Source organism: Electrona antarctica, assembly GCF_951216825.1.
Source record: "Electrona antarctica genome assembly, chromosome: 2".
Taxonomy (NCBI): Eukaryota; Metazoa; Chordata; class Actinopteri; order Myctophiformes; family Myctophidae; genus Electrona; species Electrona antarctica.
Genome location: NC_136807.1, coordinates 20,718,824 through 20,854,731, shown reverse-complemented (window position 1 = coordinate 20,854,731; position 135,908 = coordinate 20,718,824). Strand labels below are relative to the sequence as shown.

At 42.1% G+C, this 135,908-nt stretch overlaps 5 protein-coding genes across 9 annotated transcripts; all 5 read right to left on the bottom strand.

Moving 5' to 3' along the window:
- Positions 1 to 2,089: 2,089 nt before the first annotated feature.
- Positions 2,090 to 4,575, bottom strand: kcng1 (potassium voltage-gated channel, subfamily G, member 1; the record flags this gene model as incomplete). Its single annotated transcript, XM_079519950.1, has 2 exons — positions 2,090 to 2,869; positions 3,787 to 4,575. 2 exons carry the CDS (start codon positions 4,573 to 4,575, stop codon positions 2,090 to 2,092), a joined length of 1,569 nt encoding a protein of 522 aa, XP_079376076.1.
- Positions 4,576 to 43,990: 39,415 nt separating this feature from the next.
- nfatc2a (nuclear factor of activated T cells 2a) lies at positions 43,991 to 73,315 on the bottom strand. Of its 5 annotated transcripts, none has more exons than XM_079495972.1 (10): positions 73,048 to 73,315; positions 69,742 to 70,672; positions 69,348 to 69,516; positions 65,393 to 65,595; positions 64,790 to 64,962; positions 60,382 to 60,522; positions 56,746 to 56,801; positions 56,496 to 56,628; positions 55,110 to 56,027; positions 43,991 to 46,891 (listed from the first exon to the last, which is right to left on the bottom strand). In XM_079495972.1, the coding sequence occupies exons 1-10, from the start codon at positions 73,112 to 73,114 to the stop codon at positions 46,836 to 46,838; spliced, it is 2,847 nt and encodes a 948-aa protein (XP_079352098.1). In that variant the 5' UTR covers positions 73,115 to 73,315; the 3' UTR covers positions 43,991 to 46,835. The 5 variants fall into 5 exon arrangements, with proteins under 5 accessions (XP_079352098.1, XP_079352095.1, XP_079352096.1 ...); XM_079495969.1 differs by lacking the exon at positions 73,048 to 73,315 and adding an exon at positions 71,047 to 71,249 and having other exon boundaries at positions 56,454 to 56,628; XM_079495970.1 differs by lacking the exon at positions 73,048 to 73,315 and adding an exon at positions 71,047 to 71,249 and having other exon boundaries at positions 55,116 to 56,027; positions 56,454 to 56,628.
- Positions 73,316 to 78,855: 5,540 nt separating this feature from the next.
- atp9a (ATPase phospholipid transporting 9A) lies at positions 78,856 to 112,088 on the bottom strand. Its single transcript, XM_079493249.1, has 28 exons — positions 111,952 to 112,088; positions 109,506 to 109,650; positions 106,124 to 106,237; positions 105,775 to 105,883; positions 103,732 to 103,790; positions 102,653 to 102,704; positions 101,407 to 101,501; positions 101,014 to 101,094; positions 100,809 to 100,884; positions 99,966 to 100,042; positions 99,607 to 99,767; positions 99,254 to 99,396; positions 97,301 to 97,413; positions 96,064 to 96,273; positions 93,397 to 93,558; positions 92,415 to 92,507; positions 92,205 to 92,288; positions 90,480 to 90,650; positions 90,120 to 90,218; positions 89,031 to 89,120; positions 88,702 to 88,846; positions 88,071 to 88,135; positions 85,866 to 86,021; positions 84,256 to 84,320; positions 83,843 to 83,951; positions 83,126 to 83,183; positions 82,089 to 82,292; positions 78,856 to 80,912 (listed from the first exon to the last, which is right to left on the bottom strand). The coding sequence occupies exons 1-28, from the start codon at positions 112,017 to 112,019 to the stop codon at positions 80,776 to 80,778; spliced, it is 3,141 nt and encodes a 1,046-aa protein (XP_079349375.1). The 5' UTR covers positions 112,020 to 112,088; the 3' UTR covers positions 78,856 to 80,775.
- Positions 112,089 to 112,826: 738 nt separating this feature from the next.
- Positions 112,827 to 121,815, bottom strand: sall4 (spalt-like transcription factor 4). The gene is made up of 4 exons (XM_079492144.1): positions 121,620 to 121,815; positions 116,215 to 119,028; positions 115,830 to 116,125; positions 112,827 to 114,626 (listed from the first exon to the last, which is right to left on the bottom strand). The coding sequence occupies exons 1-4, from the start codon at positions 121,780 to 121,782 to the stop codon at positions 114,192 to 114,194; spliced, it is 3,708 nt and encodes a 1,235-aa protein (XP_079348270.1). The 5' UTR covers positions 121,783 to 121,815; the 3' UTR covers positions 112,827 to 114,191.
- Positions 121,816 to 127,394: 5,579 nt separating this feature from the next.
- On the bottom strand, positions 127,395 to 129,162 carry LOC306914928 (mitochondrial glutamate carrier 1-like). Its single transcript, XM_079492166.1, has one exon. The coding sequence runs from the start codon at positions 129,137 to 129,139 to the stop codon at positions 128,147 to 128,149; it is 993 nt and encodes a 330-aa protein (XP_079348292.1). The 5' UTR covers positions 129,140 to 129,162; the 3' UTR covers positions 127,395 to 128,146.
- Between the last annotated feature and the right edge of the window lie 6,746 nt (positions 129,163 to 135,908).

Here is a 135,908-nt window from a genome sequence, read left to right as displayed (position 1 = left end):
GAATATGCACTGAAAGTTATGACATACAGCACATTCAATATAAAATGACATTCTTCATAGTGCCAGGGAGATTATACATGATATTTTAAGTTAGTGCTTTCGTACTCATGGTCACATTTCTAGGAAGTGATAGAAAGCATGCCCCATTAAATGATATTAGCTGACTTTCAACACAAAGTAAAGGAAATCAGCTCTGGAGATATTAGAGTTGAATAACTTTAATATATGTTCTTGGATAATAAAATGGACACTCCACTTGTGTGATTTCATCACACTATATTGTAATACATAACAATCATGATGTATACACTATACAGTGTCACTGTACAGTGTTATTTTATTTAATCGACTTAATGAGTATGATGTGATAATGTTTGTTCTTGGAACATAATACAGTAGTGAATCCACTATGCTGGCAAACTGTTAAAATAATCCAGCTCTTGTAAGAAGTTAGTTATCGTCCTGCCCTGTCATTTACTTGTCATATGCAGTCGTCCTTTCTATTGCTCCCTGTCTTCTAGTGAAACTTTATCTCTATAATATAGGCGAATAAATAAAATAATAAGTCTGCATTCCACTATACACTACTGTCTCTCTCAACCCACCAATTTATATTTCTCCCTCCTCCTATCGATCTATAGTCTACTACTGTACATAGCCACCCATTTCTCTTTACACTATCAAGGTCTTCGGCATAATACTGTATGTCCACTTCTTTCCCCCCCATTTGGACAATAATAAAATAGATCCCACTCTTTTGGGGTATTTATTTTGTTACAGTACATTTGTACATATGTGGAATGTGTCCTCTGCATTTACACATCCTAACTATTAGAACTTGTAAGATGAGTATCATTGATTGATTGATTCCAATACTACTAAAGAATTTCTTTTCACAAATGTCTACAAAGTTGGCTATTGCAGCTCTAAGACATTCACTTGGTTTTGGTTCATTCTCCGATATTCTTTATTTAATTACTTAAACAATTAATTGCGACCAATGGTCGCAGTTAACTATGGAATCGTGCATTTCCCCTCAGTGTGTTGGTTGGCCGGGTGCCCAGGGCTTGTGACATCATGTGACATCATCAGGGATGGAGATGTGGAGACCCTGATGTCATAGTAAATGCGACCTGCTGTCGCTAGCCCATATATGGAGATCCCTGATGTCATCAATATTGGCCAGCAACTCTACATCTGACCTCAAACCTCAAACCCTTAGGTCTCCAATATATGGATATATGTCAGAACCTGTTCTGAAATTCCATATGTTGATCCTACCCATCCATCCTTCCTCTTCGATGTCTCTCTTTTGACTTATACCTGTCCATTCAAATTTCAAACCCTAGACGGGCCTGCCCCAAAGTTATTAGTGCAGCCGCGCCCGGCAGCCGGCGAAAACTCGAAAACTAGAGTTCTCAACAGGCCCGGAAATTAAGGCCTGGCCATACCTGGGACCTCATCAAACCCTGTACACTCAAGAGAATCTCCATATACTGTATGGAGCTGATCTAGACATGCTCCTTATATGGCTAGTACAGAATTAATTCCATGTTGATCTGACCCCCCATGCCAAAGCGCCAGCGCTCGCCCAACAGTCTGCCGTTAACGAGGTGGATGCGTGCACGCCATAGGTGCACGCGTGTGTGAGTGCGAGGTCGCTTCTCGCCCTCAGGCATCTTACTTAAGTAATTTACTGTACATAATACAATGGTGTAATTTATTTACACTTTTGAATACAGGCCATTATGTATGATACATTTTCTCATTATAGGTACAGTACTATAGCAGTAAGTTGTTTTAGACTCTTTTGTCTTATTATACCTAATTATCTTATACCCAATCGGAATAATTGAAAATATAATGGATATAAAAGCTCACAACGTGTTGTATCGCGATTCATTGTGAGCTTGATCCATTATTTGTGCTATTTATGGAGAAAAAATAAATAAATGTTTGTTCGCCTAATGACATCCCCAAAATAGGGACACCTGTCTATAGGCCTAACTTGTGGCACATGGATTCAGATGCAGTCAGCACCTCTAAAATTCGATCTGCAAATGACGCCCCCTGCCCTGACGACCCACCCTCAGTTATCCATGCCCCTTCGCTCAGATGACCCCATGGGCAAAAGCATGTCACTCTCCAGAGAGAGGTTGCTGCCCAGCCCGGCCATGCGGCTGCGCAACAGGAAGTGTGTCCGCCTCTGATGCAGCCTCTGCTGCTCCTGTTTCAGCTCCACATAGGAGCGCGAGAACGTGTGGAAGATGGAGGTGACGGGGAATGCCATGAGGAGGATCCCACTCAGAATGCTGCTCAGAGCCACCACTTGACCCGGGATGCTCCTTGGCACCATGTCCCCGTAGCCCACCGTGGTCATGGTGATGACCGCCCACCAATAGGTGGCCGGGACGCTGCTGAACTCCTTTGTGGTGGCCATCTCGTTCTCGATCAAGTACATCAAGGGCGAGAACAGGGCGATGGCAACGCACAGGAAGAGAAGGAGCAGCCCAAACTCCCGTGTGCAGCGGCGTGCTGTCAGGCCCAATGTTTGCAGGCCCAAGGAGTGGCGAGCCAGGCGCATCACATAAAGAATTCGCAGGGCCCTGAGGACGCGCAGCACCAAGCCCACCTTGTCCAGGTAGCTGCTGCCCGAGCCCAGCCTCTTCCCCCCTGTGGAGGTGCTGTCTACCACCAGGGTGATGTAATACGGCAGGATGGCCACCACGTCTATCAGGTTGAGCGGGCGTCTGAGGAAGGCCAGCTTGCTACGGTCCTGGATGAAGCGCAGGGTGAATTCCAGGGAGAACCAGGCCACACACACAGTCTCCACGATGAAGATGTTGTAGCACATCTGGGAGCATGTGCCCTAATAAGAAAAGAGACATTAATGATCATTGCTATCCAGCAGCAGCAGTAGAAGTGGTCAATCATCACCGCCACTAGAGGGAGCCATCTCAATGTTAAATGCTTGAGCAGTATAGCTACAGTATTAGCCTCCCTTTTGATTTAAAAATCAATCTGTTCATTTGTACTTTAATTAAAATGCCAAGTTCAAGAATTGCTTGGGTTAATAAATGGTATATGGTATTTGCCTTAGACACTTGGAAACTATTCACATCCAAATAACCAAGTGGTGAAAACAAATCAGAAAAATGTATGGAAACTTTACGGAGTAGCTTTATAGAATGTTCAAATGGTTGCTGTACTGTGTAAAAATCACACACCAGTTACGATTTGCTACTTTAACTACTTGATAAAGTCATAACTGTCCCTGAGTCAGTCAGACCCCCACTGAGTCATTGTCACCCTCAGAATAAATGGCTATGGCATTAGAAAGAGGATTTTTCAAATATCTTAATTAAAATCAACTACTGAAAAAGTGCCGTATGTATTGTTACAGACTACAGTAGCACAGCTAACAGCTGGTGTAAATGAATACAACATTTAAAGTTAATGTGTTGTTGGTGCGGTGAACTATATGTCAACCTTCGCTTGGGTTACTGTAATAAGACATCAATATTCTGTGACAACCTAAATGTCACACTTTAAAGTGAGTTGATATTTCCTGACCAGTTGCACTGTCAATTCTCACATTAGATGTAATTGTGCATATCCTGTCACAAACAAGCAGAGAGAAAAGTATTTTTGGAAAGCCAGCAGGTCAGGTGCATGTAATTACCCACTTATTATAGAGTTGGACACAATCCATGTCATTGATGTCTTTACCTGCATATCAGCTCTATTGTCACCACTGAAGCATGGTCATTATACCAGTCTACTCACCGCCTCTTCTTCCGCCCTCATTGCAGGCATGGTGCTGATGGACAAGTTGATGGCAGTGATGGTGACAAACAACACTGACAGACAGGCAAAGATCTTTCCTGGGAGCCCCGAGTGTGGCCTCTCCACCATGTCTCTGAGCTTGCCCATGCATCGGTCCATGCGGGACCCAGATGCAATGCTGCCATCTCTCTGGTCACTGTCCATGTCCATCAGGTCCTCCAAGAGCTCGTCCTCCTCCTCAGCTCTTTCCATCTCCTCACACTCCTCCATGCGCTGCAGCATGCGCCGGCGGCAGCACCACTCTAGGCTCTCCTCGGGGATGCCCCAGTAGAGCAACTCCTCCCTGAAGGACAGGGCACACATCTCCCTGAGTGAGCGCAGCTTCCCCGCCCGCAGGAATGTCAGGATAGTGCGGAAAGCACAGGGGTTGCGGTCAAAAAAGAACTCATTGTGCGCCACGTCATAGTCGTCGCAGATGCGCATGATGTCATCGAAGCTGCTGCAGAGGTGCAGCTGGCCCAGGCGGGACAGGGGGAAGTCCTCCAGCGTGGTCCAGGGGAGCTGGTACCGCAGACCACCCACGTTGATGATGGCATGAAGTTTTCGGGCACTGGACAGGGGAATGTCTCTGTGGGCTGAACCAAGCTCAGGGGCCTGCTGAGCCCTCTTGTAGTAGGCCCCCTTTAAGGCCTCCTGTTCATGCAAGGGTGGTGGATTGAGGGAGCTGTCAGAGGCACAGCTCAGGGCACTGTAGTCACAGTCAGAGCCATCACCTGTCAACAGGGTCATCTTTATAGCCCCCGCCTGAACCTGCCCTGAGTATTACTCTCACCTTCAATGGAAGAGCAAGGAATGGAATGTATCAATTAGTTATATGGCTGACACACACACATCTATATACACACACACACACACACACACACACACACACACACACACACACACACACACACACACACACACACACACACACACACACACACACACACACACACACACACACACACACACGTCACACACACACACACACACACACACACACACACACACACACACACACACACACACACACACACACACACACACATTTATAGCATGCCTCTGTGATGCTTCCTGTCATTTACACATTATTAGCAATCACCGATGGAGATATGTGGGACACATTTGTCATTCCCACAATTAAATTTAGGATTTCAACTAAAATGATTTGTCAATTCTAGTTTTTGTTGCAATAAAGTGTTACTGTGGTTACAGCATTCCCAGCTATACCCAATTGAATACATTAGAAGCATGACATGTTCAAAAACGTTACTTTTACAGGAAAGGGAAAAAAATAACTTGTGTTCCAATGGGTCCACTGTAGTTATAACTTTAGTCATAAGCTCCAGTTAACCAGTCCCTCAGGGCTCTAGGCTATAGTAACCCATTGACAAGCTGACAGCGTTTTCAGCTAAAGCTTTCCCCACAATACGGATACTGGGATTTAAGTGGTTAATACTTTTCATTGTGTTCATAAAGCCCATTGACAGATCTAACCACTAACAACATGACATCCCTATTTTGGACATGTCATAATGTCATTATAGGCTAAAATAATAATAACTAAAAAGTTTGTTTGTTAAAAAATAGCGAATATATCAGGGAGGCCTATACAAGCAGCTCACAACAAGTCACATCGTGACACGTATGAAACCTAGATACAAGGTTTCTGCTCGCCATAAATAATGTGTATGTACCTCCATGCAGTCAAGTATTGATGTGACTTGCCTACCAATCATATAATTACAAAACTGCTGGTCGCTGCACATTTGAATGTCCACATCTCCACTGTTTGTAGTCAACTAGTAGCACATATGTAAACTTTCCAATAATATACCGTAGTATAATTTCTCAGATGTAGTCTGTGGCATGGTGACACCATAGCAATCATACCATCACTGTGTAGGGGGAAAGAATAACAGCATATATTTAAAGAGCAAATACAACATCCGTGCGGCGAGGACTGTGTGGCCCAAGTCCAAACTAATTAAATCAATTGCAGTGATTTAAGGGGAGGCAGCTAGGTTAGCCAGTCACAAATTAATGGCAGTGCCTGGATTTGCTGGACCACTAATCCTGTGTTACGACGTAGGCATTGCATTCTAAAATGGGGAAATGAATGTGTCATAGAATGGTTATTAGGCACCTGCACTGTCAGTCTCTGTGAGCCCATGATTACAGTCAACCCCCTGTTTCCCACCCATCAAATTAGAGTGAAGCCACCCCAAGCAGCTTGGGTTTAATTTGTGTACAAGCTGGCTGTGGTACTTTTGTGTCAATTTAAACAGCACACACTGTATAGGTCATTTGTAAGATACATTTGATTATGATGGGACATACTGTATATCTTTGCTGGTACAGTATCTTAGTACTACAGGCCGAAACATTCAACGGCAAATAGGAGATCACTAAAAGATATCTCAGATAGAACAGATAGAAGCCACACAGCCTGCATCTTGTAAATGCTAATATCAAGTCAAAGCGCAATCTTGTTGAACTATAATGATACCTACATGTCATGATTGTGAGGAGTCACACTTCTTATCAGTCATATAACCTCCTATAGCTATTTGCAGAAGCTATTTGAAAGCAAACCCCCCTAAAATGAAAGTTGAAAAATGAATACCACTATGACACATTCTGAGATTCCTCCTTCTTCCGCTACAAATCCATGTGATGGAGGTTATCAGTCAGTACGCCTACAGTGCAGCGCTGCCTGGTGTGGATGTGCGCAGTCCTATGCCAGTCTCCCACGAGATTCAAATCAAATTCATCCCCTTCCGGCTATTTGTTGTCTCACTTTGCCTTTAACATATTGTGCGTGTATGTGTAGTGTACTTGTGTGTGTTCCTTCGTTGCACTTGTAGCCGTGGGTGTCTTAAATACCTCCTTAAAGACCTCTAAGGGAAGAAGTGTACATATTTCAGAAGGATATATGAAAGTAACAAATGCTGTTTCCCACCCTCCAGTAGCTACCAGATTGGCTGAGGTCTGGCCTCTCTCTGTGCCAGCGCTATCACAGCCCAGCCACAGGGCATGTTCTCCAGATTGCATAGTGAGTCACTGGGCTGTGAGTCTCTGCTCTTCTGACTGCAATGCGCAGGCATTTCCCACATTGCACCGTTCGAGAATCTGAAGCCTAGATTTCACATTGGGACCGTATTTCCGGAAAAGGAGATTTTAATACAAACACCTCTATTCTGACTACACATTCTGATTCTCAAATCGTACTATGGAGACGAGCTGGGACCATACGTCACTATGCGTGTTAATCCTAGTCACACTGGAATGTGGAAGTGCTGTTCTCACCAGCACTGCGTGCCATGTCATTATTCCGACGGCCCGTTGGTCCGACTGGCCCCATTATAACTAACCCCATCTCTGGCTAAACCTAACCCTAACCTCATGGTCGGGAAAATGGGATGTCGGAATTATGAGCGGACCCGGCCCCCACCCAGTGAGCCATTGAGAGGTTTCTTATTTATTGAACCCTGATTGTTCACCAAGTCCTTACACACCAGGGGTGTATTTTTATATGTCATGAGTACATCCCCACAGAATGTGAATATCAGTATGCAATGTAATGAATATCTGAGGCATCAACCATTAGTTTTTATTTGAAATATTCTCCAGCGAGTAATTCGTATTTTAGTTTATTGTCCCTCCTAAACATTTTATGTGACACATTGTGAGCTTCTAGATCTGCTATTTATCTTTGGGATGTCACAAAATTGTACGATTGAGCATAAATTAAGCATGATAAACTACATTTTATGAATACATAATCCTGCTGAACAAAGCTGGATAATCCTGTTATGTTGAAATCCTAGACACATTCTAAAATCACCCTCCAGTTTGCTTTAACAGCCATGAAGTCATTATCATTCTTCCTGCAGTACTTTTGAAAAGTGATTCTTATTCACTTTGATGTAGACAAGTCTGCTGTATAATATTCCTATTACACTTATTATCGTGTATCCTACAAATACAGTTTAGCATTGAAAGCATGAACTGCATATGCTTTTTTAATACAACTGAGTCTTAAAATGGAATTCCAAGAGTGTAAAAATTACCTAAAGGTCCATGTAACACTCAGGATATTTCAGTGTCCTGGAGGAAAGGCTGTGTAATTTACAGTCATTGGTATTTTATTGGAGAGTGGGAATGAGAAACATTATGCCTGTCTGTATCTGAATAAAAGATTTGCAATTCAATTGAGTCAAAGTCGGTGAAGTGCAAATGTATATTATGTATAGTATAACACAATCATGCAACTGAGAGGTTAAACAATAGTCTAAAAATATACATTTTATAACTTAATTTAGAGGATTACTGAATAATTAAAGCAGTATGGAGCGATATGGGCTCTTATTTCCATGCTGTGCTCTTTCAGAAAGGCCAGCGAGCAAACCTATTTGGTTTTGTGGGCAAAGGAGAATGTAGAGGCTGTGATGTGACTTCCATGATTCATCAATAAAAGTGTGCTTCTCAGAGCACGGGTCTCCACCAGACCGGGTTGACTACCCCTGCAGGGCCCATAAACTTTGGTCAAAACCTGAAAACAAACCTGAAAACAAACAAACAACAAACCACATGCAACCCAGATTCGGCAAGGGATTAAATTAATTTTGCTCCTATGCCACTAAAATGTGGAACGCCCTATCAACAGCCATTAAGAAATGTGAATCCCTAGACTCCTTCAAAACCACTCCCAAAGAGCACATACGGATGGCTGCAATTGGAAACTGCCTCCCCCCTTTTCCCCCATATACTGACACTGTACATGTTTTTCCCTTTTTTACTTTCAATAACTGTATAGCCTTAGATGATGATTTCCTTTTTTCATAGAAGTCTTGTTTTGAAGAATTGAAAATGGAGGACCCTAAGTCTTAGTACTTTTCATCCTCGTAGAAGTTTTTGTATTGACTTTGTGCTTTCGTTTGAAATGTACCCATTCTACAATCTACATACTGTGAATAAAATGTTCAATCAATCAATGACCCCGGAGATCATGTCTACCGATTTGTGTGATCTCCTACGTCCTATCTAGTAGGACGTAGGAGTAGGCCCTATAGTAGAAAAAGTGAGATTTGATGAAAACACACTGTAATCTGGCACAGCCTATGAATTGCGTCATGATCCAAGGAATCCAGTAAAAAATATGTTGATGGTAGCCTATGATGATAATGGTTAAAGAGTTTGCCTATAGTTCAAAACATGAAGTTCACATGACTACAGAGATAAGCTATGTACTATGTACAGTAGGCTACTGTTGGTGCACACTTGGTACTACTCCTGGAGTTTGCTGGAGGGGCCCATTTTGCACATGCTACAAGCGCTACTGGCCCGATTGGCGGGAAACTTTGCGCGCACACTCCCAGTAGGCCAAGAATCTCCAACCAATTTAAATTATGTTTCAAATTGGCCAGTTATGCACCATAACATTTTTGTGAAACTGTGTTTTTTGTCCAAACATCACGTGTTTGCAAAGAAAACGCAACATGGCAGAAAATGATGATCGAACCAATCCAAGGGAAAATATTTTAGAGTTATAGGCAAAAACATGAATCGGCCTGATAGCACCACCATGAGGCCGATTTGAAAAATATGTACCCTGGACCAGTAGGAATCTGTGTAAAGTTCCACCACGGTAATCTGACGGTCCGTCCATGATTTGAGGGCTTTTGCACAAAACGTTGGAAGCCAATTTTAGCATACCCGGAAGTTATGCGGGAACGCCTACTGAGTGGGAAAAAACTACTTTCTGGCCTTGACAGCCCACATCCAAACAGAAAAGTCCTATATTGCATTAAACGTTAAATTACATTAAACTCACTTTGCCACTCGATTTGCCACTCACTTTATGCATGCGCATACCCTCTAATGTGGTGGGATGGATCATGCCACTCAGAATGGGGTCGATCCGTCCCAGACCCTCTCTCGTTGGGCTCTAATGAACATTCAGACCAATATGTGGTTCTAAACAATCCCCAACCAATTCCCACAGCAGTGTGATTCTCTCTAATGGACAGTAAAAGAGGGGAAGCCTCTACTTGTATGCACAGTAAAGCCCTCAGTGTTCATTTTCAATAAATGTTTCTTGTTATAATCTGTCCATGATGTATTTGTCATTTCAATTTTGGAACATGGAAACTGTTAACATTCGTGAGAACTATAGAATCGCTATCTATCGGTATGTCAAGAGCATCTGAAATTCTGAAGACAAGACCTTTTGAAATGTCTTTTCAGTATTTTCAGTATGCCAGTGCATGCAAATGGAATCTTCACACGTCAATTTCTCTCCATATTTCCATGACCACTCTAACCCAGCGCCTTAAAGGATTCCATACCCCAGACACACAGTTACATTTGATGTGTCATTGTAGCGATGAGAGTGAAAACAAAAATTGAGTTATATTAACGCTCTGGATTTGACTGTGCAGGGTATGATGAGATGAATAGCCAACCACTCATTCTGCATCTCTGCGCCTTATACCCCCAGCAGTCTTCATCCCCTTAACACTAGCAACCCGTGCCACACAATAATTAGTCTACCACCCAAATATCATAGCCTCGCCTCACCTCTACACTTCATTACCAAGGTGGGTCTGTGGCACCAGCAAGGTTATGAGATATCTCTGTCCTTGTCCTGCTTCTTGCTAAATGAGAAACAACTCAAACCTTTTTGCTTATCGGCTATAGAAAATATAGCTGACAACATGTTGTATAATGTGTCTAAATTAGTATAAATTAGGATTTAGGAGGCAGTTGGGGAAATTTGACACTGAAGCATCGCATAACAGTGAATATAATTTGGATGAGTAAGCATGACACTGCAAACTGACAATATTACTGTTTTGTGCCTCTGGGGACTTTTAAAATGTATTTATTTATTTTTGGCTCAAGTGACTATTCTTCTAGTCCTTTACAATTTTTGAGTAGGGTCTACTCTAAACGTGATAATATAATGATTATATATTATAACATTAACTTCTCAGCTGTGCACCAGCCATCCACTCATACAGTATCACCTCTTTAACTGCCTTTTCCCTGACACGCTGCAAGGATCCAATCACCTCAAGGCAAATAATTTCAATTATAAAAGCATCGCTATTGGACAGGTATGTTCAGACACTCTCAGTCATGGGACAATGCTTCAGCGGTCTCTGTCTGTCACTCTCTTAGAGTGTTTGAGAGGATTCCAACACCAGACCCAACAAACGTCCCTGCGGGATCAGATGACAAGAGGGTACAAGCAAACACAGATCAAAGGAAGACAGAAGAATGGACAGTGTCTCTTGACACCGTTATTGGATTGTGTCTGAAAGATTACTTTAGGTGCTGCACAATTTTCACACAGGGGGAAAATTTCTTTTTTTCTTTTTCTTTTGTTGTTTGCTTGTTTTTTGGTTCCATACAGAAGTAGAAAATAATGTGCATTTGTCTTGGAAGCCCCATTCTGCAAATATGTGCTAAGAAAATTAAAGCTTTATATCACAGATTTATGACATGTAATACAGTACAAACAAGGTATTAAAGAGCATCGAAATCAGGCTCATGTTTTTGCCAAGAATTAATTGTTACGGGTATGCAATAAGCACTTTTACCACAGTATCACTTCATTAAACCTACATTCTAAGGACCCAGAGGTAGAAACCCTGGGAAAAGGCTGTAATTATGCAAACATGATAGAATTACTGCTTATACTTTCAAGTCACATCCGTCACCCAATTTGGATTGACAGAAAAGTCTAGGAAATTGTTCTACAGGTTAGACAGAGGCTCTGAGACCTTCTGTAATGACATGTCAAGACATCCGTCTTAGGTACCTTACACATAAAGACACCTGGGAATAGAAGGTTATAATTACTTTACTCACCCTCCCATGTGGAGGAGAATCATTCTCTCTTTTCCAACAGCTACAGCTGTTAACAGAGACAAGTCATTAGTTCATCTCATTATAATCAGAATTACCTGGAGGAGGGAGAGAGAATAATGACGAGTATGATGTATCATATATCACTGATCTGAAAGGCTTGGGGAGATGTTTGAATTGTGGACTCAGATAATCACATTACAGACTGAATTACTGCGTATTAATGGTCTCTGTTAATGGATTCTGACACCGTGCCGCATTGAAGATCTACTGTGGCCTCACACAATCTTAACATCTGACTGATTATTCCGTTTTTTATGTGGATTGGCTTTTGGAATTCTACAAATTCATCATCCAAAAATCTGCCTCTCACAACACATTTTTGAGAACTATACATTTTAATAGCATATTGTATTCATAAGTCAGTGTAATGACAAAAGTCCAACTCATTCTATCATCACTCGACATAATATTGCATATGGTCTCTTTCTCTCTCATTAAAACAGCTACGAAGATGTCAATAAATGTTGACAGATGTGCTTTCGTGTACCATGGAGTAAATATCTATCTGTTATAAATGTTACAGAATTAAAATAAAATAAAAAGACCAGTGTGGAAGATTATCAATAAACGCAGCTCGTGCTCACTGGTATCATAAACAATAATCAAAACAAAAAGAAACCTTAAAACTCTGAAAACTAAAATCAAACAAACAAGCAAAAAAGTATTTGTATCTAGATATATCTAGTCATTACTTTTCTCTTGCTGATCTTGTACAAGCAGTTTCTCTACCAAAAAAGTGTGGAAAATGTATCCTTATGACTCAATTACATTCAACAACACTTAGGTTCTTTACTGTGTGCTGTAATATACTGTATACAGGGTCCTTTTAAATAAAATGTTGTAAAATTAACAGAAAGGATTTTACTAAAGTTGTGGCAAATTGTGAAAGTGTGACAAACGAAACGACAGCTAAAGTTAGACAAGTGACAAGTAACAAAAATACTCACTGAGCTCTCGCTGCATCAGTTCCTCAATCTGGCTGATTGTTTTAGGTTACAACAGAAGTCCAAAGTCTCTTACAATGTCAGCATATAAGGAAAAAACAGCAATGTGCTACGTCTACCGTACTTGCTCAACTCTGCCTCATCTGTACCGACTGGCACAAAGCTTGTGGAGCACTAGCAGGGTTTTGATGATCAACAGGCGACTGCTTGCACAGGCGACTGCTTACACACACGAACACACACACACACACACACACACACCCTCCCAACCTTCTTCACATCAACAGCTCCACTCTCTGACATCAGAAGTGGGATGTGCCATTATTCCAAAGAATGGAAAAAAAAAGCTTTGAGAGAAATCCATGGCAACCAACATTGAGCAGAATAGCACCCCCCCCAACTGAAATGAGAATAATCGCTCTCTTTTGACCATAGATTCAGACAGGTTTATATTGAGTTATCCAGAGGTCTCCTGGGCTTGCTCATGTTCATCAGGGTGTCCAAATTTAGACCGGTGCTGTGAATAGTGCTGATTGACTATGGGACTGGGGAGGTAGTGAGTAAACGTTAAGAGGTAACACTCATGATTAAACAACATTGATAAAGTGGCGCTTGTGTTGAATTGTGCTAATGGTGACAAACATTTTCTCCACCATGAAGGTGATATCATATTGCTACAGTATATTTGCCACTGTAAATTTTAATTTGTGTCCATACTGTACACAGTGTACACTGTACCTAAAATCTAAATAGGAGATAACACATTCTCTGTGGGTTACATACCCCTTTATTTGAAAAGTTATATTACTATCCTCAACATTTATAAAAAATGTAATACAAATGTATTAGAGAAATAAAATAGAGTCCGCAACACTGTCAAGGAATAACTCAGCTCCACTGGTGTATTAATTCAACGTTTCAATCACTGGGATCTTCTTCAGGAATAGTGTGATACAATGTAATATAAATGTATTACATTAAAATATGTGCATAATTCAATCAAATCCAATAATGCTGAGAAAATGTAACAGAAGCATGACGTTTTTACTCACACAAAACCAAAACAATTAGTACACTGAAAAAGTGTGCTCCCTAGAATACAAATCTCCATTAGGTGGTATTCAATATTAATAATACTTACTTACTGTGTAACATCACGCAGCGATGCAGTAATATCAAATGATCTCTCTGTCTCTGTCTCTGTCTCTGTCTCTCTCTCTCTCTCTCTCTCTCTCTCTCTCTCTCTCTCTGTAGAACGTGGAAATCTGGATGCAACACAAATTGGTGGAGTTGTGAAGTAGACTAATGACCACTTTAAAGCCCTTTGTTGTGTCACTCACTCACACTCTGTGTATCAGTGTGTGTGTGTGTGTGTGTGCGTGCGTGCGTGCGTGCGTGCGTGCGTGCGTGCGTGCGTGCGTGTGTGTGTGTGTGGGCACTGTGTGGTTTGAAAGAGGCAGACATGCACTAATCTACTTTATTTCCACAAAACAAATTATGCTGGACGACAAAAGGTCTGTCCATGGTATGAAGATTAAGTCATTATGAGCTACAAACCTAATGAATTACGATAAATGCAATAAAACACTATTAAATGACTAAAGCTCAAAGCAGGAACAGCTACTGGCGAAGACTTCCGCTGTAATCTTTTTAAAACTCCTTAGCAAGATTAAAGACAGCAATTTGAGTCTGGTCTGAAGGTCGTTCCAAGCCCAAGGGCCAAAATAAAATAGGCTTTTTTGGCAGCCTCAGTTTGCAAAGGGGGCACAATATACAGTAGTGCAGCACGCTGAGGTTAAAGGAGTAGTTCACCCAAAAAATGACTTATCACTCACCCCATGGAGTCTTCAATTTATGGAGATTTTTATTTTGTTTTTGACGCATTCCAAAGCCAATAATTTGATTACCTGCTGTGTTTCCGGTAGGACAAAGAGACAAAGAGTCTCTTTTGTGTCTCCCACCGGAAGCGCAGCCGGTATTTCCTTAACTGTATATGCTTGCCTCCAAATGCTCTCTTTGCTGTACTATGCATTAATGTACTCATACTCAGTTCAAACTAATACAACCACTTAATTCCTGACACATCTCCCAGCAAGAGGTACAGTATATTAGTGATACTGAACCTCAGATACTGTAGCTTATCGTCCTGAAGCATCACATTCGAGTCCCAATGTGTTTCCAACAGCCATCTAATTGTCATTCACATCTAATGAGGGCAAGTCTCTGACAAAGGCAACACCGGAGTTGAAAAAAGCTCAGAGGGTAACCCACTCCAATTAATATGCGAAGCAGATTCTGTCCACGCAAAAGTCACCCATTGATGTGTGTGGAGACAATCCCAAATGATTTGTTTATTATATCCCATAGGCTAATACTTATTTGGTGAGTCTCATTGAAAACCAAGAAGCGAGTTCTAACTAATTGACCGATTATGCCTTTCTTTGCGAGGCAACACCCCCGGCGGGGTACCATGGTCTTGAAACTGTGGTCTCATAGGTCTCTATCTCACAAGGCTCAGTGATGTGATGTTCCATTGATCTGCAGACGCACGCACGCACGCACGCACGCACGCACGCACGCACGCACACACGCACACAGACACACACACACACACACACACACACACACACACACACACAATTGTCTACCGTACATATGTGACATGTACAGGAACCTAATTTAAAATAACATCTTGGAATTTCATGGTTCTTTTCACCAATCTTGTACATCTTTATATGCGTTCATCCACTAATACTACTTGGATGTACTCTCATAATAATGTGGTTCAATACGCCACTGAGCTGAGGCGATGAGAGAAACCATGTTTGTTGCTGCTATTTCAACCTTGAAGAGAGACTATAGGGAAACACAATGCTGTCGTAATCTCTGGAATAAAGAACAAACAAGTCTATTTCACACTGTCACTCACACTGTTTTGTGTTGCTGAGCAGCGATTGAGTCTTGTTCCCATTATTATTGTCATTCTAAAAGAAAATCTTTCTTGGTTACATGCTGAGGTTGAAGCTGCTCATGCAGTAGTTCTGCTGACACACTTGACAAATATATAACAATAACAAATAGAATGACTGCAATCCGTAGAGTGCATAGTATACCTCCCAACACAATGGCAAATATCAATAGCTTGACAATCATTTACCCGTTGTCCTTCATTGTGACATTGTTCATTGTTCCTTTTTTAAGTTGATCAAATCTGCATGCCAGTTTACTGATCTGTCATGAAAATCCACCCATCGTTTTTCAAGTTACTAAATCACATTTTACTAAAAATCATGTTTCAGCTATACATTTGCTTGGGGCATAATAAAAATAGTTTTCTTTAGCCTTTAAGTGTGAGTGGACAATATGATTATCTCAGTTTGCTTGGGAAGAGAAAGCAGTGCAGTGTACTGTGATCACACTGAGGTATATGCAAGCACAATGCTTGACAGCATGGAAAAGCGTGGGAAGGGGCTGTGACCTCATCCTATTTCTGAGAGCTGTTAGGCTACAGATACAGGTATATATTTAAACAATAGGGTGTTCACACATGTGAAAAATACTGTGCGTTGGTGGTATAATATCCTTTATGTAACCTACAACACTGTGTCCTTTCTAAAGCATTATTGTTGTTTTTCGTTGAATTTAGGCTCTGGGTAAACAGAAGGAATAGATTAAAAAGATAAAACGCTCCATAAAACATTTCCCTTCACCTTTCTGACAGGACAGCATAAGAAAACAAATTCCAGAGAACAAAACCATGATATTATCTGATATTGTTAATGTAAACTGTAGGCTACTGTATCTTTCGGCATACAAAATTGGGCAGAAATGTGTCTCTTTTAGATAGACAGATTTAAGGTAGTGCTTGATGCAAAGATCTGTGGGAGTTTGGGAGACATGCTAAAAACAATACAATATAAACACAATTTGAATGACAGCTCATCTGTTATGATTATGAACACCATGAACAATATGCATGAGGAGTTGAGATTTTGCAGATGATACATTATGTGCTTCAGGAAAGCTATTCATGCCCTATTTGAAATGCCATTAATAGCAAATTTGTGGCCCACTAACACATCAGTCAGAGTAATGTTGTGGGGGGAAAAAGCTCTGAGCCTTATCAATCCATCAGTGATCTCACAATAAACCTAGGAAGCCTTGATGTCTTCACATCTATTTATCCGTTATAAATGTCAGAGCTTCCCTGGGCTTTTTTACAGCGTGGGTCCGGGTCGAGCCAGAAGAAGCTAAAGCATGTGTGTGTGTGTGTGTGTGTGTGTGTGTGTGTGTGTGTGTCACAATCTCACAAGATTATACTCACATCATCTGAAGCACAGCACTTGTTGCAGTGTTCTGTGTTGTCTGTGTGTCTCAATCTGAACAAAGAATCACAGTGAATAATTTGGATGATGACTCCACTGAGGAATGAATCTACTGCACTGAAAAGAAAAAAGAGAGAGTCAGGAGATCTCAGGCCATGGCCAAAAAAAGGTAATTGCCTAAACAGGTTAAATTTGTGTCTTGTCTGTGTTTGATGGCCGCCAGAATGCTTTTCCAATGGAAGTTACATGGTTTCACCGAACATTTGTCTTTGATGGCTGTGTTCTGCCCATCCAATGAGTATGAGGCCTGGCTGTTTATGAGCCAGCTACAGCATGCTAAAGAGTAGAGCACAATTAGATAATTGGAAACACCTCCCAATCAATTATTAACCGCATAGCACTGGTTTTCTTGACTTTGCCTACTCCCGTCTCCCCAAATCTCCATGCCCACCCCACACTCAGGGAGTCAGGGTAGAGGACATAGAGTACAATCAGTACAGTAACTTGCAATGGGCCTGGTTTTCAAGATAGTGAAGGCTGAAGGGACCAGTGCCCATGTAGGTCTACCTGTCAAACTACTTCAAAAGAGTGAGAGAAACACCCATGGGTACAACACCAGAGGGAATTCCACTGATCCCATTCCCCCCAGATTCTACAAACATGGGGATGAATGAAACATGGGGATGAATCTTTGGTTCGACATACTGATACACCCTACCCCAAAACCTAACCGCATGCACGTGGAAGCCACGGGTGAGTACTTAACCGGCCATGCATGTGTCTTAACCGGCCACGCATGTCGGAGCCACGGGTCAGTCTTAACGTATGTCGGACTGTTGGTACGTCGGACTAACGTATGGCCCCCCTCTTGAGTGACCAAAATGTGAAAATATGCCCTTACCAGCAGCCGTCAAAAATGCGACTCCCTAGCCTCCTTCAAAACCACCATAAAAGAGTACCTGCCATTTGTAACTAGACCTAGTCTTCTACCTTGCCAAAATAAATTACGTCCCCCGCTTTTTTTTCTTTTTTTTCCAAACATTGAATACCATTGACAATGAATGGAAAATTTACGTCATACTGTATGTGTCTGAGCAAATCGGCATATGTATGTCGGTGGGAACCCTTGGCCAATAAGGGATCACCATTCTTGATGATGTACGATGATGTACCATGATTAGAGCACCCCTCACTTCACACAGGTGTGCAAACTGTAAAGCATTCAATCAATCAATCAGAATTCTGAACAAAACAACAGGTCCTTTTTGGGGGGCAGGCGGATCAGGTGCATAGTGCCAGTGGACAATTTCTTTGCTTGTGTGTGTGTGTTTGATATTTTGGGGATACATAATGAGAGGGTATACATGTACAGTATGCATTGGTCCATTGTTGTGGAAGCAAGCCACCCATATAGACATTTCCAAAATCACACTTTATATATGTATGTTTTATGCATTAACCCACACTATTGTTCAAATGTAACAGTGTTATATAATTACACAAAATACGATACAAATAAGTGCTTCTACCTGACTTAATTCTCCATGCTTCATGTGTATAAGAATGCATTAGAGGTCACAGCTCCTTTAAGTCTCCTCCTTGCCCCCCGTATAAATACCTTGCCACACCTCCACCTCTTTGATGCATATAAATTTAGGATAAGGGAAGGATTGAAGACCAATCAATCATCTGGACTCTGGAGGAGTACCCTGGAGGAGAATTTGTAAGAATGTAATAGAGTACAAATACTCAAGAAGTCAGAATTAAGGACTGTAAACCTTTTAAACAAGTGAATATTAACTTTATCTTTACTGTTATAATGTTCAACTGTAACTCTATAGTAATACCTTTTAAGGATAAATACTTTAGAGGAAAACTATAATACCAAAAGGAAAGAATAGGCAGAGTAGAAGTATCAGAGTATACCAGAATACCTTAGAATGAGTTTGACACCAGACACGGAAGAAAGAAGTCCACACCAGAGCTATGGGGATTTTCCATTTGATATATATTACCAATCACATCGGGAGAGAAATGGCAGGTCCGTACAGCGTTAAAACGATCTCTCCCGACACATCATCAGTGACAACATTTTATACTACATAAGTCATAACATCCTTTGGACATGGGGAAGTAATGTATTTGAGTTCAGAGGGTAACCAAAAGTGAATTATGGCGACACCTATTGCCGGGAGGTTCACTTGGGACAGTACAACTGACGTGGCAAATCACACTTCCGGGAATCCAGAAAGTGTGACCAAAGGGAAACGTAGTTCTTTTAAATGTAGATGTAGTTTATAACTGGTTACTGACTAGTTAGTAGGAGACAATTTGTCTGCTCTAGCACCGTACCAAGGCCGAATAACATGTTTTTCACCAGAGGGGCAGATAATGCAAGACGTCCAACAGGAGAAAACAATCTTTTATCTTACTCGCTGACTGGGGGAGAGTGAGATTTAATACTATCTGTTTTACGCTGGGGCGGAAATGATATGTAAACTCAGTGGGATACAGGGCATGAAAAATACATAGTTATTGAGAACATGGAAACTACCATCCACCAAAAATAACAGATCTACAGATCTAATAACTCAAAATTATCCATCACTCTTCCTTCTGTATTTCCGCATGGAACGAGGTGGGTGTCTTTGTTGTTCTCTGTATAACAAAATAAGCATTGTACTTGTTGCAAAATTATTTATACAGTGTTTGTTCAACTCTGTTTAGAGAGGAGTCCTTGCATTAGGAACTAACGTGGAGACGTGTCTGTGATTATTCTTTGTCAGGTATGTTACGTAGTATTATGTGTTGTGTTACTGTCGCTCTGGCTTCTGTATTTCCGCATGGAACGAGAGAGGAGTCCTTGCATTAGGAACTAACGTGGAGACGTGTCTGTGATTATTCTTTGTCAGAATAAATCGTGGTTTCCAAAGAGAGTTCTGGGTCCGTCTGTCCATTCAACACAACGCAGAGAGAGACAGACTACACCGGTTACACATATACCTGATTGATTGATTGATTGATTGAAGAATTTATTAACAGTTTGCAGAATTACAGTACATTTCAAGCACAAACTCAATACAAAGGCTGTTAACTGTGAGTGGACGACCCAATTAAGCATTACACTTGTTTCCAACAGGGTCCACCATGTTCAAATCATCAAAACATTTAGAGACGTACAAATAGACACTTCTATAGACAGAACAGGAATTCATCAAAAAGGAGGTAAAAAGGGAAAAGAAATATATACAGTGAGGGGAAAGAAGGGGGGGGGGCGGGGGGGGGATTCAGATTTTACGGGGGCCAGTTTCGAATTGCAGCCATCCGTAGGTGCCCTTTGAGAGCGGTTTTGAAGGAGTCAAGGGATTCGCATGTCTTAATGACAGTTGGTAGGGCGTTCCACATTTTGGTGGCATAGGAGCGAAAAAAATTTAGTCCCTTGTTTGTGCCGAATCTGGGTTGTACATGGTTCGTTGCACTCCCTCTGGTGTTGTGGGTGTGGACTTCGTTAACATTAAGGAAGTATCTAGACAGGTACATGGGTATCTTGGTGGTGTATCGAATCTTGTGGACCAGACCCATTGCAAGATGCTGTACTCTGTCGTCGACCCTAAGCCATTCCAGCCTGTCGAAGTGGGCAGGGGTGAGGTGGGTTCGGGGGGCTAGATCAAGTAGGAGCCTGACCAGTTTGTTTTGGGAAGTCTGGAGCCTGGTTTTAAGGGCCTTTGAGGTGCTGTGGTACCAGGAGGTGCATGCATAGTCAAAGAAACCCTGTACAAGGGCTCCTGTTAAGGTCTTCAAGGTGTTTTTGTTGACCAGTGAGGAGATCCTGTAGAGGAATCTTGTTCTATGGTTGACTTTTTTGATTACGTTGGTGGCCATTTTATCACCGGAAAGATTAGCCTCCAGGATGGAACCTAGGTAGGTAATTTCATCTTTACGTGTGATAACATTGTCACCCACTCTAACCAAGAAGCCATTTGCCTTGCTGAGATTACTAATAGAGCCAAAGAGAATGGATTCAGTTTTTCCCAGGTGTAAAGATAGTTTGTTATCAGCGAGCCAGGTGCAGATTCTACCGAGTTCAGAGCTGAGGGCATTTTCAACCTGCAGTTTGTCCTTGTCCGAGACCAGCAGTGCTGAGTCATCTGCGAACAGGAACAAGTTGCAGTCACAGGCTGAAGTCATGTCGTTTACATATATTAGGAACAGTAGAGGCCCTAGTATGCTTCCTTGTGGAACGCCACAGCTCACTGGGAGGGGGGGGACAGTGTTCCGTTCACTTCCACCATCTGTTCTCTCCCCTCCAGGTAGGATTGCATCCAGCTCACTGATGTGCTATCGAAACCAATTGCTTTTAGCTTGTTAACCAGTATGGAGTGGTTCACGGTGTCAAAAGCCTTTTGGAGGTCCAGCATGACCATGCCGCAGTATTTGCCAGCGTCCACCTCTTGTTTGATGTGGTCGCTCAAATAGAGAAGACATGTGTCAGTGGAGTGGGATGTTCTGAAGCCAGAAACCATATTGGTTTCTCCTTCATAAATGGTTTGGTCAGGTAGATAGATTACATTGCCAGGTTTAGCTCAACGCCAGAGAAATCTGGAGTTTCATCCTCACGACCTTGTGTTCATGTGGATGTTTTGTCTAGAAAGAGTATCATTGGGTGAAATCACTAGAAGTCATTATTTGGGAAGCATAAGGTTGAACAGCAAATGAATGAAAAATAATGTTTTATTGCAGCAAATACCCTCGTTCTATAGGCCTATGCTATATAGAGCATCACAGTCCCGCCCCTTTCAGAACGACGAGGGCACTGGAAGAGAATTTCCCATACATTTTTCCATAGACGTTTCAGAAAATATTTATTTAAAGACCTTTAAGCCTCAGACAAAGCCAACTCAGCCAACACGGCAAATCATGACAATAAACAAAAAATGTTGGGATGAACAAATAATTAGAAAGAAGAAAAAGTGTACACAGTGTTGAACCCTGCCCTTTTTTTCCGGCCCAAAACAATGTTGTTTATTGTCATGATTTGTCAGAAGCCAAGTTGGCTTTGTCTGCCCTCGTCGTTCTGAAAGGAGCGACTGTAACACTCTATTTCACAGTCAGAACTGCAGCCTCACTCCCAATCTTCCGCCGTAGTCTGAAAAGCCACCTCTTCAGACTCCACCATGGCCCGTAGCACTTGCCCTAGCCTAGCCCCTTAGATAGCACATTATGTAGACATTATGTAGACTTATAGCTTGTTACGTAGACAGCTCTAGAATTGCACTTTATGTAGTCATAGCACTTTATAGTACACATGTATAATATATTATATAGTATAGTATGTATAGTTTACATAGATACTCCACTGTTACGTTCTTAGTCTACGCATGATTCATGATAACTACTTTTTATATATGTGATGTATGCCATGCTTTTGTTATTGCTTAATGTAAGTCGCTCTGGATTAAGAGCGTCTGCTAAATGCCTAAATTGTAAATTGTAAATTGGCATGAGAGTGGCTTGCTCTCTAGAGACAGCTTGAACCTTGTTACACACATTTCTTCTACAACACCATTACATTACATAGTCAGTCTACTTTCAGTCATGACTCCTGCATTGACATTTTTATGAGGTATATTGATTGTTATGACATGGCATGGCATGGAGTAAAATAATGATCCATAAAAGCAGGTTGAATTGGATGTGAGGAGGAGTTGGGTGAATAAGCAGTGCAGAGCAATAGTTCGAGCAGCATAGCAGGTTTACTGTATGTGAGCTACCTGGGGTTGAGTACCCATTGCACCATATAAATAGTTGACACTGCATGGGGCGTGTGTGAATGATGATTAGTTCGCTATAAACACACACTATTGAGTAGTCTAATGAGTCTAAGGCAGGTACAGATTCCTGACTGAACTTCTGCATAGAGTATTCTATTGGTCTATACAAGTGATTTTTTTCCCTATAACCTTGAGATGATGGCTGACTGTCACAGCTCTGAAATCACAGTTCCTTGCAGCTTTACCCTAGAAAATAGGAAGTCCAACTGTGTGGCCAGCTTTTGAAGCTCTCAGCCTTTTGATTGTAGTGACCTTTGGGTTCCCTGACAGCAGAGAGACTCATTGCCTGAACACTAGGGGACCTTTGGGTTCCCTGACAGCAGAGAGACTCATTGCCTGAACACTAGGGGACCTTTGGGTTCCCTGACAGCAGAGAGACTCATTGCCTGAACATGTAGGGGAGTCAAGAAATAACATACTATTTATTTATTTATCAAATGTTCGTCCTATCAAATGTTCGTCCTGATAGGGGAATCAGTACCAGAGCAACCACTCGAGGAGACTGCGAAGTGCCGCACCGGCAAACAACATTCGGCCAAAATGTCCTCTCAGTACAGGGTTGTGTAGCATGGAATTCCTCTGCGTATAAGGGATTGTGCTACATTTCCATCTTTTAAATTCAATCTGAAAAAATGGTTGCTTGAAAACCAAAGCTGCAACCATTCATGATTATTTTAGGTGTATTTCTTTTTTATGCTGTGTTCCCTATGTAATGTTATGTAAATGTATTCCACTGTCTGTTTTCCGTTTTGTGTTTCTTGTGAGGACTGCGGATGAAAATTAACAACTGTGCTATATCCGGTGTATTTACGTCCATGTGACGTCCATTAATATGCATTGTCCTGTCCAAATAAACAAATAAAGTAAAAGTAAAAGTCTATTATATGACATGCTCAGTATAGGTATGCCAGGGGTTATGTGATTAATCTTTGCAGTGTTTGAATCAAAGAATATCCAAAATGCTGTGGGTTTTTACTTAAGTAAAAGTATCAATACTGCAATGTAGAAATAATAATAATATATATATATATATATATATATATATATATATATACAAATAATAACAAATAATAATATATACCCAAAAAGTACTCATTATGCAGAGTTTTCCAATGTATTAAATGTATTTCAGTCAGATAGATTTGACCAATATTTATTATAGAATGAGAATACAAGTGTGCATATAATATTTTACATTGGCGTTCGGCTCTGCTAAATTTTTCTCCTCGCTCGGCACAATTAACCATCATTAAACATTAAGAGCAGGGAGATAGATATACAACTAGAAAAAGTGCCCTTCTGGGCACAGGTCTCCACCAGGAGGATAGGACTGTGTGAGATGTTTGGCTAAATGTTTAGGAGTAATATAAACATGTTTTTTTGTTTGTTAGTTTTTTGCAAAATTTTTCTTCATTTTGTTGAGGAAATGCAGAGCCAGATCACTCATAGCATGAAGATAGAATTCTGGATGAGCAGGACATAACGGGCCACTCCTGAAAACTTTGGAAGGCAATGTTAGCCAATCAGTGTAGAATCTGAGAAATCTAACAGACTCGTCTTGATCACATGACTACAGAGATCATGTGTACCGATTTGCGTGAGATTTGGATGAAATCTGTGCGACTAACATAAGCAATATGTTTTGCAGAAATCGGCCTCATGGTGGCGCTAAAACCGGCAGATGTGGAGGGATGCAGGGACAATGTTTTTTTCCATGGCCTCTAGGGAGTGCGCATACATAAGTTGTATACAGATCGATGCAGTTATAGCTAAAAACAGGAATTGGCCTGTTATAGCGCCACCGTGAGGCTGATTTGGGAAAAGAATTAGTGGCTTGTCGTCCTCGGCCTAGTGGAAATGTGCGTGTAAAATTTCACGGAAATTGCACACTGTGTTTGTGATTTGTGGCATTTTGTTCGAACCGGACCAATCATGTGAGCTTTGGAAGCCAATCTTAGCCAATCAGGATGGAAGATGGGAAATGGTGCAGATCCGTGTTGATCACATGACTATGGAGATAGTGTATACCGAATTGTGTGATGTATGGATAACATGTGTACGAGTAATCTACAGAAATGTGTTTTGCCTAAATTGGCCCCATGGTGGCGCTATAACAGGCCATTGAGGAATATTTGGGGCAGAGGTTCGTCGTTGGCATCCCGGGAGTGTGTGTGCAAAGTTTGGCATGGTGGCGGAGATTAGCTGGTAACGGACGGACGGAAGGAAGGAAGGACGGACGCTCACACGGACGGAGTGCAAAACATACTCTCTCCCCATGCCTTCGGCCTGTTGGAGACAGTAACAACCCCCCATGGGGAACAGAAATAACAGAGCCCACCGGTGGTGCTGGGGTGGCGGTGGGAGCAAACATCACATAACAACCAGGAACCATATGCAGAAGGAAGGCAGGAAGAAGCATGCAGTCTAGGTGAGATTAAATACCCCGCCTGCCACATGCATCAGCGAATGACATGTGGGTCTTGCACACACAGAATACACCCACATAGTAGGCTAATGCAGCATATTAACCCCTCAAGTATGCACCCTTGAGCACAGCATGAAGCCGCTCGAATATATCTGACTGAACTACTGTAACTCAGCAAGCTATGTATCATAAAGATCTTATGAAAATAGCAGATCTAGAAGCTTCCCAGAGCTTGTAGATCAGCTTTTATTTTCTTCAAATTAAACAATGTTAATGGAGTAAGGATAGACTCCTGTAAGTGAGTATGCAACCATACCATGTTACCATTTTGGAGTGCATGCTCAAACATCAATAATTAACCTTCATTCACTGTTGAAATGTTAGACATTTCAATAGTGAATGAAGGTTAATTCTTGATAGATTAAACATTTTAATTCTAAACAAACACATCCCTATTTATAGAATTGCCTCTCGCCAAAAGACAGAGATATAATGTCTTTAGTTGTAAGTTTACATCAGTTTCTATGGAAACCACTTTGTTGCTATGTGACAGAGTTGAGAGATGAGGTGGAGAGTACAGTATAGTGCAATGTGTAAAGAGGCAATTCCTTCAAAGTATGAAGTAAAGGCGATCACTACCATCTCAATAAAAGCAAATAAAATAGAAATGGACAAGGACTGACCACTGTCCCGCGCCACGCTCCACCTTGTGCCTAGGATGGTCAGAATCGCACTGCAGGAGCCTCTTTCTGTTCTCAACACATAGGCTGTTTTGGTTGTAACTGCTTAAAGTCATTGTGGGATCACTAAGGCTATCACACTAATGTTATTCCCACTGATAAAAAATATTCTGCACGTTTTAGCTAAACTCTGTTCCAACTCTACAACATTCGGTCTACTTAGGACATATCGGGAACATTTTTAAATTTGAATTTAGCTTTTAGAGATATTTTACTTTATTTTCCCCATTCATTTAAATGGGGAACTACTTTATGTAACTACTTTATGTGATGTATTGCCATGCTTTTTGTTCTTGCTTAATGTAAATCGCGTTAAGAGCGTCTGCTAAATGCCTAAATTGTAAATTGTAAATTGTAAATGGGGAAATGTCCATTTTCCGCCAGTTTTGTAGCACCTAACGTCTAGTCCTTTATACTTTTAGCTAGAAACTCAGTTCCAACTCTACAACGTCCTTGTTGTCAATGGTTGACCATGGCGTCACGTCAGTCTATAAAGTATCACACATAGAAGCATAATGCTTCTATTCTATGTGTATCTATTGCTGAATGCTTCAAGCATTCAGCAATAATACTACAAGTAAGTATTTCATACTATAAGTAAGTATTTGGAATCATACAAGAAGGAGGTACCTACCTAGCTAACAATTGGCTCAAGCTACTGACTAATTCACACCGCTCCCGCCCTCCTACAAACTTAAGAAAGGTATACAGATCCCACAAGCCGCAGGGTCTACAAATAGGACTAACATCTACTGACAGCCTTCTCTACAAATACAGAGAAATCTCGGTTATAGTCCTACTTAGGACATATCGGCTACCAATGCCATTAGAATATTTTTAATAATTTGTACTTTTAGAGAGATTTCACTTATATTTGCTACAAAAATCCCATTCATTACAATGGGGAACTGCCATTTAGCTACAATGGAGCCCAGCAACTGCTTATTATACCCTAGCAACAACATATTAGACCACAGCACAACCTATTATACCTATAGCAACCCCCTATTAGACCCTAGCAACCACCTAGCTGTTTTACCCTAGCAACTGCATATTAAACCATAGACACTGCATATTAGACCTTAACAACTTATTAGAGCCAGCAACTGCCTATTTCACCCTAGCACCACTGTTTTACGATAAAAAAACTACATTTTACACTACTCAATAATGTCTACACTATCAAAAACGTTAAATTACTAATACTTTAACACCTTTAAAACCTTTAATACTACTAATACTTTAACACCTTTAAATACTAACACTTTAACTATTTTAAAACCTTTAACACTACAAATAGTTTAAAGCATTTAACACTTAGGAAACTATCAGCACTTTTAATAAATTAATACTATCAATATTCTTAGTGATCCCACACTTCAGCAACAGTACTTTCTAGTTATTATTCATTATAGCTGTCATGATCGGTTGAGTGCAATAAGGCAGAGAAAGATTAATCAACCCCTCGGAGTGCAAAACCAATGCAAAACATAAAGAGATAATAAACTACTTTTGTCCATATGGGACCTTTAGAATTAGAAGCGTATATAAACACAAAGCCTGTTTACCCATGCAGCAGACAGGGGTGGACTGGCCACAGAATGTACCAGGCATATGCCCGGTGAAGAGAGTTCATTCCCGCTAATCTCAGTCATATTCCTACACCCAAGACCGCCAGAGCATGGTCTCACCTGGAGTACCTTGCTGAAGAGATTGCACCGTTAATTGACTGTGACATTGGTCTGCTTATTGGCTATAATTGTTCTCATGCCCTGTTACCCAGAGAAGTGGTGTCAGGCAAAGACAATGAGCCATTTGCCCAAAGAACAGACCTCGGCTGGAGTATAGTCGGCTGTGTCAATCCCTGTGTCGACTATGGCGATGTCATTGGAAGCAGCCACAGAATTGTTGTCAAAGAAGTGACACCAAATCTTCACTCACATGCTAATCAAACAAGTGAAGTCCGATACATCTGCCGAACACAAGTCAGAGAAGTAGTCACTCCACCAGACGTGATACGGGTGCTTGAATCAGACTTCAATGAGAGAACGGCAGAGGATGCTCATTTCTCCCAAGAAGATCTAGCTTCATCGCAACGATGGAGGATGGAATCAAGATCAAGGCAAACATAAATCACCTCAATACACATTGAAACAAAGTAGAAACACATAGAAACATGAAATTGACATGAAACAAAAAACATTATGAACTTCTTAACTTTATGTACTTATTTATAAAATTGAACTTTTAATTCTGAAGGCAGCTTTTAATCCTGATGACAGCTACAGTGGGCATGGGACGAATGTTAAATTAGTTGTCTGTTGGTTGTGTATCATTTATGTTGTACTGTAAATGTGGTGGTGTTAAGGGCTTGTATTTCAAGTATTTTTATGGGACTCGACCCAAAAAGTCAGTAGAGTATCTGCGCGCTGGTTGTGGTGGGCCAGTCTGGGCCAAATTCCGTAAAATGTCCGGGCTGAATTTGTGTCTCAGTCCAGCCCTGCATGCAGATAAGAGTTGATCTCAACACACAATTTTATAGTGAGAACTTTCACCTCTGGCTGTGTATTCTCACACGTCCATCTCATCAGGAACTATTCATTCTGTGTAACGGTTGATTGATTCTATTAGGTAAGGTTGTAATTATTATAATCATGTCTACCAGTGAGAGTGATTGTAACAAGATATAGCTCTGTAAGCAGGGTTCCCTCTCAGCTCTGCACCCCAGAGAGACAAGATTCTATATGTTAGAATAAGGCAGCTTCAGGCACTTGAACAAGTCACAGAATGGAAGGAGGAGGCAGGAAAGGGGGCCTATAGGACCCTTATGGGACTCCAGTTAATTATACTGTAAATATACATATGTTGGTCATAGTGATCCAGCCACCTCTGCCACTGTGCTGCTTTCCTCTGAGACCTCGGTGAGGCTCTGAAATAGGAATGAATCAGAAAAGAAGCACGTGCAATGTGACTACCGGGAGGCCCTAGACAGGCAACACTAACTCCTCCTGATGAAAAGTTCCTGGCCCAACACTGTTTGTGTTACAGGTCTCAGTTGTAAGACCCATATGCAGATGAGTATTGCTGCTGGGAAGCCCTCCTATGCCTGATAAAACAGGAATAAAATGAATAGGACAGGTGACGACGGTGTTGTCCTTTTAGCCTCCTCATGCAGAATGAGGAAGTGGGTCAGTCCATTCAACAAGTGCCTCTGAAAACGAAGCGAGTCGCCACACTGCCCCCTAGTGGTGGAAACACTAGGAAAGTTCCACTGTGTAGTGTCATTGAGCTTGGAATAAACCAAGATATAAATGCATTGTCCAATCTTGCTCATGCATTGTCCATTCTTGCTCATATAGCAATATTCTTTTCACAAAAACAAATAACATCTTCAAAATCATAACAAAATAAAATACAAACATAAATGTGACCATACATTTTGTGTGCGTCACACGCTCCCCGACAAAAGAAAAATGGCTCCAGACATTCAACTCTTAAACTACTAAATTCAAAATACAAAAATACATTCTCAAATTCTCAATACTCAAAGGTAAGTTCAAAGGTAAGTATCAAAACAAAAAACCTCAAGTGTACGTGTGTGTTTGTGTGTGTGTGTTTCCCCATAGGTTCAAGGTAAGTACTGTATCGAGGTAGGTATGTTCGTGTAAGTGTAAGTGTTTGTAGTTGTCTGTGTGTGTCAATCAGTACACAAAGAGTGGTCGACTGTATGGCATGGTTGAGGGGTAAGGTAGCATTTGGTATGGGATGGGGTATGGTAGTGTCTGGAAAGGTGGGTATGTCATGGGATGTGGTCCCATCTCCCAGATTGGCATCGATGACGTTTCATAGGCTCCCACTGTGTTGATCATGGGTTGAGGTTGGTAAGAGGGTTGGCCCAATGAGCCGTACGTGAACATCTGGGTAGGCCTCCTTTCACGTTCGGATCTCCGTGGTTGTGGACTACTGGGTTGATCACAGGTAGGTTGCACACCAATTGTCTGAGGGTCTACTGAACTTTCCCTGTGTTGGCCCACTTCTTCCTGCTCATTATCTGAATGTCTTGTATCGGCAGGTAACTGCTCATCTTCTGTTGGTACCATGTCAACAACATCATCTCTGTTCTCTTCCACAGGCATTTCCACTCTCCTTTCCTGGATAGGATATCCTCTGGTTTCTCTTTCAGGTATGAGTGGTCTGGTTTGTTCAAATCTCTGAGTGTATGTTACATGATCAGTGTTTCTCTGAGGCTCACAACGGGGCTGTGCTTGTGAAGTCTCAGGTTCTCTCGTTATTGGCACTCTCAGCCAGTATCGTGGTCCATCATCATCTGAATCTGAGGACTCGCTGCTGAGGCTCCGTTCATTCTGTCTCCTTGAAGTTGACTGTCTGTTCCTTGTTCTCTGTTGAGCTTGGGATTCAGGTAGGTCTCTAGGTGAGTCTCTTTTCCTTCCAGGTTGTGGCTGCGGAGGTAAGTCTACAGGTAAGTCGTTGACCACGTGGAGCAGGTTGCGGTGTAGTGTTCGGATCCTGTTCCCACCCGTTTCCGGTGTCACCCTGTAAACAGGTCCATCAGCAATTCTCTCCTTCACAACATGGACTGTGTTTTCCCAGTACGACCTCAATTTACCAGGGCCTCCTCTCTCACTCAGATTACGCACCAGAACACGATCACCTGGTTCAAGGACAACAACACCCTTCATGTGGCGGTCATAGTATCTCTTCCCTCGAGCACTTGACTGTTGACTATTCTCAGAGGCCAGTCGGTAAGCGTCCTTCATCCTTTGAGCCCACTTCTCAGCATAGCCTCTTGGAGACGTGGCTTCCTCTTCCTTTGCCAGGCCAAATATCATGTCCACAGGCAGGCGTGGGTGACGTCCATACATTAAATAGAAAGGCGAAAACCCTGTTGCCTCATGCCTGGTACAATTATAGGCGTGGATGACTTGTGGTAAGTGGTCTCTCCATCTTTCCTTCTCCTTTTCTCCGAGAGTTCTGAGCATTTGGAGCAAGGTTCGGTTGAATCTTTCCACGGGATTACCCTGAGGATGGTAGGGCGTGGTCCTGGAGTGACCGACTCCACTGAGTTGTTGCAGGGTCTTGAAGAGTTCATTTTCAAATTCTCGACCCTGGTCATGGTGCAATTTCCAAGGGTACGCAAACCGTGGAATGAAGTCCTCAAAGATTTTCTCTGCAGCAGTCTTTCCGGATTTATTTCTGGTGGCGTAGGCTTGGGCGTACCTTGTAAAATGGTCAATAACAACCAGAATGTATTCGAAGCCTCCCTTGCTTTGCTCCAAGTGAAGATAGTCGATGCAAACCAACTCTAGGGGTGATGTAGTGGTAATGCTTCCCATTGGAGCCCTGATATGTGAGACTGGCTTCTTCTGCTTGATGCAGGGACATTTTCTTGTTACATAAGCTTCAACATCTTGCTTCATGTATGGCCAGTAGAACCGGTCCCTGGCTAGTCCCAAGACCCTTTCTGTCCCCATATGGCCCATCTCGTCATGGAGGTGTCTCAACACCAGAGGTCGGTACTGGTCAGGCAAGACGAGCTGACTCCTCTGGCTTGTTCGCCGGTACAGCAGACCATTTTCCAGATGGAGTTTCTCCCATTGGTGTAGCATCTTTCTCGCAAGGCCACTAACTCCCTTTTTCATGTCGTTGGTCAGTGTGTTAGTGGTCTCTTTCAGCTGGATGACTTGACTGATGGCAGGATCATCTCGTTGAGATTTAATGAGCTCATCATGGGGGATGGTTGGGAGTAGCTCTGTTGACTGTGAGGTTGAGCTATCTTGTGACAGGTTCAGGACTGCCACATACGCAACATCCTTCTGCTTGGCGGCGTGACTGCCTTCCCACGTTGCCAGTATGATGTCTTTGGACAGGTCCTCTGTGCAGGCGTCAACGTAGTTGTCAATGTCTAATGGCATGCGGGACAAGGTGTCGGCATCCACATTAATCTTGCCCGGTCGATACTTGATTTCAAACCGGAAGTCCGCTAGCTCACCGACCCATCGGTGGCCGACAGCATTCAGCTTAGCGGTGCTCAACACGTAGGTTAATGGGTTGTTATCCGTGTACACCAAAAAGTGGGGCGCGTAGAAGAGGTAGTCTCTGAACTTTTCGCATATGGACCACTTTAAAGCCAGGAACTCAAGTTTCCCTGAATGAAGGTTGTAGTTCCGCTCTGCTGGCGTCAGCGTCCTGGACCCGTATGCAATGATTCTGAGCTTCCCTCCCTGGCGCTGGTATAGCACCGCACCAAGACCTTGTTGTGACGCGTCTGTGTGCAGCACGTAAGGGAGATCAAAATCAGGATACGCTAGTACTGGGGGGTTGGACAGAGTATGGATGAGCTGGTCAAGGGTTCTTTGGTGCTCTTCAGTCCACTGTATCGGGGTCCTGGATGACATTTGGGCTCCTTTTCCCCGTTTCTGTCTGGGCTGAGGCACGGTGGTGACAGGGTTTTTGGATTGCAAGAGCTCATACATCGGTTTGGCAATTTTAGAGAAATCTTGAATGTACGTTCTGTAGTAGCTTAAGAATCCTAGAAGCTTACGGACCTCTCCGACGGTGTTGGGGGTCTTACTCCTCAAGGCCTGAATGGCTTCCAGGTCCTTGGGGTCTAGCCGCACTCCCTCAGCAGAGACCAGCTTCCCCAAATAACGAACTTCCTTTTTGAAGAGCTCGCACTTGTTTGGCCTGAGCTTTACGCCGTGGCGTTGGAGCGCCCTCAGCACTCGTCTCAGCGACTCTACATGGTCTTCAAAGGTCTTACTATAACAGAGAACGTCATCCAAATATGGTATGCAGCATTCGTCTCGCAAGGAGTCAAGCATTTCCTCCATGCTTCTCTGGAAAGCAGCTGGGGCGTTTGAAAGCCCAAAGGGGATGCGCACCCACTCATACAAGCCCCATGGAGTGATGAAGGCGGTCATGTGTCTCGACCCTTCTGTGATGAAGCCTTGATGATAGGCTTTTCCCTGATCCAAAATTGAGAACAGGTTGTAGCCACCCAGCGTGTCAATGAGGTCTTGAATACGGGGAAGTGGGTGTCTATCTGGAACTGTCTTTTGGTTCAGGAGCCTGTAATCTATGCATAGCCGCAAACTTCCATCCTTCTTGCGGACACAAACCACTGGTGCGGAGTATGGGGATTTGGACTTTACAATCCACTTCTTTGCCAGTAAGTCTTGGATGTACTCCTTAACTTCCTTGTACAGTGGTTTGGGAATTGCTGTATAGCTCCTCTGTACTGGGATGTCATCCTTCAGGGTTATCCCCATTTGGAGGCTTGGAATGCACCCCATGTCATCTTCATCCTGAGCAAACGCATTTGACTCCTCGTAGAGCATTTGTTGGACTACAGCTTGGTGTTCGTCACTTAGGTGGCTTATATCGACAGGAGGAGACCACCGCTTGAATGGTTGTTCTTGTTGGTTACTGTTGTCTCCATCGACAGGAACAGGTAAGTCGACGTTGCTGATCTCGACGCTATCCATCTGATCTGTCTCCACAATCTTGTCGATCGGCTGAATACTGCCCAACATTGTGAAGTTGTTCAATGTCACATCGTGTTGGGTGTGGTTACCCACAGGAATCTCCACATAGGGCTGCCTGACGTGGTGGATTTCGACCAAGCCATCACCAATATCTAGCTCCTCCAGTCTCGGGTCTGGATGGTTGACCTCGAACAGTGCCACAGAGGACGTGAAATCAGCAGGCACCTTGCACTTGATGCGAGCGACATGGCCTGGGCGGACGACAATGTCTTGACGTCCAACTCTCACCACTGCATGGTGCTGGTCGGGTTCCTGGGTCTGTATCAAGTTCACAATTGTCCCTGCTTGGTCATTTTCAATCTGTATGGCCTCTCCCAGCAACTTGCCAATAATCGCAACAACTTCAATGTCACTCTCCTGCCCTAGGATGAGCTCTTCAATGACGTTGAAGCCCAATATCGGTCTCACAAGGCTCACACGGCTGACCAGGAAGGGTACTCTGATGGCGAGATTTGGATCATCGTTGCCAGGTAGGTTAAAGGTGAGTTCCACCCATCCATCATATGGGATCTGTCCTCCATTGGCTGCAGTGAGATCCAGTGGTCTGCTTCCTATGAGTTCACTGAGAGGGCGCACTTCCTGTTGAGGTAGGTATTTGTGTTTCCATGGCTTGTCAATAATACTGACTTGGGCCCCAGAGTCGAGCAGAACCGTCACAGCGTATCCACTTAGATTGCATTTCAATAAGCACTTCTTGCCAATTAGCTTAGCTACTCGCTGCGATGGTGACTTGTCATCAGCCGATGAGTGAGAAGGGGCGGCAAGATGGTGATTGACCTGCACTGCTACTGGTGTGGTATTGTCTGGATGGGACTGAAGGCTGGTGCCGGTCACAGGTGGTCCCTCTGCTGTGACCGGGGGGAGTTTCCCGACGGCTTAGGTCTCTTCAGGCACCCAACAGCACGGTGCCCCTCTTCTCCACAGGCGAAACAGTGGTTGCAGTTGGGACGGCCATTTGCAACACAGTTAGGGCAGCCATATGGTCTTTCTTTCCTTACTTGTCGAGTCTGACTCTGTTTAGTGGAACACTGACAGGTGGACTGGGGCTGAGGCTCAGGTCTTGACGGATTTGATGCAGCTTTTGATTGTAGGGAGGTTACGACTTCCGTCAGAGCTTGTACTTGAGCGCTGAGTTTTTGGATGAGCTCATCTTTAACTTGCGTGTCAGGAGCAGGCTTCTCTTTGTTCACTTCATTGGTGGTCACTTCACCACTGTGAGCTTGAGCTGACTTGGGGCGATTGCTGCGTCCCAAGCGTCGCTTCCTCTCACTTTCTTCACTTGTCGTTTTGTTGACTTGTCTTAGAAGTGCATCATCTGTGACTGCAGGGTCTGAGAGGAGTGGCTTCAACTCCCTCCTGATATCATCATGTTTCTCATTCAGGCCCTGATAAACTGTGCGAAGGAAGACATTCTGAGCTGTTTGTGCTTCGTACTTGATATCAGAGTCTGTCTGTTTTGACATAAAGATCACTTTTTGTTTGAGCCCCATCATCCTGTAGAGAAACTGCTGTGGTGTTTCATGTTCATGTTGTTTGGCACTTATCAGTTCCTGGAACAGCTCAGTACTGCTTTTCTCTCCCAGATGAGACTGTAGGAAGCTCTTCAGCTCGGCTATGGTCATGTCATCCTTGCTGCAGAGCATATCCTTGAAGTTTCCAGGCTTTATGATGCGAAACACTGCTCGTATGATTTCACCCTCAGTGTGCATTTCTCTCAGTCCTTGGTCAATCTGCTTGCTGATATTGCTGTAGGTTACTTCGGATGCATTATCACCAATCTGTCCACCATGCACCTTGAATTCCTTCTTCTGGAGGAAGGGTAGGTCTTTGAGGGCAATCATACTTCCAGTATGGTGATCATGGGTGGGATGGGAGGATGTTATGACATGTGGACTGCGGGACTGGTAAGTGTGTTGTGTGTCAGTTGTGGTGTATGGACTGTGGGACTGGTGAGAAACAGTGGGTTGAGTGTGGGTTATGGTGTGTGGGCTGTGGTGTGTGGACTGGTGTGAATCAGTGGGAATGGTGTCAGTTAAGGTGTGTGGAGTAAGTGAAGCCCCACCCTGTTTAACCTTTTTGCGCAAATCATCATAAGTAGACATCAGCTTACTGATTTGTAATTCAAGGGCATCAGTTTGAGCGGCCAAATCAAATGGTGCAATGTCAGAGTGTGTACCCGTGACATGTGTGTCAGTGTGGACACTCTCAGATAAGTGTGATGAAACATTAGCATCAGAAACAGCATCAGATACAACAGATACATCAACATTTGCTCCAGCGCCGGTACTAAAATCACTCTTAGTACGCTTATCAATAATTTCAGCAATAATGTCTAGCATACATCTTAACTCCGAAATGCCCTGATCATCTGACTCTAGCAAATCGGTGCTCTCCATGTAGGAACACAAAAAATCAATACAGCTCTCTTCATCCTGGTTGACCAACTTAGCTTGAGTAGGCCCTCGTGAAACGACTTTGGCAAGCTGTAGCAGTTCATCTGAAGAAAGGTTGAATAGCTTCTTCTTTATGGTCCAGGTCAGCGTTTTCCTCTCGTTGTCTGCCATCGTGAACATCAATCAGACACCCTCAGCTCGTGAAGTCCTTGCTCTGGCCGCAGTCAGACGCTCTCGACTCTCACAGCTCCTCGCTCTGACGATGAAGCACCCTGGCCACAGGTTCAGGAATCACTGGATCGACGTCCTACTCCGACCATCAGGTGGCGCCGATCCCGGACGAGCCCCCACAAATCTGTTACAGGTCTCAGTTGTAAGACCCATATGCAGATGAGTTTTGCTGCTGGGAAGCCCTCCTATGCCTGATAAAACAGGAATAAAATGAATAGGACAGGTGACGACGGTGTTGTCCTTTTAGCCTCCTCATGCAGAATGAGGAAGTGGGTCAGTCCATTCAACAAGTGCCTCTGAAAACGAAGCGAGTCGCCACACTGCCCCCTAGTGGTGGAAACACTAGGAAAGTTCCACTGTGTAGTGTCATTGAGCTTGGAATAAACCAAGATATAAATGCATTGTCCAATCTTGCTCATGCATTGTCCATTCTTGCTCATATAGCAATATTCTTTTCACAAAAACAAATAACATCTTCAAAATCATAACAAAATAAAATACAAACATAAATGTGACCATACATTTTGTGTGCGTCACATTTGCACAAATCTCTCCATGCACAACACCTACTGCATGCCTGTCCAGACATAACGCACTATGTTGCATCCATGCAACTGTCATAATTACCGTACAGTTTGCATTTGCATGAAATACCACGTTATTGCACAACATTTCACTGTGATGCAAATTACATCACATTCTAGGCCACTCACACACACACACACACACACACACACACACACACACACACACACACACACAGGGCGCAGCAGTACAGTACGGTACAGCACAGTACAGTATGGTACAGTATGGCGCAGTATGGTACAGTACAGTACAGTATTGTAAAGTACAGCACAGTACAGTACAGTACAGTATGGTACAGTACAGTATGCTATAGTACAGTACAGTATGGTACAGTACAGTATGCTATAGTACAGTACAGTCAAAGAGTCATTTGTTTTGTGTTGTCAATTGTTTTTAATTATTAATAATTGTTGCATGTGGGAGGACCACAATGGAAACTAGAAAAAATGCCCCTCGGGGGAGGGGCACAGGTCTCCCCAAGGACAATATAGCGTTTGTGATGTTTGGACAAAATGTGTAGGAGTAATATAAGTATATATTTTGCAATGATCTGTCGTCTGGTGGTTGTATAACAGGGCAAGTAAAATAAATATATAACACTTAACAGTGTATTCATAATGTTTGGTAATGCACATACAAAGTTGTACACAGATCGGTGCAGTTATTGGTGAAAACATGAATTGCCTTATTATAGCGCCACCATGAGGCTGATTAGAATTTTTTAAAGTGGCATTTCTTCCTCTGCCTAGTGGGAATGTGAGTGCATAATTTCACGGAAATTGCACGCTGTGTTCAAGATTTGAGGCATTTTGTTCAAAATGGACCAATCCTGCAAACTTTGGAAGGCAATCTTAGCCAATCCGGATGGAATATTGGAAAGTGGACATATCTGTGTGTTGATCACATGACTATGGAGATATTGTATACCGATTTGCGTGATGTATGGATAAAATGTGTATGAGTAATGTACAAAAATGTGTTTTGCAAAACTCTGCCTCATGGTTGCGCTATAACAGGGCGAATTTGGGGCAGAGGTTCGTCGTTGGCATCCAGGGAGTGTGTGTGTAGAGTTTGGTATAGACTGGCCAACGGTGCCAGAGATTAGCTGTACAGTGACGGACGAACGCACACACGGACGGATGGACGGATGGAGTGCAAAACTTACTCTCCCCATGCCTTCATCACGGGTGTTTTCTGTTTATCCTCAATCTGCTATAACCTTTTCATTTCATCCTTTCATGCAGGTTTGTGCTCTTCAAAAAAGAAAAAAACTAAACTAGGCCTATAGCGGAGATTAAAGTTAGAATTACGGGTTAGGGAATTAATGTCGTCACTGGAAATAACTGAAAGGTAAGCTCCTTCACTGTCCAGTGGGAAAACTAGTGATATACTGTACAAACATTGACAGGTTAAGAGGTTTCCACTGATAGGGGTGTTCCAAATGTTGGTCAGGAGGAGGTAGAGCGGCCCCTTGGGAATCGGAAGGTTGGTTGATCCCAAGCTCCCCCTGGGTTAGTGCCAATAAAGTGTCCTTGAGCAAGAACCCTAACTGCTCCCAATTTGAGCAGGTTGGTGCCTTACTTGCATGGTTTCCTCCGCCGTTGGTGTATGAATGTGTGTGAATGAGTGAATGTAATGGACATTGTAAAGTGCTTTAGAAAAAGATGTTGTATACAGTAAATGCACTGTAGCGCCTAAAGCCCATTATTAGGCGGTACTGGTTGCCAACAGCCAGGATTGAAGTTATGACGGGTGCTCCAGGAAAATGATGTCCAAACATGTCCATTCAGTTGAAGTATATTTATTAGCTGCCAAAGCCCTATACTTTTACATATAAATAAACAAGTCAAAAGAATATACCGGTAGACAATGAGCCCTCCAAACACCGTCTAAAAACTGTTTGCCTTTGCATGTCAGCAACACCTGCACCTGATTAGGGCCAGGGTTAAATACCCCTCCCTGTAACCATGGCAACCAAGGCCTTGATTGGCAAGTCCTTCAATGACAGCACAGAATAGATGCATGGCTCAAATGGCTCTTACATGCACCATTTAACGTTTGGTTCTATATGCTTTTCCAAAATCACATCAACCTACACTGCATGTGTGCAGTCTGCAAACTAGTACCACATAATATGATCAATTATTCTCATGTCAGGAATGGACTGCAGCAGGAAGGAAGCATTATGTAAACTCTGACACCCCAGTTGGTGAGGTGTAACTATAGAAATGAACTGTGAAGCAGTGTTTTATCTATGGGGTGGGTGGCAGGCATGGAGCCTGTTGTTCATCTCATTTAATGAGCATCTGGGAGACCTCAGAGATGGATCCACCTTTCTCCACAGAGTGAGACTTCACTGAATGGTGATAATAATGATGCATAAATATTATTATTCTCATTATTATATTCTTAACGGCATAATTGAAATGGGTGCTGGATCAGACAAATAAAATAATTATAACTGAGCTAGAAATAAACATTATGGCATTATATCAATAGCACTATGAAACTACAGACACATAAATACAAAGAGTAGTATACTGAACTCTCTGTACAGAATTTATTATGCAAACTCAAAATATATGTTATTTAATATGCTGAGATTATGCAAACATTGGATATTGGCAACAGATGTATACATTTCGCTGTGAACGACATGTCTTAATAATCAAAGGCTTAATAATGACCATCCACAGGCATGATCTCTCCTCCTATAGTATGGTATACCTCCACCAGTGCTTTATATAGGTCTATCCATAACCAAAAGGAAGCAGGGCTGTGGTTTAGCACATAGGACCTCAAACGGTAATTGAACAGGTTTTACACTCAAATTGTATTTTATTTTTGTTTGTACACAAATGCACATTCCCTATTCTGGGGTGAACATGTGGCAGAAATGGCAGATATACAAGCTCACAATGCATAGATGTGCTATATTTTTTAGGTTTAATGTTTGTTTTTAGTTCAATGTTTGTTTTAAAAACGCCATTGACAATGAAGGGAAAATTTGCGTCATCTTGTCCCTAACACAAACATTAAATGCCATAAACAATAAAGAGAATTTAATGTTTGTTTTGACACCGTCTGTTTTACATCACCATTACATAACATCACCTAATCAACATGAGTTAGATTTTAATATATTAGCGGCAGTGCCCCTCACTTTACACGGGTGTGATTTGTGGACAAAGAGATAGAGGGAAAAAGGAGGGGAGCCTTGGGGGTTAAAATCAGCTTAACCCTATTATACTGTACATCGGATATTTGAAAATCAAGTTTAAAAAAATAATATATATTACAAAAATCTTGTATGGGGGATAAAAATATTCTGTGGCCAAATACATTGTGTTTTGGGGGTCCTTGACATCAAAATGATCAAAATGACCACTGCCATATGTGGGATTTTACTGTCAACTTGTAGTGGCCTGTGAATCTGACACATAGGTTAATGAAAATGCTTGTGTAATTAAGATATGGAAGACTGTTTAAGGAAAATACCAAAAGCCCAGTGACTGTTAAAATTGTCAAGCCGCAGGCTAACAAGACCGAGTTCTAAAATTGCCATTTCTCCAATGAAATGACAAAGATAAATCCAATTTAAATGTGCACATTCACATTACAGAGGTGGACTGCATCAGTAATAGAACAGCCTATTCTTTTCCTAAGGATTTGTAAATAAGAACCCTGTGGGTTCTATACTGTACATTACATCCATGTACAAATTTCACATGCTCATGTCTCCCTCTACAGGACATAATCAGAATGTCCTCTTTTGGCATTCAAACCATTTGTCCTTCTTCTAAAAACTATAGAATGGAATCAATATAATCCAGGGTATGACCATGCTCTATGCCACCCACCAGTAGTTGCTTCTCGTCTGCATGTTGCTTTTGTATGTTTTCTTTAGTTTGTTCCATCCCATGAACTGTGCAGAGCTTGAGGGTTGGTTTTGTCATGTGGGCACCTGGGCTACACCACACAAACGGTATGGCCATTTTCAAACAATACTGCAAATCATCTCTGCTTGAGCCACTTATGGGCCTCAACATTAATATATCAATTAGAGAAGATATGAAAGAACCATATTCACAGCATCTTACGTGCTTGAACAGCACAGATACAATTTACTTAAAGGGACCTTAAGTACAGTACTCAAGTAAATGTACTTTGTTACTGTCCACCACTGCCTCCAGGATATCTGTCTGGTGTGGAGACAGCATTAGACCTGGTTTATACTTTAGGCAGTACCAGTAAGACGCCCTGAGGTCCGCCTGGGTGACGGCAGACTGCCGGGCGAGTGTTGTCGGTCAGATCAACATATGGAATGAATTCTATACGGGTGTACAGGGTTTGATGAGGTCAGATCAACATAAGGAATGTCAGAACAGGTCGGCTCCATATACAGAGATCTAAGGGTGGCAGCGGGGGCAGTGTCTCGAGTTCACAGGGTTTGATGAGGGCGCAGCAGGTAGGGCCGGGCCTTCATTTTCTGGCCTGTTGAGAACTAGCTGCCAGGTGCAGCTGCACTAATATAGTATGCAGATCTAGGTGATGATCCAGTCTACTCCATGTATGGCTATAAATATACATATACTTATATATACTACATCATTGTATTGTGTCTGTGATGTATGAAAACAATTGATAACTATAAAGAAATACTTTCGTATTTCAAATCTAACTTTAACATTTGATGGAATATAAGTATATATATATTTTTTAATAATGCAAAGATGAACTGCAAACAAACACAACTTTCATATAATCGAGCATGCATTTTGTTCTTCTGTTCTCACACACTGTGTGTACAGTATGCAGTCCAAACTCATTACAAAACCATTGACAACTAAAGGGCGCATGAGTCATCATTGCATATCTGTCAGTGTCGACCGGGTGGAAATCAGTTCTTCTAGTGAATCCCACGTGCTGCTGCTCTTTTTTTACTTGTGGTGATGTAATTGCCAGATACTTCCTGAACACAAGGTTCATTCACAAAGCCCTCCCAATACCAGAACCAAGCTCCAAACAAGCGGTCTCCATAGCATCAGGGTTGTCCATGGACTTGTGGGTTTCCTTCTTGATGTTATTTTGTTTGAAGGGAGACAGGGAGGGGTGGGCTTGAGTTGTAAAAGTACTAGAATTTCGCCGCCCTTCGGGCGGCTCATCCTAGTTCCGTTGCAGCGCAATGGGAAGAAGGAAATTGCGAGATTTGACTCCACTTCATGTTTCAGCGGTGTTTTTAAACCCAGTATTGTGCCCTTCACATGTATTAACGGATGGGTATTATTATTATTTGTTGTATTTTATTTTCACATCAAAGCAAATTAAATTAAATTAAAATAAGCACACATGAAACTGCTTTTTACTGTTTTTGTTTACTTACAATAAGTTACTGTTTTTGGAAACCAAAAGATGTTGAGAATGGAGCAGAACATACTGTAGTATATTTTTGTGGGGACCTTGACTGCATTATAGTAGGCCTACAATCTTTTGGATTGCAGTGACCCCACATTGTTTCTTCGGGAACAATATTTGTAGTTACAATGAGGGCTACATGAGCCGAAGGGAGAGAAACACGTCGCCTCTCTCCAGTCCGTGCGTATGCTGCTGCTGGTGGCTGAATAACAACGGATCGCATCGCTGACTGACATAAACGCACAGTTACAAGTCAGAGGCACTTCAATAAGAAAACTCAACTAATAACGCTTGTGTGTGTTAATCTGCCCGATGCTGACGTTAGTATATAATGTTTAGATTGTTTTCCTCTTGTACATGCGTTTGTGGGCACAGTGGCAGGGGGTGAAAAGCCGATTTGTCCCATGGTGTGCACTGCGCAACTGTGCAGTGTAAAACATGCTGAAATCAAACCACACACACACACACACACACACACACACACACACACACACACACACACAGTCACTCAGTCACAAATCCTCCACAGTGTGATTACGTGTCTGCAGTGACACTGATGCGAGGTTACAATGAGTCCGTGGTGTGGTGAGACTGGGAAAGGAATAATGCGCGGAAGAGCTTGGCATCCGACTGCGCGCGTTGTGTCGATGAGATGGGCGCGTTGGGAAATACCGCACCGAAGCACACTCGCCTATTAGTTTGCATTGCATTTGCACAGTGCGCTCAGTGCGATATTTCCGAACGTGGCCGTTGTGTGTGTGTGGGTGTGTGTGTGTGGCTGGCTGGCCTGTGTTTTGCTGCGTGGGGATCGCCATGTGAGGGGGCTAGCCAATAAGGGGCCGGTGTTGCATGTGGAGAATTGTGTAGGTTAGTGTGTGTGGTGTAGCCGAACGGGGTGGTGAGAACATGAGGGGGATGTAGCACAGCAATCGGTGACCCCTACATTAAGCTGTGTTGCTCCCAGCATGCAGTGCAAATGCGTGTTGTAGCAACCGTAGCCAATGGGAAAACAGGATGCAGTGTTGCCAGGTCCGCGAATTGTAAGCGAGTTGTAAGTAGCGTGTTGAATGGCATTTTTTCTGGGCTTGTTTTCATAGACCTGGCAACAAATTAGGCGGGGGTGTCGGTGCTTGTGGCGTGTTTGTGTTTATTATTGATAGTGATATTGTTTGTGAGTCTGGACGGGAGGTGGCTTTAGTGCCATCTGTTTGCATTTCCATTAAGGATTTAACTGTGTAAATCCTATTAATGTATTTATTATCCCCTCACATGGCCAGACACCAATACATTTTGATAGATGTTTAGTTAAAATATTACTTATCTCTGCTGTCTGGAAGAAACAACAAGAATGTGCGGATATTTCAAATGGCCCCCAAGTAATTGGCAAAACGCCACGATTTTATTGATATAAACATATGCAAAAACATAGATTTTTTTGTTTTTAGTTTAGTTCAATTGATACAATCCGGAACACAATTGATTGATTGATTCATAATTAAAATAAACATATGCTCTGAATAGATTCAGAGCTAAACCCACAGAAATATTCCTTGACCAAACATTTCTTCTTCAGATCTCAAAGTGTTCCAGCCCCACTACTCTGTGGTTTATCAATTTCTGATTCTGTTTTAGTATTGGCCTTAAGTCTTTGGCAAATCACCACCAAACACTCTTTTTTATTTTGACACACTATGTCAAAATAAAACACGCTATGCTTGTAATTATATATTTTTATCCATAAAACGGATTAATCAATCAACTACACACAAACAGTAGTATTGTATATGATTTATTGCTACTTTTTAGGATACAAAAATAGGATGGGAAAAACTGCTTAAGGCAACACAATGACTAAGTGATTCACAACAGAACAAATAGAAGAAAACTCTATTAACAAGAAAAAACATAAGATAAGAGGAATAATCACCTTTGTGACCAAAGAGGTGGTGATCAAAGTTGTGAAATAAAGCAAAATAAACATATCAATATACATTTTCTTTTTTTAAGATTTAGGTCTCAGTTACGTTTAAACATGTTCTATCTATGATATATTATGATTAATGTTGACATTTGAATATTATCCATGTTGCCCTTATTCATATTCATTTTTAATAAAATAATAAAACGTATGTTCGAAATATCGTGTAAATGGCTCGAACTGCATAAAGAAAAACAGTTCAAGCTTGAAAACAAATGAGGCAGACTTACACACAACAAGACCATAGTATTATAGGCTATGCTGTATCATTCTAAAACATGGTCAGTCATTGAACACTTTCCATCTTGTATTTACAGAAAGGGAAACAAAATCTCTGGTATAGTTTACATTCAATAAATGTCAAATACATTGTGCTGTACATTGAGAGAATGGCTCAATGGCAAAAAAATAAAAATCATATAGATGTATTATCACTTTTATCAACATTACAAAATAAATCAAAATTTCTATCAGAATAGGTCCACATGAAATATCATCAAGTGTAGATTTTGACTTCATCATGTTTTGAATTAAAACTTTCTTTTTTCTGCAATCATATAAATGCATTTGGCACAAAGCATCCCAATTCAGTTACAAAAGTAGATCTTTTTATTTTACTAATGAAACTACCTGCTATGACTCATCAATGCTCGTTTTATCAGCCGATGAAATATCTCTACAGTGTATTTTGATATACTTACAGTACGCAAAAGGTGTGATGAGAAATTACTGTGGAAAATATGTTCCATTTGAGAATGTTGGATAGTCTTGGAAATGTAAAACACATTACAAACAAGAAAGAATACTTGAGACTACTGAACTCTGAATATATTGATTGTTGTTAGGCTACCAATGGACTCCAAATTCCATTGATATACTGTAAATGAACATAATAGAAACACGTTTTTTTATATACTCTGTACTTCTATAAACAACCACAAATACAATCAAAGAAATACAAATAGAATAGAGAAGAATTTCATACAAGTAAGAAAACATTCTAAAATGAGATATTTCGGATGCAGAACCATCAAGACAAAAACACAACCGCAGTTCAAAGGCTAAAATCCTTGAGATTTTACACCAAGTTTTGAATAATACACAGGCTAGTTCTGCATCAGTATCAAAGCATGGATCCCAATTCAAACATTTAGCCCATTTTAACTGTAGCATTACAGGCTCCTTGGGAAGGCAATTTGGCAAGTCACATGAATATGAAGCAACATACATTATACTAATATAAAATACATTATTCAAATGACTCAAATATTATAAAATAGAAAAAATCCACTTCATTTTCCCTTATTCAAAACGGTGCATATTAGCAGGCACAGTAATAATTCATTTGGAATATCATCAAGGCAGTGTGCATATCCCTTCATTTAAAAAACAAAAACAGAAAAAAAATGCACCTAAAATGAGATGATAAAGGTATAAGCTCAAGGTTTTTCTATTGGAAAACTGCATACAAAGTTGGCAATATATTACATGAAAGAGCTGGCATGTGCAAGAAGTAAGTAAGGCAGGTTTTTGGCCATAAGTGAGGATATTTTTGGAACTTCGGTGATACTCCTTGACAACCAAGAATTTGGTTGGACACAATTCACAATTTTAGATACTAAACTAGATAGGTGTGCTTATACAGTACAGTACTCGTCACTTGCTAAGGCTTGATGTGATTCGTTGTGAGCTTTTAGTTCTGCTATTTCTGGTGATTATCACCGACCTGCAACACATTTTCTTTTTGTTTATTTTAAAACAAACATTGCTTTGTTAAGACATAAATGCCAAAACCTAGGGCACGTCCTCCAACTGGTTGACCAAGAAAGCGAAAAAAATGAAAGGGTGATTGTTGTTCAAATTGAGGCAGAAATTATGTGTTAACTGCCTAAGAACTTCACACCCACACAGAAATCATTCAAAGTGAACCAAATCACACTATAACTGTTACTGTTAATTTAACTCAGAGAGAACAAATGGAAACAAAATGGGCTATGATCGGGCCATTTAATTCCTTCTGTACAATCTCAGAGTTAAATTACATCAGGCTTTTAATGTTTATGATGGCAGGGAGTTTAATATGTTTTATCTTCACTATCAAAGAGGGGGTGAAATACTGTGTGTGTGTGTGTGTGTGTGTGTGTGTGTGTGTGTGTGTGTGTGTGTGTGTGTGTGCGTGTGCGTGTGCGTGTGTGTGTGTGTGTGTGTGCGTGTGCGTGTGTGCGCGTGCGTGCGTGTGGTGGACAGAAACGTATAGTACATTTACTTGAGTACATTTCAAAGACAAACATTGTACTTTTTTCACTCTTCACTCATTACATGTCTACGAGCAGAAAAAGTACATTATGAATTAACCACTTCAGCCCCATTTCAAATAAAGTGAAAATCCGAGCATGTAGATCATCTATTTTCACCAATATTTATATTTTTTGAAAATGTATGGGAAATTGGGGTAATGTTTGTCATCTGTACTTTTGCACAAAAAAGGTACTCCACTACTTTAACTTAAGTACAAATTTCAGACAATTTTCAGAGCAACTTTCACTTGTAGCTGCATAACATTTGACCAGGAGATACTTTGCCCACCACTGGTGTCACCACACTGTGGGTGTGATAGAAGTTCCTGCTCCGGTTCTTCCTCTATGTCTGCCCTCTGGCCTGCACACCGGTCAGATCCTTCCTTATGATCTCATTCACTGTAGGAGAGCGAGAGAGAGGGGGAGGGGGGAGGGGGTTGGGGGAGGTAGTGGGAGAAAGAGAAATCAGTATTTTGGAGCAAAATTTCTGTAGACCAGTGGCTCTCAAACTGGTATTGCGTGACACTGTTTTCTCAGGCCTGCTCCCGCCCACAGTTTATTTTTGACTGCCTGCAGCAAATTTAAAGTACTGTCTGCTCCTGCATTATTTACATTGGGACCCAAATACAGTACAAACAGAAACACAGAATGAGGCAGAGACGGCATTACAGCACCACAGACAGTGACACAGTGGGCTGAGCTATTATTAATAAATTGATGTATATACCTGTTGGTAACAATCTTTCAAAATTACATTCTCCTCTTCCAGTTAGTTTCCATTTTTGTCAATAACAAACAACTGCGAAATGCATTCAAATGTCAAGCCTGCGTTAAAAACGCCTGCGTTAAAAAAGCTACTACTAAACTACTGCTCTCACAAGATTTGCATTGGGCCCTGTCTGTGGGATGCCAATCTCAATGCAGGGCTCTACACTGGTGTGCTGTGAGAGAAGTCCAAGGTTGTCTTTGGATTTCATGACCACTATACAGTAATTATTGCAGAATACGACTATAGGCTACAAAAATGAAGAATTACTTCTTCTTTTTTTGAGTGGTGTAAACCACTCCAACAACTGGCTTTGTACCCGTGTCTGTTCGTACCAAAAAAAATCACACCCGTGTGAACTGAGTGGTGTAATATAGCCTGTCTGACGTAATGAAATCATGTCTGACGTAATGAAATCACACCCGGGTGAACAGGGTGAACATAGCAACCATGCTCATTTTTTCTGCACAGACTAACAAAGACTAATGAAATCACACCCGGGTGAACAGGGTGAACATAGCAACCATGCTCATTTTTTATGCACTAACAAAGCCAGTTGTAGGAGTGGTTTACACCACTCAAAAAATGTACCTGTGTCTGTTCGTACCAAAAAATGAGCATGGTTGCTATGGTCACCCAGTTCACACGGGTGTGATTTCATTACGTCAGACATTACGTCAGACCACAGTTGATCAGTCTATATAAGACCTTACACCACTCAGTTCACACGGGTGTGATTGTTTTACTATATCAGTAGTTTGTGCGCTCTCATTTCCCAATACAGAGCTAAATTCTATATAGCTTGAGGAACCCAATCTGGGTACCCAAGGAAAAACAGCACACTCTTTTCCATTGAATTCACAGTCTGCCTCGAGAGACTATGAGGAACCAAATAGAATAGGGCGCCACTTCTCCATTGAACTCAATGGACGCGTTTTTTTCACTATTTTGGGCATGTCATTGCTATATCTTTGCGATTTTGACTTGCCCACTGCTGGGCATTGGACACACAGTTTGAAACTGCTGCACACAACTGTAGAGATTTGTGTGACAGGCATAAGCATTTATGAAAGTGAATTAATATTACTTGTACCTCTGCACTGCATTGGCACTGAATCATCACTAGGGGTAGAGCTACACTTATAAGCAATCACTTCCTGTTCTGCTGCAGATAGCTCTTCTCTCTGTGTGTGTGTGTGTGTGTGTGTGTGTGTGTGTGTGTGTGTGTGTGTGTGTGTGTGTGTGTGTGTGTGTGTGTGTGTGTGTGTGTGTGTGTGTGTGTGTGTGTGTGTGTGTGTGTGTGTGTGTGTGTGTGTGTGTGTGGGGGGGGGGGGGGGGGGTCAGTGTTGTGGTTCTAAATATAGAGACAAGGTGCGTGGGGGGTACATACCTGTGTCATGTATCGGGGTGTGGGGTGGGGTGGGGAGGGGGGCACGGTTTACAAAATTCAAAGAGGTGTGGAAAGTACCAGCTTTGAAAAGTAGGGCCATGTGAATTGTGCCAGTTGAGATGTTCCACCTTCACAAAGTGACATCACAAAACAGATTGTCTCGAAAATCGTTGAAGTGACATTTTCCCCTGTGTACTGCGCACACGGGGGAAACCTGTAGTAAGCGTGGAGGAATGTCTAGTATGTGTAATATGTTGTCTCTCCAGATAGGCCACATCCTCTGTGTGTGCTGATCTGGCCCATTGTGTATGTGTGTGTGTGTGTGTGTGTGTGTGTGTGTGTGTGTGTGTGTGTGTGTGTGTGTGTGTGTGTGTGTGTGTGTGTGTGTGTGTGTACAGTGGTACAGTGACATCAGGGGCTGGTGCCACCGCCCCCTGTTGTGCCTCAGGGAGCTCATTAGGGTCGATGAGTAATACGAGTGCTTCAAAGTGGGCCAAAAAAGCTTTTTACCGTCTAGCCATGTAATTACAGTCTACATGATATCACGAAAGATTTTGTTTCCATGGCAATGCTTTAGGGCTGTGATTCTGGGAGATCTAATGAAAATAGTCACATGATGAAAGGAAGAACTCTTAATTAAACATTACGTTAGTTTGCAGTTTGAGGGTATGAATTCTCATAGTAAACTATTTTCAAGAAGCAAAAGAAGAAAATAATAAAATAATAGCTGTCATGCTCCTGTCAACAAACTGAACATCTAGAAGAGGGTCTGTGTGTGTGTGTGTGTGTGTGTGTGTGTGTGTGTGTGTGTGTGTGTGTGTGTGTGTGTGTGTGTGTGTGTGTGTGTGTGTGTGTGTGTGTGTGTGTGTGTGTCCTTTGAATTGAATTAAATTGTAATTAGGTAGTCAATGATGTCACAGATATGACTTTAACATCATCATCAATAACATCATCAACATGATGTCCAAGATCCACATCGACGCCATGTCGTTACGTTATTAGACCGTGTCTTGTTTTGTTTTTTTGTTCACATGCTGACACGTAAAGAACCTCACGGTTATGCTGGCTTTGTGTAGTTCTATGAATAGAACTACACATTAAGTCAAATCAGGAACTATCACGCCTGCACAGAACCATTTTCAAACAAATCAAAGCATATAAAAGCCAAAACATCCATTAAAACAACAGCTGTCAGTTACTGCAACAATTATCAATATACACCTGATCCAAAATAATGCAAGAGAAATGGAGGTGCAATGTATTCTGTTATAGTTTGAGAACTAAAGGACTGTGACAGAAAATACTATAGTTTCTTCCTGCATTGAAGTCGACCGGATATAGAGAGACAGAGTGGATGTGAGAAAGAGGGAGAGATGGTTGGTTTGTGATAACATATCACGGTCACTTTCTCACTGCCTTACTTTCTACCTGATCACTTGCAGATGTGAATAAGAAAACACCATTAGGGCAGGTTAACACTAAGCACATTTTATAGCCATAGCTGTTGCCCAGAGTGCTGCAGAAGCTGTAGGAGTGGTCCAAACTAGGCACACTGCTGTCGTCACGTCTTTCAACGTCCCTGTTTATTTTAGTCTCTAGTGGAATTCCCTCTGACACCTAATGCCTTAAAGAAACTTTCATCTCGCCCAGCGGTGCCACAAGACTTTTCCTGAGCATAAAACAAGCTTAGAGAGGCAACGGGAGCTCCACAGCGGGGCAACATACAGTGGGGCTTTACTAAAGTCTAATGAAGGGTTGGCACCGAGCGGCCATTTGAGGCTGGCCCGGGGAACACTCAGACACGGGTCTGTACAATAGGTGAGTGTCTAGCTCCCAGAGTTTTCACCAATAAGCTGGTTTGTTTACCAGCCGACGGTGGGAGGAGGCGGAGAGACACACTCTGTACAGTAGCTGACTCAGTTGCTGCACACTGCCCACTGTGAGATGGAATGGGCACAGTGTGTGTGTGTGTGTGTGTGTGTGTGTGTGTGTGTGTGTGTGTGTGTGTGTGTGTGTGTGTGTGTGTGTGTGTGTGTGTGTGTGTGTGTGTGTGTGTGTGTGTGTGTGTGTGTGTGTGCGCGCGCGCATATATGCGTAAGTGCATGCGTGTGTGTACATACATGTGTGCCTGTAACTACACTTGTGTGAGTGAGTGTATATAGCCTTTATGTTAACAGTTTGGATGTGTTTTGGAAGCGTTGCTAGAAGATTGTAATAGCAACACAAGTTAAGGACACACAATCAATAGTAAAGCGAAACCTTCAATCTCACATTACCCCAGCCTGCAGTGTACCTCAATCTGACAAATAATCTCCATGCTGTAAGTAATATTACAGAAAAAATACAATAAAAATACCAGTTTCTTAACTAATGTAATTGACTGTGTTATACGATTGATCACAGGTTCACAGAAGTTTGGTATAACAGGGGATAAGTCAAATGACTGATTTATATGTGTTATGTGGTATGTCGAAAATAGCACATCTAATACATTCACACATGATGCCTTGTGAGCTTGTAGATCTTCTATTTTTCAGTGTGCAACTAAGTATAATTTACCCTTAAGGTGCTTTAGAGCTGTTTGATCTAGCTTCTTTAAATGGGATGTAAGTGAGCTGAAACTAATGCCTGTTCACCAGGCTGTTTTTGTGTGCTTTATCTCTCTGGTCCTGGTCTACCTGCTGGAACAATCTCACCTGCTCCACTGCCTCTGGGCTTTATTCCATATGCATTAAATCTCTCACTTTCAGTCTTTGTAGGCCATGACGGCAGTTCTTAGCCTGCACACAAACTACCGTATGTGACTCTTAACTTTTGCTGGCTACGCCAGTGGTTCATAACCTGTTGCTCATAAACTTTCAGCCTTTGGCCATGCCAGAAATTCTTAACGTCTGTGATCCCAGGGACAAGCGCATTTCTATAGGTGCTCACTAATTCACCTCTGGCCGAAATTGGGCAAAAAACGGCCATAGCCAGTAGCCACTAGCCCAAATGTGTTGACATCATCACATTTGTGATGACAGCTATGGCCGTTTTAGCCCAATGAGTGTTTTTTGTGCAAAACTAATGCTTGGAATGGATTCAGCATCATGAAAACCCCCTAGTTTGACACGTCACATGCTACATAAAGCATGATGAAATTTTGCCTTCTATAATGGTATGGTCACATATTTTGCCAATTATGAAAATTGCTCAACATATGAAAGTTAGCATCCGGCAGTTTCTACCATAGAGTAATAAAAGGATAGAGGCCGAATCTGAGCGTTAGCCCCTGCTATAATGCTATATATCCCGCCGCAGCCGCCTGACATGGTGAACATCCCGAATTCACAGTAAAGCAGAGAAAACTAGAAAAAGTGCCCTTCTGGGCACAGGTCTCCACCAGGAGGATAGGATTGTGTGAGATGTTTGGCAAAATGTTTAGGAGTAATTTGTTAGTTAGTTTTTTGCAACAATTTTCTTCATTTTGTTGAGGAAATGCAGAGCCAGATCACTCATAGCATGAGGATAGAATTCTGGATGAGCAGGACATGTGCAGCATTTTGTACAAAACGGGCCACTCCTGAAAACTTTGGAAGGCAATGTTAGCCAATCAGTGTAGAATCTGAGAAATCCAACAGACTCGTCTTGATCACATGACTACAGAGATCATGTGTACCGATTTGCGTGACATTTGGATGAAATCTGACTATCGGCCTCATGGTGGCGCTATAACCGGCAGATGTGGAGGGATGCAGGGACAATGTTTTTCCATGGCCTCTAGGGAGTGCGCATAGATCGATGCAGTTATAGCTAAAAACAGGAATTGGCCTGTTATAGCGCCACCGTGAGGCTGATTTGGGGGAAAAATTAGTGGCATGTCGTCCTCGGCCTAGTGGAAATGTGCGTGTATAATTTCACGGAAATTGCACACTGTGTTTGTGATTTGTGGCATTTTGTTCAAAACGGACCAATCATGTGAGCTTTTGGAAGCCAATCTTAGCCAATCAGGATGGAAGATGAAGACTCTCTCCCCATTCTCAACATGAGAAATGAGGTTATGATCTCTACACACACTCAACCCCAGTTATTGAAAGCGGATTGTTATTTCTAACATGAATCTGGTTTAATTGCACACAGATCATGAATTGACCAGTGCGTCACTAATGATTGGTTGGGAATCATTCAGCTTTGGAAAGAGACCCTTCAATAGGATTTCTTGGGTATATGTATGACAGTTTGCTTGTGTGGGAGGAGGTGCTAACCAGGTTCTGGCTTAATTCAAATGAAATACATGACTTCCATTTAACGTTCTTTACAAAAGGTGAGACACCATTCAGGCTACCTGAGGGATGTGACAGTTACTGACACATAACTGTGATGAAACCAGGATGTGGCACACATATTTTCAAAGATGAGTAACTAGTGAAACACAGCCAACACAAACAAAATGTCTTTGATTGTTTCAGATATGGGCTTTATCTTCTCTTCCTGAAAAAATAAATGACTTGAATTTGGGGCAGTGCCTTATTCTGTCTTTGGAGGTACACTACAAATGACTCAGCAGTCATATTGTACAGTACACCTGTCATGAACAAAAATGAACTGAACTCAGTGGCCCTCACTCAGTGTGTAATCTATTACTTAAACCTGTGTCACCTGTGTGCAAGCATTAGTTGTTGTAAATGTCACTCATTTTATTGTCTTGATAATTTCTGTATGAAGCAGGTTTAGCTAAAGTAATTAGCCTGTAGTGCCTGGGATAAAACGGGGGCAATTAACACCAAACAACTATAAACTAAGCAGTTAGTGCTTTTATGAGATTTCCAGGGACAGCGTGATATTCTATGGGGAATTGGGATGAAAGGCAGAACAAAGACCAGAAATGGGGGCACCTTGGTGGGAAGCTGGCTGATCGTCACCATCACCTAACCTTGTGAAGATCAAACAGAGCTGGAACAGTATGCGTCTGTCCCTGTTAATTCACTGTCTATAAACTTTGCTGCTGTTTACTGAGGAGGGAAACCCTGTTAGTTCCATCCAAAAAATACAAATTCCACTGTTGGCTCATTTTTCTTCGTTTCACTTTTTCCATTGAAACGCGCACGCAGCCCCTTCCCTTTTCCTGCGGACTACCCTCCACCCTCACGCTATCTTACAGGGATCAGGCTGCATTTCTGGAGGAGAGCAGCTGCAAATAGGAATTCGGTGTGCCAGATTGGCAGAATCCCGCTGCTGGAAAAAAATCTAATCCTCTGGTGGGTTCCCCCGCAGAATTGAGGGGCGTAAGGCCAAAGGGAAGCCCAGGCCAAGTATAACAAACAAAGAGGCTTTCCCCGGCTCTCCCAGGCAGCCGTTCCACTGTTTGACAATGGTTGCCATGGAAGTTGTTTTTCACATCATAACAGTGTCAACATATCCAGGCGGTGAGGAGAGCTGACACTTTTTTCTCCCTCCCTCTCTCTCTCTCTCTCTCTCTCTCTCCCTCTCCCTCTCCCTCTCCCTCTCCCTCTCTCTCCCTCTCTCTCCCTCTCTCTCCCTCCCTCTCTCTCTCTCTCTCTCTCTCTCTCTCTCGCTCTCTCTCTCTCTCTCTCTGCAACAGAGACAAAAAACAAAAAGCAAATGCTTGTTTCCGGACATGGCTGTGCCAGACAGACACCCACAACAAGCAGGAGGGATTGTTGAGGCGGTCACTACTAGAGAACGTGGCCGCAATGTCACGACGGCATACAACTCGCTGCCGTGAAACGTAATCCGACTGACGTGAACCTGTGTACGCCCCATATCAGAGCAGGCCATCACACTGTAACAAGATACAACTCGGCGGAGCTTTGGAAAACAAGGAAGAGGGGGTTCAGCCTCCTGCCTGCTGCTGGATGTGGCCTGACATTAATTCTGTCAGAGGCTAATGGGGTTGACAAGTGTAAGTATAAACATATGACTCATAATCCCTGTTATTTCCACCTTGAGTGGAACATAACTACACCTCCTGGCAGGGATTGTTTTAACAGTGCGAGCCTGTTCTTCTGGCCTTGTTCAGAAGGACACTGTATAGCGCATGGGATGGATGGAGAGGAGATGGCCCATGTACTGTAAATATCCTCGTATTGTTCTCCAGAGAGGTTGAACGGCCGTTTGAAGGTTCTTATCATCTATCTCGAACAGATAAGGGACTGTACTTATTAATCTTGTTTTTCTTTTTTTTTGGTCGGAAAGAAAAAAAGCAAAGAAATGTGTTGTATTGTGACAATAATTCCACTGTACAAAAAAGGCTGCACTTGACCTCCTTACACAGTAAAATTCTCAGTGTAAAAGTAGAAACCCTAACCCAAACGGACCATTTCACTTGTACAATCAGAGTTAAATTAACACTCTTTACAAGGACTTTACAATGTACAGTTTCTCCTAAGCTGACAATTATGACACACGCAAGTGACCAGGCATCATTCCCACTCACACAGAGGATAAAAGCACCGACTTACACTCACCGTCATCTAGGTAGGCCTGGTCCAGGTTCTCCTCCTTGACAGTCACCCTCCTCTGCCCGTCACCCGTCGGCGGTGCCTCCGCCTGCCCTGTGCCCGGTGGTGCAGCCCTGGCTTTCTGCTGCCCCTTCTGCATGTAGGGCTGCTGCTGTATGACCGTGGTGGTAAAGTGTTGCTGCTGCGGCTGGCCTGCCGTCCCCTGAGCCTGGGGTGAAGACGCAGGGGAGTGGGCACCGGGCGCCTGCGGAGAGTAGCCAGGGGAGTGGGTACTGGGCGCCTGTGGAGAGTAGCCAGGGGAGTGGGTACTGGGCGCCTGCGGAGAGTAGCCAGGGGAGTGGGTACTGGGCGCCTGCGGAGAGTAGCCAGGGGAGTGCACGGCGGCTGCCTGCGGGGAGTAGCCCTCGCAGTAGATGACGTGCTGGCCGTTGTCGGTCGGCGGGGCTGAGAGAGCCTGCGCCTCGCCTCCCCCCCGCAGCAATTGCTGGTGGTTGGTGGGGGAAAACTGGATTATAGATGGGTGCTGGCCCGCTGGGTGCTGCTGGTGGTGGGCACCGCCACCGGTGGGAACCCCTCCCCCCGCTTGGGCCGGGGCGCCGGTGTGGACCAGCACCGAGCAGTGATGAGGATCGGGCATAATCCCTCCTCCCGTCTGCTGGTAGAGTCCTCCTGGGCCCTTGGCCCCGCGAGAGTAGACGATGGCCGGGCTCTGCTGCTGGAAGCGGTGGGCCTGGCCTGGCAGACCGCCGGAGCCCGGACGCCCCCCTTGCTGGCAGGAGGCCATGCCATTGTCTGGGTGAAGGATGGGGTGAGGGTTGTGATAGTAAGACTGAGGGGACATGCCCAGGATCTGAGGCATGGCGAAGCCCATGTGACCCGCCTCGTATTCATCCAAAGGCTCTTTCTTGATGGACGGAACTGCAGGGAGATGATTAGATATCAGGAAAATATTCTTTCATTCTTGATGACCCCACTAACCAGTGGTCAGGTTATAACTGTATTTTATTCATTCAAAAGATACACATACAAATCCTCATTGTTCATTTATCCGTTTTATTGAGCGGCACTAACCACTCCAACACGTGACTGTGTGTAGCATTAGTCTATTAGTCTGCATTGGTTACTGTGGTTACTGTCATGTGGCATCATCATCATACATCATGATAAAAGGCACCACTCACTTCACATGGGTGTGATTTGTGTACAAATGGAGGGTAACCAAATGTACCCTTCCATTTAGTTGTAAACTCTCTGAATTACATGTACTCAGGATGTTACTGTGCATGACTTCACGACACATATATAAATAGTGTGCAGTAAGTAATTGATCTAGCAGGACTTTACCTGCCAGTGGTGTATAGGTGCAGTGCTGAGGCTGGACTTTACCTGCCAGTGGTGTATAGGTGCAGTGCTGAGGCTGGCTCCGCTTCCTTTTGCCATTGATGACGTAGAAGTTGACCTTGACAGAATGGCAGATGGACGGGTCTCGGTAGGGCGGAACCTCAACAAACAGCATGTTCTGCAGAGCATGATTGTTATACTTTATTATCTACATTGTGACAATTTACAGTTTTGATCTGATTCAAAGGTTATAGGTTGTCTACTAAGAAATGGGAGTTTGATAGGCTACACTTACAGGTTGGCTCTTATCTTTGTCTACAGTTGCCTCCATCTCCCAGATCTGTTGTCCATCTAGACAGACAGACAGACAGACAGACAGACAGACAGACAGACAGACAGACAGACAGACAGACAGACAGACAGACAGACAGACAGACAGACAGACAGACATAATCAATACAAGTATTTTTGAACAAAGTATCTGTACAACACCAGTGGTTCTCAAAATGGTGTAGAGAATTTGAGATAAATGAATTAGTGATTACTATAGATGATTTTATTTATGTTCTCATGTTACAACTGAATGGGCTTCAAAAGGGTATTATTCTAAAGAAATGCTGTTTGGAATTTATTTGTTGAATAGCACAACCAGAGCTGACTTATTCATGTATTTATTTTATATCTCTACGTACGTTTTGTTTAATCTTTTTTGTTATCTTTTCCAATTTGTACAGAGGAAAGCCACTGGGTTATTATGACTATATGAGCCACATTATGGTCTGCATGCAATCTGTTTGCCATGTGATTAAAAATTCAAGTGGAGAGCAAGAGGCTTGTGTGCGTGTAGATCATATCTGTACAAAAAACGCTTCCTCTTGCACCACTCAGCTCACCTGCCTTGATGTACACATTCAAACACCTACACGTCCACATCCCAAATTACACTGATGTAGAGGCAGAGTAACAGCCTAAAATTCACCTTGCATTACAAGGTGAATTTTAGGCTGTATCTGAAATGGATTTGGGGTACTAGATACACAGTAAAATCGTGAACATTTTACAGTATGACACCAAACAACATACTTGACGTCATGGGTTGTACCGTCAGACATGGAGTATGTTACGCTATGACTATTATATAAGATCTCCTCAGAGAACCTCCTCAGAGATTAGGTTCAAAATCGGTAGAAATTTTAACACTTTTTTTATTTTCATTGTTGTGACAGAAAATAGACATGTACATCTTACTAGCCGATATGTTTAAAATCGGCAGAATTTTACTTTAATTTTACTCTTAGAATACAAATGTACACTCTCAGTTGCGAATGGATAAATGAACACTGATAAATGTACTTCTGGGGTCCACAGTGCAGACTAACTATGGGTCAGCACCCCAAGTTGGTCGCGGGAAAGTAGAGGTGGGATCGCACATCGACAAATGAAAAAAGATCCATTTAATTTTCTCTTTGCCGAAAATAGCCGATCTACAAGTTCAGGAAAAAGGAGATGCCGCTATTATGACAAGCCCACAAAAGGGACGCTAGTGGTTAATGATCACACTTGATCACACTAATTAAGTAACAGTGAAGCTCTCGTTGAACAACGAGCAACTTCTTTACGACTGCCATCAAAAATGTTCTTTTATGATCCAAATGCCCTTTATGGAGCTGTAACATACAGTATAACATGTAGTCTAGTGAGAACATTTTTTATTTTAGGTGGGAAACCCTCTGTCGGACTGCAAATTAAACACACATGGCTGAAATGAGTCAGCAAGCAAAAGGGGGATTCCATTTGTTTTGCCAAGAATTGTCTTTTTTTCTCAACCTTTTTTATTTTTATGATCAACTTGCTCCGTTTCACTAACGAAAGATGATGACTGCTGCTTTCTTGGCGTCATGTTTAGTTTGCATTTTGTTCCAATTCTACTCTAAGGGATACCCCATGTTTTTGTTTTCTCTCTCTCGCCCCTTTCTCTCTCTCTGGAGATAATTATGTATGGGGGCGGAGAGAGGGAGATTGAGAAGTCAAGGAGTTGAGGCTTGGCCGGGGAACCCTCTCTTCCCACTTGTACAGCCTTGTCCATGCATAGGAGCCAGGGGAGCCCCATCCAGAGGCAGCTGTCTCCCATTCAAAGGGATTTAACAGCTGCACCGTTCCAGGACTGTGTCATATGGAGAAACTCTCCAAAACAATGGCAAACCCTCTTCATAAGACTTATTTTTCCGTCTATGCTAGCCATTACTTTGGTGTGTCGTAACGCAGCGGCAGGGAACCCCGGAGACAAAAAAAGAAAAAGTGGCTTGGAGATGCAAGTTCCAAGTTTGAGTTGAGGCGGGCCCTGGAGAAATGGAACGCCAAGCGCTCCACTCTCAGACAGCAGTGGAGTCAGTGAGTCACACACACACACACACACACACACACACACACACACACACACACACACACACACACAGGCAACTGGAGGGTCACTGTTGACTACCAACAAAAAGGAAACATCGATGAGATATCAAACTACACTGCAAAATCCTGAGGCACTTTCACCCTGGTGTCCATATTTTGGATATGGATATAGCTGAAAAGTCTCACAAAGTTTCACATTGCGACATCATCTATATTGTACGCTTGTAGATGGGCTAGTTTTGAAAATGAATAATTAATTAAAGATTATTCATACGAAACCCCTATTCTATACTCGAAAATAGCCAATCTACAAGCTCGCAACGCATCATTGTGAGCTTGTAGATCTGCTATTTTGGAGAAAATGTCACACATTTTGAAAAGTCTTTAAAAATAACTACTTCTACTTTTGGTAGGCCTACTTTAAGCATTTTACTTTGCTGCCAATACTTTTGTACTTTTACTCAAGTTAAAGTTTGAATACTGGACTTTTATTTGTAAAATGGTAAATGGTGCATTTATATAGCGCCTTTATCCAAGGCGCTTTACATAGATTGTGCATCAATTCATCCATTCACACACACATTCATACACCGATGGCGGTGGAAACCATGCAAGGCACCAACCAGCACATCAGGAGCAATTTGGGGTTCAGTGTCTTGCTCAAGGACACTTCGACACTAACTCTGGGGGAGCCCAGGTTCGAACAGGCAAACAATCCAGCCACTCTACCCCTGAGCCAACCGCCGCCCAACATATATATGTAACATATTTCTACATCTACATTGTGGTATTGCTTAAGTAAAGTGCTTACTCATTGATTGCTACCAATCATACCCACTCGTTCAATTGCAATTACTTCTATTTTAATGACTGTAGACCTAATATTAGACAACTATCAATTTAATATGATGATATTGGGTATTGTGTACCATAAACAACCATCTAAAGGGAAATCTCTAGCAATTGACTCAGAGCATAGACTGGAGAGGGTACAGAAATGTCATAAACTGCATTAAATCCATTTCCAGCAGAGGGCTTTTATTTGTCATTCACCACACTACAAAAGACCCATCTGGGCGATAAGACATGATGGAATACAGCCGTGGAGAGTAAAGGGCAAAGGAAAGTGAGGCACCAATGTTATCACTATCAGTTGCATCATGCAAATTGGGAGGTAAACTGAATGGGTCACCAACATCACTGTAGGGAAGCTGTATCACTTGATCTGAACTAGTATTAAAGACGAAGGCAAGTATTATTAGTTAGTAAGTGATATTACAGCTTTTGTTTATGGCTCCGTGAAATTAGTTGGTGAAATAAAAGACACAAACAGAACGATAGAACGAATCTAGGAAAAGACTGTGAAACGTCACAGATAAATGAGAATTCCTCTGCTAAAAATATAAGAACCAAAATTCATGAGAACATATGAAACAGGAAAAGGATGCTGCTTTCTTGTAGGAGCTTAGCGTGGCTTCCTCAGTTGTGCATCAGGCTCGGCTCTGTTGAGAACATGAACGGAACTCACCGTGAGTCTTCTCCAGGAATATGACCTTGGAATCAGAGCTGAAGTTCTGCCCAGTCAGGATCATCTGCTGTCCTCCCAGAACAGAACAGCTGTCCATGTCCTGCTTTTCTACCATAGGAAGCTCATGGGCCGACCGCTGGGCTGTGGGCGCACACAGGATAGGGGTGTTACATGTAGGGCTGCAAGGATTCATTGAACTAATATATATTTTTGAGTGGTGTAAACCACTCCTACAACTGGCTTTGTTAGTTTACATGTCTGTCTGTTTGTCTGTCTGTCTGTTCGTACCAAAAAATGAGCATGGTTGCTATGGTCACCCAGTTCACACGGGTGTGATTTCATTACGTCAGACATTACGTCAGACCACAGCTGATCAGTCTATATAAGACCTTACACCAATCAGTTCACACGGGTGTGATTTTTTAATAAATCTTTGGGAAATAGCGAAAACAAGCTCCGAACGCAAGCATAGGGCTTAATAATAATAATATAACAATAATTAACAATAATATGTATAGGCTTGATACGCAAGCCTAGAATCATTTCACCTGGTGATATGATTTTAACATTATATAAGATATTGCTCAAAAATGTCAATTATTTCATAACTATTTTCATAACTTGGACCTAGTAGTATTGACTCATGTAGTGAGTAGGGACACATCCATAACTTGGACCTAGTAGTATTAACTCATGTAGTGAGTAGTGACACATCCATAACTTGGACCTAGTAGTATTGACTCATGTAGTGAGTAGTGACACATCCATAACTTGACTCATGTAGTGAGTAGGGACACATCCATAACTTGGACCTAGTAGTATTGACTCATGTAGTGAGTAGTGACACATCCATAACTTGACTCATGTAGACTAGGGACACATACATAACTTGGACCTAGTTGTAGTATTGACTCATGTAGTGAGTAGTGACACATCCATAACTTGGACCTAGTAGTATTGACTCATGTAGTGAGTAGGGACACATCCATAACTTGGACCTAGTAGTATTGACTCATGTAGTGAGTAGTGACACATCCATAACTTGGACCTAGTAGTATTGACTCATGTAGTGAGTAGGGACACATCCATAACTTGGACCTAGTAGTATTGACTCATGTAGTGAGTAGTGACACATCCATAACTTGGACCTAGTAGTATTGACTCATGTAGTGAGTAGGGACACATCCATAACTTGGACCTAGTTGTGAAATAGCTTATACTGTAAATGCCATACAGTGGAACACAGAATAAATGCAAAGGAATCTATATTTTCTGTCAACCACTTCATTCATTTCCTAAAAGCATACAATTACCCAGGGACAAAACCACAAAATGGTCTATCTTTAACAATAGATAACATTAACAGATGCATGCTGACTCATTCTAAAACAACTTCCTTAATTTTGAGGAAAATCTTTTAAAATAAGTTGAACTTGGGATGACTGAGAGTTAAGTTTATATAGTAAAGATTGTAATAACTTGTGAACTATTTATCAAGTAAGGTTTTCATTTTCAGTTTCTCCAAATTATTATTATTTAAATTATTAATCTCACATTGACCCAATTAAGGTTCATTATTGCTTTATCATACTGTAGCACACATACAGTATACCAGATTCTTATGAACTCAATAGAAGCATAAACAATGGATCTCTTTTGTGGTAACATGACACACTGCACTGGGGCTTTATATGTTTTATGTCACCGAAAGTATCCTGGACATGTAACATACATAATCAATAGGCCTGCATCCTCTCTGGTCGTGTTCAGTACGACCCTTATACAAAACACAAACCATGTTTAGTTAATGTGCGTAGCTACGGGATCACAGTCAGATGATATCTCCTGAAAGCCATCGCTGGTTGTACGTATGATTTTACTTGTCAAGACAACAGATTAAACTGCATTCAGATTGGTTCTCTCAGAAGACAGTCAGTAACAATGACAACAGTAATTCAGTTCGTTTTTGTATGCACTCGGCCTTGAAATCCAGAGAATCCTGCTCATTGTGACAAATGATCACCCATTAGCTTGTCTGAAATTCAACACCCGACGAGGCGAGCTCAGGTGTCGACAAACAGTCCCGTGACCTTTGAGCGGGTTTGCTCTACTACGCGGTGACGGTGAGTCAACAAAACAAAGAGGACAATACTAAAAGTGTCCCTAGTCTCTTCAAACACCCCATCACTGACACAGTCTGCTTATCAGCCTGTCTGACAGATGTGTTGTAGTAGGCAAGTTCATGCTTGATTAGTGTTCACTCATGCCAATTGTTCTAAGGTTCATCTGAAGACAGTGTCATATCAATCAACAGGTATAGATAACTACTGTATGCTGCTGAATGGGAAGAGACAAGGGAAATTACACCATCACCATTGACATCATTTTGCTGTATCACAGTGACTTAAAAACAATTACACGGCCATAATGTACAATATGTATTTACTTTGTGTTCCACTGATATTTTATGTGCCATAATGCCATTTATGATTTATGACTAGTTGTTCAAAGTAAGATAAAGTAAGATAATAGGCTGTTTTTCATTTATTTAGATTATATATTGGGTGCTTTAATTAAAACGGACACACCGGTACACACTTTACTAATGCACACGAGCAGTCACACAGCCGCAGACACGACCATACAGTGGGCTCACACAAGACACAAGTGGAAACATAAAGAGGTCTTTGTATATACAGTAGGAGCCTGACCTATAAAGTCAAATCCTCAGTGTTAATTTATCCATTTATATCCCAGGGAAGCACACATGAAAACCTCTGTGCTGCACTGCATCACATACAGTAAAGAAGTCCAAAGTCCATCCATTGCATACAGACCTCCAAAGTGTGCATCTCAGGGTCTAATGGTAAGCACTATCTATCTATAAATGCACCACGTCTCAGTATGTCTGTGTGTATGTCTGTAATGCACGTAACTCGAGAACCGTTCGTCCCGCCGACTTCATATTCGACACACGCGTTCCACACCACCACAGGGAGTGCAGTGCCCGGTGTCGAGACGGTCGGACCCACGGTTGTCCAGAACCACCACAAAAGGCCTCTGCCCGGGCTCTGGACAAGGCCCCTGACTGGGCTCCATGTATGGAGCTGGCCTGTTCTGACATCACAACACTCCATTATTGGGCATGCCTGACACAGAACTCCATATATAGGAATAAAGGGACACAGAGAGACAGATACAGACATCTATGGGCATAAAAGGGACACAGACAGATGGGTGGAACGGGTACTCTGACACGGGTACAACGGGTATTGCATAGCCGGGTGGGGCATGGATCACCAACTTCCATCGTTACCGACTCTGTGCTCTACAGCCGGGCACCAGGCTAGTATATTAAAACTGTCTTAAAGGAGCATTCAGTGATTTGGGTGATTTGGAAAAAACCACACACGCACTACAGTGGAGGGACCGGCCAACAGCACGCACACCATGCACGCACACCAGCCCGCCCCCACTCGATCATGATTAGCGGAAGGCCCCTCTCTATCCTGATTGGATGAAGGCTGGGCCACCTAGCCAAAAACGAAACCTTAGGTTTTTTGACCCCAGGGGTTAACTGGGGACAGGGAGGAACTTCTTATATGGTCAGCACACTCTATAGTAGGGAGGGTTATCACAACAAAACAAAAAAATAAGTGATATTTGAATTAAGTGAAAGCGGACATGTTTTCCCAGCACCCCAGAGCTCCTATTTTGAAGGAATCCCGGGAATGATTGTGTTAAGGCGGACCTCTGACATGAACGTGAAGTTCATGTCACCATCAGGGATCTCCATATATGGGCATAAAAGGGACAAGGACTGACAGATACAGAGATCTCAATATATGGGCGGTGCGACATAAGTGTGAACCTCTAGTACAGTATACTTTGTCATATGACACACACACTGGGCGAGACCTGCTACTGAGAGTGTCTAACCGTAACCGGAAGTACTGGAAGTACAGCTCAAGGAAGTTACATGATGCTGTGCAGATCTGTTTACATTCCCCGGCCATAAAACCTGTGTTGTGATTGGTCAAAAAAGACCAAGAAGAATTACAGACGTCCCGCCCTAGCAGACATGTTCTGCCTTAAGCCTAATTTATGCTCAGTCGAGCGATGGTGTCGCACCGAGAACGGCAATAGAATAGCAGATCTACAACCTCACTATGCGTCGCATTTGAGCTTGTAGGTCGGCTATTTCCGGTGCGTGATGCCAACCCGCGATGAAGTATGAATCAGGATTTAGGGGGTCATTATGAGGTTTTAACAAGCCTGGGATTGAGGATATATGACGAATGGTGAATAGCCATAGTTAACGAGCTCATGCTATTTTTGAACATGTTCACATTATGAACTGCCCAAAATAGGGACACCAGGTTAGAAAGTGGTTAATGTGGTTGCTTACAGCACTCTATAGGGTGTGAGGCCGCTTGCAGAGAGACGAGCTGTCCTCCTGGCTGAGGTATGTGGACCCGGAACACCAGACGGACACGAGTGTTCTTCCTTCCAATGTCCGTCTCCCCTTTCCTCAACTCAATGTCTGCGTTCCTGAGTTTCAAAATCCCTGCACAGTCGATTCTGGGACAGAGGAAGACAGAACCAATCAGTCACTATGTAGACAGTGCATTATGTTAGTGTGTGACAGAACAAGATAGAAAATGAGGGAGAGTGAGAGCAAACAAGATAATGAGTATATCTCGCTGCTGTCGGGTGGAAAAGTTGTACATTCAAAATCACTGATTGTAATTATCATTCAGTCACAAGATCTTGTTCATATATTTCATTTCATTTCATTCAATATTTATAAAACTCACAGAAAGACTTAATTACTTCCAAGTTGGCATTACTATTTTGGAAATGTCATTTAATATATGCGATAATTTCCAAACATTTCTTAAAAATGTTTAAAGTAGCTTTGATACTTTTATGTGACACTGTCATGCAACATACTATAAAATAAGTTATTTGCTTAACAGTGACGATATGATAGCTATAATAACATTCTCACATGGCTTTCATGTTGTTCTTTGGCTCTAGGGGGATCTCCAATACTTTAGTGCCATTGATGATCTTCTCAAAACTGGTGGTGGTGACAGTTTTGCCGGTGATGCGGTGAACCTGATAGAAGGCGTGGGGTTTCAGGATGCGCTCATCTGCAGTGCCAATGAAAATCTGCAGGCCCAGTGGCTCTTTTCCCCTGTAGCCAAGTAACTGCAGACACAAAAGATACAATGAATAAAAAGTAACTTTTTGGCAACTTTTTGGCATCAATTTGTGAATAAATTAGGTCAAATAGAATACAGGCCAACAAGGGAAGGCAAATCCAGCTGTATCTTAAAACTTTTCAGATCTCTCATCTCATTAACAGGCTAATAGCTACTCCCAGAAATAGATAATCAGTCTCCATGGCCTGCAGAGAGTACAACATTGTACAACATTGGTAGCCACCAGTTAGACAATGTGTCACAATTATTTAAGCCTATTTTAAGTACTGTACCTGCATACGGCCTGGGAAAATTAAAACAAGCAAATTGGTAATTTTCTGAATTGAAAGCTCAATGTACTGTTTCACACTCTATTCTAGTGTCATGTCATCATCATACACATCAATCAGGCTGTTCTAGATAGCAAACCAGATCCTACCTCCTGAGGAAATATGCAAGAACCACAAAGCATGAACTTGCTCGTAAGTGTGTTGGTGCATGCAAACCACAAGTCGTGCTTTCTTAAAATAAAGAAAAAAAGCAAGTTAAAAAGGGCAATTATAATTAGCTTTTAAAACAATGCTCCATATATTCTATTGACGCAAATGTTTTAAAATTTTCAAAAATGTCCACTTTTAATGTGAAAACATTTTCAAAGACTTAAAAAAATCAGAATTTTCAAAAACAAGCAAGTCGCATTGCGACACTTTCCGCAATTTGTCGTACAACAAACTATACTGTACAGAGATTGTATGATCCCATCTGTGTGTGTGCGTGCGTGCATGCGTGTACACATACTGAATCTGCACCTAGCTTCCTTGTTGCTCACACAGAACAAAGGGATGTTACATTAGCATGGACAGATTGCCACAAAGTGAAAGTGACATTCATGCACTGGGTGGCAAATCCGGTTCAACAAAGGAGAGAACCAGAACCAGTAGCCTACAGTACATCTACAATATGTGAGGGCGCCCCTGATCTACAATATGTGGTATTGCTTTCAGTAACAGTAAACATGTAATGTACTTCTTTATGAATTTTCAAAATCACTATGAAAATGACCTGATTAAATAAGGGAGATCATGTTATAATGGAACAGGTGTAGTGCCTCTTTTGCCCTTTCCTGTAGTAACACCAGCTGTCATGGCTGGTACTATACGCATTCACTTCACTGAGGGTGTTAATCGAACTAACTGATTTATTTATTTTTTCAAAAGTAGTGAAAATAGCAGACCTACAAGCTCACAGTGCATCATGTTGAAACACATTGTGAGCTTGTAGATCTGCTATTTTTACTATTTTTGCCTGACACCGTTGTGCAAAGAGTCATAATGTAACGCTTAACAGGTTAATCGATGCGTTGATATGCATACAAAAAAAATCTAAAACTAAATCAACGCTTCTCGAATGTTCACCTAATCAAAAAGTGAATGATAGAATAATCACTAAAGAAATAGCTGACAGTTGCAGACCCTGAACTTCAAGGCAGCTGTAAAATCAGAATAGAAACTATGGCAACGTGAATGAGTGTGCTGGCCCCATGTGCAGGTAGCTGACACAGTGAGTGAAATAGAGGAAGTTGACTGCAAACACTCAACAGGCCATGTGAGCAGTCGGTTGTCATGACAACCGCAGCAGCAGTGAGTCATGACAGCATGGACTGTAGGAAAAGTAAAGTAGAGGATTGGAAGGGGGAGAGAGAGGGAGAGGGAGAGAGAGAGAGGGGGGGAGAGAGAGAGAGAGAGAGAGAGAGAGAGAAATGAGGTGGGAGGAGGAAAGGGGAAGAAAGAGAGAGAGAAGGATGGTGTAGGAGGGGAAAGAGACAGACGAGAGAAAAAGTTAAGCCTGATACTTCCTTGTATGCTGGTGTCACGCTCTGCGTTGTGAGCTTATAGATCTGCTACTTTTGGCACATCGCGGTACCACAGAGCATAATTTAGTCATGAGAGGAACAGGGGAGTCTTGAGAGAGAAAGGGGCAGGAGGGTGGGGGGGGGTCAGGCTGTCCGTGGTTAACCAGCCCTGACCATCTGATTGGCCAAGTGAAGCAGCAACACTGACCTCAGGATGGGCCTTCGGGAACGGCCAGAAAATGGAAAAGTTAGAACGTTAGAAAGGTTTCATTTCCACATGATCTCCTATATCAACATCATCAACGACAAGGAAACCCTAAAGATGTTGTCACGGTAACAAACGTAAAAAAAAAAAGTGAAGTGAAACCTACAGCTAGGCTGTGTGGCCAGCCATAAAATACTGTATGTCAAAAGTAATGTTGATGTCCTGTTTGCATTCTAGGCCAGGACTCCCATGAATCAAAAGTTAAAATGTTGTAAACGTTCTTTCTTTTAATTAAATCAATTCTAGATTAAGTTAATACTCTTCCGTTTTGTAAATGCGCCTGGTAATTTAAATAAATAAAATAGCCCAATATGCTATGGAGAAAATATGAACTACACTTTGAAATTGACGGCTTTGGATGGTCGGTGTTCAGTGTTGCTATGTGAGGTGAGTCCCCAATGCCCGGCCCGTTCCTGTGTCAACTTTTCCTCTTTCCTGGGGAAAGAGGAAAGAGGGGATCTGGACCAGAGTAAAGCTGTTCTTGCTCTCTGTTACCAAAGGTCGCCAGGGGCACTGCAGCCCCTAACGTACGTGATATCTGTTTGATCTCCGTCGATCTTGGGACGGTCACCAACCGAACAGAGACACATAACGCACGGACAGAACATGAGAAATCTCTCTCCGTCACAGTCTTGTCTGCTATTTTGCATCTGTTATAAAAGACTCTGAAAATGCCTTAATGTGGTCGTGTCAGAACGCTAGTGTAGTATCTCATGTGAGACCTATACAGTCAACAAACTGATATCTATGGACAGCGTAAACCGTAAACACATGGCTGATTGTGTGGTTGAAACCCTAGGCTGCGTGGGCACCACAGTAGACTATTTTAAGTTGGAAGGCACAAATCTGTGAAGCTGCACTGTTTAGTGATGGGATGGGCGGGGGTTGAGGATATGGTGTGGTTATCATGTGTCATTATGTCTGTGGTGGGCTTTTGCAATTGCTTTTCACAGGGTGCTACTGGTAGAGACCAATGTCATTTTGCTTATGTTTTTTCCTTGTCTTGTTTATATTATTTGTTCTGATTCTGAATATGTATAATTTATTATTTTGTTTTATACTGTATTTGTACCATTCATACTGTATGTAATGCTTTGGCAATATAAGAATGCTTGTCATGCCAATAAAGTATATTTGAATTTAATTGACTACTGGTAGAGAGAATGAGATGTACATAGCAAATGCTGCGGAGATGCCCAGCCTAAAGGGCAACATCTTGAATGTGATTTGTGGAATGTGATGGCCTGTAAATTCGGATTGATTTTGATGCACTGTCAATATATCATTCATCAAATCGCTCCTATAGTGATCCCTCCCAATGATATCCTTCACCACTGTTGTCATAAATACAGTTGTGTGAATTGTGCATGCCATCAATGGTTATCTTTATAGTAAATGTTCTTGGTGTGGACAGCCCTAATCTCCTAAAGCTAAATCTGACAACTAACCATATCCATACATTTTATACTCCTCCGAGTATGATGTAAGAGCAAAATGGCTGCAGTTTGTGATACCCTGGCCCCCTACTTTTTACAGTGCAACAAAGCTCTTCGCGGAAACTAGCTGATCTACAAGCTGGTAGATCTGGCTGAATGTTCACCCCAGAATAGGGACACTAGGGTTTCAATGGTCAGTTAAGTACCTGCACAGCAGTATGTCCTCCGGTTGGGGCTTTGACAGCACCCCGACTTCCCTCCGTCTCATAGTGAGCTCTGTGGTGAGGCTTGGGCTGCACTTCAATGTGTAGCTCATACTGGTCTGAGCGACTGGGAATTGGCCATTCCAGTGGGGGTAGTGAGGTCACAGGGATGCTGAAGTATGAAAAGAATTAAGAAAAATAAGTTGGAAGGAAGGTTATGTCAAACTAAAGGATGTCAATTAATACATGTTTAAAGGGTATGTCTCCTTTTTACATTCCTGGCTGTTTGGAACTGTGAGTATCTCACAATTCATATTTGTTTGTTTGTTTGGATGTTTTTTATTATAATGCCAGTGAATTTTTTTAAATACATGCATGCTAATTCATCAAGCTCAACCTGCAGTTGCTGGAAACCAGCGGTTTGGGCCAGAGCGGAGGGATGACGAAGAAAGACTCCACACCAGGCTTTGTCTTCATGTCCTGGTCACATGACACAAAATAGTTCCCGTCAGCATGGCTCTCTGGATAGAGGGTGTACACCTGGTTGGCCGTCTTGACTATTTTGGTAGGCACAAAGTTGTGCTGAGCGGTGCCAAAGCCATTCATGGCATTGGCGAGGCTGGTGGGTGTGCCGTAGTGGGCACCCACTATGTTGTGCTCCTCATGGCCGCTGTGGGGTGAGGGACTGCGGGAGCGGTGTCCAGGGACTAACCCGGGGTTCCTGTACATGTCGTACGTGCGTTTGCCCTGTGGGGAGGCGGAGCGGGAGCCGGTCCTCGGGGAGGGCGAACGGGGTCCCAGGCAGCCGTCCTCAGCTAGGCTGGTGCGTGGGGAGGTGCCTGGAGAGGTGCGGGGCGAGCCGGTGTGGATGTTCTGGAAACGTGGGCAGAGGTCACTGGGGTTCTGGCCACTGCTGGGGGACATGCAGGGAGATGCCCAGGGGGAATAGGTCTCGGAGTGCCAGCTGGTGGACGAGTTACTACTGGCCGGACTCAGGCACTGGGGCTCGCGGTAGGCCACACTATCATGGCCTGGCACGTGCAGGGTGGGTCTGGGGCTGATGTTCAGCGGGTGGTTCTGCAGGGATTCCCTTCCATGATTGTAGTGCTCGCGAGATGGGGTGATCTCGATCCGTGGGCTCAGGGCCAGGCCCCCAGGCCGGGAGTTGTCCAGGTAATTCCTGGCCTCCTGGTTCTCATATCCTGAGAGAACCTCCGTGTTGTTGTAGGGCGGACTGCAGGACTTGATACCGTACGCCTCACCCAAATGGTAGGCCTGGTGGCCTGGCTCAGGACTGAGGACTTTGTGAGATGCAAGGTTTGGGTCATCTACAGGATGAAACAAGAAACAAACTGGTCAGAATACTCAGAGAAGAGGGCATATTGTCATGTTGAATGGAAGGGTCAATATAAACTTTTATTCCAGACACATCCCACAGCTGGTTCTATTACTCTGCTCAACTCAGCTCAAATCAAGTTTGTTTAACATATTTGAATGTAACTTGTCAGATTTTACTGCAATAATTAACACATTTAGGTAGGCAAAATTAATTTAGTTTTTAATCAAATCTATTTTAGTTATGTAACGATATAAGTGCAATTTTCCACATGACATGATCCTGAAAACGTTTTGAGAAATTAACGTCCTGTTTATTTCCCATTTCAAAGGCAACGTTATAACAACAGAGCCTCTATAGACAAACCTTGATCTCCCCCGGTAAATGCGCTGCAAGGTGGTTCATATTCAAACAGGTATTCGAACTCCAAATCTTCATCGGGGCAGTTCACTCGACTGAGTTTCTCCTCCAAATCGGTTTCGTCGTAAAAAGAGGTCATCTGTCTTAATTTCCAAGTATTTCCAGCTTAGTCAAAATGATATAGGCTCATAATGTTCTCTATCAGTAGGCTATATAGATTTCTGCGCTTCTTTCACCGAGGCCATTCGAAGTCAAAGGCGTAGCCGTGATGAGGTGAACAAGAGAACCTGACCTGTTCAACTATTGCGAGCGGCTGAATGTGCAAATGATGCCTTGCAGTGAAAAAGGCAACAAGCAACATGAAAGCGCAAAAGTTTCCTGGTTCAACTTCTCTACATATTTTGAAGGCGGGTCTAGTTTTCTATCAAATTATGCCTCGTTTCATAAATGTACTATTCACGCCTACAAGACGGTAAGACCATCATGACCAAAATCTAGCCTACAAAGTGCAGCTTCAACGTGAAACATTATCAAGGTAGGATACCGTCTCATTGCAATGTAAGCTACTACTGCCCCCGAGTGTTTGACAGTTTGCAATTACGCACGAGGGCGCGCTGAACTATAGGCAACCTCCTGGAACCAAAGTGGCCTCATTGGCCTGTCTAGGCTATCTGTCTTGACCAGGACCATCAGCAGTTTGGGGAGAGGGCGTATAGGCCTATTAGAACTTATAGTAGAACTTATAGTATAGGCCTACTGTATTTTGATGGACGCTTTGGCTATTATAGCCATTAGCCACTTGTGGGAGGATGAGAAAGACCATGATGTCAGCATGCTGTGTTCATCCACCTGCTTTTAGCCTACTTGCCATCAGTGCCTATAGGCTACGACTGTATTTCCCATATCTTTCTGAAGTTGATTCAAGTAAAATCATGAAACCATAAACTTGACGTATAGGCCAGTAGGCTAGGCCTATTTTGGTGCCTAAGATTACACTTGTAGCTCTGGTCCAGAACTAGAGGAGGAACAGAGGATGTATCATATAGGTTGGAGTCCACTTTGGACCTATAAAGGGAAACATGTAGGCTAGTTATGGCTACACGCGAGCCAGTATAGCAAGCTGTGTAAGTATAGGCTAATTCATGCAATATCTGCAGAAATTAATAAAACGAGGCGCACTTGTTGCACATTTTGAAATCATCAGACGACTTGTTCCTTTAAAAATGTTTTTTTCCTGGCACATTGTTATGTATAGCCCAATTAACAGAAGATAAATTGGATTGTTCAATTAAGTTAATATGCCAAAACATTCGTTGTGACCATATAGCTGTTCTGCCATGTGGCCTGTCATCTGAGTCATCACCCACAGCAAGACAATATTGTCAAGGCCTAAAATGCGTACTGAAAATACTTTTGAATGAATAAACCTATAGCAAACTTTTTACAGTCTGTGTGGCAAACATCTGGAAAGTTGTAGGACAAAGTGAAGCATTTTCTCTTTCAAATATGAATATGGAACATTGGAACTTGGCTAAGGTTTTCTTTTGACTCGCAACACAACACGAATATAGGAGAAATGGACATCAATTTAGATTGTCCACCCTATATAGGCCATATCTCATAGAATATTGCAAAAATAAATAGTTGCCTTATAATGGCCCGTGGAATGGCCAATCTTTTTACGATAACACCTCCATTTCTTGGTCATTTCTAATTGGGCTGCTATATTTGCTGTTTTGAAAATGATTCTCAACTGTGGTGACGTCTGTTGCCCAACTGTGTTCGAGGCGTGCACTGTCCCGTATCCGAACAAGCTACCTGGCGCGCGCACTACATCGCCAAGCCTACTACTGTAGCCTACTGTTACATGGAAGTAATGAAACAAATAGCCTAGACGACAAGAGCATATAGCCTACAATAAACAGGTTAGTATTGTTCTATCAATTAAAAATCAAATTGTTTGATTACCAGATAATCACAACACTTCAGCACGCGCGGCATCCATACCTTGATCCATCGACCGCATGGTGTGGTACTGTGACAGTCTCCAAGTCTCTCTAAACATTTGGAGCATAAGTCAAAGTAAAAGCAAAAACAAAAATAAAAATGATAAAAAGTTATCCTCTTCAAATAACTGCAGCAGGAAAAAAACACTCCAGTCAAATTCAGAAGAGATTAAAAAAGATCTTCCATGTGTTGAAAAACTTGTCAGCTATTCGTAAACCCTCTTTATATGTTAAGAAACATGTTACTGCTTCAGCTGCAACAATGGATAAAGTCCCTTTCCTAGCTCTAAGGATTACTTGAGTATCAAGAGCGGCTTCCTTCCCCGCTCTGGGTGTTTATAATGCTCCAATGCTGTAAAATAACGGGATTCCCTCAGTGTTTCCTCCTGTTTATGCGCTTTGCCATGGAAACCTGGACCGGCTCCATCTCGGAGACTCAGGGCTTTCCTGCAAAGCCCACACTCAGGAATCCATGACGTCTCCGGCTGCTGCGCCAAGGCATTTCTGCGGCTTCTCTCAGACAGTAGCGCACAAGACCTTCATTGTAGGGGATGAAGAAATTACTGTGGGACATAGCTGCCTAGAAGAAACTAAAAAATAACAAAAAATCTGATGTACGATACAGTATACACTACATAAAACTTAGTGACACAGTTTGTCGACTGCTCTGCAGCTTAATGCCTTTACAATATTGTAAATGATAGTAGGCCTGACTGACTGCTGTAAAATATCAATTATTGTTATGACCAGGCCATGCAGGGTAGCTGCATGCTGCTGGTTTCAACATGGAATATAAAGAATTCCATTGTTTCCACTGGTATAGTGAACTAGCATCCATTAATGGAAAGCTGCTACTTCTTTATTATTTGACACAATAAAGTATGATACTTGACTGGAAAAACTTCTGGGGGGAAAAAAATAACAGGATCACTTGATATAGGCTGAGCCAATTAGTCATGAGAACACATTTTCCATTGTAATGAAGGTTATATACAAGTCAGCGTCCAAGGATTTTTTTGCCCTTTGATTCATCTGTGTAACTTTTGTAAAGTCTGAAGTTTCCCCCTTCCTTCACCTTTCAGAACTATTCATTATTAATTATTATTAACAACTCCCTTACTGTGCATTTTCTAAGAATAAGTGCTATGTCAACCATTTTGGAATTGGAATTAAATCCCTTGTCATAGGACTACAACTAACCCTAACCCTAACCCTAATGGATGCAGCCTTTGAAATGTGCTATATGATCTCGGCAGGTCTTAGCATATAGAATTTAGGCCAGCAAGGTTAAACAGCTATACTACTTGCATTCTCATTGGTGATTCATTTATTATAGATGTAACTTAAATAGAGGTTATCCTGAATTCCTGATCCAACATTAATTTGAGCTGCAGCTCAACAGGCATGGGCAGGCTCTACCCCATACGCACGTTCAAATATTATCAAGATACACTTGCAACTGTTTTTCCATCTCAAGTAATACATTGCTGTTTCATCGGGTAACCAGGCAAATACATTTACATTTGGAAAGTTCTCCCTAAATCAACAGGAGCTGGTTATCCAAACTAATAAATGTTTCAAGAAAAGCTAATTCGCCACATTAACAAGTTCATATGTGACCCAGAAGGGGAAGCTGTGAAATGGGCCGTCCACAGCAGCCAAGGTAAATGAGACATTACCATTTCTCTACCGTGTCCACGCATTGCTGTATCATGCACCTGTGCCACCGCTTATGGTAAGCTTTGGAAAATGAAATTCTCATCGGTTATTATACATCATAAACCTCTTCTTATGCCAATTTATAAAACACATTTCTACAAATGTGGATAACATGCGGTGTGTTCTAATGTCAAGATTTATTAGACATGGTTGCTTTAAAGACAAAATAAATAATAACACAATAGTCAGCAGGCCCAGGGAACATGAAACCCAGACACTTCAGACTTGGGGGTCTTTGTAGGCTGTTGGCCCAGAAATTGATACACAGCGTATATTATCATTGACATTAAACTCAAGGCTAGTCATAGGAAAATCTGTGCTTTGGGGGCCCTCTAATGAGTGGGCCTGTTTTGAATTGTTGTGTAAGTCTGTGCTAGACTATGGAGTGATCAAGGGTGCAGCAGAAATGCTGTAAAAACCGCAGCACACAGAGCTCATGGGTTTGAGTTGGGGTATTAACACTGACTTGTCTACCATATGTAAATTCCTCTACTGCAAACAGAACTCTTATGCAAGTGAAATTATGAATGAGTGAATGAACACGGCACTAACTTGAGAAAAGGAAAACTACGTTTGTCCAGACGGCAGAGTTTGCACTTCCGTTTTTTGTTTTTTTTGCTAGGAGAGCACACTTTTTTCCAAGTTAATGCAGTATTTTCCATCACTGTAAAACAGCTCATTGAGGCTGTGTTGTCTGGGTTAGAGCATTAGCTCCTTTTAGTTTTGTGTGAGTGAGTTTTAAATCCAAGCAGTGGAACTTTGATATGGAAATGGCACATTATATCATGTCTCATGGAATCCTTTCCAAGGAAATTTGGATTTTTGCCTCAATGGGTATACAAAATCCCAGAAACATTGCCCATGGCTCCTTTACTCTAACTATTCGTCTGTTCAACTTGGTGATATATGTTTTTGGCAGATCCTTGTTAATTTGTTAGATAATTACTAGCTATGTAGAGATGAGTGACTGAAAAGTTGAACGGTAGAGGAAGGCAGACCTCATGTTTCTGTAGAATACTGTAAAAGAGATGAATTGAAAAAAAACTTGTATGTGCCTAAGGTTGTTCTGTTTGTAACTGTGAACTGGACAGACCACTACAGTACATAGAGTTCCAGCCCGGATAGTGCTGCTATGTTATTGTGCAATAAGGAATCTTATTTCCTTCCTGCCACAAATTGTGATCCCTGGAAAACATTTTCCCTCTTTTTCCAAATTGTATGAACTAATGTTTCCATCAATATGGAAACTACATACATCCACATTAGAGAGAATATCCACATTATGTAATATGATTCTGATCGATACTCAACTGTTTGTATAAATAATTCTGGTGTCTTAAGTCCAGTGGAAAGCAGTGGAGCAGCTCATGGATTTTTCCCTCCTGAGCACAGCGTTAGAAAATTGGCTCTCCCTTGTTGACACTATTTTCTGTCTATAGTGTTTCCCTTTCCAGCCCATATACTTCATTCACAACTTTAAAATATATCTGTAATACAAACACAACTTGAATGCAAGGCAAGCTCGTCTTGTTTGTGTATACGGTAGCCAATTGCAGTGGATTAACCTCAGTCAGCAGTTGAATAGTCTGTAGAAACCAGCCATTTAACATCAATTATTCTATAACAACAAAAACCAACTATTTCTTTCCACTTTTATTTACTCATTGTTGCTCCACGCCTGTCATGCACTTGAATTTAGATGTGCTTAATCTCTAACCCATCTCAAAGCCAGGATAATATTTGGATAGTCGACTGCAAGGTGATTTGTAAGGCATTCACAAGTGTTATTAGAGATCACAATAGGCGAGGAAATACATCGGAGACCCTTCCTTAACAGTAGTCGGTGCTAAGACGAATCAAAGCATTCCAGTGCATGAGCTATAAATAGCAATAGAAGAGGGTGTGTGTGTTCATGCTGAGCAATGGTTCTGTTAGGGGCCTGTCATCGTGGAGATCCTGTGTTTACACTGCACAATAACAATGTGTAGTAAGCAATTAATCTGCATGGACTGGTTTGATGTTGCACTCGTCAGTCCAAATGTAGCAACATTGTGGCCAATTAGGCTTCAAATCTTTCAAAATAGTGTAATATTCATAAACATATTCAACCTTTTTCTTTTTACAATACTATTAGAAATGAGGCTCATTATTTAACATGAATCAGATGAGGCAAAGACTACTGTTCATTGGCCTCACCAGTGCCACCAGTTAGCTATAACACAGGCAAAGTTGACCCCACACTATAAAATCCAGTGTTAACATTTGTGCAGTCATGACCTATACAGTGGTCTATAGTATTCTATAGCTAAAAAGACCCAGTCATCCCAGTTGATGTGGTTACTCTGATCTGAAGGATGAATTTCACATATAGATCTATGGTATTATTTGGATTAACCACTCAATTATAAGACCCTGTACTATGTTTAATATATTCTTGCACACTAGAGGGAGTGTTTCTTCAGGAGCAGTTTGGTTTTTCAAGTTGGAAACAAATTCAAGTAATGGCTGTCTTGAATTTAAATTATGTTATGCCAGTCAGAGCTGCACACTCAACAATTTAGCAAAATCTAAATCTAGTAAAATAAACAGTAAATTTAAAAATGTACACTGACTAACCCCCCCTTCACTGACTGGATTGCAGATTTGGCAGCAATCCATCCGGGGGCTCTGTAGAATCCTCTGTGTAGCTGGCCGAAGGCTCAAAGTAAAGACCTCAAATGTTGAGGTTAGGAGTGGAATTTCAGTTTTCATGGGACTTAAGTTAAATAGTTACTTTCAATGGCATAACCTACGCATTTGGTCAATGGGATGAGAGAAAGCTAAAAAATTGGAAGTAGAAACAGCAATTGAATCTGAGCATACTGATAGATCGGTGATCAAATCAATATAGTATTAGTTATGGATAATTTAGTTGTGATATCCTAGGCTATTTTAACATGTCATCTTGACTGACTATCCATTTTTCAGTTGTATGTGAATATGGTTGCGGTTCACAGACAGTGTTGGTCATGTTTTCATATTGGGCTCCTTCTGGTATGTAAACTATATACAGTAGATAGCAGGTTAACCTACAGTAGGAGAAGCCTCTGCTTAAAATGTCAACAACCCTAGTTGGAAGAGGAAAAAACATCTGCACACTAGTTTCTATTGTTCCACGAGACTTTCTTTATTAAAGGCAAGGAATTGCAACGTTTCAACCCACTAGGTCTTCATCAGGCAAATATCAACAACCCTAGTTGCCCAGGGAACTACACAAAATCATGGTGGTTGACGTGATGATGCTTTACAGTTTACACAACCAGACGTAACGTATTTGTTTAGGTTATCCAGGCCTTTAAATTAATATTTTATGCAACAGCTGTGGAGGGTGACTTATCTATACTCATCCTAATACTAATACTAATATTAGTGTAGAGATTAAATAGAGATGTGTACTAGTGGCAGGGACTCCCTCATCTGGTGACTGTGGGCCAAACACTTGTTCATAGATAACTATCCTACATCCTACATATAATTAAGCAAACCTCTTGTCACCAAAATCTGTCTATGCTTCCCGGTTCACCTCAGTGGCTGGCGCATTTGATCTGAATTTGCATACTGGCATTGCTCATTAGCATACGCACCAAAATAATTACGCCCGTTTTTCATTCTCAAAATGTAAGCTGTTTTTATGTCAACACGATGCCTTGCCCACACATAACTAAGTCTGCACACATTCCTGGGTAATGCAGCATTCACTAGGGGTCAACCTGCCTAACAATGGTGCTAGTAGTTGCTACTGCTCCGTTGTTTAGGGATGTTCAGCAATACAAATGCAATGCATTTAAACTTTACATTTTAAAGTGTTGCTAGCCGGAAATACCACTGTCGTATGATGGAGTATCAATTAAGCATGACAAACACTGTGAAACACATGACTTACCCTTTTGCTCTTTGGGGAGAATAAGTCATTCAGGAACTTCTTCCAGCTCAAACCTTGCTGAAAGTTTTTCTTATTGGTCCACCTAACTTTATGACAAACACATGCACACAATAAATTATATTCTTAGACTATTAATATTTTTCAAGATATGATAAAGAAAAGCAGCACTAGAAAACAGCATGACATTTATTAATCATCACCAATTTACATGTACAGAATCCTCCCTTTTTGTTCTACTAGTTATCAGAGTGCAATGAATGAATGAATGAATAAATAAAACCTTAAAACATGTTATATTTACAAGCAAGATCACAATGCCATTGGCCAAATAATTAACATACATTTACCATAATGTATGGTTTGCAAATCCACATCATATTAAAAAAGCAATAATGAATCAGTTGTACAAACACAATTCTGTGCAAAATGCTTAGAGTTAAATGGGAGTTGGAGTGTACATGAGTACATGAAATTATTACTTATGGCACATTATTTTAGGATTCATCGTTAAATCAGCACAGTAATCTTTCAATGATGCACAGCACTTGCTAATACACATTAAAATCCTCAGTGCTCATTTAACTCAGTCGATATTGACTGAGTTAAAGACTTTTACATTGTATAAGCAAAAACCAAGGGCTAAAGAAATGAGGGCATAATGTTACAACACTAATTATTTACACTGTTATCACCGCACCACCATGAGGAACGGATCAAAAACATTTTTCTCTTTTTTAAAATTTGACAAATGTGCAGCAAAACTTCAGCGAGCATTTTCAAATTCTACTTGGCAGCGTAGTTGTTATTTGTTCTCCTTTCTTTCTACAGATAATCTGTGGGTGTTAGTATATCAGTGGATGGGGAGGGGGGGCAGCCGTACATCAGTCATGGAGTATTTTCGGTTATGGCTTTAGGTCACAACTACTGTGAGTCACCATGCAATGCTAAAGTGTGGTCAACGTCTGCCTCTGTGGTGCCCACATGAGAGGGTCAAGACCGCCAAGCCACCGCTGAACACGCAGGCCAGTGAGGAGACATGGCGGAAGGTCTGACTGCAAATAGCCCATACCCGTCTGTGGCTATTTTGACCATTCTCAACACACAAACAACTTTTACTATTCAGCATCCGTACAAAAAGACAAAGACAGATTTAACATCAGAGACTGTGGGTCATGCTAAATAAACAACCACAACACCTCCGCCATGTTGGGCTGTAGCACTGGAGTGACGCACAAACAAATACACAAATCTCCCAGGCGTGTATTTTATGTCTGGTCGGTAAAACGTTTTTCTTTTTTTAAACATATAATTCTCCAGCTCTATTTAGATGATCAATCGTTAAGGACAGCGTGAGTAGAGTCCTGAGAAAATGCTACGTCAGTTCCAATAATAAAAGCATTGCTATTTAAAGCGCCAACTGTAGCCACAACTGTAATGTTTCAAGGCTAAAACCTGATTGAACTTCTGCATAACCGAGTGTTGTGTAGTAATTAACCTCAATTTCTTTTCTCCGTTCTCTCTTTCTTTTTCTCGATATCCATAGGTTGAATTAGAAGGGAAAATATCAGCATTTTATTTTAGCGGTGCATTGCTTGATTAAAAGAGACACGATAGCCCTGTGTTAATCAGTTATGTCACCCGCATATTTACATTTCACTCTTCAGAATATTTCAATGCCTGCAGTTGCCTGTAGTCTGTATGATACAATACAGATGCACTCTAAAATCAGTGCTACCCAAAGCTACCCACAAATCCCTGGGAGTGTTGTCAACCCAGAGTACTTATCAGCCTTTGCATCAAACACAAATCGCTGGGAGTGTTGTCAACCCAGAGTACTTATCAGCCTTTGCAGCAAACACGTGCAACACTGTCAAACTCTAAACACCCTCACCTCCAAAGTCAAATGGGTTATCCACAGTCACGGGTTTGCAAATGCAAGCCTTTCACAATAAATTAAAGGGGAGGAGGCCATTTGTGATTCTCTGGTCCAAGTGCAGCCTGTGTTAGCCGAGAGAGGGATGCACCTCTGTATTCCTACAGTTAAGCGAGGCTGGGGGTGTGGTGGGGAGAGGAGATTCCGCTGGCTCTCTAGGTGGTGAGCTTGGAGTAGCTGGGTGGGGAGAAGCGCCGGCGCAGATATTTGAGGATGTATAGCGGTAGGCAGCTGACCAGGGTGATTACAGTCACCTTCCACAGGAAGGACACCGTCATGATGAAGTACACATCTAACACAACAAAACACAGACACAAAGGTCAGATGCATGCACTGTAAAATTACAAGTTGTGTGATTTAGGAATATAAGAGCTTGTGACCATATAATAACGAGATTGGATTAATTGGAACACAGGTTATTTTTTTACATTTCCTGAAAAGTATTATTATTTTTGATTGGTTTCTGCCCGACATTGACAATATGGCATTTTAATTAATCCTCCTGACAGTTCAACTGCACAATGAATCAAGCATAACCGTCTTGTAGGACTGGAAACATCAAACTGAATGAGGAAAATGCTGACTTAACCAAAAAAATAGATCTTTAAAAATGTTAGATGAGAATAACGGTCTTTAAAATCTAATTTCAGTTTGACCTCAAGACCCAAAAAGGGTACGTTTGACCACGTTCCAGTCATAATTCTCAGTGGTGGAGATTCCAAGCTGAAATTGGAACTACATGCCACACATAAAGGCCTAAAGTAAAGGTTAGGAAAGCTCCATGAGAGTGTTGTATGTGTCACCACTGCAGACCCAATATGGCAAAAGTAAACACAGCGTTTTTCTGTCAGATCAAGTAAATAAATCCCCAACAGCCTGACAGGAAATAGACTGTTATGGAAAAATATAAGCAAACTATATATAAATATAAACAACTATTTTCTCAATTAAAGTATAAATGTTTCCTCTTATAGGGCCTTATAGTGCTCACAAGTGACACTCTAGCACATAAAAATTACTTTGTTATGTTTTCTACCAAACGCTGGCACCTTCATGTCTGTAATAAACACATGGACCTTGGCAGTAAATGGTAGCTGGGACAGGAAACCGACAGGAGCGCATGGCATTTCCTCTTTGATACTATGGTATGCCCATGCTTGCGCCACTCTAGCACAATGTGTCACTATGTTCACCTTTAGCCTTCCTAAAAGGGGACAAACTGGACACCAGAGGCATGACAAAACTGGACGGGTCCTTGTCACTGCCGAATGCTGACGTAGTATTTCAAGGTCAGGAAAAGCCCAATATCATCAATCAATCAGAGGGTGCATTGACATAAATGAGCGGTTCATTGTTTTTCCCTTTCCTTATTTGAAACATACTGACCCAATCTCAATATCCGTCCATAAAAGTGTCACCCTCTTGTCTTGGCAGAATGTTTTGTGCATGCGTGCATGTGTTTTCTCACCTATGAACTCATGTAGGAAGACGAGAGATGCGATGTAACACGCCAAACTGAGGAGTTCGCCGACTATCATGAGCCAGTGCCACGTCTGAATGGTCAGGGCTACCATTAGCAGCTCAGTTAGAATGAGAGCAGTGAAAGAAATGGCAACGATGTGGACAAACTCTGACTCGAAGAGCAACATGGCACCGTACATGATGATGCTGCCTGGAAGGCAAAGATTTTATGATTATTTATGATCATTGATGACGATTCTTGTCATATTTGTATGCTCTTGTTGCTCATTGTGCCATATCTTTTGGTCAAATAGTATGTAATGGCGATGATTTTATTGAATTGGATTAATTGTAATAACTACTAAATTGGGGAGAGAAAAAAAGGTTAAAAAATAAGGGCTAGTCATGCTTTTCCATTGCAACCGTAGGCATTCAAAAACAACTAAAATAATTCTAGAATGCTAAGAAACTGGGCCTGGTGATTTGAAAAGATAGCTCAAGATGGATCTGGAATAAAGTAGAGCATCCATCAAATAAAGTCTGTTTTGACAGAGAGACGTTTGGGAGTGAGTCTGTACACAAAGGGCGCACGGGTGTAACGTTGGATGGCTCTGGCAACGCCTTTGCAACATAAATGGCCCATGTCGGAAAACCACCTCAGGTTATTTAACATCCACAACCACCACAGACATAAATAAACTCTTCTAGTAATTAAGACGAAAGTGTGTGGGCAGTTTGGGAGATTTACGCATGAAAAATGCAGAGTGCAGTAGTTTCTGGTAGCTTTGTAAGGGCAGCTTAAGGTAAGCTTTGTTTGTAAAACACAGTCTATTAATACCACATACCACAGTCTCACATAAAGTATAGTATAATATCTCATGCAGTTACATGTTAGTGGACATTCGCTAATGCTGCTTGAAAACACATACATAGATCATGACATATTATGTAAGATGTACATTGTCCTGGTGCCATGTGTTTGTATGCCACTATACTGTCTACCAATACCACATTTCTGCAGTTTTTACACATGTTCTTCCTTACCTTGGTAGATACTTATTATGACCCATATTAGAAATGTCTTGAAAGACAATGGTCTGCCCTGTGAAGAAACACAACATGACTAGTGATTAGACTTCATATCCATAGTTGCTGTCGGGCAGAAAGCTTGCATCTTTAGATTTCAACCTTTACAATAAAAAATACATATATTACATGTATTCTTTTGTAAATTAAATTAATTCACTGTACAATGTTGGACAGTTTTGAAAGTGGTTAAGTGGGTTTTATGAATATTTAACCAATGCAAAGTATTAATAAGAGAATGTGACAAAACATATCTACATTGAATCCATTGGAACAGTTTCTTTTTCCCCCATTTTGGTTAAAATGGTTTTGGTTTTGGATAGAAGATGAATTCAAGATATTTATTGTTCGCGCTCAAACAATTATGTGGCATACTCCACCACACTGTACGAACAATTAAAAAAGAGAAAATAACGAAAGAAATAATACAAAAAACCAGGTATAATAAGAGTAAATACTTAGCTGCAATAGTTGTAAAGTAAAGTGTGTACAGTGTCTAATTTGTAGAACATTCCGAATAAGAGTGCAAAAAACAGAATCAGTACAGATGTGAAAAACTGGCTAATACATCATTACTAGATAGTAACCAAAAACATAATCGCTATTCTTGTCAAACGAATTGTTAAAAGGATCATGCGACAAAGTATGAATGATATTTGATTGTAAAATAAATACCTTTAATAAGTCTTTATATAGTTCTGGGTAAAGCATGGCGACTTCTGACTTAACATCTTTGTCGAGCACAAGAGAGAACACAGGGAACATGGTGTAGATAGTAGAGTAGCTGAAATAGAAATTATTTTGTTATTTAAACTGCTGAAGTTTGGGCTTCATTGATTTGAAGCTTAATTCTAAATATCCAGGGAAGCCACTTTGATCCAAAATGAAGTTTAAGCTGTTTTAGCCACACTTCTTTTGGGCACTTAATTCCTTTGATTTAGTTCTTGGATGCATTACAGTACTGCATAAAGATTGCATAGTTTCCTGTTTTGTCAATGTGACAGTCCTTTTACACAAATTAAATGCCATGGAAACAGCAGCCAAATGTTCTTGTGATAAGTCATCGCTATTCATAATGCTTGGCTCACCCGATAACTAAGAATCCTTGATAGAGGGGGACAGACGCGAAGTAGAAAACAGATGAGAAAACGGCCTGCGGGGATGAAGAAAAAAGGAGAGATTAATGAATGAATCATCATTTATCCTTCAGCTGCCATCAATCCTCTGATGGCATCAATGGAAGAAGACAGTTTCCGCCACCTTTCAAATGCTAAACACAAAAATATCACTAATGGGCAAAATTAATTATGATTAAATGACAAATTTAAAATGTACAAGAAATTGTAGAAAGAATTAAATAAAACTAAAACAAACAGAACCACTGATGAACAATACAAAAGCAGATCTACGAAGCATTGTAGATCGGCTATTTTCACAATGTTTGCTTTCTTTTGACAATTTGGGCAATGTATGACCAGTTTTTATACTATAGTTTAATTACTTTTTATGCAGAAATTGTCTTTTTCTTTTTTTAGGTATAAAAAAAGAAGGTCTTAATGGTCCTTAAATTGTCTCTTCACTGTCATCTGGGGACCCCCCAAAATCCCCGGCCCCCCACAGGTTGAAAACCACTGCCATAGAAGGTAACCTCACTGACTAATGATTCTTTAACACGTGGACGGATGCAAGGGTAGAGCCAGTCAACTAGTCAGTCAACCAGATTGGTAGGTCCCATACCAAACGGGTCACAGCTGTGGTAGTGGGCGGTGTTAATGTGTGCCATGTGGAGGATGGCCTCTGTAAAGCCAGAGTGAGTCATGGGCTCTCCCGCTACGCCCCAGCGTAGGCTGATGTTGGACTGTGACATGGGACTTTGGGTTCAGGGCCCACTCTTCTGATCATGAATGTTGACCATCCCTCAACTCCCTGACCTCTGATCTGATCCCGTTAGCTTGCTGTCAACCTTCAATCTCATTGTTCATGCCTTGGATTTATTTATCCATGCCAGTGGTTCTCAAAAGTTTTTCATGTCAAGGCTTGATTTAGTATGCATTTGACCATGGACCCACATCTGTAAAGGTTTATTAGAGACTCCATAAGATAATTTGTGTTTGTGTTGTTAAACTAATATCTATCTATATATATATCTTTATCTATATATATATATATATATATATATATATATATATATATATATATATATATATATATATATATGGGGTGCAGCGGTTTATGGTTTAAAACCAAACCGTTCGGTACAATACGGTTCAATACGGCTTTACGGACTGCAATTTTTCGGTTTTGAGGAAAAAAGAAAAGAAAAAAAAAGCATCACTGCAGAGTTCCCTTCGACCCACGAGTGAATCCACCTGGTGTTGTTTGGCAACAGTTGATCCACAAGCATCAATACACATTGGGAGCCTGTAGAATAGATCGTCTATATTCGTCAGGCGACACCATCGGATTAATACATGATCATATTGATTAGCCTACCTGATGTTGTTGTGCTTGCAGCAGGAGCTCATTAAAAGTTTTTCCTCGGTGAACGTGGTTAAAGTGATAGTAATTGTGCTCCGTTATAATCATTAATAAAATGATTGTAGGAGCTTTTAAAACTGTGCAGATTTCCTCCTTCCTTTCATTAGTAATTGTGCATTACCCATATACCTATTCACCTACATAGGCCCATCCTACCTACCTGCATGGTGCTGATGCACAGGCTCCTGTGGATGACAAACTGGCTGAGGGCTGCAGACCTCTTGTAACTGTTCCGCCCATGGACCATGAGGAGTCGGCCCAAATGTTTGAACTGAGTAATAGAGAAGTCAGCGGCCAACGACGCTTGCTTTCCTTCCTGTGAGAGAGACATAGCAACAGAGAAAAGAATGCAGGTTTTAGAAGGTCATTGGTAAGCTCATGCTACGATGACCGACCTGGAAGGCAATGGAAGATGGTCTTAACCAGGACATGGACATCTTGGCTTCCTACCTCTGCAGGTGGTGCCTGCAGCTCAGCACAGGCAAGACAGTGTCGGCGGCATACAACAACAGAGAGGCTAAGAGGGAAATCAATGTGTTCGTTGACAACAAGCCCCAAAATACCTTGGGGTGCGCTTGGATAGAACTCTGGCCCTCATGTTTTCAAAGTGTTGGTTGAATGACAATGTCAAATCAAGGGTCTCACTTATCCGACGCCTCGCTGGTACGACCTGGGGAGCTTCCGCCAACACATTGCGGATTTCCACCCAAAGGTCTTCTCTGCAGCTGAATACTGTGCCCCAATCTGGTGTAGGAGCCCACATGTCAAAAAGGTAGACACAGTAATTAACAACTCTCTCCGAACTATAACTGGCTGCCTGAAACCCACTCCTGTGTCCTACCTGCCAGTCCTTGCAGGAATTGCCCCGGCCAGCCTCCGACGAGAGGCTGCTACCATCAAGCTAGCAAGGAAAGCCAAGATACACGACTAGCATATCCTGCACAACATTACAGTGGAAATAGAGCCTCCAAACAGACTGAGGACTTATCCGGAGGACTTATCCACCAGTGCATGGAGTCTGCTGGTCCCTCCCGTATGCATCGCTACATCTGTGACCCGGGTGGCGGCGTTGAAGGAGAGGACCTACCACACCGGCAATGGACCCTACTGAACCGCCTGCGCACTAGAGTAGGCTGCTTCAAATCAGCAATGAAGAAGTGGGGCTTGACAGACAGTGCAGCATGCAAGTGTGGTGAGCCTGAGCAGTCTGCCGAACACATAATTAACATTTGCCTCCTGTACAGACCACCTTCGGAGGCCAGCCTCTTCCACGTGAGACCAGAGACAAGGGCGTGGCTACTCGATACTGAGTTGGACATTTGAGGATGATACACGAAATAAGTAGTAGCCTAAGCTTAAATACATGTGCATAGGCTGATAAATTACTTAGAATAGATAGGAGTAAAAATGACCCCCTATGTTCTCCCCTATGTCCTAGGTGCAAACTGAACAAGGCACCCACAGTCATATGATGTGGACATTCCCACTAATCAGACCCTTCTGGGTATCCATTCAAGATGAAATTCTGAAACTGATTGGAATTAGAATATCATTAGATCCAATTTATTATGTCTTAGGGACATAAATATCACACTAACTAAAGGTAACCAACATTTATTACAAGCTGTACTTTATGCTGCTTGGTTGTCAATTCTTCATAAATGGATAGATGACAGCCCTCCTAGTGTTCTACAATGAAATGTTTGAAAAAGTGCTACGCTTAATGCCGTTGGAGAGGCTCTCATGTGTCCTACGGGGCACCTTGGCCGAATACGTAGAAGCATGGCTGCCTTCTGTTTTGGTTTATGTCCTTATTTTATTGTTAACCCATTTGGGACCATGGCTGATCTTAGAAATGTCTTTAACAAAACTTAATTAAGTGTGTTATGTTGTGCCCATGTGTTTTATGCATTCATGTATTGTCCATGTCCTTTTCTGTTTAATAAAAATATTGAAACACAAGACAGACAGACAGACAGACAGACAGACAGACAGACAGACAGAGACAGATAGATATATTTAAGTATTAAGGTCAATGAATGGGACTTGCAAATGAACAGCAGTGAAAAAACAAAGGTCTTTGATTCTGTGATCATGGAATCAATTTGGTGGATTATGGTTACGATCCAGGTATTTTATGGGCCCTGATAAGGATGATGACTCGTGTTTGGGTTTTCTCTGTGCACACGACAGATTTTCACAGGAGAGGAATCATCTGTGCACGTCCCTCTACATGTGTGACAATCTGTGACAGCCATCTCAAAAGGAAGCACACACACACACACACACACACACACACACACACACAGGGCCAAAGTGTGAGAGCGGCAGCAGCGTGAGCCGATGAGATGGAAGAGAGTCTTACTTTGCCCTCCACTCCCACGCCACAGTCGGCTTCCTGGATCATGCTGACATCGTTTCCTCCGTCCCCTAAGAGAAAACAACAGACGTGGAAGTGTCAGGATTCACATATCTGTGTATGACATACCAAACACATTGTGTGTGCTTGTAAGACACTCCCTTAAAATGACAACAGTCACCTCTAGTTTGAGGGTGGTACTGGTTAACTGGCAGAACCAGCCAATAAAGGCTCTGAGTTCCGCATGGAAGCTGAGGTTCCCACGTATTGTGAGCCATGATGTTCCTGATGTTGGTGTGTAAGCAATATTCCGCTGGCAATGTCCAAATTTGACTAATGGCGGCCATATCTATCTAACCTGCAAACAAATATTATGTCCGTCTTCCCCTTTATTTGGGGAACCATGTAGAAGTTGCACAGAACTAGTTGACGAAATAAAATGCAATACAATTCAGCATTTCATTATGAATGTGGACATTTTAGAGAATGGCAAAGTGTTCCTGAAATGTGATAAACCCTGAATAAAAACTAATAGGGAACAAAGCTTGAAATGTGTGCCACTGTGCCTAAAAGGTTGAGGAAGCATATTATGGATTGTGTCTCCAGCCTATCATGTACTCTTGGGGCTACTACTCACCTACAGCACAGGTCAGTTTGCCTGTGCGCTCCTGCAGCAGCCGCACTATCTGGGCCTTCTGAGTCGGAGCACAGCGGCAGCAAACCACAGCGGGACACTGACATGCTAACTCCATGAACTCATACTCGTAGAACTTCAGACACACCTGCAAAGCAGCGGAAAACACATGGGTTGAGCGGCACAGTGCACAACGTAACGACTGTGGGTGTTTATCTTCAGCATGTCACAACTTACAGTTGGTGTGGTTTTTAGACAATAATGACAACCACATTAGTATACCACTAAACTAAGGTCTTTCAGTAGCAGGTGGACACACACATGGCACTTACCTCGAGTGAGTCCCCAGATATCACAAGCGCACAGTCGTGTTTTCTCCTAAATGCGTTGAGCTCAAGGTGAGCCTCCCCTCGTGTTGTTACCTATGACAGGGACACCATATTATAGTACATACATGCACGTGCATAATGTATCAGGACAAAAGGCAGTCTTGCTAACTTGATCAATCAAACCCACCGCATAAATGTGTGACGGCTCGACACACTATAACTGACATTTGCTTTACAATGATTAGAATCATGGGAAGGCCTACAGTAACCGATTAACAATCATCTCACAACTAAGTCTCTCAACTAAACTCATGGAGAAGAAAAATATGCTATGCAATCAATAAGGGGACTCCAAGAACGTGCCACTTTCAAATATAGACAAATGTTTTTAAAAATGTGGCACTGACTTGGCATATCAATCTGTCAGCAACTGTTGATGCTCTGGTATGAATATCCTTCAGCTATTAACAATTCATACGTCAATCCCGATCATGTCATTGGTGTCAACCAGGAAACTATTCCAGATGCATGTGTTACAGGCCCAGTCAGCACTCCCCGTGTCCACTGGGACAGCATTTTTCAAACTGTGCCAGCCATTGTTTTGCTCTTCCAGTAACCACTGTTGTACGCAATTTGTAACCTTCCTATATGGTCGGCTCTCCGTCTGCTCTGGCGAGGGTCCAGAGGGGAAGTCAAGGGACTATCAAAGCGGTTCGAGCATAAACCATAAACCTGCAAAACAAATTAGGAAGTGAGCCCTCAGTGTGTTCCCTCTGGGAGTGGCTCAGCTGGTCTCTGCACTCAGTGTGAGCGGCGGCCTGTTTGTCCTGTGTGACAGTGACTTGGATGGGCCACGCTGGTGGGAGGTGATTTATTCAGCTGTGGATCCTGGCTTGGTTGCTTGTGTAGTTGTGTGGGACCGTTTGCAAATGGGCCGTGGCCGTGCAAAGGATGGATGCCCACAAGTCACCGTAGTCAGGAAACCATGAGTACCCTTTTGAACTGGGACAAGCCCTGGGACAAGTACTAAAATCAACTATTGGTCACTTTATATCCACATAAGAGGAAGAGGGGTCCCTCCTCTGTACTCACAGATCTGAAGATATGGATGTCCTGGTTACGTGTGACCAGATGGGCATTTTTGGCGGTGCAGGTGGCTGTCTCCAGCTTGTCCCCTGTCAGCATCCACACCTAAATAGATATCAGATAATAGTATTTAGATTTGTAGTCCAAAAAATAACTAGAAAAAGTGATCCCCGGAGCACAGGTGTCTCATAGTGGCTACTGTAATGTTAGAATAGTCACTCATACTGTAACCTTTTTTAGTTAAAATCATTTGAAGTTCATGAAATCATTGTGAAATTAAACTACCCCTCATTCGGCTGGTATCCCTTCTAGAACCCCTAGGGTTCTTTGGACCCCACTGAAAACCAAGAATATAGGCTGCGAGACCTTGATGCCTGCATTACGGAGGATCTCTAGGGTGGGCCTGACATCAGCCTGGAGCTGGTCCTCCACTCCAGTCAGACACAGCAACTCCATCTCCATCTCTAGACTCTCAATCACAGTGGCCACCTTCAGGGAGCGGTCATGGACGCTGAGCTTGGCCTGGATGTACCGCGCCTTGGAGAGCAGAGGAGGAAGGGCTGGTAAATGTAGGTGGTGAGAATGTTTGGTGTTGGGGTGAATGGATACTATTATGAATGTGATAAAAGTAAAACCATTAGAAAATCTGATCAGAAAAACAGGGAAATAAAAGTAAGAATGTCATATATCTGCCAGCAGTGAGATATAAGACAGCTCAACATGAAGGCAGCAATGTTACCAGACCAAAACTAAGCTGCATACTGCATGAATAACTTGTTGGTTACTGCTAACTATGACACAATGTACACAGCAACACTCACAGAGTCAAAGTAACCCTATTGATTTTGCTGTATCGCTGAAATATGTTATTGATAGTAATTGCTATGTCAACGCCTATCTGAAATGCTCAAGAGAGATTTTCTGGTGAGATAAAGCAAAAACAATTCTATATGTGACTCATACAGGAACGCAAACTGTGTGTGTGACTCAGAGAATGACTCACTGCTACCCACCAGCTCAGCCCAACCCCAAGTTCACACAATTACACTTCACAAAATGGGCCTGGGGCCTCGACTGCCGAGGGGAGGCACTGCCCTGCCCAGCCCAAACAATGGGAGGTAATATGTATGTGTGGGCTGCGTGTCGGTGGGATATGGGTGTGTGCGTGGGAGGATGGGGTGTCCAGAGGGTGACCCTAATCACCAGACGACAGCCTTTGACATTTAAAAACAATGTTAATGAAATGTCTACGCACAATTCCATATTATCCCGCCGAGTACATCACTGCTTGGAGTATAGTGTGAGTACAGCCAGGAGCTGCTATTAGATGTTCTCTGAAATCTGGCAAACGTACGTATGTCATTCATAATGCATTTGGCAAACGTAGTCAAAACAAACTGAAGTCAGAAGGGAGTCGGACCATACTTCTTCAAGACTGCCTTGTCCTGTTGCAGGCTGTGGTTTGAGGCCCAATCTCTCAGCTCAGATCTCTAGCAATTTGTCACGTTGTGAGCTTGTAGATGCCATTATCCATAACTTTTATGTCCTACCTGGGATTTGAACCCGGGGATGATGCATGAGAGCTAGTAACTGCACACTGCCACCAGGGACATCTCCATGACAGACCGAGAGGCTAACAGGCCGCTTGCCCGGAGCAGATAATTGCACCTATGAGCTTCAGACAGTACTACTTGTCAACCAGTAGGTGTCCTACCCATCACCAGGGGCTACATTTGGAAGAGTAGGGAGACCACCTCCAAAGTGATAGTTATATATTGTATTAACATACTTTACCATACAGAATGGTTAACCATTTACTCGAGGGGTCTTCTTAAGCCCCCTCCTTTTTCCTCTTACACCAAATCTTTTTACTGAAAGTAGATGATCTACAGCTTGCAATGCACTGTGTTGCGACGAGTTGTGCGGTTGTAGATTGCCTTTTTTCCCGCCCAATGTTCGCCCCCAGAATAGGGAGGCCAGGTTCATGTGGTAAAAATAACATTTCATTTCTAAAAATAACTTCCAGATTACATCTTTAAGCATGAGTCTCAGATCCATGTAAGTCAACCCAATGAACACCCACTTGCTCACCTCAAAGTCCTGGTACTGCTCCTCTGTCAGGGACTTCTTGGAGACTACAAGGACCCTGAGACCTTCCCTAGCCATGTTTCCACACTTGACACGAAGAGAGAGGCACACAACAGATTTTCAACGATATTAATGACACAAACTGACACAAGATAAAAGGATGTTTGAAATGTGGTTAAACTCAGTAATCAACTCAGGTGAGGTGCTCATTACCTCCTCTTCCAGCCAATCATTATATTGGACAATCCCTGCCATCACCACGTCTGCTCCCTTCATGTAGAACGTGATCTCTCCTGTCGATTCATCCTGGAAAACAAACAATTCATTATCCATCACTGCACTATAAGAATTGTATTGTCGCTGTCTGGTGTAAACCCATGTACAAAACACACTTTCTTTTATTTATATAAAACCACATAGACTTAATCATTTTCAACCTGGCATCCCTTTTTTGGGTGTGTTATTATTGCGGAAATTATCATTTTACATGTGCCACAAATATTGTTTTGTTGTTGTTTTCCTCATAAATTAACACCAAACAAGATTTAAAATGGAGATACAGAGACGACATGTAAATATAATACATATACTTCCACTGTAACCCCACTGGTCCACACCTGTATGAGCCAGAAGTGTATGAATCAGAACAGTTTTATTGTCAAATCACAGGTTTGCAGGTTAAATAAGTGGGTGACATTCATGCAAGCTGCATCATTTCATTGTTTTCAGGGAAGAACCTGAAACCTGAAACCAACTAAGACTGTCTGTTGCCTAAAGGGAAAAGTTATTTTGGTATCCATAAGGGACATAAAAAAAAGAAGATTGAAACGATTATGATGAGGAAGCAAGGTTTCAATCGCAGACTTCCTGGCGTTTAGCAGATCTCGCCAAGCCAACAAAAATAAGGTTAGTCATCATTAGACTTAAGTCAGAGTTCACTGGAAGTTGAACCCTTTCTCAGATAAATTCATTTTTTGATTGTTTAAGATAGCATCCTTGGTGGAGTCCCAGGGTGTATGCCGCCAAACAACCAATGATCCCTAGTGACGGTTAATTTACATTCAAACAATAGTCAATATAAATTAAAAAAATCAATCAATCAATCTGAATGTTGGCATTTAATGCATAATTGCTCAATGGATATAACATATACATAATGGAAATATAATCTTAATTGTATCATCTCTGCACTCACTCGAACTATGATGCCCATCCTTTTACTCTCATAGGTGAAAGGAAATATCTGCAGGATGGTGAAGTTCAGAATTTGACCACTAGGGGTCCGTAGCTGCATGGAAGACTGGTCCCGTCCCACCAGCGTAAGGCCAACGCTCTCAGTCCACTGCACCAGAGACACCTACCAATCACAGCCCAAAGACAAGGACCACAGTTAGTGGAAGGTCACACAACAAAGAGACTTTGATTGACAATGTAGGGGAAATGATGGATAGGACTAACGAACGGCTGATATTGCTTCTTTTGCCGATGGGAATAATAAACTAAAAATCAATACCATTATGGAAAGCTTTTTGTATTGAGGGGGGCACATAAAGCAAAGGATGCAGTCAAAATACAGATAATTCAAGAGTTTGTTTTATTTATTTATTTTCTAGTTTGAACATTTCATAAATTAGACAAGTGAAACATTCAAGGACACTTTGGTCTGAGCAGTTTGTCCAAGAGTACAGCAACCTAACCATTCAGCCTTCTCTTAATCAATAAATACTCATTTTCAGCACTCAAGCCTATTGATTGAAAAACTGGGAAAGATGATTTTTTTTTATTATTCTTGATGAAAACACTGTTTTTCTGGCTTCTGCCTCTTCCTCTCTGTCTGAAGGTCACAACAGATGACATCCATTAGTGTATTGTTGGGGGGTGGATGCGAAGGAAGTGTGTGTGTACGCACGCACGCACACACACAGAGAGAGGGGGCAGACCAAATTGCCCAATAACTTCCAGAACGGGGATTAGAACAAGATCACAAACCCAATACATCATGTCTTCTGAGACAGATGTCTAATGACATATGTCAGTGCACACAGATGTACACAGATGGGGGTTAGGGTTAAGAGTTTTGAGAAGGGGGGCCAAGGGGCGTGGGGCCTAGGTTGGGGTCCGATTATGATCCCAAATCAAAGAATTTGCAGCTCCGGAACCACTTATTTAGGTAAACCGTCCATGACCATGTAGTCTGACAATGCCTGGCAGAGTGCACTCTCAACGTCAGCAAACGTCTAACTACCGTAATGCTTGTCATCCAAGTTGGGAAATATGAGGATTCCGTCTTAGTCACAGTCTAGAAATATTCACCATGGAGGCATTTTATGAACTGGCCTCCACCACAACACCACCACCTTGTAATGCCAGTGCCTTGAATTGCAGCTGAATGCTACTGCGATGAACGATACTGCATATGAGTCATAACCATATGTAGACTTAGATAGTATTTTAAACAGACTTATAGCTTGTTACGTAGACAGCTCTAGAATTGCATTTTATGTAGTCATAGCACTTTATAGTACACATGTATAATATATTATATAGTATAGTATGTATAGTTTACATAGATACTCCACTGTTACGATAACTACTTTTTATATATGTGATGTATGCCATGCTTTTGTTATTGCTTAATGTAAGTCGCTCTGGATTAAGAGCGTCTGCTAAATGCCTAAATTGTAAATTGTAACCACTATACTTGACAGATTTTCATGAAGAAAAAGTCGACGAAGAAAATGATTCAGATGTCCCTTATTTGTGAATCACTCTCAATCAGCCTGATGGTCCTATTTTTTATCCAGTTATTATTTATGACGTATATAACCTAAAATTTTCATGTTTTTGAGTGGTGCAAACCACAATAACCAGCTTTGTCTGTACCCGTGTACCTGTACGTGTACCTGTGTACCTGTACGTGGGGCCATGTACAGGTGAGCATGGTTGCTATGGTTAGTGTGTGACGTCACTGCACCACTCAGTTCACACGGGTGTGATTTTTTTATTAATATTAGCAATTAGCATAAACTTTCACTCTATGAAATAGGATATTTACATTCATGTTTTAGATCAGGGGTAGGCAAACACCTCTTTTTGATCGACCAGGTCATCAAATTGGGCTATTGAGTTAATCAATTGAAGAGACTTTTGTTAACTAAAAGAAAATACAAATAAAAGTATTAACCATTATTGTTTGATGTGCATAAAACTTGTCTTCCCAGATAGTCCGAATTTATCCTATCTTTATTATTCATATTCAATTATTTTCTCATTATCAGTGTCAGAATATCAATTCAGAATCAGCTTAAATCCCTAGGCTGCCAACATTACAATTAACCAATATTAAGTGCATTTTTTCTAATGACCATAAAGCGACAGATGCAGTCAGCCATATTAAAGTATGTACTGGGATAAGTGCAATGGGCTGGGGAGCACATTAAGGAAATCCGTATTTACACTGCAGGAAAGGGATCAAGTCGGATTCCACAGCACACTTCCTAAAGTTCAAAGATTCATAATGATCAAGGACATAAAAGTGGAATGCCGTTTGTCTTTTCAAGGTTCCAGTTTAAGGGGGAAAGAAAGCAGTGAAGACACACAGATAAAGATCACGACAGAAAAAAAACGCCTGCATCTCAAGATCGGAACTCTATTCTCTGATCATACTTCCAAGTGTTTGGCCTTGGGAGAATTAGCTCTCGTTGCTTTAATGGAGACTTTCCGACAAGCCTGAAATATGGCAGTGTGTGGGCGTGTTTGTGCCATATACCATGATTTTTCTTTTCTCCATACAATCAGAGTATACAGTAGAAAAGGAAACATATCCGTCTAACCTGTCCATAGTACAATAGATTAAAAATACCTCATCTGGACTGGCGGCCTGGTAGACCCTGCAGGTATCCTCATAGTGCTGCTCTGCCTCGGCCTGGTCCGTCACGCCATTAGACTCATACGCCGGTGTAACGTTGTGGACCAGAGCGATGGCCTTCACCGCCTCGTGGACCCTGCTGCTGATGGTCTTACGGACCTTTGTGGCCGCTGGAGCTCTGGAGGCTGGAAGGTCATGGGTGGGCTGAGAAGGAGGATGAAATAAAGGACAAGAGCAGTCTGAGCAGAGGACACACCAGCGTTTATCTAATGAGTACACCTACAGTCAAACAGAACAACATGAAACAGCATGAAAGTTTACACTCAGTTCAAGATTGTTAGCAACACAGCAGACAGTGGAATTCTTGTACTTACAACTTCCTCAACATTTTGGAAAATAAATAAATAAATAAATAGAGCAAGACAAAACACAAAGTCTGAATAAAGTCAGAATATAAAATAGTAATAAAACATTTGCAAAATAAATTTAGTTTAAACAGTAATGAAACAAATAAAATAAAAGTATTTCTAAAAAAAAAAAAAAGCTGCTAAACTCTTTCTCAGATGAGCATTTTTTCCACAGGATAAAGAACCACTTAGCCAACCATATCATTAATGTGGCAGTAGTAGCATGTAAACATAAACAGATGTGTGAAGAAAATGTGATCAATTAGCTTTTTGCATGATGGCCCTGCTATTTTTGGAGTGTGTGTTCCAGGGGTTAATGGTGGCGTCATTAAAGCAGTGGGCTAATCCTGTTTCCTGCTTCGCTAACCCCTGGTGTCAAATGGACAAAGAGTGTCATCTGAGGTCAGGAAGCATTCAACCAAACAATAATCACAAACTAATATGCATCTTAAAACAATGGCTCCGACTATTTTCTTTACCTTTTCCAAAGCATTTGAAATGAGGGTATTTTCTCTACCATTCTCTTCCCAAAACATTCCCAAATTTCTGAATCTTCAGCAGATTTCTGTTCTTGCCCAAAGGAGGTATGGAGGTATGCACTGCCACTAAGCCTGAGTTTTACTTAGTTGCGCAGGGGAGTCACGCACCAAAAATAGCCACTTTAAAAGGTCTCAAAGCATTGCGATGTGATGTGTTGCGAGATTGTAGATCTTCTATTTTCAGTGGGCAACTGAGTTTGCATGTCCGCAATGAATATCCAGATATTAACACTGTCTATGGTGATCATTTTCATAACCTTAGTTACATTTATAACTCTCGTTTACCTGTGTGTATGCGCTGAAAACATGGCTCTGTACTTCATCCATTGAGTCCATTCCATATGCCACAGTACCAAGATGGAGGCGTCTGAACACCATCTCATTTTGTGTGAGAGTCCCTGTGAAATACAGTGTACTTTTTTATATAAAAACAAACAAAAATGTGCAAAAGTTCTTCTCATTCTTCATTTTATGCTTTTAAATGCCTTTAAATCTTTTCTCTTCAAATTAGGGATGCACCGATATAGAAATTCTGGGCCAAGTTTAAAATAACAATTTGGCCGATAGTCTATACCAATTCATTTATTTATTTAGTTTTTGTTGTTATTTATTTCCACTTTTGTGCCAGGGAAACAAACTGTTCTGAATCTGCAGCTTGGTAGGCTGCAGATAACCAACACACAACAAACTAGAAAAAGTGCCCCTCGGGGCACAGGTCTCCACCAGGTCAGGTTGTCGCTTTAACAGGCCAATGTGAAAATAGTGGGATATATTCCTCAGCCTAGTAGGAACGTCTGTGAAAGATTTCACGTAAATTTCACACTGTGTTCATGATGGTTTGTTCAAAACGGGCCAATCCTGCAAATTTTGAAAGCCAATGTTAGCCAATCAGGATGGAATATGAAATATTGAACAGAAACTGTGTATCGATTTGCGGAATTTTTGGACAAAATATGGAGGAGTAATATAAAGAAATGTGTTTTACAAAGGTCGGCCTCCTGGTGGCGCTATAACAGGCCGTTCTGGAAAATTTGGGGCAGAGGTTCATCGTTGGCATCTAGTGTGTGTGTGTGCAAAGTTTGGCATCGACCGGGTTAACGGTGCCGGAGATTAGCTGTACACAGACGGACGGACACACACACACACGGACGGAGTGCAAAACATACTCTCTCCCCATGCCTTCGGCCTGGTGGAGACAATAAATACTGTCATCAGTGAATGTCAACTAATTTCATGCGATACGATATACCGCCCATATAATCGGTACGTCCCTACTTCAAATGACTTTTTATGCCTTATATGTACAGTAAAGAACCTTGGAAGTGTATGAAAGGTAATAAATGTGGGATCTTTAAACATTCATATTTACTCTGAAACAGTGTGTTGCAGAGTAAATGTTTGGTTTTAATGTGATTTCAGTAGGTGTAAATTTACAATGAAAAAGAAAGGAAAAAAGGCTAGAAGCTTCTGTGCTACCTTATACATGCCCTTTGTAACCTCAAACTCACTTTAAAAGCAGTTTCCGTCAGTATATCAAAATGACCTCAGGGGCCCCGCACATACATTAGGCTGATGTATGAGCCTGCACACCACACTGCCCTTATTCGCGCTCTGGATGGGAAAATGGCTGATCATTTTATTGGGCTGGGTGGCTGTAAATCTGACAGGTAGTGCCTGTTGTTCATGAGGAAGTGTACTGCGGAAGGCATGCTACTGTGTGTGTGTGTGTGTGTGTGTGTGTGTGTGTGTGTGTGTGTGCGTCCGTCTTCAGGGCTTTTTTGATTTAAGGATCCAATAAGAAGCATGTCTCTGAAAGTAGCACAGAGCAAGTCCCCCCAGGGAAGGAAAACACCCAGCTACTGGATATGGCCTCTCTCATTGCACTACTCCAACATTTTGTCTTTTTTATTTTTTTTTAATTTCAATGCTTCTTTGACAAAGCCAAATACAAAAAAAACACAAACAGTGAGTGGAGGTATATCTGTGGCCTACTGTGCACAATAAATAAATATTATAGACAACCAGACTACTGCAGAGCCATGCCGTAAAAATAATAATAAATACATTAAATTATTAGACTCATGAATGAGAAAAAATAAATAAGAAGCGGTCTAATAACTGTGTTGCTGTCGGACTTCATGTGGCCAGTCTATGATGTCAGTACTATGACGTCATTGTCTCCAAAAACAGATTTGTGTACTACATTGGTATACTAATATAATTCTCGACCATTCTAACCTGTTTTGTCAGTGAGCAGGTAGGAGATGCGTCCCAACTGTTCAGGTATGGTGCTGGCTCGAACCACTGTCCCTGGTATCTTGGAGTCTTTTCTGATCATCCAGCTGAAAACCATCTTTCCCATATCCAGGTTGACACGCAGACTAGATAAATAAGTAAATTAGACTAGATCAGTCAATTAAGTCAAAACTACATTAAATTAAATGTGAAAAGTTCCCTAAATCTGAGGAAACGGACAGAAATGGGCTTGGTGTGAAAGGTTCCAATAACATCAAATGGGTTGTTTCACGTTATCGGGGCTAGATTGTGTATGCCCTGTTATACAACATTTCCCTGTAAGAGACGAGTCCCACCTGATTGGCACAATGTTAGAGAACAGCAGCAGGAAGCGGAAGATCTGCAGGTACCAACGGCCGGCGAAGTGCTGAAGGGCCACCATGACGAGGGAGACCACCAGCAGAGCTCCAAACAGGATCTTGGTTAAACAGTTCACTTCCAGGTCAAACAAACCCACCTATTACAGGCCACAAAGGTGGTGGACATGCAGGGACAAACTTGTATCAACACTCTCAACAACAGTTAGTCAAACGTCACTGTTCTCAAAACAAGTAAATGTACTTAATATATCTATATAGTATATACACTTCTCAGCCAGCTATATGAGGAATAATTGAAGGCAGGCCTTCAAATTGTGGTTCACACACAACTGCACCTTGTGCTTAGGGTTGGAGGTGTTCATAACACTTCGCAGCTCCTTGCCTGTATAAATCACGACCCCCACCACGGTGCCTGGAGAAAGAAAGAAATACAAATCACCTCAGGCTATAAGAGAAGCCCCCGGTCTTGATGGGATGTTTCCCAGACTTACATTCTTTTTTTTTTTTTTTTTTTTTCTGGGGGGTGGCTTTTTATGCCTTTATTGATAGTGAACAGTAGACAGACAGGAAAGGGGAAGAGATGGGGAATGACACACAGATCGCCCTCATCGCCCACCGTTTTGTGACGCAGCACTCTGAGAATAGTTCCGCTTTTTTAGAGGAATGCTGCTCTTTTGATCCTCTTGGCTAGGTCTGACAACCCAACGTTGAATGGTTACCACACCCATGTTTACCGTTATTTCAGCTGAGCTATTTGTGATAATAACGCAGCTAACATTTTAGCATCTATTCAACCACTATAGACATGGACATCATAATCAACTTTCATCCTATCAATGAAAAAAAAGAAAAAAAAGGGCTCTGCTCATAAAACACTTGGATACAGCCCCTTAAAACCAGAGTGATATATTAGCCAAACTGACATATCGGTAATTATTTGACAACATCGGTAACAGCAATTATGCAGTTGTCATGTCCTGATAACCACTAACGTCCCTATTTTTAGACATTTCAAAAAGTTATTAAAAACTAGCAGATCTACATGCTCACAACATGTCGTCTTGCGACACACTGAGCTTGTAGAGTGGCGATTTTTGGTAATCAGTGGTATAGGAAAAGCAGACCCAAAAATCTGGCTCTAGTGTGAAGGCTTTACCAGTGCTCAGTCAGATACTTACCAGAGGCGATGACAGTGCTGGCCCATAGTGTGTTTTCAATGCTCAGACTTTCATTGACCGGAGGGTCTCCATCTTCCTATAAAAGATAAGGCAACGTACAAATACACTGAGTGAGGAATCGTAGCAAAACAAGAAAATACTGTACGTCAAAAACATAAAAGGTAGTTATGAAATAGGGATATTTCTGAGGACAGTCAGAACTCACCCTGGTGAAAGTACCAATAAAATTGTGGATATCGATGTTTGGTTCCTCAGCATACACATATGATCTGATCTGGAGAAGGTCCTGTGAGGCATTGATAACGTGTCTTAGGAACATTTGCAGATGTAGATTATAATGCTTTATAAGTATGTTTATAATGCATTATAGACATTGGCTTCATAGACGGTGTTACCAAAGTTATAGTAAACATTACTACAGTACTGGGTTTGACCTCAACTAAAATACATTCTTAGAATTGTTTGTTGTTGATAAGAACAGAAGGAAAAAAGAAACCTTGCTTCTCAGTTACTCTGTTAAGTCGGTTATTGGTTCTAAATATCAGTTTCGATATATTTTTGGTTCATTGCCAGGCCTACTCTGTATGCTGGGACTCACTGCTGCAGTGGGCAGTCTCTGCGTGCAGGCCACTGGGAGGCGTAGTTTCCAGTCTGTCTCTCCATCCAGCTGGTCAGTCCTCAGGAAACAAGAGCCTGGAAGAAGAGAGAAAGAAAGCAGCTGCTACTTGTGTGAGATGTGAACACATCACCTCTAGGGGGCACTGCTACATTATCTTGTAGCTCAGTCACAATCCATGGAATTGGCATTATACGATAAGGGATACCCTAGTAATATTCTACTACCTATACAACCTGCTAATGAGTTAGCAACCAACTTTTGTCATGTTGTTTTGATATGCATACATGCTTTAAAATAGATTGTAGTAGTACTTTAATTGGCAAACCAATAACCGTGTGCAATGTATTATGTAGTCACAAATGACTAGGCACTTCCTATGAATGGCTCTCAGCTGCATGCTACTGTCTGTTGGGATCAAGTTGAGAGTAAAATGTAGAGAGGAATCCAGCCTTGCCCATCCCCCACCAGTCTGCATGCTTCATCCTGCCCACAACTCCCAGTCCTGGCCTAAACTCTTCATAATTGACCTAATGGCCTCCACATGGAAGAGAGATAACCAAGCACTATTTCCAGTAAAACAAAGCTGTTGTTTTTCTTCCCCCAACAGGAAGAGGTAATGACAACAGGCATCAAGCTGCCACCTGATTGAAAAGCTAGAAGTCTTAAGCAAAGCAACCGGGAATGTAAGATGGAGATTCTTTTGCTTGTTTGTTTTGCTGCGCCTGTTTGTTGTGAGAGGACGTTATTTTGGATTGGACATGAGTGTTTTTTGCATATGTGCAAATGAACACTGCAATGCGCTTCACTACATTTGTGTCTTCCCCAACAAATCTTGTTCTGATCCACATTTGTTTATTCCAATGAGGCATCTTGGCCTGATCGCCTGGCCTTTTCTCTTTGCATTCTAGATTTTGTTTTACCTGCCTTGATTTTACTTTTCATTATCTTATCATTTGAAAGACAAAATTTGCCTCACTATACGGCACAGACTAAAAGAAAGGCCAATGTTCCTCTGACCACACCCATCATCACCATCACACTACACACCAGACTTTTGAGCGATAACTTAGTACTGGACCCAATTACAATTTAGACATTGTAGGACTTCCTGTCCTGGCTCAGGGCTAATCCCTGCACCTCAGCGCCTTTTTAAACAGGCCATTTCCCCCAGCCAGCCCAACTAGCCTGTTGTGGAGATCTGGATGAATGACCAGCAGATGTTTACCATTTCTTTCAGAAGTCCTTAAAAAGATCATGTCAGCAGGAACGCGTTGGTTCTGCATAGAAAGACAGAAAGAAAAACATGCCGTCAGTATGACATCCTGGTGCTGCACTTTGCCTCCATTTCTGCACTTTAACTGAAGAAAGCAGGGAAGCAGGACTTTGAGCTTTTCATGTGCCACTTTACCTGCATGCAGCCAGTCAAAATAATAAGCTCTCCTGCAAATCATCCTGCCATGGCCTGAACAGGACCCTGACCAGGTTTTACACTCTGCCTGACCCAGTCGCTACAAAAGCTACATAGAATTATTGGAAGATGAATACCCCATCCGATTCATCTTGACAGATTTCCAAACATTGGACTGGGCATGGATTATTGTTAAGTGGTCGATGGTCTTAATAAAGATGTATTATGGCTCTTGAGTTGAGGTAATTTGCAAAAACCTCTGGGCTTTTGTTTTGTCTGCCATTCATTTTAAGCTCTACGGGTGAGGGGCTTCCATATCTTATCATTTTAATTCAGCAAACTCTGAATCACTCACTCATGTGAGTGAAATGTGTGGAGCAGTAACATGTGTGACCTTTCCTTCAGCTGTGTTGAAGTGAGTGATTCCAAAAGAAGTCCCCCGTTGGAAACTGAAGACAAGACTCGCATCTCATATTTCATGTACAAAGACTATAGAGAATCCAGTCTACAAGATAGCAAGGACACAGATAGCTGAAGCCAAATGCCACCAAAGGTGGGCTTAATTACATATTTTAAACAATTGAATAGTGTTAGTTTGCTTTCAAGTTAAAAAATAAATAAATAAATCGTATCAATAAATGGTACTTCATTTGATTTGTTTGGGAGCCAATTATAGGCATATAACTTTGTGTCTGTTGTGTATGCATTGAATTTGACAGACTGAAGCTAAGCATTGATCACAAGATTACAAAATCTTTACTAACTCTTTTCACCTCAATCACCAGTCCAGCACAGAAGATTAACAAGGCATTCATTATGCTTGGTCATATAAATGTAAACTTTAGAGAAGTTACTGAGGCAACATTTCACAAATATACACTATGCAACATACAAACCTTTTCTACAATTATAAGGTCTCCGACTTGGATCCCACTGCTTTTAACCTTCACGGTGCCTGAAAGATATAATATTAATAAAGTGAATGGCTAATGAGTGTATATTTTATTGATATTCTATGCATTTCATTGGGTGAAGGCAAGTTGAAGAATAGAAACATCTGAGATTCAACGTTATCAATCACTCAGTGGACATTCCAATCTGATTTTGAGTGAATGCAGACAGACAGTACAAAGTAAAAATCCAAACCATCCATGTAAACGTTCAACATGGATTTTAAGGGATTTTATCACTGTGGAACATCCTGTTACCATTAATGTCATTCAAAGGGTAACAGGACAACTCACCCCTTTTCTGTTTTCCTCCTGGAATCTTCCCCAGTGAGGGGTGGGTGAGAATGGACAGCAGACAGCTGGACTTTGAATATCTCAAACTATAAACTTTCACTACAGCAGACAGCCTAAGTACAAATATAATTGATGAAAAGGCTACTACAGTGAAGTCGGTTCACGGAAGTTGTTGTAGGCTATGTGGGGTTTATCTGACGAGGTACCATTTGAATGGGAAAATCCTTACATTATACTAAATTGTTTATAGGGTCAATATAAGTAAAATGATAAAGCCTTTCCATAGGAGTATCTATTTATACTTTTCCAAAAAGAATACAAACAGCCAATAGCAGTTGTAGCAGTTATCGGCCTCACTGGGGAAAGTTCCGGGAGGAAAAACAGGCAAGCACCGGGGTGAGTTGTCCAGTATTCATTCAAAGACAATGGTTCTTTTTTTGAGTGGTGTAAACCACTCCAACAACTGGCTTTGTTAGTTTACGTGTCCACGTGTCCACGTGTTTGTTCGTACCAAAAAAATGAGCATGGTTGCTATGGTCACTCAGTTCACACAGGTGTGATTTCATTACGTCAGACATTACGTCAGACCACAACTGATCAGGCTATATAATACCTTACACCACTCAGTTCACACGGGTGTGATTTTTTTAATAGTGAACGCATCACAGAGCAGTGCAATCCATTGTGAACTTGCAGATTGGCTATTTTTGTTATTTGAAATAGGATTTAACACCCAAACACTATACTCACTTCCCATGGCCATGCAAATACATTTAGTGTTCTACTCATCTCCTCTTGGTAACAAAGCAGAGTGAGCTGTTGTTCAACATGCCCCTCCAGTCACCCCATTGCAATTTGGGAAAGTAATTTTCCATGCAGATTTGAAAGAATGCTGGGGGAGACAGAGTTGAGCCTTTTCTCTCATTCCATTTGGAATGAGCAGGCAAAATTGTTTGGCAGGGGTCACTGACCCATGACCTCTGCTGTGACCTCTGGTTTTTGCATATGCAAGACATTAAAGCACATTAATATTGCTATGCATTAGCTTCACAAAACTTCCCATAGTATTCTGTTCCACTAACAAAATTAACGAAAAGATGTTAGGAAGAATAGGGACCTGCAAATTACAGAATTCTTAAAATTAATTTGAGTTGAGATGAGGCATGCAGATACACTAATCAAGCTAAAGATCGCAGAAAATATGATTGAAAACCAGTTTAAATGTATAGATGGCAGGCTATCATGAATGAAAAAGTACAACTATGCATATAGTGATTTATTTATGTATCTGATCAATATCAAAACATTATGCAAACTAGATTCTTACCTTCCTCATGAGAGATCTCACAGCCCTTTTACCTCACAGAGTTTCCATAAACCACAGACCCCCGTGCACCGGGGGCCACTATCATGGAGGCAACCAGTCATTGTGTTTATGGGTAAAACAAGCTGCCACATCAAAGGGGCAAAGTGATGGAAACCACAAGAGGTCTCCTGCTTTTTATTGCTAGTAGCACTTTATTCCAAGCCCTCTCATGTACACTTTTACATTTCTGCTTTCAATTACTCCACATTTCCCCTAGCCCCTATAAGTTTTAACAGGACCAACTTCCTACAGTTAATAGATACTAATGCTGAAAGAAAACAAAACACCATGTTTCAGAAAAAAAGGGAATTCAGGTGTCATATTCTTACCTCTTGTGGAAAGCTTGCTATAAATCTGTGAATTCACTTCTTTATCTCGGAGGTAGCATCTTATCTCTTCAACTGCCTCTCTTACAATCGTAATAGTCAAGACAAGGCCCTAGAGAAGGTAAAACAAATATTAATCATAGTTTTCTTCAAAATGGCAGTGACAAACATCACTATACTATAGTGTGCTATACTTGTTTGTTTGCACACTCAGCCAACACCTGAACATTTCATTATAGTAAGAAATGATTACCTAATAATCAATAAAACTATTTTAATAAAACAGGTATAATTCTTTAAAGTTTCACAGTAGTTGCACAAAACAGTGTTTGTGACATAAGATATAACATACCAAAGGGACCCAGTAAGTGTAGAGGGCACCCAACCGAAGCTCGTTGACAAACTGAGAGCAGGCCAAGAGCAAAAAGTACAGGTTGAAGAAGTACTTGAACTGATTGAACAGCACCTGTGAACACACAATGATATTTTATAGAAACACAGAATGAAAAGAGTTTGTTTACTTAAAGTAAAAGGTATTATTTATGGCTATAACTACACAGTAAAATCTTCAATGCTAATTTAACTCACAACTACTCTCTAAACTCTCCAAACTAGTCTCTGAATAAACAATTTTAGTGTGTACACTACAGTATATTAGAAGAGGCCGAAGTCAACCAAAGCATGGCATGCAGTCAATTGTCAGATTCCATAAACTGTTCACAGATATTGATACAAAAAGTCTTAATACACTTATATAGCCCACCATGCAAACAGCTAAAACATTTTACACCAAAGTTATTAATAAAGTAACTGTCATGTTACATTGCAACTGTGATTAATTAGAACTGAGGTGCAAGATTACTGTAAAGGGAATGCTTATGCATTCTCATACTGTAGCTACTGCAGGGGATTTTCCAAACTGTTCGACTTTGCAAACTGGAAGAAAAGAATAAGCAGATACGCACTTAAACTTAAAGGAGATTTTTGAAATTAATTTAAGTAAATTAAAGCATTGCAGCGCAAAATGCCATGGTCACTTGATTCTCCAAAACAAATCTGAGCTACTTTTAATGTCTGACTTCATATACAAAAAAGCCTCTCAAGAATTTAAGAGTAGTCAATGTGGGGACAAAATCAGCCCTTTTGCCGCTAAATGAGGAGATGAGATCTGCTGTTCTGCCACCCATAATCCCAGTAGTGAACAAATCTTGGCATAGATGTGTTCCCATCTCTTCAAGCTACTGTTAAAAACAACTATGGTGACACTTTGAATAAAATTCGTCTTGATTTAGGCAGATGGTCGTGATTTCCCAACTCTCTTCAAGCTTGAGTATCAATCATAAAGATGAATGTCCTCCCTAGGGTTAATTTTGTGAGTTCTATGCTCCCACTGCCACCGCCATCACAGTATTGGACTAAGATTAATTCTGCTATATCTAAATTTGTGTGGAATGGAAAACGCCCACGTCTCAAACTTTCCTTGTTACTTGCATATGCCAGAGCTGATGGCAGCCTTTCGTTGCCTAACTTCAAATTATACTATTGGGCTTTCACCCTTCGCCCCCTTTTAAGATATTTCGACTCAACTAAGGTCTGTTGGCGGGAGCTTGAGGAGAGTTTGGTTCATCCTATTGAATTGAGAGATTTGATCTATTCAAACATATCGAATAATCAATGCAAAATTCGCTTTGGGCCAGTCATTTCTCAGTTAGTAACAGTGTGGAGAGCAGCTGAAAAAATGTGCAAGATTGATTTGAAATGGAATTTGTTTTCCCCAGTGTTCAACAATGATGGTTTGCTTTTGGATGAGCGTCCTATTCGTTTTCCCAGATGGAGTTCCAAGGGGATTCATACTTTGGGTGATTTATTTGATGACAATGGTTTACGTTCTTTTCAGAATTTATGTGATATTTTTAACTTGCCTGGTAACTCTTTTTTTTCCTATTTACAACTGAGAACTGCCATGAGGACTTATGGGGTTCCATGGCAGACCCCCCCTTGCAATGCACCCTTTGCATAGTCTTATGTCGATACTGTATGGAGGAATGACATACCAAATCTAGATCCAGATTGGAGCTGGGACACAGTGTGGTGTAATGTTATGCTGTCTTCTAGGACTCCTGATCATCAACACATTCATCTAAATGTTGTTCATTGAACGTACTTGACCCCCCGTAGATTATGTGCTGAGGATTTTAAATAATCCCAACTGCACTTTCTGCACTTCGAACACCATAGGTACATTCTTCCATTTGGTTTGGGAGTGTCCAAGTGTTCTCACATTTTGGAATATGGTTGCTGCTAATCTTTCGATTATTTTACAAATTAACATTACACCCTCTCCATCTTTATTCATATTAAATGATGTATCCCAGTTGCCATTAAATAATACCCGTATCCGTGTCTTCTTTGCTGGCGTAACGGCCGCAAAGAAGATGGTTGCTACGCGCTGGAAACCTCCTCATACATTGACATCTCGCCAATGGGCTTTGACCTTTCTAGATATCATCTATATGGAGATGTCCACGGCAAGATTACACGGAGCGAAAGAGGAAAACATTAATATTTGGTCTAGTATTGAAGATTTGGTCAAGGACATGATTTAGTCTTTATTTTCCTATTGCACAGTGGTAGGAATCTTGGCACAGGTGTGCATGTTTGATTGTGCTATTTTGTCATAAATAAAAAACATTTGATAACAAAAAAAAAAGAGTAGTCAATGTGGGAAACAAATGCATATGTAAAGAATGTTCAGTCAATCTGATGATAAGAAACCATTACTTAGTAACCTCTGTTTGGAAAGTTATTTCCAAACCTGTAGCTTATAGGAGATCTACACACACTGAACTTTCATGCATTTTTTTGGATGGGCTCATAGTGATGTTATGATAACGCAGGCCAGCACGTGGTCAACAACACATTGTCTAAAAATCTGTGTGCAACACATATGACTTTTTTTGGAAACAATATAATTGGACCATCAGAGATTAAAATAGCGTGCATTTTGCATCCCAAAACGCAGTTTATAGTTAAGGGACGCAATAAAACAACGACCTCTGCATCCACGGGATGCACTACTGTACTACTGTACTGTTTTTTATTCTAGTTTATTTTGCTAGCTTTAGTAATAATCATTTCTTCTTCTGTTTTCTACATGAATATAACCACATTATAACAGTATAAAATGAAATGGGAGTTAAATGCTTCAATTTGTCGTCGAAGTGGAACTCATAAAATGTCCCTGGGACTCATCTAAAAGACCACCCCTGCATCCCGGGACTCATTACATTGAAAACCTATTTACATCACTGGACCATGTAGATTTGTTATTTCTGGAGCGGTGGCAAAAACATACTGCATCTACATAAAAGCACAGCAAGCTCTGCCTACAGATCTGTCCTCAAAGAACCTGTAGCATTGCAGACCACTGAACATTTGTCACAAAATGACTGCTGGTATGACAGGTGTCATCAGGGGGGGTATCCGGAGAACTCGCCAGTTTACCAACTCGCCACAAATGGACATGTAAGGTTCCATTTGAACACTTTCAGAGTGAAATGAATGGAGAATTTTCCTGTGCAAGGGTGAAAGCCACATCGATAATTTCAAAGAATATCCCAATGTTATGGATCCCATTCCCTGGATATATAATAGTGCTCCTTTAAAGGGGAGAGGCGAGAGAGGAGATAGAGAGAGAGAGAGGGGTAGGGGAGTGACCCCTGACTGACACTCACCCCAGGCAGGAAGGTGAAGAAGTTGTACTTCTGGTTGTTAATGACGTTCCTGGGGTACCTCTGCTCCCTCTTTTCTGGGTGGCCCAGCCACACCGTGCGGGGACGGAAGTCCCCCATGCCACAGCATCCCGACCATGGGCAGCACCTGGGGAAGAGCAGCCAAATAGTTTCTGGAAAATCGCTCATTGTTTTATAACTGGACTCGAAAAGCATATACGGTATGTCAGCTTTTCCTGTCATAATCAGAAACATCTTTATTGTCACATCACAGGTTTACAGGTGTAAAAAAAAATGGGGGAAATTTGTTTTTGTTCAAGAGACGATATCGCTTAGACATGATAATCTCTCTTTTTTGGCTAATTTAAACCAAAAAGCAGTCGTATGCTTTCCAGTCCCTCCACAGCTCCACCCTACCCAAACATTCCATTTTAGTTAACATAGAGGCCGGTGACCTCATAGCATGCAGTGATTTCAATACTTGCCTTACTTCCTGAACTATCAAATACTGATTGCAAACCTAATAAACCACGTTTAACACATTGCTAGTACCTTATTAGAATGAATACTGGACAACTCACCCCGGTGCTTGCCCGTTTTTCCTCCCGGAATTTTCCCCAGTGAGGGGGATAACTTTGTAATATGCTATTGGCGGTTTGTATTCTTTTTGGAAAAATATAAAAAGATACTCCTGTGGAAAGGCTATATTATTTTACTTATATTGACCCTATAAACAATTTAGTATTATTTAGTATATGTAAGGTTTTGCCCACTCAAATGGTACCTCGTCAGATAATCCCCATAGCCACAACAACTTCTGTGAACCGACTTCACTGTAGTAGCCTTTACATAAATTATATTTGTACTTTGGCTGTCTGCTGTCGTGAAAGTTTATAGTTAGAGAAATTCAAAGTCCAGCCGTCTGCTGTCCAGCCTCTCCCACCCCTCACTGGGGAAAATTCCGGGAGGAAAACGGAAAAGGGGTGAGTTGTCTTGTTACCATTAGAATAAGGAAGCAGTGGTGGAAAGTAAGCAACTACTGTACATTTACTCAAGTACTATACTTACTGGTTAGTATAATTTTGAGGTACTTTTACTTTACTTAGTCAAATCAACTTAGACGATCGACTAAGCTCACAACTTTGCAAAGCGTTGTGAGATTGTGGATATTTGTGTGGATTGTGGATGTGCATTGTGTTATTTTAGCCTACTTGTAAAATGTATTTTATACATTGTATATTGCAAATAAAGTAGCCTACTTCTTCCACCAATGTAATACAATAATTGTCACTTAATTAAAACAGAGCTATTTCTGTCTTGGTGGTGTTTCTTCTTGCCACTCTGTAGCTGTGGACAAAGTAAAGCAATTAAAGAACAGACTAGACAGACTTCAACTGGCTAAATACTGTTTGAAAGATCTACAAATTGGCTGAGTACAGCATATGGTCTTCAAGCCACATGTCCCGGCCGGGCTCCAGGCAGACGATCCCCAGTGTCAGTCTGTCAGAGATGACACTGCACAAGCGATTCTTGACCTCCAGGGGTTCAAGTTTTGCACGTTTGTCTAGTTTAATGATCCTCTGTATAATTTAGCTGCTCTAGCACATGCTTCTGTAAAAACCTTAATCTTTAAGGTATACTACTGCATATCTACATAACATTGCAATCACATGATCTGAAATTAAATAACATAGGCATATGCATCGTTAATATTTACTAATGCACCATAATTCCAACTCTGAGGCAGGTGAATTGGATGCAGGGCCTTACTTTCTTATTTTGACACATTTTCACACAAATCAACATTGCTCTTTTTGTACAGTTTCATATGTTTTGGCGTTTGAATACCTATCATTTTTTGTAATAAGTGTTTCTCATTTGTGTGACATCATGTCTACTGGCAGTGGCAGCTTAGCCTACTTGTCGCGATAGCAGCTAGGTGTTTCTCCATCATCAAAAGGCCTGGTCATGTGCGAGTTACAGTAATTCTACAATAATTCATAACACCCCACATAGATTTTGGAAACGGTAGTTAAATTAACATCTAAATTGTGGTCTATAATAGCAGTAATTTGGTCAGTCCTCTAGCGAACAGAGCAAATATTGGCATGGGCGTCATCAATTGCACTTGACTTGCTCCGATAGCAGCAACCGGAACAAGGATGTCTTCTGGCGCTGTAGCTGTTTTGAGCTTAGCAATAATGAATGGAAACATAGCCTAATCAATATCAACGCGTTTATAAAGTGAACCGCAGCGAGTCAGCGACTAGCATTCGCGTTGTTAGAAATAAAACGCGATATCGTTCAGTAGTACGGGACAATGCCGACCCACCGCGCCTCTGTAAACAAGTGTCATCGTCATTAGCAAACGAGCGTTAGTCCCATCTGCCTTTGCCAAATGATTATTGTTATTTAGACGTATGTTATATTCCACATTCAATACCCTTACCCATTCCTATGTTTACTGTCGTGTCTTTTCTGGCGTCTCACGGGCTGTAGAGGAATATTGTCCGTCATTCCTGCAGCTCCGGACAGTCGAAGCTGCGGGCACAATCACCTCGCTGTCTAATCTATGTTCTGGGCGGAGGCTTTTCTATCTGTCACTCTTGGGATTGTCTGGTTCTGGTATAGGCAACGGCAGGGCGACAGTAACCAGGGCAACTATTCACTGGTCTTTCCAGTGAAAATAGGAATTTGAATGCATTTATATTATTTAGCGTAACAATTTACATTAACTCTTGCATTTTCAAGGTTTTTAAGACCATAGGACCATAGTAATTCTAATATATAATTATGAATAAGTGATACCTAGAGAGGCCTACTAGTTTTTTCTCCCAGAGGCCTAGTAAAAACAGGCTAGTTGACTTAATTTGATTGTGGAAAGACAATTACGTTGGGCATCATGCTTTAGTTGTGGATGCAAATGTATTTCATTGAGGATGCAAATTGATAATGGGATAATAGACTAAACCAAAGTCGTTGAATAGCCAGTAGGCTGCTGGAGATCAGCAAGTTCCAATCTGAAGGCGACTTGAGGGAAATCAGGGACAGGGATGATGCAAATGTTATCAAGCCAACATGGAAAACAAATATTAGGCTTTAAAAGGGCCCGAACAGATTAAAGGAACACTTTTACACTGGTAGGGTCTATAAAATACCATAAAAATGAATAACATTTGAAAAGCCACCCTGATTTTATTTTTCAAAAAACCAAAACATGTAGGTGAGGGAACAAAAATTGAGAGAAACATTTACATTGTAAACAAGCCAAAAGGGCTCACTTTCTTGAATTGTAGGAGACAACTTTAAAGCAGTTCTGACACATTTTGAAAGGCACAACTTGGTAAATGCACATCAATGGGGAATGTACAGTAGGAGCCTATAACTATTCTGACCATTCTGAGATGTGTAAAGTGTCCAGTGGTACATTCAGTACGATCCAACTCAGCAGGTTGAGAATGAGATAATATCACATACTCAATGTATTGGAGAATGTACAGGGCACTGAGATTAGGAAGGCTCAAAGAAAAACAAATGAGGTAGAAATTTACCCTTCCAAAACATATTACAATATAAATAGTACAAATGCTATGACAGTTGACACAATAATGTAGGAAAAATAATCAGAATCAACTAACAAACCTAAGATTACAAAAACATGAGAAGGAAAGAAAATTACAACAATGTTTATTTGCCCTCTTCCAGTATGACCATCATGGTTATAACAAGCAAGAAATATGAAATGTAACCCCCGCCCCCCCCACCCCCCAAAAAAAAGTTATTTACCAAAACAGGAAATATAAAGTGCAGGTATGAAAACATTTGGGAAGTTTGTAGCCTTCAGCAATCCAAAGTGAGTCTTCAGCAGTACAAGGAGCTGAAAACATTAGATATTCTTGTAAACTGGGATGAAAAACTACAATGAAAGTTTTAAACGCTACAACATATTGGAAGTATCACAAACAGAACCTTCATTACAATCTTATGGTGCATTAAAAAGTCGACAGCAACATTTACATGTAGGCACTTACCAAAACAGTTTGCTTTTCAGGCAACTACTGAATCTCAGCACCCAACAAAAGACGTTTGTGAATGGCACTATCGTAAACCATACTACGAAAAATGGATGGTTGAGCAAGAGTGCCTTGATGTGGAACAAGACAAAGTTTGCCAGAACATTGGAGTCATGACAAAACTCTTCAAAAGAACATGTAACACTACAAAACTGTACAATTCATAAAGTTCAAAATTGGCACAATAGAAGAGTAGTCATGAACATGGTTAGCTACACTATTGTTCCCATCAACACTAAAACATCATGTCCATAATATCAGTCACTCCCTGAAACTTTCCCTCCACAATTATAGTAAAATAAATCCTTCAAAAAGTACATCAGGGAGACAGTCTGAAGTAAAGCAGTTTCAAGTAAGTTATACATTCAATTTCTGAATATGCAACTAAAAGTCACAGAACAAAAATACCCGCATTTTTAAAATAAATGAACAAAAAAAAAACAGTAAATACAACTACAGTAGTTATATCAAGTTGAACTGAGAAAATAACACTTGTGATTTGTTCAAATCAGGAAGGGAAAAAACAGAAATTAATTTAAACATAACTATGCTCAGTGAAGGTTTACTATGAAAACTGATTGTACCCATCATTGCCTCTGTGTAGTGAGTCACAAGCCTAATTAACTGCAATTTTACCCTCCTCCATGAAATGTGGGAATTGTGATTTTGGCACACTTTCAGGGCTGTGCTTTTCTATTTCAGCCATGGTAACTGGCAAGCTAGAGTGAGACCCATCCATCTTCATGAGGCCTCCAGTAGATCCAACCAAGGGCCCACCAGCGAGGCTCCCTGGGAGTGGGATGCCTCCGCTCTGAATGACAGAGATTTCATTGGTCTTCATAGTCAGGCCACTGCTGAAGGCAGCAGCATACTGGTTCCACAGAGATGGGTCAAAGTTAATTGGTGGAGTGCCCAGCTCTTTGGGGACCTGCATCATCTCTGGCAAAATATTGGCTTCCGAGTTCATTGCCATCAGGGCCATGGGATTATCCAAAGACAAACGCTGGCCTCGCCTTGATGTGTTGTTCCACATATGTGTTCCAACATGTACCTAAAAAAAAGCAAAAAAAAAAACACAAAACACAACACAAACATTAGTATTTTTTTTTTAAAGCGATGGACATTGCTGTGAAAAAAAAAAACGTATCTATCCAATTGCTTTAACGGTTAAAGTTTAACCCATTAAAACTGGGAAAGCATCCGTGTCATTTTAGATTTTAGCGTTGGCCATTCAAAAATAGCAGATCTACAAGCTCACGGAATGTCATATCATGCCGCACTGCTTGTACATCTGCTATCCCATTATGGGTGGGAACTAGAGACCAGCGGGTCGCGGATTTAGCCGCGGGTAACCGCAGTTTAGGGTGGATATTGGTCATTAAAATATATTATAAATTAATATTGGATAAACCGTGAGTGAAATAATGCTGGAAATAAATGAATGGCATCTATCTTAGCTTATTATAGCTTTTAAAACAGACATAAATGAATAGCATCTATCTATATAGTATATTATAGTTTTTAAAAACGCACAAAATCTCGATTTTTCATCAGGCACAAATTAGACACCTATATATTGGCTAAGGAAGGACCACAACAACAGAGTGGTCTGCTAGCTGCTAGGCTAACAGGCAGCTGAGAGTATGAAAGAAACTTAAAACTAACTAAAACAGAAGGAAGGAATATGAGTTTGGCGTGGGAGTCGGTGGGACTGCAAGGGAGTGAGGGCTGGATATGCCACATGAAGACGTTCGTTGCGATGTGAGAACGTAAATGACTGAATGAACGGACGGCAGCCTTGTTGCCATGGAAATGGGAATATACTTATAAATAGCCGATCTACAAGCTCACAACGCGTCGCAGCGAGCCAGCGGCGCGTTGTGAGCTTGTAGACTGTGCTTCCCTGCAGCGGTTTGCGGGTGGTTGCGGATATATAAATTGGATTAATTAATTAATGCGGTCGGATAACGGGCGAATTATAAATATGCACACTCGGATTCGGGTGACAAAAAAAAAGCTCATCCGCAGGTCTCTAGTGGGAAACCCTTTTTGTAACTATAACTTTCAATATAGTACTTTCAGTAGATATGTACTCAGTATATATCAACATTAATGTTTTGTAATTTTTTAATAAATATTTGCAGTTTTTCAGAAAACTTAACTACTGATTTAGAAGGCATTTGTAGAAACGGCCTCAGGTCTTAATGGGTAACCATTACAGTACGACCATATGCACGAGGGTAAAACGTCTTACCTTGAGATTTCCTTTGGTAGTGAAAGCACGGCTACAGATGGTGCAGGCAAACGGCTTCTCCCCTGTATGGGTACGCTCATGGATCTGTAAGGCACTGGCTGAAGAGAAGTTCTTCCCACAGCAATTACACAAATGCTGTTTAGTTGATCGCCGCGCCGCACTGGAGTTAGCAGAGGACATGCCTGTGCCCTGAGAGATTTGGGAACCAAACAAGCAATGCGGTCCAAGGGGATTGTCTTGAGGGATCTTCATGTCAAGACTTGGAGGCATCCTCATGAAATGCATGTGACTGGCAGCTGTAGAGATGGAGGGGGGGGTTAGATTACATATATTCTGCATTCAATACAAGTTACAACTGTTCATACTTTTAATAAAACAAACTCACCATAGTCTCCATTAGGGAAGTCTCCATTAGAGAAGGACATATCTGGTTCTTCTTTAATAGCTTTAGGTGTGAAGCTATTGGGTGCTGTCAAGTCAAGGGCCCCACTCGACTCATTACCATCTTGAGCGCCACTGTCGGAGTCTGGCCTCGAGCCGCTGTGGGTAAAGTCTTCAGCATCAGCCATTCTATAGTCAGGAGATTTTGACAGGCTGCTTCCCATATTGAAATTCACTGGGGAAGAGGAGTGAAACGACATGGCCGAGTCTGAGATGGCGGGACTACGGCCGTTCTGATATTCCAGCTCCCTGAGAGCTGAGGGGGATTCTTTGGGTGTCCTCTCACTCTCTGATGCTGTGCTGCTCTGGCGTTTCAGTGCGAGTGCTGATGTAAGATTCTTCAGAACATCCAAGCTGGAAAACATGGATGGCATTGGAGGAGGAGGCTGCTGCAACATGGATGGCATTGGAGGAGGCTGCTGCTGCAACATGGATGGCATTGGAGGAGGCTGCTGCTGCAACATGGATGGCATTGGAGGAGGCTGCTGCTGCAGCATGGATGGCATCGGAGGAGGCTGCTGCAGCATGGATGGCATTGGAGGAGGCTGCTGCTGCAGCATCGATGGCATTGGAGGAGGCTGCTGCTGCAGCATGGATGGCATTGGAGGAGGCTGCTGCTGCAGCATGGATGGCATTGGAGGAGGCTGCTGCAGCATGGATGGCATTGGAGGAGGCTGCTGCTGCAGCATGGATGGCATTGGAGGAGGAGGCTGATGCTCCTCAGAAGTTGGCGGTTGGAGGCAATCTGATTTGTAATTTAACTTCTCCTCAGACTCCATCTCGGCATCCAGCTCAGCCTCATGTTCATCTATGTCTTTGTTTAATCTGTTGGCATCCATGGGCTTCTCGTCTGCTACAGATGAATCCATTGATCCAGCGGTTTCATACTGGTTTTCTGACACTGGGGTGTTGGGGATCTGCCCACCCATATGCATGCGAATGTGCTGCTGTAAAACCACTGCATTTGTGAACTTTTTCTGACATATGGGGCATGAGTGCTGCATTTTCAAAGGGGTATTGGCCCTGTGGACTCCGTAATGGGCCTTGAGGTTGCCCTTGGTAGAGAATGCACGGCCACAGATCTTACACTTGTATGGCCTCTCTCCTGTGTGCGTGCGGTAATGCATCTTCAACGAGCTCTGGCAGCTGAGGACCCGATGGCAGATGACACACTCGTTTGGGTCACTGGTTCTCTTTAGGCCGTCCACCATCTGCTGGAGTTTTGCCGTTCCGGAGCTTTGCTCTCCCGAGACGGCATTTCCATTCATGTTGGGATCTTGGTTCTGATTCAACCCCATCTCATGGCCAAACATGTTTGAGGAAAGTGATGCCCCATCCCCTGTGGATGGAGATGGTCTCTGGGTGAATGGGTCAGCCCTAAAACCTGGCATGGGTGATGTGTGGATCCCGGTAACTGTAGCTATTATGGGCTTCATATCAATGGGCTGCATATCAATGGGCTTCATATCAACCATGTTGCAAAGCTCTATGGGCATCGACATGCCATAGGGAATGCCACTACTTGTGGGAACATTGTCAAGGTGCTCTGGCACAGGATATGGGTTCATCCTGATATTAGGATACTTATCCCTATGCCTTTGGAAATGCACTTTGAGGTTTCCTTTGGTCGTGAAGCGGTTCCCACAGATGTTACATTTGAAAGGCCTCTCTCCGGTGTGGGAACGCACGTGTATTTGAAGAGCACTGTCATTCCCAAAGGACTTCCCACAGTATTTGCACTTATGTCTGATTACCAATGACTCACCATTCTTTGAGTCTAATGGCAGGCTAGGAATTTTTGCCTTTACTTTCTTAAATGAGTCAGCACCTGCTTGGAGGCTGGGGAAAGAATTGGGGAAAGCCATAGCTGCCGGAGAAAGGGGCAGCAGTGCTGGCAGCCGGCTTGCTAGATCTGGAATGTCCTTCGAAATGTCCGTTTTAGAAAAAGACACTGTGCCCGTTCCTCCACCCAGAGAGGTAGGCATGCCATGGGTTTGAGGTAGTTTTCCTTGCTTCAGGGTCTCCATAGAGAGGCTCTGGCAGCCTGTTCTTTTACCAATCAGAGCTGCTGCAGCAGAGAGCTGTTGAGAGAGGTGGGCACCGAGGGCTTTCAGGGGGTCCACCACTGCCCCTAATGCTGAGTGGAGACCCTGTGGAGCCATCATAGCTACCTGAACTCTGATCTGTTCGGTGAGCTGTATCTGCTGGAGCTGCTGTTGCTGTAGACAAACCAACTGTTCTAGAATCATTGGAATAGCCTGCTGTGTGATCTGGGACAAGGGGGCAGATATGTGGGTGGACGTATGCTGCGTGACAGCCACTTTAGTGGCAGGCATTGATTCAAGGGTGACGTTCGAATTTTGCACCTTGGTCGAGGCATGGAAAGGCACCTCTGAGCAAGCAGACATCTCTGCTTCTTCCTGTTGGCTTGAATTCTCCGTGTTCAATTTAATTTCCTCTTCTGCCCTTTCCATAAGCTCTGTGTTGATATTCAATGGGGAATGGTTGCTGGACTGGCTATCATCATGGTCACTGGTGAGGCCATCAGGAGAACCTTGTGAATATTCCTCAGGCACTTCATGTCTTTCGGCATCCATGATGACCACCTGCTGACTTTTTGTGCAATTTTTCTCGTGGTCGAGAAACTCAGCCTCATCAAAGAATTCAGCACAGCACTTGTTGCAGACCCTGGTCTCGTCCATCTTGAACCTCTTCATCTCGCTCCCTGCCTCTTCACTTTCACCATCTGGAGCAATGCCTAAAAACAGAATGACATCAAGTTTAACATCTCAAACAGAAATTCACAGCATACTATGAATATAACCACACTTAATTTCCATTAAATAAATCACATACTGTATGTCCTAATGCAGGTCTGATGACCTCAGTTGTGGATAATGCCAAATGTAATTGAGAAGTAACAGGTAAGCAATGGATCTAGAGCAGTGGTAACGAACCTTTTCAAGCCCAAGAGCCCATTTTATTCCCAATTGTAAGCCATGATCTACCACTTTAAAAAAACACTTTGACAGGCTCAATGCATGTGCACACAAACTCTATAGTTTAAATAAGAATAAATACTGATAATCAATGCCAAAATATTAAGACAAATGTATTTTTCCATAGTCAGACTGCTTGCCTGTGTAGGTATAGTAGTGAGTGAGAGGCTGTTTAGCTCTGTGGGTTTTTAGTTGTGCGGATAGCGGTCAAACAAGAGAACAAACAAACTCTGCAGTTGATGACTCGATACACATGTCTGGGGCCATCACTGCGAGCTATTCAAAATCCACATTCTGTGTATTGGTAGTGATGGCTGGCTGCCTGACACCCGCTCACTCCGGGATCTACTTGAATGGCTCGTGCGAGCTACTGGTACCCTGGTTGGTTACCCCTGATCTAGAGAATGTCAGCTTACAGTTGAAACTTGAACTTGCCAATTGCACTTAAGAGCCAGCAGAGGGCAACCATCTACTGTAAACCCCATCAGGACACTGCACTTATTTGCAACAGAGATAAACTTTTAATGTTGGCATAAACCGGACAAACTCCTATATCAGTTTAATACATGCTTATCCGATATAGGCTACTGATGATTGAATAACTTAATTATCAATAACACAGCTTGTCTTGCATTATGTAAAATCAAAGTAAGTTTAAACCACTCAGATATATATTTTGGGCAAACGTTTTTGCAGCCAAGCCAAAGACTGTATTGTAGCTATAGGATATATTTTCATATTGTCTGGTCACCAGGGATCATTTCACACAACCATCAAAATGTTATGTGCTCCCAGAAAAGGTGCAGTCATGTTAGCATTCTTCAACGAATCTGACTTGTTAGTTGTTAATTGCACACCAGGTGTTAAGTGAAAAAGAAACATGCATATTGCATTGCAGTATATTCAGAGGCACAGACCCACAATATTGCAGGCATTGCCATGCAAAATGCTCCTGTGCCAAGTAGGGCTATATGCTCAATTCAAATAAGCAGCATACTTGTTGGCCTGGGGCTAAATGAATACCATCCTTAAAACGAATATCATAAAAGCTTATAGTATACCAACCAAAGTCAAATGAGTCCAACACGAAACGTGAAACACAATTAGGCTATAAATTATGAAGTGAAAGGACATAACCACTTGATGGCGCATGGTCTGAATCATTTCACCTTTATTTAGATTCATGACACGAGGTGAGACTACTCGTTCAATATACTACTGAGACTCAGCAAGTTAAACTATAAAAGTCACAAAATACCGAAAATAAATGTTAACGATTAATATACAACTTAACGTCTCCATCTAGAAGTCTGATCTGAGGTTTCAGAATTCGGAGGTGGACTGTACATTAAGAGCATTGCAGGGGCTTGCATATGGCAACACCAAACGCACCCCCACCCTGGTTGTCTCCACAAAAAGACCACTGCTCCATCCCCCACCTCTCCACAGATGTACGAAAGGAAACAGTCATGCATTAAACTGGGGGATTTATTGCCTTTAGGTCAGCTTACTCCCCACTAGTCACATTTCATAGTTCATACACAGTTGGTTACCTTTGTTTAAAACGTATATCCTATATACGCACGGTACCCGTCCGCGTGTACACACGTTTAAGCAACAAACGTGGAGAACAATGATTCAATTTTTAGTCATACATTTGTATACCCGAAATGCAACAAGTCCATAACTTTAGACGACCATCCAATACTCAGTCAAAAAGCACCCATGCCCAAAATTCACCAGTCAATCGCAGTCAAAACTAACATGACATGACTACAAAAAAAACTTTGAAAGACATAACCAATGAAATGTAAGTTATGCTATCATCACAGCCGGCTCTGATCACAGCTAGTTTCCAATCAAATAAATAACCACGCTGCGCTTGAATTAAAGTTATACTCAAGCAGGTTATTGATGGTGAACACCGTTTTCACATAATTGCAACTGCATTTTCAACTGTATTTTATACACTAGTAGAAAACACGTTGGCAAAAAGACGTCTGATTCTAAGCTTAATAAAGTTTAATTCACATAATTGTTTTCAATAAAAAGTTGAGTGAATCGTCTGGCAAACTAATGAACCTACAGCGTCTTTTGCCATACCATACGTGACCCCACCTGCACTCGTTAAAAAGTTACGATAAGCTCATCTTTTAGCCAACATAAGACATAACACTAGTGCTTTATTCTCGGAACATGGTCAGTTCCAAGGGTCAGCATAAGGCTACAGGTCAAAGTGCGACAGAACAATGTAAAATGGCCCCGAACTCTTCGATAAATATATACATAAGTTTGCAGCACGACATGGTCAACTTATCGCTAATTTTGTGTAGTTTCTGTCCAAACTTACCATTTACTGACGACCCAGGCTCATCCGAGTTGATGTGCTGTGGTTTTGCTTGCTTGCGCCTCGACATGGTGCAACCATCGGGGGCAAATAACGCTACGATTTTCCTCCCTTCTTTCCAAATTCTCCGGGTTGGAAAATTAGCCTCTTGAGTAGAAATGCGCATGTCAACGTAATTATTATTATCAATAATGCATTGCGATTTATCATGGTCCTCTGACAGCTGATTGGCTCCAGTCCAAGAGCTCACACATTATTCAAATGGGTCCTATTGATGAGAAAAGCAGAGTGCCAGGAGGGGGCGGGTGTAGAGCTACTAGTGGATGGACGCGAAGGTGGAGGGAGGGCATCAGGGCAAGTCATAGGTCTGTCCCTGTTCATGAAAATGTTGTCATTGACGAACATTTCTATTTACCTGCCGGGCAGTCCGGGGCAGGGGTACCCTACAGTCTAAATATAATATGCCTACATTTATTTCGATTTATTCTGTACAGAATATCATCCTAATTAATTGTAGTCAGCTGTTTGGGGAAGGCCACATTATACATTCTAAACTAGGCATATACTAAAAGAAACATGCGTTCTACTTCTGCATAGATTGAACAGTTTAGATGTGATCATTTACGTTTTGATTGACTAATGAAATTGTGCTCCAGTAAAATAAAGACTTTTTGTTGAGAATAAACAAAGTATTATTATGGGATTATGATTCAATGTATATTCATTGTGCAAACCTGCTTATATATTTTAAAAAAAGAACTATAATTCTTCCTTAAAAACCTGTATACTCTATATTCAATGATAAACAAACATAATAATTATAGGATTATAGTGAATGTTCTGGGTGAGAAAGAATTGTTTGCAACCATTGAGAAAGTAGATAGCCTATAGTCAGACCAGAATATTTGGGGTGTAAATACACAATATAAACCTTAGTGTTCATCTAACAAACAGTAGAGATGAGACAAGAATAACACATTGACTGTGCTCTCTTCAGAGTTAAATAAACACTGTGTACTACAGTTATTAATTATTTGATCAAGAAGACTAATTCACAAGGTTTTATTAGTTTGTAAATGTTTATTCAATGAAAATGAAACTGCTTACATTTACAGTATGCTGTGAATACAATGCTGTGACTCAATCTGTCACAGGTCACCAAATTATACAGTCAGAAAGGTGTTGGTGTCTCACATACCAATTGACCCAATACTGGTACAAAATTGACACATAACGGTCAATTTGCACACTCTTTGAAAAATAAATACATTAACACTGCACATTTATCTTTAGCCTAAAACATATGTATGTCTTGCTTAATTGTGGTGTGAGGTCACCCTCTTACAGAGGCTTGGATGTTCATTTTGTCTCTAAAGTTAAATGAAGCATGCATAAATCCAGAGTAGAATTTATGATACCTTGGCTGATAATTATGAGACAGACAAGCCAATGTATTCAGGAAAAAAACAACAAATGTCCTTCAAGGTGAAAAAGAGGGGAGTGTTGTCTAGACAGTTTATAGCCCCAATAAGAAACAATGCTTGAATACACGGTTTCTGCTGCGTTCAGTCCTCTAAACAATTCAGACACAATTGTGCCATAAAGCTGCAGTTGTGGGAACCGAAGGATATAACTGCATGGCCTTTCCTTCCGAAAATGAAGCAGCATGATTTATAGAACACATTTTGTGTAAGAACACAATGTATATATGTCAGATATAAAATCAAGTAAAAAAGTTATTTTTCCCCCAAGCAATACAAATCATATAGGGGCCTATAGGCCATGGACTGAACCTTGGCCTTTTCATGCCTGTTGTTGAAGTGGTAATTATTTCCTTGCTCCAAATGTATAGTAATCTTTGAATTGGTCAATGCCATGTTTTTATATATTCATTTAGAAGGGCTTTAATAAAAAAATCAATGTTCCACGGCCACGGTACACAAAGACAACATTATAGGCCTACAGATGAAAAAGAAACCTTGACCAGGTCCTGCATCTATCTGACAATGGTGAGTGAACATAGCACTCATTGAACATTTTCTATATCATGCCCTCCTCTCTCATTCATACTTTATACATGGAGTTGTGGGTACTTGAAAAATGACAAGAAAAATGTTGGCTGTTGGAGAGACATGTGAGGATGTGTACTTTTCCAGCAGAACACTCAAAGTCTTTACAATGGAAACAGGCCTTGCAGTGGACCAACAATAACAGTCTTAACACTTGCTGATGAATTGTAAATTGCACACATGTTTTTAGGACTCAGTAAAAGATGAAAGGCACGAAGCAGCGTTGGAATGATGAGCTAGTTCACATCAGCATGACAGTCCCTAAACTAAACACTGTAATAAATGCCATCAAAACCTCCCTGATAGAACAGTCCTTCTTCTAATCTAAACTGTCAATATTTTAAGTCATTATTATCTTACAAGTGATGCCAAAGACAATCTAAAGGAACAACAAGGTCTGTCTTTGTGTGGTCCGGAAATCTGAGATTGAGCTTTGAGGGTTGTTTTTAATAACCAGAAGCAAAGTATGGACATCTTTATAAAAAAATCTAAATAAGGTCATGCATCCTTTCATTATTAACAATAACCTCGGAGTAGCACTGATTCGGGTATTTGTGGCATTTCAGAAATGTCACATTATGATCTGTCTATCTAGTGTTTCATTCAAGGTGCTTAATTAGTTGCCTCTTAGTGCTGCATTCAATCACACACTTTGACGAGTGATTGATTGCAGAGAATCGTCTATCAAAGGGCAATGTATTATAGCAGAGAAACACAAGGAAAAGGGTCCTGCAGACCTGTCCACATACATACATACATACATACATACGCACGCACGCACGCACGCACGCACACACACACACACACACACACACACACACATTATGTATGCATTTAGTGAAACTCTGATGTTTCCTTTGTTGCTTTTAAATCACAATCATACAAATATAATTACTACATACTCTAATAATAATAATAACAAAGAACCACACGTCCACGTGGGTGCTCAGTCGGTTTCTTGTGGAGCACAGAAATGCTTATGTAACACCTGGGTGAAAGCGAGTCAGTAGGTAAGGACACAGGAAGTATAAATGTCTATGTCTGTCTTTAAACCCAGAGATGTGAGTTGTCAGAGATAACAAAATGACTGCTTATTTGTCTCACACCGTTGACTTGGAAGTGGGGGTTGGGCTGGAGGAAATTATGTGCCAGCATTCCACAAACAACTGAACTCTGGTCAGTAGCCTGTTGAGTTTGTAGGTATGAATAATAATTGTAATGTACAAGAGTTTGTTTTGAATGATATTCTGTTTTCTTCCTCAATCATCTTTCCCTTCTAATTGTTTAAGAAAGTAAAGCACTGTGGTCTTTTCTTTTATCTCCATTTATAGCATTAGCAACAGTCAACACATATCCTTGTTCAGCCATGGGTGTGAGCCTGTGTTTCTGTGGCAGAGGGGGCTAGCGGGTGAGATCAGTGGCCCACACATGGCTGTAATTTAATGGAGAATTGCCCAGTGGTTCCTGTGCAGAGGTAAACACCCTAATAGTCAGGCTTTTGTTATCACATGACCATGACAACTGCTTCCATCAACAAACAATAGAATAAATGTATGAGGTGAACCGAACCCCACTGTGTACTTCTCACCTTGCCGTCTGTCGATTATGATGAGTCTGTGTGTTAAAACCATTGCTACCAGAAGAGTGGCTTCAGTAAAACTGAAGTCCCATATCAGACAAAGTAAAACCCATAAAGATTTCTCTGAAATGTCTTAAAAGTGTGCATTTACATTTTTGTGTTTGGTCACTTTGTACATGAACAATATTGTGTGAAATGATACTGAATGGCGCGCTGTTGGGGATGAAGTTAGAAGGGGAATTGAGACACAGCAAATACAGAAAGAAATCTGGGCAGTCACCATCAAGCTGTGAGTCAACAGGGGGCCAATCCTTCAAATCTGAGATGCAATCTGTGCCATGGCCATAAACATTTACAGGGTGGGAAGTGCTGGGGAGAGGGGCTGCAGGATGTCAGTCAGCCTTGTCCAACCACATTACCTTATAGTAATCATTAAGTAGAATAGATTAGGCTGTAGTGTATATTTTTTAAATGTATTTATTTTATTATTGACTTTAGGAATCACTTCCTTTTATTTTACAATATTTTATGCTGTATGGAGAAAAAAAAGTCAAAACTACAAATACAAATTTTCTATATTGTATGTGGTGCACTAAGTAGCATTACATTTACATTACATGTATTGTATTACATATATTTTTAAATGGGTTGGCAGAGCTTGTACCTCCTAAATGGTAAATGGTGCATTTATATAGCACCTTTATCCAAGGGACTTTACATACATTGTGCATTACATTCACCCATTCATACACAGATGGCGGCGGAAACCATGCAAGGCACCAACCAGCACATCAGGAGCAATTAGGGGTTCAGTGTCTTGCTCAAGGACACTTCGACACTAACTCTGGGGGAGCCCGGGTTCGAAGTGGCAACCTTGCGTTTACCACCCGGCTACTCTACCCCTGAGCCACCATCGCCCCCGTCACCTAAAGAATCTACAAGGGTCCTGACTGAGGTCTACAGACCAGTCACTTCTTATGATCCCAACCAAACACAAAGCTGAAATCCCGGGGCGACTTTTCCGTTTTAGTGCCCACGCTGTGGAACGATCTTCCATCTTATGTTGGAGCTTCCCAAACCTTGCCTGTGTTTAAATCACGTTTGAAAACTCACTCGTTCTTCTTGGCGTCCGAACATGAACAGAGCTGGAGAGACAGGGAGACCGCTGTTAATGAACAAACACTTTAAATCTAGCAATGAGTAGGCCTATTATCACACAATTTAACATGTATTTTAAAAAAGCAATATCATCTTAACCTACCTTTAATGCCCTACTACTTCGTGCAATATTGTCGCACAAAAGTAGCAAAAATATCCGATCTACAAGCTCACAAGTCAGAACGTGTTTTGATTGATTGATTAAAATATTTATTAACAGTTTGCAGAATTACAGTACATTTCAAGCACAACTCAATACAAAGACTGTTAACTGTGAGTGGATGACCCAATAAAGCATTACACTTGTTTACAAGAGGGTCCACCTTGTTCAATTCATCAAAACATTTAGAGATGTACAAATAGACACTTCTATATAGCCAAAGAACAGAACAGGAATTCATCATAGAGTGTCATAATGTGTCTGTGTTTTTTAAGGGGTGCTAGCCCCTTCTATAAACAGCTTTTGTCCCCACATGTCTCAAGATTTGCCATTGACCACGGTAAGAGAATTCCGGTCAAATGTCCGCTAAATTTTGTCCCCGCCCGTCTCAAGTTTTGCCATTGACGGTGAACGGAGAAATTACGTCAGATGTCATGATGTCAGATGACGAGCAAATCAGCTAACCAATCACAGGCAACAGGCATTCTGATTGGCCAGAATTAACCAATCACAGGCAACATGCATTCTTTTTTTTTTTCTTTTTTTTTTCTGCTTATAGGATAAGTTTAATATAGTGGCATACAAAAATGAGACAGAATAGACAAAAACAACACAGAAAATATGGTAACAGTTCCAAATGCACAATGTATAGGCAAGTGCTCATTTTGGCCATGAGGTAAGTTAAGGCATACACCAACAAGATGGCTGACTTCAGACTCAGGGTCTACCTGCTACCAAACAGTGTAAAATATGCTTCAAGTTTATTTTGTTACCCTCTCAACTTAAGGTAAGGTCTAAAGTCATGAGGACAAACATGCACACAAGTATCATACGGTGCATAAATACAGCTCATGTAATGGTTCAATAACAGAAAACTCAAGGCTGTTGATAGTTTCATAAAACTACTGCAGGATCAAGCTAAGTACATAATAGGTTGTCATGGTTTCGTGAACCATGTGGTCCATGACTCAGATGAGTGTCAGTCACATTTCTTATGAGGAAAAAGTTAGGCCCCATTTTTCTCCAAACTGTAAGTACGGTACATTTCACACAGACTCAAGGTTGCAATTAAATTCAGAGAAAATAAAATCACACCAATGTATCAACCATGCAAGTGTATTTTACATATTCAAAAAAGGGAAAAAAAAATATATAATATTTTTTTTCTCATCTTGTCACTTAGCTGAATTAATTCCAATCTCCACTCCCTCACAGAGGGAGAGATAAAGGACTGCTGCTAGCATAAAAAAAAACTGCAGCCCTCAACTCCTAGTCCAATAAGGCTGATGGCTTCAAAGGCCAAAATTGGTCACAGCACATAGAAGGTATGGAAGTGCAACACAGCCATTTGACCATACAGGAAGTTAAAAAAAAAAAAAAACTTTCCTTTTAACACTGACGGTCAACTGACGAATAAGAGCAGTCTTTTCTTATTTTAATCTGTGGATACAGAGATGGTCCTTTACTGATGGTAGCTGCCAGTAACTGATGTACTTCAATCAGAAGTGGGTCCTGTGCATAGCCAGCTAGCTACTGCTACTGTAGGTGTGGTTGACTGTAGTGCCTATGGCGATAGCACCCTCATGGGAGAATAATTGTCCAGGATATATTCTCCAACGCCAACAAAGTACATGACCTGTGCGATGCCAAACAGTGGTGCGATGACCAGTGCTCGGCAACCCGCGCCTTTCATGAAGGCAGATGGTCCCTCATTCCGCATGATCTTTCTCACACAATCTGCAACACTGTTGTAAGTCTCCTCATTTGCTGCTTTGTTCATAGACTGCAGTCTGGTTTTCACCACATCAACAGGGTTAACAGCAATTGCAGCAGTAGATCCAGCCACACAGCCAGAGAGGAAGGCCCAGTAGAAGGGTGAGGACTCGTCTATACTGGGTTTACCCAGGCGATTCAGGTTGGCAAACAGGGGGAAGTAGACCATTGAGAAGGGAACATCTCTCAAGATTGTGGCTCCCAGGCCTTTGTAGAGCCCCTGGATGCCCTGGGTTTGAAACAGCTCCCTGGCAATCGCAATTGCAGACACTGCCTGGGGAGCTGGCACCACATCGTAAGATCGGCTGAGCATTGTGTTGGTGGCCACCAGCTTCGTGGGGGACATCACAACTGGCACTCTCTGCTGTGCCACTAGTCTGCCTGCATCCTGCAGCTGTATCTTGAGCATTTCCATGGGCGTTGTAATGACAACTTGGCACATGCCAGCACCACAACCTGCAAGCATCTCTTTGAACACAGTCAACCCTTTCCCATCTTTGTTTAAGTGTTGGCGGAAAAAGTCATTGGCCGCTAGCTTGATTGCCTTCTCTGGGGTGACCAGGGTCAGATTTACAGCAGCACCTCTATACATTCCAAAATAGCCTTCAGATCGAACTGTCTTGATGAGGCAGTCCACCATGTTTTTGTAGACCTGCTGCCCTGGTCTCTGGTTCTGTAACCTCGTCTTTGCCAGGTCAATGGGGAACACACATGTAACCCCAACAATACCAGCAATACCCCCATTAATGAGTTTGGCTGGCAGGCTGCTCTGCTGTTGAGGCATGTTGACTTTTAGGAAAGTGTACTATAAAATAGCTCAAGGCTGTATTGCTGATTACTTAGCTTAGGACCCCCGCAGTGGTGTCCGGTTAGAACTTAAACCATGATGCTTTGACTTCTGCCTTCTCCCTGAAGCCGACCCTCTATATATTCTCCGACCAGGCTTGTCACGATGACTAAGCCAGTTAGATCTATCCATATATGGTTCTATCCATATATGGTTCTATCCATATATGGTTCTACCATATCTATCGATATCAGCACTAGGTCGGCTCGGGCCCAAATATAGGGATTGTCATACTAAACATGTCATATATCATATAGCCCAACGTCCTAGTCAGAGTCTTCGTTACAGCCACCCCAGATTTCACGTTGAAATCTATACCGCATCCAGAAGACTCAGACAATTGTCCTTTCTTTCGGCTAGGTTCTAACAGGCCAGGCCTGGTAGTTATCCAGCAAGGGAGGCTCTCGAAGATGTTAATCTCTCTCCATTAGTCTGCTGACGATCTGTGTATGCTCACAATCCAAGCTATTTGGCGATCAATGCTCCCTCAATATTATTGACTTGGTTTGGCTGTACGGCAGGAGATACCTCGGAAGATACAGCCACCCCGTGCAAAACTTGAAGATCTCTCATGATTCTGATACGCAACTCTTCAGGTTGACCCCTCAATCCGACCTGCTTGGCAACTGTGTGTAACAAAATGGTTCGCCCCGAACCATCATCCAGAACTGCATATACTTCCATTACTTTGCCACAATTGCAAATTAGAACTTTGCACACCTTTAACATGACATTTCTCCCTTTAGGCGGTGGATAGCCCACATGCAAGGACTCTCCTGCTATAGTCAAGATTGCTGGCTGCGGTAATTCCTCTTGTAAATCCTGTCCCGTCTCGATCTTAGGTGTCCTAGGGTTCCGCAAATGTTCATCTGCTCTCCGGTTCAACCGGCTCCTATTAATACTGTGAAAGGCCAGAGGGTGCCTTCCACCACAGTTCACTCCTAGTCTGTAGTTTACAGTTTCTTGCCTGATGACGACGTCCATTGCTGATAACACAGCTTCATCTGTCATATCAAATCTTGTCGTTTGAACCTGCCGCATACCCCAAGATGGTGTGTGCCGCTATTACAGTAATGCCATCTTGCTGGTTACTTGGTGTACGATCGGCAGAATTGGGTGCTACTACCGTACCATGCATGATGACTGTTCGTCTCCGGTTATGCTCATGGTCATTTCTGCGAGAGTGACCGTCCAGCCTCCTTGCTGGACTACTTCGGTCCCTATGAACCTGGACTTCTGGTCTGTCAGCTTGCACTTTCATCTCGATATCCTATCGGTGAACGAAGCCTCTGCCGTCCTACAACCCAGATACCTTGGTTAGCTTCTATGACTCAGTGGCAAGATTCTAACCAGATGGTAACCCAGTCGCTGCCAGAGTCTGAACACTCTGGCAGTCCTGGCTGCTCCGCAGGTGAGCAGCAGCATCTCGAAGCGGTGAGATGCACTCTGTTGCCGCCAGAGCATGAGCGCTCTGGCGGTCCTGGCTGCTCCTTAGGTGAGCAGCAGGGTCTCGAAGCTGTGAGACCCACTCTGTTGCCGCCAGAGCATGAACGCTCTGGCGGTCCTGGCTGCTCCTTAGGTGAGCAGCAGCATCTCGAAGCGGTGAGATGCACTCTGTTGCCGCCAGAGCATGAACGCTCTGGCGGTCCTGGCTGCTCCTTAGGTGAGCAGCAGGGTCTCGAAGCTGTGAGACCCACTCTGTTGCCGCCAGAGCATGAACGCTCTGGCGGTCCTGGCTGCTCCTTAGGTGAGCAGCAGGGTCTCGAAGCTGTGAGACCCACCCTGTTGCCGCCAGAGCATGAACGCTCTGGCGGTCCTGGCTGCTCCTTAGGTGAGCAGCAGCATCTCGAAGCGGTGAGATGCACTCTGTTGCCGCCAGAGCATGAACGCTCTGGCGGTCCTGGCTGCTCCTTAGGTGAGCGGCAGGGTCTCGAAGCTGTGAGACCCACCCTGTTGCCGCCAGAGCATGAACGCTCTGGCGGTCCTGGCTGCTCCTTAGGTGAGCAGCAGCGTCTCAAAGCTGTGAGACCCACCCTGTTGCCAGAATCTGGATGCCAGAATCTCGGAGCCGTGAGACCTCCCCGGCCCTTAGAGTCAGAGAGCACTGGTGATGTGCAGGAAAGAGAGAGCACTGGTGATGTGCAGAGCACTGGTGATGTGCAGGAGAGAGAGCACTGGTGATGTGCAGGAGAGCGAGCACTGGTGATGTGCAGGAGAGAGAGCACTGGTGATGTGCAGAGTACTGGTGATGTGTAGGAGAGAGAGAGCACTGGTGATGTGCAGGAGAGAGAGCACTGGTGATGTGCAGAGCACTGGTGATGTGCAGGAGAGAGAGAGAGAGCACTGGACATGATCACCTCCCTGAAAGTGGCCGGGGTTGAAGTGATGGCGTCGTGTTGTAGACGCCAGGGTCGAAGTGGTGGCGTGGTGTTGTAGACGCCAGGGTCGAAGTGGTGGCGTGGTCTTGTAGACGCCAGGGTTGAAGTGATGGCGTCGTGTTGTAGACGCCAGGGTCGAAGTGATGGCGTTGTGTTGTAGATGCCAGGGTTGAAGTGATGGCGTGGTGTTGTAGACGCCAGGGTCGAAGTGATGGCGTCGTGTCGTAGACGCCAGGGTTGAAGTGATGGCGTGGTGTTGTAGAAGCCTGGGTCCGAAGCTGTGGACCACCTTTGATACGGTCAAGAGGGCGTTACTTCAAACTGGAACTGCACGGATTGGCTGACTCTGACCCATTGACAGGGAACGCCCTTAATGGGTGGCATGTGATTTGATCTTGAGGTTTTTTATGACCCACCGTAACATCAAAGAAAGAAAGCGGGACGCCTGGACGCCCTCAATGGGGTGGTCTGAATGGCTGACGCTTGATGTTCAAGCCTCCGTATGCTTGTATTGGGGTGGCCTGAGGGGTCCACTGTTCAAGCCTTCTAGATATGGTACAGATTTCCATGGGAAATCTGGGGGTGGCAGAGTGTGACGAAGGCTTTCACCTAGAGCTTTAGATGTCATTAGGGCCAAAAGGCTCTGGTGGATATCATGAGAGCATTGTCTGGACAGCATGATGGCTTTCACCTAGAGCTTTAGATGTCATTAGGGCCAAAAGGCTCTGGTGGATATCATGAGAGCATTGTCTGGACAGCATGATGATGCAAGGGCATCGGAGCTATATCAACCCTCCCATAGATGTTGGAGCAGTCGGAGGACGGCAGAGGCTTCGTTCACCGATAGGATATCGAGATGAAAGTGCAAGCTGACAGACCAGAACATATAAAATAGCTCAAGGCTGTATTGCTGATTACTTAGGTTAGGACCCCCGCAGTGGTGTCCGGTTAGAACTTAAACCAGGATGCTTTGACTTCTGCGTTCTCCCTGAAGCCGACCCTCTATATATTCTCCGACCAGGCTTGTCACGATGACTAAGCCAGTTAGATCTATCCATATATGGTTCTATCCATATATGGTTCTACCATATCTATCGATATCAGCACTAGGTCGGCTCGGGCCCAAATATAGGGATTGTCATACTAAACATGTCATATATCATATAGCCCGACGTCCCAGTCAGAGTCTTCGTTACAGCCACCCCAGATTTCACGTTGAAATCTATACCGCATCCAGAAGACTCAGACAATTGTCCTTTCTTTCGGCTAGGTTCTAACAGGCCAGGCCTGGTAGTTATCCAGCAAGGGAGGCTCTCGAAGATGTTAATCTCTCTCCATTAGTCTGCTGACGATCTGTGTATGCTCACAATCCAAGCTATTTGGCGATCAATGCTCCCTCAATATTATTGACTTGGTTTGGCTGTATGGCAGGAGATACCTCGGAAGATACAGCCACCCCGTGCAAAACTTGAAGATCTCTCATGATTCTGATACGCAACTCTTCAGGTTGACCCTTCAATCCGACCTGCTTGGCAACTGTGTGTAACAAAATGGTTCGCCTCGAACCATCATCCAGAACTGCATATACTTCCATTACTTTGCCACAATTGCAAATTAGAACTTTGCACACCTTTAACATGACATTTCTCCCTTTAGGCGGTGGATAGCCCACATGCAAGGACTCTCCTGCTATAGTCAAGATTGCTGGCTGCGGTAATTCCTCTTGTAAATCCTGTCCCGTCTCGATCTTAGGTGTCCTAGGGTTCCGCAAAGGTTCATCTGCTCTCCGGTTCAACCGGGTCCGGCTCCTATTAATACTGTGAAGAGCCAGAGGGTGCCTTCCACCACATTTCACTCCTAGTCTGTAGTTTACAGTTTCTTGCCTGCATGACGACGTCCATTGCTGATAACACAGCTTCATCTGTCATATCAAATCTCGTTTCGCCATTAAACTCAGTCGTTTGAACCTGCCGCATACCCCAAGATGGTGTGTGCCGCTATTACAGTACTGACATACGGCTTCTTGCCGTCTTGCTGGTTACTTGGTGTACGATAGGCAGAATTGGGTGCTACTACCGTACCATGCATGATGACTGTTTGTCTCCGGTTATGCTCATGGTCATTTCTGCAAGAGTGACCGTCCAGCCTCCTTGCTGGACTACTTCGGTCCCTATGAACCTGGACTTCTGGTCTGTCAGCTTGCACTTTCATCTCGATATCCTATCGGTGAACGAAGCCTCTGCCGTCCTCCGACTGCTCCAACATCTATGGGAGGGTTGATATAGCTCCGATGCCCTTGCATCATCATGCTGTCCAGACAATGCTCTCATGATATCCACCAGAAGCTCTAGGTGAAAGCCTTCGTTACACTCATTGCCACCTATCAGCACTAGGTCGGCTCGGGCCCAAATATAGGGATTGTCATACTAAACATGTCATATATCATATAGCCCAACGTCCTAGTCAGAGTCTTCGTTACATGTACAATAGAAAGATAACGTGGAAGATGTATAATCAAGTAGTAGATTCCAAGTGGACTTGAATGAACCTAAAACAGATGTTTCTTGCAGTGAAGTTGTTCGTTATTATCTCGTGTACGGTGTTAAGTGTAGTTGGTTGGTTGATGAAATGCCACTTCTCTGACCCGGCACTCAAATAAGTAAGAAGAGAAGCGGTGGAAATTTCCATTCCAGGCAACATGCATTCTGATTGGCCAGTATGGGATGATGCATGATGATGTATGATGATAAGAGATGATAATTCCGCTAAATATGACATAATGATAATAACATAAATTGATGTACGATGATGACAAGAGCGCCCCTCATTTCACAGGGTTTGATCTTTTTGAGTGGTGTAAACCACTCCTACAACTGGCTTTGTTGTGCAGAAAAAATGAGCATGGTTGCTATGTTCACCCTGTTCACCCGGGTGTGATTTAATTACGTCAGACATTAGTGCAGAAAAAATGAGCATGGTTGCTATGTTCACCCTGTTCACCCGGGTGTGATTTCATTACGTCAGACATGATTTAATTACGTCAGACAGGCTATATTACACCACTCAGTTCACACGGGTGTGATTTTTTTAAATAAATGTACTAGAGGTTCAGGCCGCGCCGCAGCCCTCACATCTAGAGTTTGGGCCGCTATGCCGCCCTCACACTAGCCTCGGTCACAGCCTTAGGCGCGATTCATACTCCTATTTTAGAGCCGAATAAAAGTCGGTTCGGCGCTGTAGAGCCTACAATGTGACGTAATTTGAGGTTCGGGGGGGGCGGGTACCGTCCTAAAGTCGGCTCTTCGGTGCTACTGAAAATTTCTGACGAGCCGAAATCATTTCGGCACTACAGCGCCGAAACAGCGGTAAAATAGGAGTATGAATCGGCCCTTACTCATCTGCGAAGAGAAAAGCCTGGTCACAACCTAAGGCAGAGAGTATGTTGGCGGAAGTGTCAGGCCGTTTGTCAGATGTATTTCCCCCGAATACGATATTTTTCGACCAATCACAACACCTGTTTCATTCACCGAGTATGTAAACAGATTTGTAAAGCGGCAACGTAATTTCCTTGAGCGGTACTTCTGCCAAAATCTTGCTACTTCCGCCGATACACTCTAGAGTCTACAGCGTATGTTTGTCTTGCCCAGCGTGCCCTCACACCTACATCGGGGGCTTTGTCAGAGTACCCCGTCTGTCTGTGTCCCTTTTGTGCCCATATATGGATATCTCACAATTGGACGATCTCGACTTTGCAGATGACGTGGCTTTGATCTCTCACACACTCTCACACACATCAACATATACAACGTAATTAAATCACACCCGTGTGAACTGAGTGGTGTAAGGTTTTATATAGCATGATCAGCTGTGGTCTGACGTAATGTCTGACGTAATGAAATCACACAAAATATGTTAAGTAAAAAAAGCTATCATTTTTGATAAATGTATGTATCACACCTGGATGTGATTTCACAACTGGCTTTTTTTGCGCAGAGAAAATGACCACGGTTGCTACGGTCATCCAGTTCACCCGGGTGTGATTTAATTACGTCAGAAATTATTTTGAACATAGCAACCATGCTCATTTTTTTCTGCACACAAAAGCCAGTTGTAGGAGTGGTTTACACCACTCAAAAAAAAAAGCCAGTTGTAGGAGTGGTTTACACCACTCAAAAAACTGTAATCTGAACACCTTTGAAAAGCAAGAGTCAACGTTGTGAGCCACAATGGTGGTGTAGACAGTGACATCACTGTCTGTCTACAGAGAATATTCGGACCCAAACCATATCTAACCAACATCATCCGGCGGAATTGAATTGGGCATGTAA

What these genes read in the sequence shown, in the direction of transcription:
- sall4 (XM_079492144.1), bottom strand. Translation starts at nt 121,782, where the DNA reads ATGCGCATTTCTACTCAAGAGGCTAATTTTCCAACCCGGAGAATTTGG. An exon ending in CTTCCCTAATGGAGACTATG is followed by an intron (nt 116,126 to 116,214) that starts GTGAGTTTGTTT and finishes CCATCTCTACAG; the next exon opens with CTGCCAGTCACATGCATTTC. An exon ending in CTACCAAAGGAAATCTCAAG is followed by an intron (nt 114,627 to 115,829) that starts GTAAGACGTTTT and finishes GCTTTTTTTTAG; the next exon opens with GTACATGTTGGAACACATAT.
- atp9a (XM_079493249.1), bottom strand. Translation starts at nt 112,019, where the DNA reads ATGACGGACAATATTCCTCTACAGCCCGTGAGACGCCAGAAAAGACAC. An exon ending in GACAGTAAACATAGGAATGG is followed by an intron (nt 109,651 to 111,951) that starts GTAAGGGTATTG and finishes GCTCTTCCCCAG; the next exon opens with GTGCTGCCCATGGTCGGGAT. An exon ending in TGTGCATCAGCACCATGCAG is followed by an intron (nt 84,321 to 85,865) that starts GTAGGTAGGATG and finishes TCATCCCCGCAG; the next exon opens with GCCGTTTTCTCATCTGTTTT.
- LOC306914928 (XM_079492166.1), bottom strand. Translation starts at nt 129,139, where the DNA reads ATGCCTCAACAGCAGAGCAGCCTGCCAGCCAAACTCATTAATGGGGGT.
- nfatc2a (XM_079495969.1), bottom strand. Translation starts at nt 71,179, where the DNA reads ATGACCTCTTTTTACGACGAAACCGATTTGGAGGAGAAACTCAGTCGA. An exon ending in ATTTACCGGGGGAGATCAAG is followed by an intron (nt 70,673 to 71,046) that starts GTTTGTCTATAG and finishes TTCATCCTGTAG; the next exon opens with ATGACCCAAACCTTGCATCT. An exon ending in CACCTATACACCACTGGCAG is followed by an intron (nt 56,028 to 56,453) that starts GTAAAGTCCTGC and finishes ATCTCCCTGCAG; the next exon opens with TTCCGTCCATCAAGAAAGAG.